The sequence below is a fragment of the Brachyistius frenatus genome, unplaced genomic scaffold (genome assembly GCF_029030835.1).
Source record: "Brachyistius frenatus isolate BFR_SWC_R1_liver_20210118 unplaced genomic scaffold, ASM2903083v1 Contig_57, whole genome shotgun sequence".
NCBI classification, from domain to species: Eukaryota; Metazoa; Chordata; class Actinopteri; family Embiotocidae; genus Brachyistius; species Brachyistius frenatus.
Window position 1 is genome coordinate 1,833,129 of NW_027210656.1, and position 139,372 is coordinate 1,972,500.

Consider the following 139,372-nt stretch of genomic DNA (forward strand, 5'->3'; position numbering starts at 1 on the left):
CAAAGTTCGCAGGGTCGAACAGTACGTTTTCAATCTGCTTGTGTAGCTATTGACCGTGAATACTGTGAATGGATTGATAATTCTCAGTGTGAGTGATTATCCAGGGCAACTGCTCTGAAGGCTGAGACACATTCCCTGGACTTGCTGTGTTATCTCTCAGAATATAGTGCGCACGCTATATTATCATTAGTTCTCTACATGTGACAACATTGACGAAAGCCAGTGTCGAGCTAAAGCGAGCTGTAAACCAAAACAAACCTGAGCTCGGTAACATTCAACATGCCTGCCAGGACCTTGGAAATGAAGGTCAAGTGTCAAATGTGTTTTTGTGTTCCTCATCCCCACACAGTGCTGGGAACTTCCAGACTATCCTCAGCTGCTGGGGACGACACGGAATGCAAAAAATAAAAACAAAAGCCCGATGGAAGAAGCGCAGCAAAACCCTTCAACGTACGGCTTGATCCTGCGCCGCGATAGTCTGTCTTGGTTAGTGTTGATAACTTTTGCCCAGACTCTGCAGGGGACCTCCCATGCTTTTGAGTCAAAGGCTTGTCAGCACACAGAGTTTTGGCACATCGTGTTTGGCTTGAAGATGGTGAATACAAGGCAGACGGTCGCAGTCAATTTCAGCATCCAAATTCGTCCTCTTTCCCGTCTGAGGCACAAATATGCAACTTTTTTTTTTTTCAATTTTCAGTTCTTGCCTTTTCTTTCTTTTCTTTTCTTTTTTTTTTTTTCTTTCTCACCCACTCAAGCAGGCAGACTACACTGATATGGCGTCACAATATCCTACAACATTCTGCCGGCTGATATGGAATTTCTCCATGCAACAGATCCAGACAGCTAAAACACCAACCATTTCCATTTCTCTCCTCTGTCTCCTCTCCTCTCCACCTGCTCCGCCTCCATTGACATTCAGCGGAGGTAAATATTTAACAGCATGCTATTGAGTGCCGTGTGCAGTGTGGCACAGGCCGGGCTGCGGTAGAGATATGTATATAGACAAGACTGTTTTATTAAGAGTCGCTGCAGACATATTAAGGTAAAGTATGCCTGACACCTGGGGAGGAAATTGCCAGTATATGACACTATTCCTCAATACTCTGGCAGCTCGCCTCAGTGCAATTTTGCACAAGGCGAGTGACAGAGAATGACATGCAGAGAGGGAGGGAGAGGGGAAAATGAAGTAGTGAGAAAGTGGTTCGAAAACTGAGGGGTGTGTCTCCAGGTGTGTGCACAGATGTGTGTAAGTGTGTTTAACGCGGGTGGCATGGTGTGGTGACATGCAGAGTTTGTAATTGCCTTACCCCATGTGAGGGATTGGCCTAGAGATAGTGCTGTTTACCTGTGGTCTGCGATGTTTGCTGTTTGTGGGTGTGATGGAGGGAGAGGTGCTGCATGGAATGATTAAGCTGGCGGCATCGGTTTGTAAGTTGTAGGCAAACACACACGGGTATACAGACGGACAAAGGTGGAGGATAATGTCCACACGTGCACAGATGAAATACTTGTGTGGACCTCAAGTGGACGGCAATAATTACTATTAATTCCCGATCTTTTTTTCTTCTTTTTTTTATCACATGCCAAAGATCAGGGCGGGGTGCAGCGGACAGGCTGCACTGCAACACGTTTGTGCTTCAGAAAAAGGAAAAACATCAGAAAAAAAAAATCTGTTACCTAACATCATAAGTATGTCCAAGAATAAACGCATTGAAAATTCTTCTATGAGAGTTTACTTTAATTTATGACTCACTGAGGAATCATTAAAGTGGACTATTTTTCATAAAAAAGGATATCTTTTTTCCATGTAGGCCTATAACACACACACACACACACACACACACACACACACACACACACACACACACACACACACACACACACACACACACACACACACACACACACACACACACACACACACACACACACAGCGACACATAAACACTGACACAAACCATTTGACAAACACTGAGAAGGCCATTTTCAGCACAATAATGTGCTTCTATTTCCAACATCCAGAGGGCACTGTTGCCTACCGTCTCAGCTGCACTCAAAGTCTGAACCGCCTGTTCTGTCTGATGGACCCTGAAAAGACAGCAATTCACACAATTACATTCTAATTAAAAAGAACAACCTAATTAACCTAGGGAATGTATTCCATAATTCGGTAATATTAACATGATCATCCTCGTGCTTGTAAATGATTGGTGATAAAAGCAAAAGCAGAAATTAATGCCACTTACTAATTAAAATGGGGAGATAAACATGGGCTTATGAAAACGGGGGAGTTGGGAGAGACTTTATAGTTTTAAGTAGTTTTATTATTACCGTGTCAAATATGAATTTGAGTCATCATATTTTCTTTGAAGACTCAAAGCTGTGATTGGGATGAGCGGCGCATCACACAGCATGCTTTGCTCTCTGCCAACTCCCCAAAGAGACAGATATTCAAGTGCTGCACTATATCTTAAACATGCAGAACAAGAGCCTCGCTGAAAGTGATACACCAGATCAAATTGCTATCATAAATTCTTCATAATTCAATAAAAAAAAAAAAACATTAAAAAAAAAAACACAGCACAGACTGTGTGTTACTAATACATTTCCACTGTCTTCTTTTAGAACTCAGAGACGTGTCGTTGTGCGCCGGAATGGCAGCACTTGACTGCTCCTCCTGACTTGTGACTCGAAAATTGAACCAAAGGACAAAGAGGTGAGGCGACAATGAAGTGGAGACACAAGGAGAGAATGAAAGCGCAGAACACTTCTGTGGCTCATCATCACTACCTATTCCCGCTTGGCAATATATCTGTCAAAGGCCTCATCACCATCAGAAGGTAGAGTCTTCCACTGATAATGACCCATTTAAAGTAAATAGCTCTGATCATCAGCATAGTAACCATTATCATAGATATATGGCCGAGCATGTGACTACTGAGGTGTCACCAGAAAGCTGAATGTTTGTAATTTGTATATACGTGCATGCGTGCGTGTGTGTGTGTGTGTGTGTGTGTGTGTGTGTGTGTGTGTGTGTGTGTGTGTGTGTGTGCGTGAACTTCTAAACATCCAGCTAAGCAGCATTAACATACAGCTATAGCTTTTGACTGTGAACTGATACTCCACCTTTCCTGTGGTAATATCTTTGCTATTCAAAATCGATCAGTTTAAAAGAGTGATTCAAATACGCGGAAATAACTATTTAGATTACCATGGCGTTCATTGACTGATTCCATCACGACATGCTAGAAACAGCATTCGAAATATTTGAATCGCACAGAAATATTCAAAGTCTCTGCAGTTTGATTTCAGGTTGAAGTTCCAATATAGAGTATGAGCAGATAAATACACAAAGGGTATGTTTTTACATAGCTGCACAATGATTATGCCTCTTTCCTAAAACACTCAACTCGTGTGAGCATTTCAGCAAATTTGGAATGATGAAGTTCTATTGTGTGTGTGCTACTTTTTTTTTACTAGTCTTTCATTTTAATATGCTTTTAGTCCTGCCAATGAAGTATAATCAGGAAAAAGCTGGTGAGGTTTTTATTTTAATTTTATTTTTTTTATATATATCTCTATATTTTCAATGGTTCAATGTCAGTCCACACTTAGAAGATTTAAGTGATAAAATTTACACATATATATATATATATCCATCTGTAGATACATACATGAATGCAAGTGTTTTGCATTAGCATAATTTCATGCATATTGCATGCCTAAGTATTGCATCTTTTAGTGCTGGTCACAATCAATTGAGGGACAGCATAAAATGGAGCACTTGTTTTGATAAATTATTCTGTTGCAAAACCACCACCAGAGAGCTGTTTCAAATGTGTATTAGCCACATGTAATGTCCAGGAATTAGCTGGAACATGATGTGGGGAGTGTGCATATTTTCCCATCCTTCACTTGAAATGTAATAAATTATGCCAATGTAGCATTTCCGTGATTATTATTTAATAAAGCAGCATAATTAAAATTCAAGCTTTAAAGATATGTTTTGTACTGATAGTATGTGTATATGGTGCACGGCTGCAGAATCAGACGCAAAATCCTTGCACACACTCACGGAGGCAGTGTGTGGGACAGCCCGAGGCTATCTGTCTGCCGTAGTGACTCCTGACGCCCTCCGACTTCCGTCAGACCGTCAGTCAGAGTAAAACAGGTTTTTTTTTTTAAATATGTCTCGGGACAAAAAAATGTCACACTCAATTCATGTGGATCCCCAAAAGAGAAGACTTCTAGTTTGTTTTAATGACCCTCGTCCAAAGGCGAGAATAGATGTCCTCTTTCTCCTCACGGCCAAAAAAACCTGGTCTATAACACGCAAACTGTATGAAAACAGTGCTTTTAGAAATATCTGCAATCAGAGGCAACGGCAGAACTGTCAGAGTTGCAGTTTTGATTGCATGCAGCATATACTTATATACTTGCTAATATGCAGTAAATAATGAATGAATGTTTATGTTTGATTCGATCCAAGACTCATGTACAACAGGACCCTGCAGTGTTTTCAAGCCAGATTACCAATGTTCATCTGTTTTTAATTACAGTTACTGTATGCGAAATTGCAAATACTGCACGAGGGGCTGCAGGCAGTTGGAAAGGGTTCTCTTTCACTTATACCAGCGTATGTAGGCCTACATGATTCATTCACCAATACAGTTTGGGTGTTAACCTATCTGTATACTTCTAATGCTGCCTTTGGTCGAATATGTCCAACAGGACCAAGTTTCTTACAAAGCTCACATAATTTTCTAAGACACAAGTCCCAGGTAGCTTTATTATTAATTCACAAAATTACCAGACTATAACTTTGCATTGCTGTGCATATTCTCTTCATTACGCCTGCTCCTTCAACCATTCAGTCCGTGCAGTCTGAGGTTTGGATAATGAAGATTTACGGTATATTATGCAGATAGGACCCACTTTCCTTTTAAAACAGCCAATATAAACTTACCCCAACTCATTCTGTTACAGGGTACGTTCAGAAAATTAATGCAATAAAAACACACATATGTCCTTATAAAAGTTAATGAATATAAATATAAACAGTGGGACATCGGCATAATTTCACGTACATTGTGAGCCGGGGTTCAGGTAGTTTGTCTGGCCTGTGCTGGCAGCAGCGAGTGCTACAGAGGAGGTAGTTAGGGCCTGGTGCTCTGCCAAGCCAAACTCCTGAAGCATGCAGAAGGCTAATGCTCTGCCTCTGATGTGTGGCACTGAGAAACCACAGGACCACTCACGGGGTCCACTAAAACTCCATCACTCACTCGCACCCTGGCAGAGACGGAGAGATGGAGCGAGGCGTGCCGAGGGAGAACGTGGGGGGAACGAGAGGGATCGAGGCGGAGAGAGAGAAAGTGGAAAGAGAGAGGACGGGGGTACAGTCACAGCGCTGCAACCGCATGATTGAGGAATGGCTGCATATGAGGAGAAAAAAAGGGGGAAAGCAAGGCGGAAAAATAGAGTGACTGTATAGTCAAGGTGTCTTAATGCATATTCCATTCATCTTTTCTCCTCTAAAAGTTCTCATTCCTCAGTGGAGTGGGTAAATCAGATAGCCTGTATCAGATGGAAACCAGTGGGAGATTCTGGAGTAGATCAAAGGTGTGTCTGTGGTTTAGATAAGTCTACCCTCCATCCAGACGCAGTTCATCTGTCTTAAATGGCTGCTCATTTCTCTTGTCAGATAGAGGAAAGGCTATATATATATATATATCTGTGATTAAGATGTCTGGAGCAACTCTCTTAGTCTTTAGTCAGCAGGAGATTTCCTAGGCCTCTGCTGGCAAAGTAACTCGGCCTATTAAGGGTATTTGTTGTAAATTAGCTGTTGTTTCAGGGCTCTATACTTTCTGACACCGTGATATCGCCATGGTATAACACTTTCATTATGTGGCAAACATCAACTTAGTTGATCTCATAAAAGTAACATATTGTTCTTGCTGAAGGTAGTCAATGATTTCATTGTTTGCTTTTGAACCAAAATGTAGCCAAGAAAAATAAAACTTCAGACACTCTATGCTCTATTTTTAACAATCGAAGGTCTAAAGCGCATGGTGCAAGTGCATTCTGGGTGTGTCCTATTACCCTTGGCTGGTTTAATGGTGGATAACCTGTGCACAAAGGGGTGGTAGTGAATGCCCTTATTAATAATTTGGTGTAATGTGAAATAAACCAATCAAAGTGTCATCTCCTACCCAGGTGCAGTTGTGCCTTGGCGGATTTTAACAAGTGTTGTGCACCCAGCTATGTCTGTGCATAATACTCTATCAATCCGTGCTTAAAATAAAACAACAGTAAAATACTGCGTCGCTGACTGAAGGCCAGGTTTTCGTTGATCAATTACACAATTTCTTTTTGCTGTCTCAAGATAACGATGCACCTGACCACACCTACATTTAAAGCCATTACGCTCATGAGCATTAAGATGGGCTCAAATACATTTGCTAGTTCAACATGGTGGACTCTGGACGGGTAAACGACAACTGTGTTTTTATGGATTGTGATACTTCATCTCTTTGTTTTTAATATAGTGCAGTATGTGGAAAACCAACCATCGCAATATCAGACAGCTTCCAATAGATGCTTTTCTTTTCATCAGCTGGTCTCTTTAGTGGCCTTCTGGATTAGGGGGCACCAAAGGAAACCCTTGCTTTCTCCTGTTGGCTCTCAGTTTGTGAAGCCCACAGCGTGCTCTTACAATCTCCAGGGCCCCCTTCACCAGTAGGGCACAAACAGGACTCACACTCACACGTGCACACTTTAGGCATGCGGTCTCTTGCTACTGCTGCATGATGTCACTGGCAAACACTCAATGTGGGGAACACACGGCCAAACAGCGAAACAATTTGTTTAATCATAAAGTGCATTTACATAAGGCAACGGCTGCATAAATGAATGCATAATTGAACAGGTTAATGCATAATGTAGTGCTCCCCAGGGACAATAAATAAAGTGCCTTTTGAAAACGTGAGACAGACAAAGATAGAGAGTGAGTGTGTGTGAGAGAGAGACAACGCTACCCGCCAAGCGCCAACAAAACATGAAACACGTTCAACGAGACAATGCCAAGGCCACCGAGGTAGAGCGAGAAAGAGAGGAAGAAAGAAAGGAATATGGCAGGAAATAAATAAATAAAAAGGTGAAGCCTTGCTAAGAGGATTTCAGGACATGCTTCGTTTCTTTCCATAATCTGTCTATTAGCACCAAAGTATTTTCAGCTCTCATAACCATGGCAGGGACACTATTAGTGACAAGCTCACACACCAATACAACTTAACACAGTCTCTCGGGAATTTATCCTTCACTCTCTGTTTGTCCTCTCTATTTTTTCCCCCCTTCTCGTTTTCTATTTCTCTCTCTCTTTCCATGGCTACCACTCTTTGTCACTATCTTTTTTTTTTTTAAGCAGTGTCTCTTCACTCTCTTCTTCTCCCAACTCGTTGTTCACTAACACTCTCCCTGTCATTAGTCCAAAGTGATATATTTTGTTGAGACACAGTTGGCTTGTCAAGCAAGAGCAGATATTAATAAGTGTAGAATTTCTAATCAAGATCAGAGTGGGAGGCCATCAACTGATCAACACACACCCATGATTTTAGTTCTGCTCTACTGTCACGGTACACTGCAGTTTCTCCCATGGTGAGAAAGAGGGAAAAAAAACATGACAGGACTTTTAGATGAAAATCACGGGTCTGTGAGGGTCAGATGGTAAATTTAGCTCTTTCTCTACTTACATTAATGTTTTGATGGCTTTACTCAGTTAAAAAGTAAAGTATGCATAGATAGCCTGATACAGTCAAACTGAAGATGTGTCAGCCGTGTTGTATTCTGCCTAAAATCAAAGCGTTGTTTCACCACGGCGGCATGTGCTACAGATGCTTGCTAATTACAGATGCAACCAATGTAAAGCATCCATTTTCACATCGTTACTGCATTGTTATTACAAAAATCTTGCAGCAGTGACATGACATGATTAAACAACGTGAAGATCTCCAAAACTAATCCCTTTTCAAAAACTAATACTGAAAGTGATACCATTTAAAAAACAAAAACAACAAAAACAACAACTTAAGACAAAGTAATGGCAGGCCCCAGATCAGTATGTTTAGCATACCAACCACTATGTTGTTGCAAGAAATCATTCTATAAAGTTTTCTATTCATAGAATCAAGTGATTTTGTATGTCTTAAATGACAGTAGTATTGTTTTTATCATCATGTTGCATTTATTATGTTTAGACTACGTGCAAAACGTCAATTGTTTTTGATAATCCAAAGTTTAAAGCGAAGCTGCAGTATGTAACTTTTGAACGTCTTCTTTCCCTTCCAACTTTAAATTCATAGGCAATAAATCAAACCCTTTCTCAGTCTGCTTCACAGGGTTTTGCTGCTGCAGCCTGACTTGATTTGATATGACGAGTAGGTTATGGTGGCTAAAATTAGTTAAGATTTGCAAAGGGACTCGTCTCTTCTTTGCTACTGTCACACTATTTTAGCCTCTAGTACATTTATCCTATAATTGCCACATGTAGCTGCAGTGATTTATTTAGTATTTCATAAGCTAAACATAGTCTTCTGCAACATTTATTACAATTTAACCTCTACAAGAATACATACTTCAGGTAAGTTATAGATTTAGTAAACATTCAGTACTATACTGTATGTAACTAACTCCTTTTACTTAAAGCAAATGTTACTGTGTAGCTGTGAGTTTGTTCTGGATCATACGGGACAGTAGCACAGATTTGTAGATATTTAAAGGAAGACAGAAAAACAGACAAAAGAAGTCCTGACGATACAAATCTCTCCGTGGATGATGTTACATTAAACCGATTAAAGACTGTCAGTCGACTGAACTGATTATCAGTAATAACTGAAGATGGGAATTTTTTTTTATTATTATTCTGACAGGCTAAAAAGGAATCACAGTCCATTTCCCTGTGCACAGCACCCATATCTACATCCTTTAAAATCTTGATAAATCCAAGAACTAGAAGAAGCCGAAACAAAACAAACCGGCTGTATTCATTAAAGCGGCTGTTATGTGCGTTTCAGAATATACTCAGATACCTGTCAATGTCTGTTTGCGTCCTGGAGGCCCACGACGCAAACATCGCACGTGTGTACGTGGCTGTCAGGTGAGATTGCGGCGTTTACACTGTGATGTGTCACACCTGATTATGGATACACGGTTCCTTCTTTCTCTCCCGTGCGGCGCAAATATGTGTGATGCATGCATGACTGTGTGACAGGCAGACATCAGCGGAGGTTTGGCGCTTGATGACAGCGCCGCGACCTCTGATGACGCCCTCCATTTTGTCACCGGTGACTCATGCAGATTACCCCCAGTGCCATCTTCTTACTCTGTATGCTAATGAAACAGAGAGAGGGAGTAATGAGAAAAGAGTGACAGATACAAAAAAAAAAAGAGGGAGTGAAGAGAAATACAAGAAAAAAAAAAAAAAGGCACAGGAAACAGTGTATGAAAGAGTAGAAGACATGAACCAAAGTGTTTGAATGTGTAAGAGTGGGGACAAGAAAAGAAAAAAAAAAACAAAGAAGGGGGGGGGGCATTACTGTAATACACTGTAAGAGAGATGACAAACGCATATAGGATGTAGAAGAGAAAGAAAGGGCGACTAATGAAGGTCATCGGCAGCCATATTGGGGCTCCCTTGGATAGAAAATTTAGGGAGCGGTAGGGGAGGCTCTGGTGAGTGTGATGAATATGATTATAGGTGTGTGAGTGTGTGTGACAGTAATGAATTCAGGGTGTGGGATAGAAAAGGGATATAGGTCTCTGGGAGTGTTGAATTTCAAACAGGGACACTGACTGGTTGCCGCTGTGGCACTGATCGTTCTGAGTGTGTGTGTGTGTGTGTGTGTGTGTGTGTGTGTGTGTGTGTGTGGCTTTGTGCCGAGGTAGTGGGTGAGAGACACAGTCCGGCCTGCTGTAATTTATGTGAAAACAGAGCTGTCGTGAGATGTCATTAGCTAAAAGGCAAATTTCATTATTTCGCTAATATGGAGCATGATGACTCCGTTTGATGTCTCCCTCCCCTTTTCTTCTTCCTACCTGCTCCCTCTCTTTTCCACCATATCCACACCTCCCGCCGCCTTTTGTCTATTTACCCCTCCTTCCTCTCCCCCCCTCCTCCTCCTCCTCCTCCGTTTCCCCCATTCAGAGGATCTCCTTATTCAGAGCAGCTTTCCCTTTCAAGGTTGAAGAAAATGGCCATGTGTCTGTGTACGTGTGGAAAGTGAGAGTGATTTTCATTCACGGTCCTGCTGAAGAAGGTTGATGGTGACTCACCTTCAGCCCACAACCACCCACACATACACACCTTGCCGCTCCTTCCTCCCAGCCTTTGATGTGTGTTTGAGTCCATGGCTAATCAGGTAGCATCAGGCCTAGTCCTCATTTCCCCTTCACACCGGCCCCATTAGGGAGCAGGCTTTCTGGAGCAGGCCGATAAGGACAATATGCTCTTCTTTGGCGCTCTCTCTTCCATATATACCCTAAATCTCACACCGCCCTCTCATTCTTTCTTTTCTCTCATTCCGCTCTTTTCCCATCTTTCCTCACGCTAAATCTCCAGCGTCTCCTCATTCCTCCATCTCTCATTCTCCCCGTCATCAGCTTCTCTCACCTTTTACTTTTTTTTCCCGTCTCACCAACTCTCCCTAAATGTCCCATTACTCCTCCTCCTCCTCCTCTTCTTTTCTCTCCTCTTTTCCCATCTTAACCTCTCTACTCTCTAAATAACACACTATACCTCCTTCCCTTCGCTCCATCGTCTGTCTCCCTCTGCATCCATCTCTCACTCTGCTTCCCCCTTCGAAATTTACTCCCCAAATCCCCAACAACATTCTTTCAGGCTCTTCCCTCATGCATCCCTCTTTCACTACTTCCTTTCGTCTTTCCCTGAAGTCCTCAACTCTTCCTCTCCCTCAAATTGCCTCGTAATCTCTTCCTCCCTCTAGGTTCCCCACTGTCTTAAACTGTACCATTTTCCTCCATTTCCTCTAACCGCTTCCTTTACTTCTGGGGGAAACTTTTTTTGAGAAATTGGCCACACGGTCAACTTACCTATTAAGAAATGGGAACACAGAGAAGAAAAAAAAATCTCTTATATGTCCTCTGTGTGCTACATTAAAATCTACCGTTAATAATGGATGAGAGTGCCTTTGACATTAACTATAAAAAAGTTGGTGTATATCCTTAAATAAAAATGTTGCATTTATGGCTTATTTTAATGGCATAGCTTCCTGACCATTAGAGCATCCAAATATATTGCGATCAAAATATTGCTGATCATCTTTATCAGTCACTTATGTGCTTTGTAAACGGACCTTTTCACTCTTTGCTTTCACTTTGATTGCATGGCAACACATTCATGATTCTGTCCATTTATGAGCTAAATGAATGATTTTAAGACCCATTTCTCCAGGCAAGTGGGCGAACAGACAGAAAATCCCCCCACAAATGTTCCATTTCCACTTACAGAGGACAGGGACAGAAAGAGTCATTTCATTTTTAAGGGATATATATATATTTTTTTATCTTTCTTTAAAAGGTTTCCTCTTCTATTTATGAATCAACATGAATTGTAATGACATTATGGTCAATACGCTGGACAGTTTAAAAAAAATAATTTAAAACACATTTAGGGAAGTCATTTCTGGTAGTTGAATATGTTTGTATCTTGTTTTTCTTCTTTTTAAATGGCTCCCTGTTTAGTGTAGATTTGGTGCTGCTAGTTCTAATTTGTGATGTTATGTTGCCCAGTAACACAAATGTAAAAGGGACACACTGATGTGACTGATTCAACTTTTACAGTGCTTTACAAATGCATCTGTATAACACATTCATCTGTAAACAAACTTAATATGTAAAGTTTTTACTGCATTGTCTTAACAAGTTTAATGACCAACTGGCAAATAATCTGCAAACCTTTGCATTGTTTATGTCAGCTGGAGTTTCAGAGTTTATTCCCCATATTAACAAAAGTGAAACACTCCCGTGTTCCTGAGTGCTTTTCAGCCTGCCCTACACAGTCTAACCTCCCTGCATAGCATCACACACTGCAGCTTCCAACAAGCTTATCTCACACTAACACTGATCATCACTCCGAGTTTGCTGTCCATCTCTCTCCTTCCATTATTTCCCCTCCTGTCATCTCCCATCTCCACTCAGCTCAACGGTTTTTACAAACTTTTCCATTATTTGCATTTCAACGTTTAATTTCATGTATTTGATCTACAGAGCTCCCTAAACAAAACCACAGAAAAAAAAAAGGAGGAAGAAAATGCACTTTATCTGCACTGTTGGTTGCAAAATCCAGCGCTGAACATTACAACGACATAACAAGTTACTAAATCGGAAATAACATTCAAAGAAAATCATCATCGCACCAAAGAAGAAGATGGATACAATCGGTCACTCAGTTGAAAAGTCAAACTGCCAAAACGACGAGGCACTGTTATCATTTTGCAGGAGTTTGGTCCTCCAGTATGTGGTGTACTCCCATCCCCCCCCCGACAACTGCTCCACAGTATCTCTCAAAACGGACTCATGCCTGCTCAAAAGAGTTCTGCCAGTGAGAAAATCTGCACAGGAATGAGCATAAGCATTAAACGGGTAGTATTGGTCATGGCGGCTCCAACTCGTCCTCTGGGACATTTGAGTTAACGGCCGGTTGTAGAGTTTGTGTTTGTGGTCCTGTGTTGTTTCATAGAAAAGCAGGATTGTGGCAATGCAAAGAGTTTGATTCCCAACAGTGCCACATCTGATGCAAAAGAAATGCTAACAACTGAGGTTGGTTTATCAGTCAGTAAAGGTGAGGGCAAAATGTTATTCCTATACTTTTGGTCAAGCGAGAGTTTATCTAGAAAAGTATTAAATTAAACACAGAATTGTATTTATTGTCGACTGCAGATACATAGTTTACAGATGAAAATGTTGGTGCTGAGTCACTTTAATGTTTGACAAATTGCATACAAAATGTCAATAATTGGTATGTGTGTGTGTGTGGGGGGGGGACTGAGGGCTTCTGCTGGCACAATATCAGCATTTTGCTGGCTGTATACTTTCTAAAAATAAACGACTGCCTCATTTCTTTATTTCCTTTTCTTGTTTTTTGAGCAACTTAACTTTTGGAGGAGACATGTGCCACCTCTCCTGTCAGTTTTATTTCTTTATCACTCCCTCTTGCTGTTGTGTCATTTTGTATTTGTGGTGTGACAGAACCACCTCTCCAACTAAAAGTAATTTTAACGGTGGCACAATAAAGGTCTGTTTCATAAGTCTAAAGAGTTGTTCCAGGAGTTTGATATATAGGTTGCTGATTTAAATTAACATTTCTGTAATCAAATTCTTCAAAGAAAATCTTCGGTGTTCGGTCCTTTCTTTCCCAGGCATCATTCTGAGCTGCAGAGGAACTAACACACGTTATGTTCACACGATACAACATTCATCAATATAGATTAGTAATTAGTCATTATTTGAACATGAAAGTCAACGACCTTCAATTGTTTTGAGAAAGTGATTATTAATTATCACAATTTTGGGATTGCCATATGCAACAATAACAACAATTTGGGGGATTTTATTTCAGTAAAACAATATCAGGTGAAGAATGAAATATACTTACCTCATTTTAACAGTTAAGAGTTTAGAGTTCCCTGAAGAGTCTCACAGCTTGTAATAAGGGAAGCAAATTCTAGAGAATTTTTAGTAAATAAGTAGTAAATAACTTTTTGTTTATTATCATTGCATAGAATATATGTGAAATGCTCTGATGTGCTCAATCTCCACCCATTTGGTGCTCACAGTTGGTTAAAACAAAGACTTTTTGTGCAAATGCTATTTGTTCCAGAGCTGCTTCCAACTTGAGCTGTGAACACAATCGTTGTGTATGATTATTAGCACGGGCAACCACACAGAGACCTCCAGGGAAACCCAGACTGCAGCTGATAGGACACACACAAACACATCATGGGCACAAGCACCCCAATCATTTGTATGTTGAAATGGGGATCAAATAATGCCTCGTAAACACTGTAATTAGAGCTGTGAGGATCAACAACTTCTCTGTCTCTCGTTCTGCGTCTCTCTCGTGGTTGAGGGCCCACACTGTTCACAAACAGCCCGGCGTTAATTTGGGATAAAAAGAAAATACTGACTTGCAATATTTTGCTGGTTTACCACAGATTTCCAAAGGACCACACATCGAGCAGCAAAGTACCACACATGCTCATTTGATGAAATTAGGTTAGGAAGGAGCCTGTTCTGTGCTTTCCGTCTTTGTGAGAGAAGAGCTCATGGTGTGGAAATTAAGAGCCTGCGTGTGCTTGTGTGTGTGAATGTGTGCATTCGTGTTTGTGTGTGTGAGAGGCTGACTAATCCCTCCACAGAGCTGAAACGAGTTAAAAACACATCAAAGGGAAGCTTAACCTCTGTGAAACCTCACCGGGTTTTCAAGAACAACAAATGATCATTCTCCTCATTGTTTCCAGGGGGACTCTTTTCACCGCTGCGCCGCTGACTTTTCCCTCAGTCCTGGGAGTTTTCAACAAAAAAAAGAGCCTGTGGTTTCATTTTTAATGACTGTGCCATTTGGGTAAGTGTGTGTGTGTGTGTGTGTGTGTGTGCGTGCGTGCGTGCGTGCGTGCGTGCGAATATACGTGAGTGCACGCATGTGTGTTTGCACATAAAAAGGGGTATTTTTGAGTGTGACACGGCAAATGAGGAAAACCAAGCTAACAAGGGCATGCAGCTTTGCTCGAAATCATTAAAATGTACGACATCCTGACCAGCTATACAACAGCTATGTATATGCAGACACAATGAAGGATAATAATAAAAAAAAAAAAAGGTGGGTTTGCAAGATAGGTCCGGGGACACGGTGACAGTGAATGGCAAGATGAAGAAGCCAATTGTGGTCTGAGACCTGCTCTCCCCAGAATTTCTCATTATCACAGTGTAATAGTACTCTTTCTGTATACATTTAAATATCTGCATGCTTCCTCACCTTGTCTTTGCATGTGTGAATGAGCGCTGCTCTTGTTCAAATATTCTGAACATAAAAAGAGGCACGAGTCACCTGTAGATGTGCATGGAAAGATTTGGTGTGAGCGTCGTCCCGGCTTCTAAACCACATTTTAGATCATCTAATGTAATGATTTTGCTGCCGAGCAATGTAGTTACTCATGTCAACTTCCTTGTCTGACTCAGACGTCGTACAACATTTTAAGAATGACTAATTATGCAATACTACGGGTAGCATTGTGAGCCATTGTTACAGTACAAGCATCCCACTGGCAGAAATAAGATATTTTTGGCATATTGACATTTCAAAAGAAAATGGGGAGTTGTATAAAGCCGCACACAAATCTATCTGTTTTTATTTTTCTGTCACCACAACACGGGGGCTCAAACACAGTGACTGAGAGAAATCAATAAATATTTTTGAAAGTATAAAACAAAATATGCAACAACATCTACAATATTAAACAACTAATATACTCAATCACACGAGCGCACGCTCACCCACAGGCACTTAGAGAGAGAGAGACAGAAGCACGCAGACACATTATGTACTCACACACAAAGACACACTCCACGTTCACCGCAGTAGACGCGGGACACATGGCGCACAGCTGCAGCGTAATCAGAGCCTGTGTTACAGCCATTTACATCAACATGTGAGCCGTGTCTGTGGAAACCGATGATGTGCCGTCCTTCATTTATCTAAAGCAAGACTCATCTCCAGTGTGAGGCACATCTGCATTCACTGCTTTGTTCTGTTTAGTTCATTTATCCTATTTAAGTTTAATTAAACCAATTATTGTTCATCACAACTATTGGGAATTTTCTAAATAACTGCAGAAACAAAAAAATATTTGAGTGCTTAGTGCTACGGAACCGTTATGTAAAATTGCTAATGGCATAGGCTTGCGTTTGTTTCGAGTGCCGGAACATTTTAAAGACACAACCTATTGTCCGATTTTAAAGCTATCATTTCTATATGTGAACATTTTCTTGAAATAGATCTATTCATGGAATAATGGTAGCTATATAAGTACAGCTAAGGAAATTCCATCATTTGCTGCTTCTGGAGCCCCCCTCAGGCAAACAGAACCCAGGGACTTGACTTTGACCTGCAGGACATTAACCTCATACTGAGCATGCTCCCTGGTGAGGAGCCGAGGGTCAAACAGTCATGGCAGGTCAAAGTCTTCAGGGGGCTTCATTTGGCCAGATGCCAGCTTGTCCTCCCAGACCAAGCATCTTCCAGAGAGGCGGAGACAGCGCACTCTGCTGCCGGCCTAATCCCGAACGCTTCACCGAAGCCTGCGACTCACCTGGTCCCTCTACCCAACCTCCACTCAGCTCGGTTTGGGTTAGAATCCCATCGGTGTCCCTCATCACTGGGTCCAGAGGATGAGGGAGGCAGAGGGATGAGGGGAAGGAGGCTGAGAGAGGAGGAGGAGGAGGAGGAGGAGGGGGTGGGAACTAAGGGAGAGGGGGATGGAGGAGCAGCGCTGGGAGGTGGGAGGAGGCGGGAGCAGTCGCTCCACTTGTCTACGCTTGGACCTTTCCTCCTCCAGCTGCCTACGCAACTGCTTATTCTCCCCGCTGAGGATGTTTAACTACAGAGAGAGAAAGGGAAGGAAATGAGAGAGACGTATGCACAGAGGAAGACATCTACAGACAAAGAGATTAACAATATTCATATGCGGCTGTGAAACAGGTGGAGGGAATCGGGGTGATTTTGGGGGAAGTTTTTACAAACCTTAAATGTCACACTCTTTTAGTTAAATCAATCAAATTACAAAACTTCATTCAAAGTTACCAATAAATATCAACCATCAAAAGCGAACAGCTATCATGTTCATCAAGTAGCCGACATTCCATTATGGGCTTAATTCATCTTTCACAGTTGCTTTCATGCCTGTTGAAACAGAAATGCAAATGAGAAAATTGCGAGGAGGATTTTCAGGAGTGTATTGTGTTCACAGTTTGAAATGGTTGCAAGTGGGAGTCCTGCGACGGTGTAAATTTCTACATGAAAACAACCAATTTGAGCGATCATTAGAGGTCGATTTGACACAAAATCATCCGTGACACAAAACAAATCGCACATCATCAGAACATGATTGGGCTCCCTGAAACACAAATTACAGAATAGCTAAATTGAGGGTGTTTTATTTTTTGACAAGGACATTTGGGTAAAGGCGGGGAGGAGTGTGAGTTAAAAAGTATCTTTAAATGCAAAAAAAAAAAGAGAAAGCATTTGTATTTGTTGTAAAGCATGGTAATTATATGCAAAATGTGCCAGTCTAAAAATTGGAATAAGGCAGATAAAAGAGAGTAAAAGATTTGAAATAATGTATTTTTAGCTATGAGGTGGAGTAAAATAAGAAATTAAAGGACGCCCAGACAAAGAGACACATCGGGTAATGACAGTTGCACTCATCCACATCTGTTTTTTTAGTGTGTGTGTGTGTGTGTGTGTGTGTGTGTGTGTGTGTGTGTGTGTGTGTGTGTGTGTGTGTGTGTGTGTGTGTGTGTGTGTGTGTGTGTGTGTGTGTGTGTGTATGAATGCTGCGGTTAAAGAATGATGTCACATTGACATGTCTGGCCATGTGTGTGCATACAGCTGTGTGTGCCTGTGTGTGTGTGTGTGTGTGTGTGTGTGTGTGTGTGTGTGTGTGTGTGTGTGTGTGTGTGTGTGTGTGTGTGTGTGTGTGTGTGTGTGTGTGTGTGTGTGTGTGTGAAGGAGAGAGAAACAAAAACGGAGATGAGACAGACACATTTCCGGACGGTTCCGCTAACATTACCCGTCCAGACAGCACACACACACACACACACACACACACACACACACACACACACACACACACACACACACACACACACACACACACACACACACACACACACACACACACACACACACACACACACACACACACACACATGCTCAATAAATCTGAGCAAATGTAATACATCTGAGGGGTCTTAGGCTTAACCCTCGACGAGCTCAAGACATGTCGATGTGTCAAAACTATCATAAGACGCTTAAAGAGTATTTACCATTTTTCAACAGCCAAACATCCCACAATGTGTTCATTTTCTGTTATACCAAAAGCAATAGAATTTCCAGATGAAAAACACTGAGGTTGACATTTATAATTAACTTTATATTCAAGGGGACCTGTTTAATTTTCATCGTCTTTGGTAGCTCTGGATGCTTTTCTAATTGCAAGGGAGGGGGGTGAAATTAAAAATCACAGCTTGTCTCCTCAACCTTCACATACTGCGGGTGAATTGGTGTGCATATGTTTGGATGAAAGGGATGTGCGGATGTGTATGAGTAGGTGGGGTGGGGGGGAGAAAAGGGACAGACAGAAAGACACAGAGGGGGGTTGTTCTAATGCTGCTGCATGAGTGTGTTTCCACATTTTCATTTGTATAGCTCAGTTTCCATTCAAGTGTTTTAATGCAAATTACGAAAATTACTGAGCTAGAAAAGCGAAATAAAGACAGCAAACTTTGAGCGAATGTAAATTTGGTTCTTTTTGAATGGAGTTCTGGCTCATTTTGAGTGAGATAATCTGCCAACTCAAATCAAAAGTAAAAGTTTTGAGAATTGGAAATATTGCACAACACCTTCCCACCCTCTAGCGGAGGGTGTGCTAGAATATGGCCTCATGCATGTGTTTTTCATCTTCGTATGTAAGCATGAAACAACCTTGACATTAGCTGGAGAACAAAAGCCTCATGCTAATCACGTCTTGAAAGAATCTCATTTTTTTCCCCCCCTTTGTTGTTCATCTTCATCCCAGTTAATTTCGTGTGACATTTCAAAAGTTTGCATGAAATTAGCTTGACAGCTGGATTGAAATCATGCATATGCGCTCTGCAAAGCGCCTGTGGGTGAGCGAAAAAGCAGTTTGTGACCAGGAGTAAATAAGACTGATCCAAAGAGACACAGACATCATTTATAACCTAACGCCTTCCATGTACATCATTTCATTCAACTTGGTTACTGATATCTGTATGCTTGTGTGTGTGTGCGTGCGTGCAGATGTGCGTGTCCAGTGGAGAGTGAAGTGTTTGTAGCCTGTCCTTTCCTGACTGCTTGTACGTTAGTGTGTGTGTGTGTGTGTGTGTGTGTGTGTGTGTGTGTGTGTGTGTGTGTGTGTGTGTGTGTGTGTGTGTGCGCGCGCGTGCGTGTGTGTGTGTAGATTGTCCATGTTGGATCGATGTGTGTAATGATTCACACTAGAGACTAAGAGGTGCTATTACACACCTGACCTGTTAAACAACACCTTTCTCTTCTCTCTCTCTCTCTGTCTCTGCCTCGGCTCAACGTTCCTCCGTCTCAAACCCGCAGCTAATGTCATTTGCTTTTCACTGAGACGACACTACATTAAAACTTCAACAAGTACCAGCTTTTGTCACACCCCGTCAATCAGCGGGCCACTCCACAAACTAACAAAAGTCGGGTGAGCCGTTCCCTAAGCCCCGGAGTTTTGGAGAACTGAGGGGGCTGAAGACTACTTTTGATTTGTCTCTCCTTTGGTGATTTGTTGACTCTTGTGAAGTTCAACACAGTAAAAAATGTCAGCTTTTCCCAAGAATATTCCTCTGTGTTTTTTCCCCCACATTGTTTTATCACAGCGGGCCATTTCCCTATGCTGTCATGGAGAGATCAGCACGGCTGTATTGATATACATCTCTCTCTCAGTTCCATGAAAGGGAAATCATTTACCAGTGGAAAGAAACGTCACTGCTTTTCCCCGATACGATTTGTCCCCCCCCCTCCCCTCCCTTCCCCACACCACACACACACCCCCACCCCGCTGCCGACTTTTCACTTTTATCGTAGGAAGAGGAAATGGATGTCTGTGTGTGCCTCTGTGTAAGTGCGGGGTGTGTGTTTGAAGTTGGACGCATGAAAGCTTCCTCTTCTGTGTGAGCTCAACAGCAGGTGGGCCGGTGTGTTGGGTGTGTGTTTGTATCTGTCGGGTAAAAGGACTGTCAGGACCTGGTGTGTGTGTGTGTGTGTGTGTGTGTGTGTGTGTGTGTGTGTGTGTGTGTGTGTGTGTGTGTGTGTGTGTGTGTGTGTGTGTGTGTGTGTGTGTGTGTGTGTGTGTGTGTGTGTGTGTGTGTGTGTACGTGCTCTTACTTGTTGATTTAGCATTCCGATGGCCTCCAGGTTGCTTTGCAGTCTGGTCTGCATGTCTTCGATTTTGCTGAGGTTTTGAACAACACAACCCTTCTTCTCCATGCTGCAACACAAGTGTATGCACACACAAACAAAGGTACATGAGAAATTACTTTAAAGTAGTATTAGTAGTTTAAGAAAACAGAAAGAGTAAAACTTTGTTTTCCAGCTTTTGCTTGAAGCTGGCTAATGCGTAGTTTACCCTAAAAAGCATATTAAGTATTGTATTTTTGTACAATGATATATGTTTGCCTGACAAAACAGTTTCAATCAAATGTACTCGAAAATCTGGAGCATAAAGAAGTTGCCGTACATCGTCTTCGTTATAACCATCTTCATTAGAACTTATTACTAAACTCAAAGATGGGTGAACAAATGGGTTCCAGAAATCATTAAATTATATAAGAAAGTGCATATAAAACAGAGAAAAAACACAAAAAACTAAAACAAAACGAACGCAAGCGCAGCCAGGGAACATTAAGAGTACAAGAAGCCATTTAAGATTTTAACTGTTTATTAAAACCGTTTTGGGAAATGACAAACAAATGCTAGGGTCTCCTATCTTCAGACCCAGGGCTGACTAAGGAATGTCTATTAAATTAACGACGGTGGATAATGGTGCTCTGTACGGGCTGAAGAGCTTGCTGCCCCCGCTTTACGCTCTTTCTTTCATGCCCCAGTGAACCTGTCCAGTTAGCATTCGCAAAAAACCTTCTAAATACTTTATTGGAGACTTCTTAGCCCATTAAAGTACCACTGTACCTCGCCAATGTTAATTTTCTTGTAAAAGAGCAAGCTGGGATTTTCTATCAGAGCAGCGGATGGGAAGACAGTCCCGTTTTGCTTCAGTTGAGAAGATGCATGCACTCATCAAAACACTTATAAATGGCATCATTGTTCCTGTAGATGTGTGTGTGTGTGTGTGTGTGTGTGTGTGTGTGTGTGTGTGTGTGTGTGTGTGTGTGTGTGTGTGTGTGTGTGTGTGTGTGTGTGTGTGTGTGTGTGTGTGTGTGGGGGGGGGGGGGCAGACAAACTTTGTCTTTTGCCCTTATTAGTCACAACTTAAAACATTTAAGATCACAGATGTCACTTGAGGGAGACGTTACTATATTAAGTGACATTTTTGTCCATTAGTAAAGAGACTCAGCACGTATTAGTAACCATCTATGGTAAACCTCAACCAAACACAATAACAAAATAAATGTGACGAGCTGCAGAAAAATATTATCAAGTGTACCCCGACAATTCTTTGATTGAAAAAGAAGAATAAAAACATACCCAGTAGTGAAGTGCGGAGGTGGTATAGTTGCTCATGTGCAGTGCTATAAGGACTTTAAAGACGGGAAACGATCCAGTGATTGAATGGACCAATCAAATCACTGTTTCAGTCATACGTTAAATATAAATATAAATATATTTAGATCACATGCATATTTGTGATTAGTTTGACCAAGTATTTAAAACAGAATGAAAACATATCCATACATACAGCAGCTGACAGAAGATATTCTGAATCCCTGCCCATTAGCCAATTTCCATTTTTTGGGGAAGAAACCTCATTTCCTGACATTTATAAACTGAGCATAATTGCAACTGACCCTTGCAGATCTTTTAATTTCACACCATAATGATGATACAAAGAACATTAATAAGAAAAATGCTGCAATTTCCTTTGATCTTTGAAATTGCAAATGCCATTTAGAAGATGAGTTCCATGAGTTTCTGTCGCTACACTGAGAAAAACAAGAGGAATAAACTTTAAACACAAGCCAACTCCATAAAAAGCCAAAGCGCCACATCTACACAGATTCTTCAAATGATTTAAACTCTGTCCTCGATGGTAATGTGGTCTTCAGCACATCATGAATCATCACTGCTGCAGAGACAACAGTGTGAGATTTATGCACTCGACGTGAGAAGGCAGCGATGTGCTGAGCGCTTGGCATGACGCCCGTGTAAACATGTGTTCCTGTGTTTACACGCAAACACGGATGTGTGTAATTAGCGGCCTAACCCAATCAGTGTGTGTATAATTACAGTCATTAGTGTCAAAGCCAAGCGCCTGTGCTCTCTAAACCAGGCAATAAACTACACGGTTCCTCTCTTGCTCCAATCGCACTCATCTTTCTTATTTACTGCTCTCATTTAGCTGTAAATTTTATGCAAGACTTGACTCTCTTCTTACACGGCCTCCTTCTTATCGCCTCGTTCTGTTTCTCTGTCACTTTAGTTCTCCGTGTTTGTACAAATCCTCTGCTGTGATCACTGGCTGCTCTTAATTGGAAGCACATCGTTAGTGGTGCAACTGATGAAGCCTGATGCTTTATGAGCGCGTTCCCCACACGGCTCGTGTCAGACAGCCACTGAGGCAGCGCTGCCAGAAGCAAACAGCATCAATCTCTTCTTCCGCCACTCGCTGCATTTCAATGTGAACTGGCATTTTCACATATACTTTGATACACCAGAGGTGAAACGTGAACTATCTTTATTAGTCATTGAATTAACTGGATACCGGAGTGTAATTGCTGCTATGAAACAAACTAAGATTTTTGAATTTTTGTCTGTTTTGCACGGCATTTGGATTTGACAGCAATCTATTGTACATATTGCTTTACAGCATAAGCACTGCTCCATTGCACACACAGGAACCATTTTTGCATTGGCGGCATTTGTCCCCTTTTATTAAACATTACTGGAGGAAAGCGATGGCGGGAGCAGCATCCAGACACACTATGCTACATATAGCACCTTGGAGAGAGGTGCTAGACGCATTGGACATGAACCATGTTCTGTGAGGTTTTAATGGGGCTGTTAATTGACACCAAGACAGTCAAGATCGTGTTTTTACTGTGCAAAAGGAATTACAACATATTTAAGCGATGAAGGCTAGAAATTCTTTCATTTTCCCTCTTTTATATTATGAATGCAATCATTTACATAAGAACTGCCATCTTTGCTTTGGAGCTTGAACCACCAATATGACTAAAAGGACCTTGAGGCAAATGGACTGCATTTATATAGTGCTTTTTTTTTTTACCTTAATGAACAAAGGGCTTTACAATTGGCCCTCTCATTCACCCATTAACGTTCTCACACTGATGGCTGTGGAGATGCCATGCAAGGCGTTGGCCTAAACACCAGAAGCAACCTGGTGGTTCAGTGCCAAAGGACACTTGAAATATGGACAGGAGGAGCCAGTGATCAAACCAACAACTCAGTGGTTAGTGGACAATCTGCTCTACCTCCTCAGCAACATCACCACTATGAGATTCTCTTCTTATTATTGTTTCCGAGGTACAACAATTCACTTTTTACTCCAGATTTTAAGCCAACATGGACAAGAAGTATTTAAAGTGCTAGGAAGGGAAATGTATATTTGAACATCTACAACTCCATGACATCTGGACGACTCCAACTGCTGAGGAGGATTACGGGAACAGCTACTGAAAGGATTGGGAAAGATGTGATCTAGAACGCAGTTATAGTCTTTTTTTTTTTTTTTTTTTTTTTTTTACTGTAATGGAGATGTGCTTCCTGTCGAAACATCGGGTGCTGCCCTTTATTAAAAAGCTCCTCTTATATCTACAGTACGTGCTCCAGATCTGATCCAGCCTCAGCTGCTCCGTCTGTTAAGGCACGGATTTTAGCTGCAAGGTGGCAGACGTTTGGAGATTCCCTCATCCTTAAGCTACTAGATGGATCATGTAGTGACATCTTTTTTTTTCGAAAGTATTAAAAAGATGCTCTAAACTGCAGTAACATTGTTATACAAGTTCTTACACCTGTCAGAGGAAGAGAAGGGTTGCAAACAAATGTCAACAAAGTATAAATAATCAATAAAAACTAGTTCTTACATAGTTTTATGTGGCATTTCTTTAAAATTTAGTTCTAGGCACTTGTTACTTTACTATACCAACTTTTATAATTTAAACATTCCAGCGGCTTGGAGAGGATTTTACCAATCTGTCTAATCTATCTAATATCATTTCTATCCTCTCCATTCTTCTTCTCCTCACCATTCAGCGTGCTTTTATTTGCACAAAATAGCATTTCCAATGGGAAGCCTTCATGCTCAAGCTGCTTTAGAGGAGGAGGCCAGGTAATCATGGTAAATTTCTTTAATAAAGGCATATCTAATGATAAAACCTTCATACCGCGTTGATTGCTGTCATTGATAGTGACAGTGGAGAGACACTTTTAAGATATCCCCTTTGCCACCAGTAATGAAATTTATACACTGAATGTATATAGCTGCCATGGAAATATCATGACATATCTGTTGCCTTATATAATTTTCATACATATGGCATTTTGGGTAGTTGAGTGTGTGTGTGTGGGGGGGGGGGGAATAATGAAATGAAATAAATTAAGAATCCTCCTAATAAAGAAAAAGGGGGGAGATGAAAAAAAAAAAAGGAAGAACAGAGAATGGATGGGGAGACACTATGGAAGAGGCTTTCATTCACTGTTTTTATCTCGTTCCGTGTTATTATAGTCGCTCAATCAAAACCTCTCTTATGCATACATCTATATGAACTGCCTCTCTTGCTCTGTCCCTCTCTCTTGCTCATTCGCAATTATGAGGGAAAGACAAAGAAAAGCGATTCATCTTTCTGTCGTGGCCCCTTAATGATATCATTAAAATGACTGACAGCTTTGAATAGCATTGGAAAACCTACCCCAGTCAAAACAAATCTGATCCGTTTTGGAAACAGCGGCTGGTGGTTCGTTAGGGGAGGGGTGCAACATGAGTGTGTGAAATGGGGTGAGGTTGGGAAGGGAGGTGCAAGGGGGGCTGTTAATGAGGGAGACCTTAGGGGGTCACGCTGGGGATATGGGGAGTACTGCTGCAGGCAGGTGCCCCTACAAACACCCGCTCCTAAACGCACACACCCTCCTTTCTCACTTCCATCCTACACCCAATCCCATCTGTGCCACATTCATTTTCATTGCCTTAATGAACATAATAAATATGTCTCCTCTCTATTGATGAATGCTATTTGACAGCCATGGGGGTGGCATCAGGAGAGGATGGGCACTTGATTGGAGTGTAATCATTGTTAAAGGCCCAGCATGAATAACACACTCAGATTAAAGAAGAGACATAACACACACGCGCATACACACACATACAAGTACGCACAGGTGGCCAGGCCCACGGGGTGTTTCATTCACAACTTGGCACTCCTGCTGCTATTATCATCATCAGCTTTGTTCCGGGCGGGATTGCATGTGAAAGAGGGAAACACGGTGGGCAAGGTTTTTGTTGGACGCGAATGCTAAACTTTGATCTGTTGGTGAATGCATACGAAATGTATTCGCTTAAATGCATGGACACACACACACACACACACACACACACACACACACACACACACACACACACACACACACACACACACACACACACACACACACACACACACACACACACACACACACACACACACACACACACACACACACACACGAAGATGACTCACGTTTTCCCGTCTTGTTGGTTTCCCCAGTCTCGGACCCGGGACTGCAATCAATTACAACATGAGAAAACAAACCTGTTTATGATCAACTCGCTTTTTTCTCTTCCTATTTGTAGTTCCACGCTTTTCCACTCTGCACTTGTTCACCTTGAAGCGCTCCATGTCTCTCTCATTCTCATCCACGGCATCTTTCAGTCTCTTTACCTCCGCCTTCAATGTGTCATTAGCCTCCTGGAGGTGCCTGACAAAGGGACGGAAATGCGGAGAAATATACATAGAGAGGAAGACACAGAGAACAACACACAACTATTATCATCAAGGGACTTTTGTTAACATGGCAGCGAAAAATATTCTGGCACACAACAGCAGCAGTGCCAGCATTTCTCTCTTTCCAGAGCAGCCTTTAACCAGCTGTTCAGACATTATCTCTGGCACACAAACACACACGTATCATCATCCGTTATAATGAAATGCTTTTCCCACAGCCATTTATCACTTGTGGCTATTTATTTCAGTATTTTGTTATGTCACAAATTCTCCTGAACTATTAAAAGAAATCTGAAATTATTCTATTATGGGAGAGGAAGTGGATTTTCCCCATTTATGGATTATCGAGGAAGGGTGATGAGTATGAAGAGGAATCCTACAATGAGATATTATCTCTCCTTGCCAGTGTGTTCAGGGTGTATGAAGTCCTGCTACATGTTACCATAACAAAAACATTAAAACATAACACGCACGCCAGACGCACACCCACACCCACACACACACACACACACACACACACAGTGTAAATTGAGATAGATGAAGAAGCAAACACAGATGCTGCTGGGTTGTGGGATGTATGGCACTGTAGGGGGGGCATCACAGAAGATGGCTAGACATCTTTGATATCTGGTAAGAGGAATATGTCACGCCTCTCTGTGTGTGTGTGTGTGTGTGTGTGTGTGTGTGTGTGTGTGTGTGTGTGTGTGTGTGTGTGTGTGTGTGCGTGCGTGCGTGCGTGCGTGCGTGCGTGCGTGCGTGTGAGTGAAAGAGCCATGATGATGCACACATGCAGAAGGAGGAAGGTGTGAGTATGTCAGAAGTCCACGTGAATGACTCCACACACACTCCGTACACACACGACATGCATCGAAACACAATGAGAAACTGTCTCTCCCCCAACCAGCTTTAGTCGTCTTTCCTAAACAAACAGTGTGCAGGGTTGAGACACATAACCCAAAGAAATTCTGTTACTAATACATCACTTCCGGATATACTTACTCTTTCTCTTCGGTGACAATGAGCAGCACCTTGTTTTGGGCCTTCATCTGGGCAGAGAAGCTCTCATTGGAAGACCTGAAAGACAAATTTATGATATCAAACACTTATGAATCAAAAGTCTTTGGCTATCCTCTGCAGTGTTGCTCAAGAAAAACAAGACATTTAAAGAGAAAGAAAGACATTCAAAGAAAAGTTTAAAAAAAATTACATTCAAAAGCACTACAATATTCAGCTGTTTATATTGATGTATTTATATTTAATATTTTGTAAATTATGTGTTGTTTCTTAGACTAATTTCTGTCTGTTGATCCAACAGACAAATACATACACTACACACGACACGACACGACACGACACGACACGACACGACACGACACTAGGAAGTTGCAAGTTTTCATTATGAAGGAAAGGCTGAGAACTTGCTTACCTTATTACTTAATTTCAGAGCTCTTTATATGAATTTGTAAATATTAAAACAAAACATCATGTTGGGAAGGTGTTCATACTTTTGATCAGTGACCCAGAGGTTGACATTACTCATGACCAGCTGGCTCTCACGACGAAGGTTTGCATTGTCAGACCGCATCCCCTCCACCTCTGACCGGAGTGTGTTCACCTGCAACACATAGTCAAGTATTATCCATCACAGAGTTAACTGTTGTATTACAAATGGCAAACATACAAAATATTGTGTTGATTTTTCAGGTTTTCCCGCTAATTAAACATTTCCACACTGTAAATATAATACCCTTTTCTCTATTTTCTGACTGGATCACTGGAGAAGAACAACTGACCCCAAAAAGACCAGCGTTAATTACATGCATATTTTCCAAATGGTTTGAGGCTTAAAAATAGTATAATATAATAGAAAATATTAACGTCATACACTGGTTTTACACATTTATATGGCCTTTAAGTCTCTCCCTCACTTACACTAACTCACACCGGCACACTCACACACACAAATACATACATCATATTCATTATTAATGTGGGGTAGAGGCGGCCAAAAGGTGTGATTAAAGAAAGGTGAAAAGGGAATAAGTGAGGCTCTAGTAAAAGGCAAGGCAAAGCAAGGGTGAAAATAAATGTCAAAAATAGAGCATAATAGCAACACAAGAGAAAAATTTGGTAAATGGAGAATAATTGGGGATGAAAGAGATGGCATTTGCAGACACAGGTATTAATAGCAAGGTGAGATATTAGGCAATGGAAGAGGAGAGATGGAGGATGGGGGAGAGCAGAGGCAGACTGGAGACAAGATTGGAGGAAGGAGAAGATGGGTGTGGGGTGAAAACAGGGACTGCATGGCACTGGCCAAACTGCTGACTTTTCCATTCGGCTTATCAGTCAGGACCTTTCCAGGCCTAAACTCTGGGGACCCTGACATATTACCCTTATCGCCATAGAAACACCTTGATATACCATACCATCTTTCCACAAAGATTTGGGCAAACATTAAAAAAAGTTTCCAATATGTGGACCATGATTTAAGTGTGTAAAAATGTCAAATGATTAACCCAAAATGTCAAAATATCAACTGCTGGTGGGAGATGAATCATGTACGATGTGCATGTGTGTGTGTGTGTGTGTGTGTGTGTGTGTGTGTGTGTGTGTGTGTGTGTGTGTGTGTGTGTGTGTGTGTGTGTGTGTGTGTGTGTGTGTGTGTTTGTTTGTGTATTTTGAATATCATACGTATACCAAAATATTTTCCTGTTGATGTGTATCTGGAAAACACCACAGAAGTAAATGTAGAATAAATATATTAGGACAGGTGATTCTGTTAATGCACAGTTGAATACAAATATAGCTGTTTTTATTCCCAAAAAAATTAATGACAGCAAAAAGTGGGAAAATTATGAAAACTTCAAAATAAAACATGGATGAATTGTCTATAGTGTTCATAACTGCTGTGTCTGCTTGCCGATGTTGGTGACTTTACAGTGTTAGTATATTTTTCAAACACCTTTGGCCTACAGTCAAATGGGTTCCAGGACTTGTGCATCCCCTCACTTTTGAACTGCAAACAACATGCTTTTAGCTGCCTCGGGTCAAAAGTTTGTAATTTATTTATGAATGTATCTAACAGAAGTCCGTCTTTAATGTCTGAACCACATCAGCCCTGGGCTACAGAGGGGCCAGCCAGTTCAAAAGTTTACGAGTTCAAAAGCTGATGAATTTTTCCTGCACGCACCATGAAAAGAATAGATACAACAACAAAGACAACACAGCGGTTTTTTCTTGGGTTCTTTTGCAACGAAATGTAAAATTGAATGTTAAAACTTGCCACAACAAACTAATGTCACAGTGTATCAGCTATCTAAAGCTGATGCGAATAAATAGACATACTCAAGACTTGACTGCCAGACATGTGACTTGTGCATCCTCAGAAATCTCAATAATGTCAAACAATGTTGTTGCAAATGAACAGGCCTCCTTAAGGGTAAAAAAAAAAAAAAAAAAGGTTGTGAGGATGATAGTGACGCAATCAATCATTCAAATGTTATAACATGATTAAGGATGGGTAGCATTTCCACAGCAAGGAGGGAAAAAAAAACCTATGAGGACAATGAAATTACACCAAGCCAATCATTACATGTTGAAGAATAAACTGAGTCATGGTATGAATTTATCAGCAGTGGAATACATCTTGTGAATCCCATTGTTTATGATTTCATTTCTGTTCATGTCTCGTGCATTGACCCAGTTTCATGTGAAGGAAGTTCTGTTGAACTTAATGCCCGTATTAACACACCATCATTAATTATATACACAAAAAAATATCAAACCATCCTATTCAAAAGCTACGAAAAAAAAAGAAAGAACCAGCACTCACGACGAGTCCGCACACACCTACACAAGCACGAGCGTACACACACATGCACAGACTGGCAGAATGTGTGGCATGCTGTAATGACAGTAATTACCTGTGGTCTCACATTAACATCTCCCTCCTGACTGTCTGACTGGCTCGGCTGGTGGAGGGATGTAAATCGCAGCACAAGTCTGATGTTGTGATTAGGACTAAATTACACATCATCACTCTGTTTCCACCAGTGTCAAGGGAGCCAGAGAAAGGGTGTGTGAGGAAGAGGGGGAGAGTGTGCCAGAGAGAGAGGGAGAGAGAGAGAGAGAGAGAGAGAGAGAGAGAGAGAGAGAGAAGGACTTTTAGAGAAAAAGGGAAAGGGACAAGGAGGTGCGATTGCAAGACGGGGGAGGAGTAAAGTAGCACACCTGCTTAACATTTAGATTGGTTTTGTTGCACAAATATTTTAGTAGATGATGGGGGCTAAAAGGGGCAACAAAATGCATTTATAACCAAGTTTGGTGATACCACTTGTCCTCTCAGGTGCATGCTACAGAATTTGAGTTGACGACTGCGGCGCTGCTGAAGGATTTGGAATCTTTACAGCTGCTGCACCAGTATTTATCATTTTGATTTATTCGATCAAAATAAGGCCGACTTGTCCAGTCCACGGCCCACACTCTTCATTGCCAATAGCTACAAGATGGACTTTCAGGACTCACACTATTTAATTTTTTTTTTTTTTTTATCTGAACTTATACATCTGAATGAACTTGTAAACTATAAAGCATACCTGCAGAGAGAAAAAAAGAAAATGATTGTGGGGACTTTAGCAGTTAATGGATTTTCCATCTTTTCTATTCTCCATGGAGCTGTGGACTCGTATCACATTGCACATTAGCTGTACAGGACAAAAGTGCATTTACCAAAATGTCAAAGGTCGTGGGATAAACATGATTCAAAGACGACTTTTCAGGGTAAAGAGGGGAACATGAAAATGAGTATAAAATCAGAAACAGATAGCCTAGTTGTTGCTTCTACCGCCATCAAACCGCCAGAGCCAAATATGAGCCATTACTCGGTTCCACTCAGCTCATCAGAGCACATCCTCTCATCAAATTAATGAACACATTTATTGTTAAACACGTTTTTATAAAACATTCATTCATTCTGTCTAATTAAAAGACCCAACAGGCCTGACATCACTTAAATATGCATACTTATCACTCACATGGTCTGAATTAAAGATCTACAAGCGTGTGTGTGTGTGTGTGTGTGTGTGTGTGTGTGTGTGTGTGTGTGTGTGTGTGTGTGTGTGTGTGTGTGTGTGTGTGTGTGTGTGTGTGTGTGTGTGTGTGTGTGTGTGTGTGTGTGTACTGTATGGGTGCACGTATGATAGCAAAAGAGAAAGAGGCTGCCCAAAGCAGGTCTTCTCACTCTAGGCTTAATGGTGGTAATCATGGCGTGACCCAACATTAAGACTGTGTGTGCATGTGTTTGTGTGTGTCCCACTCTCCCTAATGGTGACGATGATGACATGTTCTCCATTAGACTAGTCAGTGGGCCACAGCAGATCTAGCATATTAATGATGCTGATGATGGCTTCTTTAATTACCTTCGTCTGCTGCTGCATGGCCTGACTCCTTTTCCCCGATTCCTTTCATCACACACTCTCCTACACATGCTGCTGGGTTGTTTATCAGTGGCTGCTGCCATTACTGAAATCCCCTATCTTGCATCTAGCCTGCATGAGCACAGCTACATCCCCAGCTTTAGTAGAAGTTTCTTAACTTCTCAGCTTATGGCACACAAAGAATGGATTGGACCAAATTCAGTTGATAGGTCTGCGTTTGTATAATATCAAATACCTCAAAATACATATTACTCCACAGATCTGGCACATGGTAGGATGAGCTAGTTCTTGTGGCTGAAGTAGCGTAGCAGGACTACTGAAGAAAAGATGTGAATAGTGTTGTGGAGCTTCTAAGAGAGTGATATCTCAATCAATAGAAAGCTACAAAATGTGTTCTGGATTTGAAGGATTCCCATTTGGCACACTGGCTGACGTTTTGTTGTCTAGGTGACCAGCCTGCAAAAATGCTTAGCTGACAGCAGCAATTTAAAAAGAACCATTTTAAGTTTGAATGGTGGCTTTATTGTTTAGCGATGAGCTGATGCAGCACGAGTTTGGAAAAACACTATACCCTGATTTGAATAACTGTAACCTACATTATGTACATAGCTTTTTCCTTCAGTGTTTACAGAACCTTTGTCATGTCAGAAAATAAATGAATATGTAGTGGTACAAGGAATCTATAAATATTTAATTATTTTGTCCAATGTGATTGATTTGTAGGAAACACACAAAATAAATAAATAAAAATGTGCCAAGGACCATCTCCTTTTAGAGGCTCTCGTTTCAGTAGGGCAGATGAACACTCAGTAATGAAAGGTTATCACTGAGCATCATGGTGTAACCTTCCATGTTCAATAAGACAGAAGCATTTATGTAAGATGTGATAGATGAAAAAAAAAAAAAAAAAAAAAAAAAAAACTAACATGATGGGGAAAGACAAATGTATGGCCTTGTGGACAAATGCTGAAAAGAAAAATACATGTTTTCATCGTTTCTTTTTAATGTTATTACTCATCAGTTTAAAATGATGGGATTTATTCTTTGGTTCTGAGATTGAGAAGGACTTTGAATATACGAGTTATTTGACATAACTCTTGGAATCTGTGTGGAGGAATTTGGTAGAATAAAACGTGCAGCTGAGCTGAGATAATTAGACGTTAACCTTGAATGATTACATTGCTGGCATTCTTGCCTACCTTTCTAAAGTAGCCACGCTTAAATAGATGACATGCTGTGACGTGCATTAGCTCATTTCCACTCTTTCTTTAACTGTTGTAAACCTTGATCGTGGTCACAAAAACACTTATGTATCAAAATTCAAAAGTCTGACATTGACTGATATGAATTAGCCACTAATTTGATAAATACTGAGCACTTGAAGGACAAATCCAACACTTGACCCATAAAACAAAAATAAATGTGACAGAGAGAGAAGCAACTTTTCAGTAGGCTCATTTCTCACGTCCTTTCCTTCTTTTAAAATTAAATACATCTTTGCATTCAGGTGCTGTTCATGCTTTGTTCCTGCTTCAGTGCACAGAAACACAGACATACAGCCTTCATTGATGAAGAAAGATAGTGTGAGACAGCTGAGAAGGATACAGAAAGTTATGGAATCAACATGGTTAGTTTGTCTGCTTGACTGTCCGTTCCATCTCTCAAATGAATTACAGCACTGTAGCTTAATGAGCTGTGTGGGATGGTGATGGGACACATGCACACACACACACACACACACACACACACACTGAACAAATACAAAGTCCATTCCATGGTTTAACAGTTAGACAATTGGACCACCTCTCTTTATTCATCAACTAAACAAATGAGCTTCATTTGTCTGTCCTCATTTCACCATCATCAAACGTGTGTGTGTGTGTGTGTGTGTGTGTGTGTGTGTGTGTGTGTGTGTGTGTGTGTGTGTGTGTGTGTGTGTGTGTGTGTGTGTGTGTGTGTGTGTGTGTGTGTGTGTGTGTGTTGTGTGTGTGTGTCTGTCTGTAGGTGTGTAAAAATGGTGATCCAGTGCAGGTCATTCTAAGCTAATTAGGCCGGGCTTGAATCTTCTATCAGGTATAATGAGTGAGATCAGCGAGCAGCTAAGACCATCCTAGAGTCTAACTCTGTCTCCAAAATAAAAAGAAATACTACACACTCATGTTGCAAGTGCACCCGTACAGCCACATTAAAAATATAAACGAAGACAGTTAAGTACCCTTCATACTGTGCTGTCTGAGACTGAAGTTGCCATTCGTGAAAGAAATGTGTCACTTGAAACGGTGGTACTGAACTGCATTGTGAGACATGTCCGCTGCTATGGACCAAGAAATGTAAGACCAAGTGCTCACAGTGTGACTGGTGCTACGAGCAACGTCCAAAAAACAACCAATCAGAGCATAACAGTAAATCTTGCAGAGTAAACTGGCCCACGCAACATCTCATACCATTCTGTGAATAAAAACACACAAACCAAAATGATGGAGGTGAAAAGAAAAAAATGTGTGACTCTCTCTGACTCTCAAAGAAGAAAAACGTGCAGAGCTGCATCTTCAAAACGCAAAATTATTGTAGATGAACGGTGCACGAAGATGATGTGCCTCTGCTATCATATCCTTTTTTCTATTTTACATTGTAACCCTATGATTCATCACCCATTCATTACATAACCTGGCATGTCTAAAATTTATATTGTACAGTCTGACAAAGACCGAGACATCGACCCATCTCGCACAGAGTGACAAGGAATAAACTTGCAATTGTTGTTGTTGGCCAGTCTAAAGTCGTCTTTAAAGGTGAAGATCTACTTTTGCAGCCCTGTTCCGCCAAAGTACTTCACAGATGTCCCTGGTTTCTGGTTGGCCTAGCTGCTGTGGTAGCAGTGGAGGGTGGCGGGCATTTATTGGGCTAAAAACTACATTTTCATGTAATTTTGGACCATTATCATGACAATATTTATTTAAAAAATGGCATTCAAATAATAATCACCAACCATTGGTAAAACCAGCTTACAAGGGTGGATCAATAAGTTCAGAGACTGCGCACAAGGCAGGAGGAAAATACTGTATAACCCTGATAAGGGAGTGGTACACATTTTGTCGCTTGATCAAAATCAGTCTCTGAACCTATTGATCCACCGTCATAGAGTGAAGCTATAGTGGCTTAGGTGCTGTGAAAAAAACGCTTGGGTGCTGCACCTAAGTGTTATAATGGTAGGGAAAACAAAACCCCTGCTATTGTTTGCAGCTTCAGTTTTCTTTGCTCCACAGCCAAACTAAAGGGCGGACCAATCAACGACCAGATGGGGTGGAGTTTAGGAGCACATCATGGTTAATCATTGATTAACGCAAAAGCACAGTGCAACATATTTAAAATTGTAAGGATATCATATTGTGATTTATAAGTAGCATGATAATATGTCGAGGGGCCTCTGGTGATTCTCACCCCTACATAATGTCTGGAAGTTAAATCCTCGCCCATCACTCTTTGAGTGCTGAAGAAAATGATGAACGCCGGAGCGATTGACATTTTGCTTTGACCACCGCCAAGTCCAACTACTATGAAGAATAACACAGTGTCTGGGAGCTTTTTGTGATTCTGTGTCTTTCTCAAGCATATTAACCAGGGGCCAGCACGGTCTCTCTAATCACTAGGCAGGCACCCCACTGACGCCAAGTGATTAAAATCCACTGTCTAATTGTATTTCTGTAGGATGACATCAATGGTGAAAAGATTTTTGGGCAACTAAAAAGAGTTTATGGGCATGAAAAAACGGCTCATAAACTTTTGCTATCTGAAAACTTCTCTGCAAATTCTCATTAAAACTGTTTAAAATATTTTGCTCCATGTGAAAAAAAAAAAAAGTTGAGGTAAACACACTAATGACTGTGATTGTGTGTGTTGCAGTGAGAGTGAGAGAGAGGGAAAAGGATTATCTGATCAATCACAAAAACATGCCTCATGTTTACTAAGACTTGTATTTGAACTGGACTCATGCAGAGGGACGGGAGTGAAGTGTGTGTGTGTGTGTGTGTGTGTGTGTGTGTGTGTGTGTGTGTGTGTGTGTGTGTGTGTGTGTGTGTGTGTGTGTGTGTGTGTGTGTGTGTGTGTGTGTGTGTGTGCATGTGCGTGTGCGCTGAGTGGCATACACGCAAGCACAAAAATGGCCGTCAGATAATGTGCAACTCCTTTTCCTCATACCAGAAAGGAACCACGAAACAAACCCAGGAAACATAAACAAGAGTGTATGAAACACACACCCACACACACATGTGCATAGTCCACACTGCATACAAAGACATACACACAGAAAAAGACAGAGCTATCTGAGGTTCAGCTTCTGTGCACCAAAGCAATTTGTAATATAGATTTCCTCTATAGGCCACTGTAGTGTACCATTTACCATTTCAAACCCTTTGATTTTTTTCACCAGTGGATAATTCATCTTCGGCTGGTCAATAACAGAGATTGGGACCTAATGAAGGAGTCATAGTCACAACGGCCATCACACTGGTGTTTAAGCACTGTTTGGAGACAAATTCATTGAAAAGCTCATCTGTTGTTGAAATGATGGAGGACAGCAGGAATGCAACGGGGAAATGTAAGGGATTGTGTACGAGTGTAGGGCCGAGTCTGTGAATAACACACAAAGACGTACAGATGACCGCACACACTCACTCCTACACAGTCCTAAGAGAAAAGTATAAGGTTGATTGATTGAATCATTTAAAAACAGTATGGTGAAGATATTAAAAGCTTCAGATCAAATGACCATTGTTGTACCTTAAACACTACGTTCTCACTGCAAAGGCTACGGAGTCTTCAGGACTTAAAAATAAAGTCAAACTTTATAGTAATCAGCCAAACAAAATCCAAAGAGGAAGTCCATTTCTGACATTGTCAAGTTTCTGAATTGATCTAATTTGTCAATCCATAACTGACCTGATGGGAGGTTGGACTGACTGCTCCACTATCACAGCAATTAGATGCACTCGGCTTTGTGATATCAATGCCTTGAAGAAAGACTTTGACATTTTGGGAAATACACTGACACATTCACCTTCTTGGTGACAGCTAAATGAGAAGATAGATACTTTCATATTTATATGTCATATTTATTAGGTCTATAGCCAGCAGGCTGTTAACACAGCTTCGGTTAAAGTATGGAAACCGAAAATGGCGCTGTCCAAAGCTAACGGGACTATTTCTTTTAAATAACCACCACAACTTGGCTTTTTCAAATTTCGGTTTTTGTTTGGACGAAACCAACAAGATAAAATGTCTTAATCTGAGAGCTTTAGATGTGCTGCTATAAGTGTATTTTGCTGTTTTCTGGTTAGTCATTTTTAAGTATTTATTTACGAATGAGAAAAGTTGTGGCGAAAATGGTACAGAACGGTAAGAATACGAACCGGTTTATAAATTCAAGTGTAAGGCGGAGCCAAGTGAAAATAAAGTAAGTCAAATTTTGCATACTTTTGTGAAATGTGTCAATCAGAAAACAACTATGCAAATTACTATTTTGAGAGTAATTTCAACCATATCAACAATTCAAGAACAGATCTTACCCACTTTTTTGAATATAAAAGAAACAGACCTTTACTTTGTTCTTGATCATGTATAAAGACTTGGCTATTGCCATGTCTACCCCATGCAATACTGTGACTTGACAGACCCCTGCCAAATTCTAACATGTCATGCAACATGTTTGATCACAGACAACAGAGAAATAAGGGTCAGTCTCACAGCAAAGGCGGAGATGAAAGGATTTTCAACAGTCGTGAAATAGATGAAGAACTGTTGGTGGCCTTTGGCTTGGCTTCCGACTGACCAATCGACTGGCCTTAGTTTGTGTCTTACTGGCCTAGGGCAATCACAATTGCCGAACCCTGGTACGCTAAACAGAAAAAAGGAGAGCCACACTGTCTGAGATACATTCTTCTCAAGAGCAGAGTAGAAAAAGGTGAGGTGAAAGAAAGTGTGTGAAAGAGAAAGAAATGAGAAGAGAAGAAACACGAGTGAGTAAGAAGAGGACAGAAAAAAAAAGAGAGAGAGTGGGGAAATAGAGAAAGAGAGAGAGAAAGAAAAGGAGAAACTTTAAGAAGAAATTGAACAAAATGCAAAATCAAGATCTGAGAGAGCACCACTGTGCAAGGAAGCTTACGACTGAATTTAAAGTTTGTCAAATCTAAATGAACATCACCTCCCCATTCTGGCTTTACCCTTAATTATCCATTCTGCCTTCGTACAGCGGCAGCTCAGCCTTGACAACCGCTCTCCCTTGAGATCCCCCCCCGCTCCCAGACAGAACATTAGGGAATATCAGGGAATATTACACCCAGGAATTAACGCTCCAAATCACCTTGCTAGGTTTAGGTCCCGCATACACCCCTCCCTCTCTTGGACAAGATAATCCGGGCTCTAGCACCGGATATATGCCACTAATCATCAGAAAGGTAATGGAGGAGGGTGCAGGGGGAGGGAGGAAAGGTAAGGAAGACCTTGTGGAGTGGAGTGGAGTTGAGAGGAGAGGAGAGGAGAGGAGAGGAGAGGAGAGGAGAGGAGAGGAGAGGAGAGGAGAGGAGAGGAGAGGAGAGGAGAGGAGAGGAGAGGAGAGGAGAGGAGAGGAGAGGAGATGAGAGGAGAGGAGATATTTGACTCAAATGGTTAGGATCAGCTACAAAAATCAGTTCACGGGCTACTGGCAGAAGAATTAAATAATTAAATTGAACTAATACGAAGTTGTAAAATATTGCTTTCTGTAAGTACAGACATACAGTCTATACTCAATGAAACATCTCACCTGCATTGCGTCCCGAGCCGTTTTAAACAAACACTTCAAATGATTTGCCGAGGCGAAGTCACTCAGGTCTGGTGTGTATTTATTCACCTGATCCTGTGCATCCTGTTTCTCTCTCTCTGCCTTGAGTTTGTGATCGACAGCCTGTTGAAGGTTCTTCCTGAGCTCCGTCACCTCCTTCTCCAGCCTCACAGCCATCGACCTGCACAAACAAACACCGCAACTCAATTCACCATTGAAAAATAAGTCTAATCAATAAAAAAATGATCACTGTATTTTTAGTTCAGTATGTAAGATTTATTCTTTAAGATCATTTCAGTGGTGCTGCCGGGTTCTCTGGGCCCCATGGATCTTTTGCACTGTGGAGCCATATTTGCACGACGTTGTCTGTTTTTTTTTTTTTTTTTGGGGGGGGGGGGGGGGGGGGGGGGGGGGGGGGGGGTTTGTGTCTTTTCTTGTTTTGTCTTTTTGGATGCACACAATGGGACAGCGGGAAACGTTTATTCGATCCATCTGTATGTATGTGTGTCATATGGTGGATTGACATTAAAGAAGTTGAAGTTTAGTCTTAACAAGTATTTTACATGAATTATTTCATTTAATGTTCCTGAAAACAAACACAAACACAAGTGTGGAACTCAACTATTAAGTTCTTTGAAAATTCCAATCTATGTTAGTTTTAATATAGGCCGGTGTGTGTGTGTGTGTGTGTGTGTGTGTGTGTGTGTGTGTGTGTGTGTGTGTGTGTGTGTGTGTGTGTGTGTGTGTGTGTGCGCGTGTGTGTGGCAGCCGAGCTAAGGGAATGTGAAGAGGATCAATATACAGGGGTCTATTCCTGCCACGCAACTGTGCGTCTGTGTGTATGTGAGTCAGTTAGTGTCTGCGAGTGTGTGCGCACGTGTGCGAGTGAGTTTGTGTGTGTCGGCTGCCCTGGCTATGGCGGAATCAATACGACAAATGATTACCATTTCCACAAACCTCCCTCCACAGCCTCGCTTCGGCCGCTCTTGGGCTTCAACACCCCCACCAACCCTCTACACACACTTATACACACATAGACACACATACCAAAACAAACCACCCCCCACCCATATATCTAACAGCCTATATAGAAATGAGAAATTAAAAATGTATGTGTAGAAAAATTATTTGAGCCTTTACAGACAAAAGTTTTGGGACGGTGATCTGAAGTAAACATATTATGGATTTTACAATTAGAAAAAACAACGACTATGTAGGGAAGGACCACAAAGTCAGCATCTGTCTATTAAATTTTATTGGCATTTGTGTTACAATGACTCATCCAAAAAAAAAAATTGTAAAACAGAGTCCAATATTTACCCATTTAAATACATAAAACATTTGCTATAGATGAGTTTTATAGTGCATATTTCAGTTAATCAATCAGTGTATTACAGGTAAAAAAAAAACAACAACTGAGAAACTCTCTCAAATGACTATATTATCCTTTTGTCTTTGTTATTTAGGACCTTCAAATAATTATTTTCATGATTAATTAATCCATCCATCCATCCATTATCGAACAGGGTCACAGGGGGGCTGGAGCCTATCCCAGCTCACTTTGGGCGGAGGCATTGTACATCCTGGACAGATTGCCAGTCGCCATTAATTAATCAGCCAAATATTTTTTCTGAATATTTTTGGGAGAAAACTTCCATTAGAACTTCCCAGAACTCAAAGTGATTTCTTCAGATTACATGTTTTGTCCTCCCGACAACCCCAGATCCAAAGATTTAATTTAATTTACTATTAAAGAAGAAAGCAGACAAAAAAAAAAAAAAAACATTTTCACATTTCCGAAGGTGGGGCAAGATTTTTTTTTTTTTTTTCTTACACAGATGTTTAGACTTCTTGTCTAACTTTGATTTGTATGAGATAGTGGTCATCAGAGTTGACAGAAATGAGAAAGCAAGAGATGGCCGATGCCTCAATGTCACCAAGAATCCCCTTAAATCATACATTTTTTTACTTTTAATAAAACATTTAGAACGTGTTTGTTGTTAAGAAGGCATAACCAGCTAGATTTTGTGCGATTTTAATGTATTTTCCTCTCGAATGCTTAGGAGCATGGAAAACGTAATACATAAATCCCAAAATACATAATCAATATAAATTATAGCCGACTACCTTCAGATTCATTGACTCAATGTTTCAGCGGCAACTTTAAAACTACTAATAGAGTGACTCAGTGGGAGCAAAAGCTGAAGAAGAAGCCGGACAGGCAAAACAAAAAGGAAAGAAAACGGCTGATAGATTGGTCCATGGAGAGAACATATGATAGGATGAACAGAGTGGGAGAGAGAAAGGCAAGAAAGAGCGAGGAGGCATCCTGTGGAGAAAGGAGGGGATTTCCCACAGCACAGATGGAAGCCATTAGTATGGTGTTGTTGCTTAAAAACCTTTCATGTCTTTGCAGTTATTAGATAATACTGGGTTAACAGTAAACAGCATGATTCTGCAAATGGATGTAATATGCAGACACAGCGATTGTTTTACCATCCAGTGCCTAAAATTGGCTTTAATGTAATAAAATGTAATAATTCAGAATGTAACCTATAAAGTCTCCATACTGAGTTTTAAATTGTCGGTTGACGATGAAAATGTTCCATGGCTCAACTTAACCGAGAAACTCCCCGAGACGGAGACCGTTGCAGTGAGGTCATGTCGAAGCCAAAGCCACAACCACAACTATGTGTGCACAAACAGTCAGACACACACAGACACACACAGACAGACGGACACACACACACACACACACACACACACGCACGCACGCACGCACGCACACACATTCGCTCTCTCTACTGGGTGATACATGCTTGCTGATGTCATCACCGCAGCTCTGGGTGACACACAGGGGTCAACCAGGGGTCTCACCTCTGAACTCTGAACTCCGTGACCCAACATCTGCTTTCTCACCGTGTCCCATCGATAAACTGTATATTCTAATATTTCTGTCCGATTAATTCAGGGACAGATACAAACAAATCATTTTCAGTTGGCGTGTTCAGAAATAATAATAAAAATGTATGATAGACCAAAAAAAAAAAAAAAAAAAAATTAATTTCCCTTTGTAGACTCTCTTAAACAATGTACGCATTTAGAGCTTTGGGCTGTTCTGCTCAACACATGTTCAGTTAAAAAGCCTACTGTATGCCGCACGTAAAAAAAAAAAAAAAAAAACCTCTAAATGTTTTTGATTACTGAGCTTACACAGGGGATGATGGGAAATGGGATAAGAGAGGAAGCTTCTTTCCCTCTCTTCTTACCTTATTTTCTCCTCTGCTAGCTTCCCTTCATTCAGGCGCCCCTCCATCCGCCTCGCCTCCTCTGCGCGAGCTGCCAACTCCTCCACTGAGCAGAAGACAGAGAGAGAGAGAGAGAGAGAGAGAGAGGAAGAAAAGTGTGAGATAAAGAGCAACAGTTCACTTCAGACACTCTTGGTTAAGATTAATTAAGAGTCCTAATTTAAATGGCCTTATGGCAGAAAAAAGACTTTACTTCAATGTGATATTAATAAAATTGTCATAGCTGGCTCTGCAGATGGGTTGATTTTGTTTTAAATGTACTTAAACACACAAAAATGCAACATGACTACAGATTACACTATATTTCGCATCTTCCGGCAGACCAGGGTTAACTGAGAGATTTACAAAACATGCACAGACGTAGGTGAATATTGATTCTCGTCAAGTTCATCATGAGTAGGTTCACATGAACTGTGAGTCACCTTCAAAGCAAACGAGGAACTCTGCCACAGAAGAGGTGCCGAATGCCTTTCAGAGGCGGAGAAGGAGGGAACGGACACATTGCACAGCTTACACTCGGACGGGGAAGCGGCCCTTTTGTTGAGAGACAAAAGAAGTGCTCCCTGATTTTGTCAATAGATGGCACTCTTTACCTTGAGCAGGCTACTTGAGCTTCTACCCCTGACTGCAGCCCTTCAATCACATTCCCTTTTCAGCCGTCTCCTCCGACTACATGTAATAAAACCCCATTGTCCTACACTTAGTAGTTTAGCACATTGAGCGGGTGCATAATAAACCACCAGCCAGGTTTTTTGGTTAGGTTTGCTTTGCAGGCCCTTTTTAGTCTGAATTTAAAATTTAGGATTTGCTTCTTTTGCCCCCTCCCCCTTTTTTTTTGTCCAGTACGCTGTTTTGTGAGTCAATGTTTCTTCATAGCTCTTAAAACCTTTTCACTAAATTCAGTATTCATTGAATATAACATAAACTGTCAGCCATCGGTGGCCAAGGCTAGTGAATATTGAGAAGGTGTGTGCACTGAATATGAAGAGGTGTGTGTGCTCCTGAGTATGTGCGTGTGTGTGTGTGTGTGTGTGTGTGTGTGTGTGTGTGTGTGTGTGTGTGTGTGTGTGTGTGTGTGTGTGTGTGTGTGTGTGTGTGTGTGTGTTGAATATTTACATGATGGACCTTGACTTTGTGTGTGTGCATGTATATTTGAGTATGTGAAATAAAAATAGAGAAATGTTTGGTGGTTTTCTGTAATGCATTTAAGGCCACACATTTTGCTGTGATTACAGTGGTGGGAAAGATTGAAAAGAACCAATACTATAAAGGAAACAATAGAGAGAATAAAAAAAAACTACATTTAATAAAACTATAATTAATTTATGTTTCTATCGCATCAAAACTGTTTAAACTGAAGCCCGAGGAAAATTGAGGCTGCAACTGGAATTGCTAAATATTTAACTATGCACAAACACTTTTGTTTGTGTGTCTATGTGCATGTGTGTGTGCCCCACTTTGGCTATTTTACTGAACCTCAAGGTGAAAGTTTGCTATGAATCTCAATAATCAATAAAGCAGAGATGTAGAAGCTTGAGGTAGAGATCAAATTCATATTCAAGACATAAGTTCTGAGGTGACCTCAGTGACACCTCCCGTCAGGGGGAGGCCACAGAGAGAGCAATTAGCTGCATGGACTGACCGTTTACACAAACTCTCCTATTTGCACCCAAACATGCATAAACAAAAGTACACACATAGCTGAAACACACACACACACACACACACACACACACACACACACACACACACACACACACACACACACACACACACACACACACACACACACACACACACACACACAATATATTAGATGAAAAACACACAGCTTGCTCTATTACTTAAACTCCAGAAATATAAAAACCGATGGAAGTAAAGAAAACTGCAACACAAACCGAGTGCTTACTTTAGGCAAATAGATAAGATTTGGGGTATATTTAGCTTAGTAGGGATTGATTACCAAATACAGACATTTTCCACATAAAACAAGGATCTGGAGAGGACTGTGGCTGTCTCTACACTTTAGTATCTAAGAGAGGAACAGCGGAACATATTCTGAGGTCTCTTTCAGTCTGTTTTGAGTGGCTTCATGAGTTAAATTGTGACAGTAGTCCACAATCTAAGATCTTGTGTCCCGCATGCTCTCACTTTCTTGACCCTTTTACTCTGGCTTCACACAACTTATGGTATGACATTAGTCCATAATCTAACTCTGTCTCGATCTCTCCCTTTCAACGCCTTTCGTAGGAGCTTCAAAGCCCATCATACAGCATCAGTCTATAATCACAGATCTGTGGTCAGATTACCCTGCTCTCCCAGCTAACCTTTAACATGAGAAGGATGAAAACCTTGCTAACCCTGAATCAGTGGTTGGGGCTAGGCTGGGCCCTGCCTGGCCCTCATAAAAGCTTCATAAGGCTTCATGGGAGCTTCCTTTGGCTTTGTTGGGGGATTCGAAGCTGGCTAAGGTACTCCCGAGAGATGTCCCAAAGCCTCCCAAGACTCTTTCTCTCTCTTTCTGAAGTTTCATGGGCTTGCAACACTGCTTTTGGGTATAAGCCAAAAGGTGCAGGCACACAGCCGCACACCGTCATGCACACAAATACACTCCAAGAAAAAAAATATATATATATATGCACACAACAGTGAACGCTCACAAAGACAAAGACTAACACACACACACACTCATACACTCTAAAACTCACATACACCCCAACACACTCCCCTCTTGCTCTCTCCTCTCCGCTTTATTTACAATCCTCTGGCAGCGGTACAAGGGCCCGGGGCTATAACACACGGCACCTAATGCTCAAACTGCCAGGTAATCTCATGTCTGACATCCCCCTTTGATAGAAACTGATCAATAGACTCTTGTAAAGGAGTCATTTTCTCTGATGTTTCTACCAACCACTTCTCTCTATCTCTAACCCCCCCCCCCTCTCTTTTATTAGCCATACATTTATAATTCATATTTCAGCAGGGCTGAGTTTGCTCCGAGACAAAAGGGGTGGCGGTGTGGTGGGGGGTGAAGTGGGGGTGGGTAGCGGGGGCTTCTTTGTGTAATAAAGAACAATAGTGGTGAAATGATGGGGAGAAATGCCAGTGTTTGCTTCTGGTTCCGGTGAACAACAGTTTTGGGGATCGATAGAGTGTGAAATGGGATTATAGCTAGTAATAGAGGTGAATTGGAGGAGAGAGGCCTGTGCACGTGTGTGTCCAGGGATCCAGATTGGAAAGCAGCACACACACAAAACACAAGCATATGCGCGTACACACACACACACACACACACACACACACACACACACACACACACACACACACACACACACACACACACACACACACACACACACACACACACACACACACGTGCGCACAATAATGATTTCATCATCTTTAGGCAGATGCGCATCAGTAGCACAGAGGGGTGGTAATATCACATTTCTGTTTCTGTGGAAGTGTGGAAATACGGATTTCGTTTTTTTTTGTTTTGTTTATGCTGTTATTTAATTTGTTGTCGCGCAGCATCACATTTATTTTGCATTTTAGCCAACTTTACAACACATCTTATTCAAGCTGTAAGAAGACACTATCAGTCATATTTGAATATTTTAAAGATCCATCTCTGCTTGAATTTCACAGGTATAGAAACAGCCATTTAAATTACACCACATGTGCTCTTCTACAAAACAGATTATGAACACAATTTTACTTATCTACACCTTGTATTCTCTGCATTCACCATATATACTGTACATTCCTACATATTGCACAGTATGTTGCATGCACTGCACAGACTCTAGCACACTCCAAGAGCCATATATGACAGAGTGACAGCAAATTTGACACATGCAGTCATGTGCCAAGTTTGAGGACTTTTTTTTCTATCCTTTTTAATCACTCCCTTCTTTCCAGTCTCATCATCCTATCCTGACACAGTCTGATTGAATCCAGCTGCCTTCAGACACTTCAATCTCATCCATGTGACACTTCCCTGGTTCCCAACTCATCCTCCTCCCCTCTGTTTCTTCCTTTCTATCCGGCCAGAGACCTTTCAGAATAATATCCATCACATCCCAGCTCCATTTATGTATACGCTCTGCAAACTGGAGAACTCGCATCACAAGTAAAAAATTACTCTGACAGAAACCACAAAAATGCCAATTCATATCTGCAATTGTCCCAAAATCAGCAGCAAGTAATTTATAGTGGTACTATTATATATTTTTAAAGCTGTTATCGGTTGTTACGGTGTTGATATTTCACAGCATTTTTATTTACCAGATAAATAATTTGGAATTTTTTTAAAATGGCATACATTTAACTGTATATTTCCTATATACAAATTTGTATAATGTACGTAAAGTAACATCTTAATTAAATAGGTATTTATGATAAACATTTTCAGGTGGTGGGTTTCCTCTAACATGTTTTATTTTTTCCATTTCTAACCATCTGCATTGGAACCTATTCATTTTCGCAGTCCACTCCATAGCAGACCGGATCTACGCAACAAACAGAATCAGTGCCACTCAATGCGATGTTGTCATAATACAGAAAGAACCTCGACAAGGGCTTCATGCTAATAAAAAGGCCCTTTGTTCATGACAGTAATTTCTCAAGCTGACTCCTCACCCAGTTTATTCAGACCACTGCTATATGCAGGTAAACAATGTTCCCTTTGTTATAATAATGCATCTTTATTCTTCTTAAATCATTACAATAGGCTCTACATTGCTGGATTGTATTTGCTGAAGGTAAAAGCTGAATAATATGTGGTTTTGTGTGGAGAGTAGAGTTGAGAGAATGTGTTTTGATCACAGACAAAGGCCAAGCTATACAGCGTTGTCCTTCTGTCTCTATCTTGTTAATGAGCAGTGTTCACCGAGCAAGCCAGCCACTGTCTGCCACAGAGAGAGACCTCAGATTCATCTCTCTGCGGACAATAGGTGATTGTGTGTGTGTGTGTGTGTGTGTGTGTGTGTGTGTGTGTGTGTGTGTGTGTGTGTGTGTGTGTGTGTGTGTGTGTGTGTGTGTGTGTGTACCTTGGAGAGCCAGTGCGTATGTGCTAATTAAAGCAGTGGGAGTTGGGAGAAATGGCTGTGAGTGTATGTATGTGAGGTGTTTGCCTGGCGTGACCATAGATGTGTACGTTAATTCTTAATGAGACATTTCTGTGCCCAGAGAGACCGAGCCATCACCATTCCTGCACTGACACGCTACTACAAAGGCCACCGGCGTGCACTCGCACACATGTGCGCACACACACACACACACACACACACACACACACACACACACACACACACACACACACACACACACACACACACACACACACACACACACACACACATAAACCAGATCATTACCATATAGCTAAAGCAGTGCACCATTAAATTAAACCTCTATCTGCACTGTGTGTGTGTGTGTGTGTGTGTGTGTGTGTGTGTGTGTGTGTGTGTGTGTGTGTGTGTGTGTGTGTGTGTGTGTGTGTGTGTGTGTGTGTGTGTGTGTGTGTGTGTGTGTGTGTGTGTCTGAGTTAACATTGCGTGCAGACAACTAGCAACTGAATCGTCACATTGCTGGCTAATTTGAGCTAACTGATTGAGCTAACAGCAGTGTGGCTGGTTCTGCAACAAAAGCCAGGGCACGTTGCAGACTGGAGCTCCTCGAGCATGCGATGGGCTTCTGATGGGCACCGCTGCCTAAAAGTTCAGGAACAAGCTAATTCTCACAGAGAGCTGGCGAGAAAAGTAGGGTGATGAGTGGGTGAAACAAGAGATCAAATTTTAATTCTTTCCATAAAAATGGTCATGTTCTCCTACTTGTGAACTCCCTCTAAACTGAACGTAGCATCTGTAAAATCAATGTTAATTTATATTCTATATATTTTATGTGTGTGTTAATATGAAAATGTGGTTGACTGTAAAGTTATTTGTTGGTAGCTAAATGGACAGACGGATGAGTAACGCGACTAAGTTGATTGACTGATTGCTACCGGTCACTTGGTGCTCGCTGCGCTGCTCCTCCATCTCTTTCCTCAGCTGACTCATATCAGTGCTGCGGCTCTGCTTCTCTCTGATGGCGCTCCTCGTCTTTTCCCCCTCCTTCTGCAACTCCTGCTGAAGTCTCTGGATCTCTCCTCTCTGCACATCCACCTCTCTGCTCCTTCCCGCGGCCTCCCGTCTGGCCACCTTCAGTTCCTCCTCCGACTGCCGCAGGAGTGTCACCTGTACCTGCAGCATGAGTAAAGGCCGAGAGGAAGAGACGTATACGTGACGCGTGTCGTGTTCGTGGTTCTGTTCAGATCAAGTATCTTGCAAGACCGTGCTTAGAGTGCACTTCACACTTGACATCACAAAGGACTCTAAAATATACAGTATCTTGAGTGATAATTTATTATTGGCTTTTATCCACAAGAAACCCTGAATGAATCATATTTGACTTGGACTCATAGGAAGAAAAAAGCGAAGGACAAAAAGGACATGAAGGGGAACATTTACCTCTCCTCAGATGCAAATTTCAAAAGCAAGTGTTGGCCATGGGTACAGTATATCACTTGTGTCAGGTGGTTTGAAAGGCATATTGAAGGGAAGTCTGCATATTTACACTCAGACTTCACATACTGGACAATATTTATATGGCTACACAATAAGTATATAGTTAAATTAATGCTATTTTCCTCAAACTGTCTTTCAGTTTTCTTCAACAATCTTTCATTGTCAACAACTCCTGGACTCAGCCTCTCAAGAGTGTGTATGACTAAGCATCCATGTAATGCAGTAAAGTCTTGTCTAATTATGTAAATATGCATAATGATACTGATTAATAATGTGTATATGCATAATGCATGCGATGAATGTAGATGCAGTCTTCAATATATGTGTCACTACATGACACGCTCATTATGTGGTATTCCACAGGGAAGATGTCTGGATGAATGGATAAGACCAGACAGCAAGAGAATATACTACATTTGCCTTCATATGTGTGTGTATGAGTGCGCATGCATGTGATCTTAGTAAGCATAACATGTGTTTCACTTGTGTGTGCTGGCGGATGCACAAATTAATGTGCAAAATCAAATGTTACCACTTTCACCTACGCATACAAGCCTACGCACACACACACACACACACACACACACACACACACACACACACACACACACACACACACACACACACACACACACACACACGCACACGCACACGCACATGCACACACAATGGATGTGTCCAACACTGCCACTGAATGTTGGCACTCTGCCAGGCTGCAGTCACCACTTTGAGTAATTTGAATATTTAGTGTCCCATTGAGCTCTTAATTGGAGTCAATTCCACCAGCCTTGGCACCATTTGGTGCTTTAATTAATGGTGAGGCAATTTGTTTCTGCCAGGCAATCACAGGACAATCACATGAGTGGTGGGTGTGTGGTGCCCATGGAGTTGCTTGGAGTGTTGCTCTTTGGGAACTTGAGCTAAATCTCGAGTTAACATCGTTAGCGTGAGATGCATGTATAGGCAACATTTAAGAACGATCAAAGAATCAAAGAGGCTGCTGAATTAAAAAGCAGAGGGAATAAAGGGCAAAATAATATGTCGCTCTCTAAATTCACGTACAAGTTAGCAGATATGCATTACTTTAATACCTTTTGGGTGCCCGCCAGCTCAAGTTCTAGGGACGTTACTTCCTTTTTCAGACGTGCCACTTCCTGCTCGAGTTGGATGCGATTGCTCAGGTGCGTGTGGTGGGACGCGGCAAGGCTTTGTTTCAGACCCACCTTTTCCTGAGTCCTATGGGGAGGAGAGCAAAGAGTGACTGCCTGTCCAAACTGCTGTGTAAGAAATGCACAGTGTAAACATAATTAAACCAGAAAACATATTAGATAGGTTAAAAGAAACTATTTGAATCCGCTATGTGAAATTTCCAATGTAACATATTACTTCCTACTGTGTGCCATTTGCTAAGTAGACAGTTATGAGAATGGGAGAGAGTTGGAGGGGTGGAGGCAGACGTGAAGGGCATGAGAGAAGAGACAAGGACAGAAACCAGGATCAGCAGAGGAGAATGAGTTTTATAGACTCCGTTATTACTGTCTCTGCAGCTCTGACTTCATCTGAAGAATAGCCTTTTCACACTCCGCAAGGCGTTCAACCTGCTCAGCACAACGCTGAAACACACACGCATGCAGATACACATAAAACATTGTGAGGGCAGGAATGCAAACATTTTTCATCAATGTAAATCTAAAACTAAATCTGAATGTAACTCTATATTATCTGTATCTGGGTTATTTTTTAATACAACTAGAATGTAGATGTCAATATTTTACTGAATAAAACTGTAAATTCTGTAGCTGTAATAAATATATTTGAATGTTTTATTGTGATGATAATATGCAGAATATGTGTTATCCGGGACCTTACCTTCTGCAGCTGTTGTCTGAGTCTTAGCTGGCTGAAATACTCCTCGTCAGAGTGAGAATGGCTCTGCTGATAGAGCCGCAGGTCGCACTCCACCATCAGCTTCTGTGTAGGGAGAAAGCAAGTGAAATATGTAAAGCGAAAGAAGAATGTTTAATATTTCAGAGAACTGATATGTTTAAATGTTGCTTGTTTTAGTCAGGTTTTAATCGATGATCACTGGTAATGTAACCAACAAAATGCAAACAACAACCGATCTAAACAACAAGCAAAGTCACAAAAGGGCACATTTGAATTGATTGCATTTCAACATATATGTGTTTTGGTTCACTAAAAAAAGACAGTGACATTGATGTACCATTCAGGAAACACGTTATTATGTGTGACACTCATTTGTGTATTGATTTTCACAAAGACACATGTTCTTGATGTTCCAGGCACAGTTGACAAACCTCAACACAACAAGCTCAACATTATGCAAGATGATGAATCTACGTTCGGCCACCTGCAATACGTAATTACAAATAAGGTTCTTGGTATTGTTCTTATAATTACAAAGGGACATCTCCTTGCCCCCAAAAAAAGGAAAATGTTCCTCATTGTCAACCACTGAGAACATTGCCTATGTTCATGTTCATTGTGCAAAAAAAATTGCTTATTGTATCACGACTCACAATCTGAGTCTATTAGCTGCTGTCCTTTATATAGGCAAATTACGTAACTAATTCAAAAGTAGACATCTTTGTAGAAAAGGAGAGAAGTTGTACTTGTCTTCTAGTGTTCATCTTTATGTTATAGTAAAATATTCCCAAGTCAGAATACAAATGGACCAGAATAAAGATAGAATTAAGATACCATACTTAAGTTACTGTTTTTTTCCATTTACCCTCAAACAGGAAATTCTATAATTTGTACATTTATAGTCATGTTAGAAAATCTGAAAACTATTTTCACATTTTACTTTCTGTAAACAGGGAGTGACAGTAATAGTGATTTTAGGGTTAGCTGAACTCAACAGTGGCATGAGGTAGCGAATTAGCAGGACGTGAAGTTCCATAAGAACTCCTAACCTCTTGATAGGCGCCTCACAATCAAAGCCATTAGCCAGTGTAATAAAGGGCCTGAGATACAGCCATTCTTCAACAGCCTAACTCTTTTATAACCAACAGATTAAAGTTGATTGGATTAAAATGACATTCTGCCCGTCTGACCTTGGCGGCAGCAGTTAAGTTCATCCAAATTAAATTTCTCCGTAATAAAGATGATTCATTTGTTGCCTGACGTAGTAAATATAAAACAGAGAGAAATAGGAGAAAAGATTAAGTGACACACGCCAGTGCACACGTGCACAAATGCACACGTGTACACACACATCCAATCACACGCACAGACTTAGAGGAATATAACCATGCAAGCACTCGTACATTATTATTGGAGTTGGCAAACACCTGGGTGCACACACAAGAAACACAGAAACCGACCTCAGTAAACCTAAAAAACTGATACATAACATCCAAATCTTTGTGTTGATAAAAAATACATAGCATGACAAGATTGTTGCAACAATACTGGTTTCTTATTTAGAAATGAAAGACCACCCTAAGGGCTACTGAACTGGGAATGTCACCTGCCTTTCCGAGCTTGTTACATGGAAATAGTACAAGGAATCAACACAATGGAACATACTGGTATCTGGTGTTTTAACTGATGCATGTGTATGCGTGTCTGTGTATGGATTTATGCCTCTGTCATTGCTGCGTCTACATCTGGGAATATAATGTGTCCATGTGTGTCCTGACCTGCTGTTTGAGTATGTCCATCTGCTCCTGCAGGGATCCCATCAGGCTTTTCAAATGGTCCACTTTTTGCTGACTCTCCCTCAGGAGGTTCTGATTGGCCTGGAGCTCATCCGTCAACTGGTCAAGAGCCTCCTGTGAGCTCTCCCATTGGTCGACCTTTTCCTGGTACAGCCGCTCCAGTTCAGCTAACTCTTCCTTCGCAGAATGAGTTGCTGATTGCGACTCTCTTAGCTACGAATTAATCATTGCGAATAAGGCATAGGCGGAATTTTAGATTGTAGTATGATTCATGACGAACGACACGTCACACAAAACTTGTAGAAAAAGTCTCGATCTAATCGAAACGAGGCAATAAGCAGGAAAGAATATCATTTTCTGTAAACTATGCGATACAGGTATTGACATCCACCTGTTGTTGTGAATACTGTAGCTCCTCTTCCAGAAGTTCCACCTGCCCTTGCACTCTGTGTACTTTCTCTATTGCAGCAGTGTATTTTTGTTGAAAAATTGCTGCTGTTTCTTTCTTCTCCTGGGTTTGCAAGCTGGCCTCTTTCAACTCGTCTTTGGCTCCTTTCAGCTGCTGATAAAGAAGTTCGAGCTTAGCTTCCTGCTTCTTCAGCTTGTCTTCAAATTGCTCAACCTGAAAGAAAATGAAGACAAATGCAAACACACATCTTGCCAATATTAGACTGCAGCTCTTCATTTAAGTGGAAAGGCGGTAACCTCAAAGTTTGGTAGAGAAACCAAAACACTGTAATGATGAAAAGTCAAGTGTAAAAATGTGTCTTTGTTGCAAATAACTAATGAGCTGTAGGAAGCCATACTGCGTGCATGAATCTCTCAAAACGTACATGTTGAAATGTTTAAACTATCACAGCAACAACCATCATCATCATCATCATCATCATCATCATCATCATGCTAAACAAATCATTCAGTGAAAAAGAAGACATTACCTGATGCTTTGTGACTAAATGTGCCAGAAAAAGCACAAAAACAGAAATATGCTAGTTTGCCTAACACGGTGTAATGTGCTGCGTTGCTTCACAGTAACCTCTGTCATAATGAAAGGGAAACCCAGGAAGTGAAACCAGGCTTAATCCTGGCGTTACGCTAAGAATCCTACCATAGCTCACCTTTCAAGGGGAGAGGTTGAGAAAGTTAAACCCGCTCTAGCACTCATCTTGAGTTCATCCACGTTAATCCCGCTGTAATCTGGTTCAGAACATGAGGGTTTACAACTAATGACAGCCAACTAGTTAGATTTCAGTGGTTCACCGCAGCTTGGTTTAACCAGGGATTAACTGGGCCCATCTAGGACTAACACTGGATAGAAGGTAGCATGAGACTGAGTCAGGAACTTGCTCATGCAAAAGGGAGAAAGAGACACAAACCAGAGGAGAGGAGAGGAGTCATCAACTGTGATTCTCTATTTTAGAGTGAAAAACTGAACAACCTGCGTAGGTGTATGACAGTGTGTGTGGACTGTTTAAAACCATTGACTCAGCCAATGCACACTTGATATTTTCTGAGTGTGATGGTGGTGAATGGTGAATGTTTGGCCCAAGGTCAGCCAAGGTAACAGTTTTATAGTCGCACTATGAAACACACACAATATAAAGTAAGGTCTCATATGACAACGTCACCTACTATAGCTATATATAATATTTATTCTATCTGCGTCACAGCGTTTTTTTCTCCTTTAATGAATCCACCATCCTGCCGTCCAAGCGCTAATGGTTGACTTTCTCTCTATTCCTGGATGAAAGGCCTCATAATTGGGCTTAATGGGGACACTATGGCTTTCTTGTGACCATAATCAGGAGCTTGTGCTTTGAGGAAACAAACAACCCCAATTAAACATGATGGAAAAACACATTTCACCCTCATGACGTGACGAACCTAATTTGGCCTGTCGCTTGAGTATTCGTGGCTGTCACATGACTACCCAAGTTGACCCTCAGTTGATAGTAACTTTATTCTTCTCTTCTTTTTTGGAATCTCTTGGTCCTTATTTCCCTATCTGTATTCGTGTTTGGGCCCAATTAGATGTGAGAGTTTGACAAACAGAGGGGTCATCCTGTCTTGTTAAGTAATTCAGATGATGTGCATTTGGATATATGCAAGTTGACTGCAAAATAAAGCTTGTCTGCTGTAAGCGGGTCAGTTTGTTGTTCCTGGCAGAAAACCCTGACTACTTGATTGTCTACTGTGATTTACATCACTCGCATTCAGATGCATAAGTGCATCAGATTTGGGGTTTTTTCAAGTTGTTCACTGCATTAACACAGTAGATGGTTTTGCTTGAGGATCGTGGCTCAGCTGATTGACACCCAAACGCGCAAAAGACCTGTCTTGTCTGTGTGCTTCTGATTTAAACTGTCCTTGAGCTTTGTGACCTCTGACTCTCAGTCCTTTAGCCTGATGTGTATTTGGCTGATCTCAGAGTTGTTCTGCTTCAATCGGCTGTGAAGCAGCGTGCTGGTCCCCCTCCAGCGCTCCACTTCAATCTTGGGAGCCTGTTTCGCAGCTTCCAGGTCAGAGTTCAGCTGATCTATAGATTTCACTAGAGATTTCACCTGTGTGGAGGTAAGACGAGCAAAGGTAATGAGGAGAAGAAAGAGTTCTTCCTCACCTGTTGCTGGCTAATATGGAGCTGATCATGTCGCTGCTGTTGTTCTTTTTCCTTCTCGTGGCTGAGATCTCTGACCTTTCCGCTTAACTGACATGCCTCTTCCTGGTGTGCTTTGACCTCCTGCTTCAAGTGCGTTACCTCTTCTTCCAGTGCTGTCACCTGAGCAATAAGAGAGCATAAACGATAAAAACTATAAAAGGATGGAAATGCAAAAACAAAAACTTTAGGTCAGCACAAGATGCACACATAGACAGGCAGAAAAGACAGTGAGGGGGTGGCAGTAGCCAAAAAGTGAGGGAGTGAGGCTTGAGTCAGAAAGTTTCCCAGTTTAGTCTCAGGACCAGCTGGGAAAATGTAGGCACAGCAAACATGAATGAGTAACGATTCCCTTTTCCTTAGCTCCAACTTTCGAGGAGCCTTTGAGCAAGGTGCTACGCCTCCCACTGCTCTAATGGTGCTGCTCAGTAGCCAACAGTAAAAGTGTTGCTGGTTTGGGCACTTCCCTAGAGTGGATGTGTGCAACTCTGTGGGTGTAAAGCAGGGCATTGTTGGAAAAAAAAAAACAACACAGGGGTGCTCACTCAACCTAGCCTCAGCATATGAAAGGGAAAATATAGTAAGACAGGTTTAAGACCCTCATAGTACCACCTAGAGTTGAATTTAAGCCCTAAGACAAATTTAAAGCCCAAAAAAGAGATACGAATGTGAAAAAGAAACCTGTTTTTCATGGAACACAGCTGGAAAATGTTAAATTACCTGTTTTAATAGGAACACGTTTGATCTTTTATAAACTGTATTGTTCAGTAAAATCTTTTGAAATTGCACTCACCTGCAAAATGCAACCAAATAGAAATCAACACAAACTAGCCACCACACCTGTTTCTGTGTTCTTTGTTGCTTTTGTTCAGCTGTCTTCATTTCAGCTCTCAGATGCAAGATTAACTGATCTCTGCTTCGGACCTAAATCCACAGAAAAGACAATCAATTTCATACATTGGTATTTCAACCTTTTATGTTCCTTTAGTTAAATATTATGTTAACAACGATCTGACCATTGCATGCTCTCTCACACACACACACACACACACACACACACACACACACACACACACACACACACACACACACACACACACACACACACACACACACACACACACACACACACACACACACACACACACAAAGGCATGACCACGTGCACATGGAGACAGTGAGAGAGATGGACCTCCAGGTGTGAAGTGTGGAGCTTCTCGTGGCTCAGAGCCAAGTCAGCCTCCAGTCTTTCTTTGGTCTGGTTGAGGTGGATACACTCTCGGCCCCGGTCCTCCATCTCGGCCTTCAGCTTGTCCCTCTCCTCACGCAGTTTTTCCAAAGCCTTCTCTCGTCGAAGCAACTGCAAAATATGCACAAAAATTAAGTCACTCAGTCAGTGCTGCAATGTCACGGTATTTTAGCTCTCACATTAAGATAATTTAAATACCCTAAAAAGAAAATCATCTTAATTCCAGCATTATAAAACTCATTTATCATTATCTAACATTCAATCCACAAAAAAAGATAATAAACTCAGGCTGATTCCATAATCAAATTAATCCTCTAGTGACTACATTTATTTAATAATGGCATCAAATTATTGTTTTGATTTAATTAACATAAGCACGATTTATGAACACGTAAAAAACAAAATTGTAATTGTGGTGGATGGTAAAGCCAATGTTTTTACCTCTTTCTGACAGTCAGAGTGCTGCTTCTTACTGTCCGTGAGCTCCTTCACCAGCGCGCACATTTTAGTCTCCCTCTTCTGTATCTGTGAGAAGAAAACATTTTCCTCCCAGTTGGACGATGCTTTTTTTAATTGCAAAACATGGGTGCACTTTTTCCTCAATATTCTGACACTGAAACATGGTGTTAGGGATGATATCTCCTTGATTCTTTGGCAACACAAACTGTATCTGAGGAGCCGGGTGAACTTAGCCCACTGTTTACAGAAGTTGAGATAAAATATTCCAGTCTTGTTTTCATATTTGTGTTTAAAGTTAATAGTGGTGGTGGGCTGATGACGCTACGTGCACAGAAGCAGATTGTTGATACTTCTCTTGGGTATACAGTATGTCTTACAATCACTTATGTTTGTCTGTTTCCTTGGTGACCTTCCCTAATTACCCACTCCATCTCTGTCCCGCCAAATGAGCGTGTGTGCCAGTGTGTGCATGTCTGGACGTGCTTTTATGTGGGTGTGATTCCTTACGAGTTTGCCTGGGGAAATGCTTTGGACTTTTCATCTCTTGTGTCTGTGTTCACTACGCCTGCATTTTGTCAGGTTTTTTTTTTTTTTTTTCCTCTGTTTGAAATCAGTAAAAATGGCCAGGTATGGGTTTTGAACCAAACAGATTTGTAATATATTTTGAGATATTTTTCGTCGGGGCTTAGGCCTGACTAATATTATACAGAGGCTTTCCTTTAACCTTTCAGTGGTTAAAAAGATTAATCAGATTATCTCCAAAAAAGAGAACTGGGAGTCTGGGAGTTGGAGGTTAACCAAGAGCACTAGGCTGTTATTATACAGTATATGGGTTTTACTCCACAACACAGACAAATAATAATGAAGAAATTGTACTTTTTCAATTAATTTGAATATCTTATTTATTACTGTTGTACATATTTAATGGAGACGAGTTTTCACTTTAGACTTACAACAGTCCTTCAAGCCGAATTGAATCAAATGCTCCCTCTCTTTCTCCATCCCGCCCCACCTCCTGTCCGTCCTGCATGATCCACAGATTGTTTTGACCAGAGTTGAGGGCTCGTTTGTAACTGTCCGGGGGGATTGATGGAGTTAACTTGGCTCTTTGACCTCTCACCTCTGGCTGTCGGTGGACAGGCTCACTAAACACACTAAACCTGAGCTACGGCAAGAGGAGAAAAAAAAAACACTGAACACACACTGCCATGCACGGAGCAGCTAAATCACACAAGAGCGTTCACGTAAACACTTTGACCCATACAAATAGGTAGTACCCAGGACAGAAATAATGCGGGGTGTGTTTTGCATTCCGCAGACTTCAGATAAAATCGTACCAACATGCACACACACACACACACACACACACACACACACACACACACACACACACACACACACAGAAAAAAAAAAAAAAAAAAACTGACCGAAGCTTTTATCAATGTTACAAATGCAAGTCATTCCACGTACCCGTAGCAAATGCAGCACCAATTTTTTAATCTTTTTAAATCATGATTCATCTTTTAGTGTGTGTGTGTGTGTGTGTGTGTGTGTGTGTGTGTGTGTGTGTGTGTGTGTGTGTGTGTGTGTGTGTGTGTGTGTGTGTGTGTGTGTGTGTGTGTGTGTGTGTGTGTGTGTGTGTGTGTGAATTCCCAACGTGAGCGTGTGATAGGCAGAATGGATGTTGATAAACACCGGAGGATGTCGTGTCAAAACAGACAACTTGTCAAAACGACACGCTAACTAGGTCAATCACAAAGTTTAAGGAGAAACTTTGGAGTGGAGCTTTGGTTTATGCATATCTCTACGTGGATGTCTATGTGTGTGTGTGATAAGCTCCTGAACGAATCTGCAGGAGGGGACCTCCAATATCGAAGGTATTTTTAAATCAATGAGCTCTTAAGTGTATCTCAGTCTCAATGTGTTCACACATAACGCACGCACACAACACTCAGCGCAGATAGAATCCCTACTGACAGGCAATGACAAGATAAAGAGAGGGAGGAAGAGAAAAAAAAGGTGGGGGTGGGGGGGCAGGAGGGGGAGAAATAATATTTGAACAGTTGGGGGGGTGTGTGTGTGTGTGTGTGTGTGTGTGTGTGTGTGTGTGTGTGTGAGAGGGGGCAGGGGGAGGAGGGGTTGGTGGAGGAGGTGGGGGAGGAGGGATGAAAGAGAGAAGTGGCAAGGTAAGAAAAGAAAAGAAATGAGCAATAAGCGAGATCAAGAGGGAAAGCAAGGCGACAGAAAAATCAGTAAGCTTTTCTGACGGTTGTAAAGCATTGTGAACAGGACCGACGTCTGTCCACGTCCAACCTTGAAGGCTTAAACAACCTTACTCATGACTGCTTACCTGCCACTGTACCACTCTTCTTCACTGCTTTTATTCTCGTTCTGCTTTCTCACTCCACTCAACCTCCTCGTTCATTTGAAATTAAAAGCAATTTGAGGTCTTTTTTTTTTACATAGAAGAACAATATCTCAGTTTTTACTGCCAGTACCGGCTCTACTCTACTCGGCTCGCTTTTGGTACCAGGTCCTTTTCGGGATTTCGTTTTCCAGTGCAGAAAGTACCCCCTCAATGCGGTGCCGTTAGACTACCGTGATGTCGTTTTCAACGCGACACACACTCTCTGGATCCTTTCATCAGCAACCAAACAAAGGAACGTCTGCCCCTCCTCAACCACCAGTGTGGCTTCGGGGGTTGCCATTAAGTGAATAGTCCAGTTAAAAATAAATGGTGTATGTTAAACTGCCTTGCCTAGTTAACAACGTCGGGTTTGTGCAGGATGTCCTGCAGTGATTATGGTGATTCTCTCAGATCAATCAGTGCTCTGCAGTGATATCACGTCACCTTTCAGTACCGCCTAAGCTCACTTGAAACCTAGACTGAGGTGAAACCAAAATGAGCTGCAGGTAAAAAACTAAAAAAGGCTAGTAGAGTAGAGCGTAGTCCCAGTGGAGAAGCCGGAGACACACAACGCTGGAGTGTTACCAAAAAAATATAAATATGAGACAAACATTAGACTACCATTCACAGATATTTGTTTTCATAAAGGGAACAATTTAATTCAGTTTTAAGAGTCTACTTGCAGGTTAGAGTCAGTGATCAGCTCCCATAAGTGTGCTGAGAAACAACCATTTTAAAATGAATGGGTCAGACAGACCAATCAGATACAAAAGGTCTTAACCTTCACACAGAAATACCATTGAGAACAAAAGGAAGACGTTGTGTCCAAATTTGATTGCATTCACTGTCCACAGCCCAAGCTGTTGCAAACTGAACCCCCGCCCTCTGTCACACTCATCCCGCTGATCTGCTTCCTGTGTACATTTATGACCTGAACATAAAAAAAAAAAAAAAATCTGTCTCTAGAGAGCTGTGTGGGTGACTGTTGGTCCTGGGAAGATGAAGCAGATCATCTCTGAGACAAAGCCCCTTGTGAATGTTAATTATGTTGCTACTTTTAAGTTTCTCAATGGGGGATTTTGGAACAGTGAAACACTTCAACCTCAATTATTATTAAAAATTACAGCAACATGTGGTTATTCACATGAGGTAGCGAGACGGAGGGAAGCACGAATAGAAATGGAGGACAAATAAAAAGGAAAACAAAAATAATTAAAGGACTTAGGGAGGACTTTGTCCTTAAAATATAACGTTTACGTAATAAAGAGTAAACATCTGTTCATATTTAACAAATATCCTCTGTCATTTTCTGTTTTGTTGTTCAGTTATTTTCTGTTTTGTTATTCAGTTATACAGGCCGTAACTGGACTGCAGATGATGTGAATATTGAAATCCTCATTTGTCAAATATTACTTCAACTTTCCTTTCAAGAAAACCATGAAGTGAAGACAGAAATCCTTCTCTACAGAACAGGCTAAGCTTTCCAATTCTTCTGAAGTCTAAATGAGAGGGAGTGAGAGTACAAGGGAGAGTGAATCAGCGGAGTAGGTTGAAGATGAAGGACAGCGTGTTGACAGTGTTTGTTCAGCTGTGCTAATGTTAGGACATTTAGCGCTGCAGAAGAAAATGCTTAACACAAAGTTCTCCGTATCATTTATATTCGAGTGGGAGCAGGCACACTCACTCTCCTTTACACACACCTACTTCTACCACTGTCCATATAATCGCGGAATGAAGTGCGCAGGAGTGAATGCAAAGCTGTGAGTGTGTGTCCGTGTGGGCGCGTGTGAGAGAGAGAGAGAGCTTGTAATAGATCAGAGAAAAGAACAGTTTTGGTGCATAAAGCAAGGCCAGATGTGGAGCAGAAACCAGATCCCTGGACGAAGCGTAATGGTCCATCCGTTGACTAAACCAATCCAAACATGAAAGACACAACCTCACACACACACACACACACACATGCGCGCACACCCACAGCATAGGTAAGTACGTATAATGTACGCGTGTGACGAAACGCACATTTGACTGATTTGACACGGTTCTCCATTTTACGATTATGAATTATCACACAAGAGTTGTATTTAAAAGAGTGAAATTTCGATGTAACTATTTGCTTCCATCCTGAAGGATAACAAATAATTTATGCTCACTCCCCCAGAGTGGATTTTAATTAGGGCCCGAGCACTGAATGGTGCGAAAGCCCGATTGTTATTCAAGGCGTTATTATTCTTCTTATAAAGTAATCGCCTTTTTGGTGGCTTTAACATATTCAAAAACTCGTGAAAGTTGGTACACGCGTCGGTCCTGGCGAAAAAATTGCATATTTTAGTGATTTCGTAAGTGGGCGTGGCCAGATGGCTCGCTAGCCCCCCCCCCCTCGATCTTAACACCTTTGGAAGAAGAATTTGTTTTCCTCAAACGGTGGGCCCGTGGCGTGGTGGCCATTTTGAGTGTCTCGCCATGAAACTGCAAGTTGATGTAATTTTGTTCTACATTGTCCAATCTTCCTCAAACTTTACATGTTTGTTAAAAGTCCCACCTTGAAGACATCTGCATGGTCATATTCAGTCATAGCGCCCCCTGCTGGCAAGAGAAAATTAAATTTGTCATACTATCACATACTCTGTCAAGCACAGTTGATCACATTTTGAATTTGGTCACTATTTTTGACAATCCGCACATGTCGTACTTTAACGAACTCCTACAGATTTTGTCTTAAAGACTTCAAATTTTGTCTGTGTAATCTTAAAACTTTTGGGATTAAAAGTTGAATTTGTTTTCGTCAAACCAGAAGCCCGTGCTTTTTTGTGAAAGGGCGTCGCCAGGGCGATGCAACAAAGTTTGATGTTTTGCCATGACAAAGGAAGTTGATACTTAAGGTCAAGGGGTGCTTGAAACCTCAAGAAACTTTGCACAGGCATCAGGCGTGGTAAATTCCACGGCTGCCTACACCCCCGACCCGCTGGCTCCCCAACGTGCAACATGCGAGGGCCCGTATATCAGCTTGCAGTTTTAATTAAAATGTTATTTTTACCAGAGCTCATTTAGTGTGATATTCCATTAACTACAGAGCAAGCAAGTATTTTTAAATGTGTACTCTATAAACGAGGTGACTGCTGTGACAATAGCCTTAGTGATAGCAAACTAAAACCTGACCTTAACCCTCACCCTTAAAATATGGTGAAAAAGAGTATTGTCAATGAAGAGGTAAATGAAAATGAAAAGGACTGAACCTCATGTGCTGCTTCCCTTTTTTATAAATCCAGGTCCTTGAAATCCACCGATTGCGTTGGGAAGAGTATCTTTCCAGCCTGGTTAATTGAAGGTTAAATACAAACCACTAAGCACTAACATATGCTTTTGCTGTATCACAAAAAGGGCAGAGCATGAAAAGGTCAAAAAAGTAATGTAGCATATGACCATCTGATTTTTTAGTTTTCTTTTAGTCCAAACTGCTAAAATCCCATTTTAGAAGAGTAATCCCATTTTTGGGGGGCATTCATCAAAAGTGTATGTTTTTAATAAGGCTCTAAATATCAGAACATCCCATTAACCATTATCTGAAACCTTATTATCAGCACCATTGTAGAAATAGACAATGCCTGTCACAGTGAATATTACATTTGAAAATTTCATATTCAAATGAATCCCTCACCTGTGTGAACCCTCTTATCAGTTCCATTGTGGGAAAAGACAATGCATTATATTAAAGTGAATATTATATTTAATCTCCAATCCTGTATGAATTGGGTATCTTTAGATTAACCTTTTTTTTTTTTTTTACCTTGGCACTGTCCATTTTGAATAGAAAATGTTTCTTGACCTGTTGAGCAAGCCAATTCTCCTTCAGTATATCGATGTCAACAATTTATGGCCAACACCGGAAAGTCAAATGCGCATCTCACTTTAATTGTTATGCTAAAATTACTAAAACAGACAATCGGGGTTTTATAAGTATCCATAATTCAATATTTAAACGAAGACTTTAACGGAGAAAACAATTACCTTCTTTTCAGAGTTGTGGCGCACATGAGTTAGTTCCAGCTGCAGATGCTCCACATCTTTACTGGCATTGTGCAACTGGTCCTGGATCTTCTGTCTCTGCTCTCTGTCTGCATTTAGACGGATTCTGGTCTGATCCAGAGTCTCACTGACATCCTTCAATGTGAATTCACATGTTTGTAACTGAGGGGTGAGCAGAGACACGGGGAAGGTCAGAGAGATGAAGAATATCTACAGTATGTCCAGTCTTCTATGGCTTGATCCTGCTCTGAAATGCTGTGAGAGGGACAAGCAGAAAGACAGCTGTAAAGAAAGCTGTGGAGGAGAAGCACGCACGTAGATACAAGCAAGCAAAGGAGGGGATGAAAGTATCATTTAGGGACGTTTGTCTCCACTTTGTCTCTACGGCAGTGAAAGGGAACATCATAAAGGCTTTGTACCAGGCCAGGAAACCCTACAGCTACTGCTTGGACCAATACAACTGATTGAATACCCATCATAAAGTTGTAGGACACGAACTTTAGAGCAGTGCTTCTTAAACCTGGAGGCAGAGCTCTCGCAGAGTTGTGGTCCCATTTTCTATGTGCTCCCCATCTGACAAGAGAAACAATACGCTTTTATGAACTTGGAAAGCATCATATGATGTTCAGCTGCAGCAGTGCACCTTTCTAATGTGTGAGATTATGCTCATGTACACACATAATCCTGAAACAGACAGAAAGCAATTTATTTTAAAATATTTACTAAAACCTGTGACACCGGAAGCTTTCAAAGTGAAACCCAGAACATCAGTAACAGGAGGAAATGCAAATACAGTGCTAAAATGATCACATTTAAACTGCTGCCGCCTCCTAAATACACCAGTGATGTCGAAAAGGTAACAGGGAAATTCAGTTTCTGTTAGAAAAGTGAGGGCATAAAGTCGGCATCTGAGACTGTGTTGCTTTTATGTTGAATGCATTTCATTTAGTTGGCTGACAGGCACCCACACAGCTAAAACACTAGCAGCAGACAAATGACTTGGTTTGGTCAAGGACACAGTAAATGGGTTAATTTAAGACTAAAACACATCACTGCCATGCGCCACTCTGATATACCTAGAGGGGCAAGACGAGGAGGAAAAAGAAGGAGACGGGAAGAAATACAGAGGGAGGGAGACAGAGAGAGGGAAGAATAATACGACAGAGAGAAAAAGGACAGTGAGAGAAACCTAAAGGCCATTCCATTCATCATGCGTACGACTCTTTAATGTTCACATTCATTACCACTGGTTCTCATTGGGGCGAGAGCGAGGCTGGACAAGGGACATGAGAGAGAAAAAAAGACAAGAAAGCAAGCAAAAAATAAAAGAATGATCAGAAGAAAAATAATGAATGGAAAAAGAAGAAAATCAAAACAATATTTAACCCCCTCCTCAAGTCTTGTTCCCTCTAATGTTTAAGTGATATTCATACAAACACGCTTCTTTATTGTACAATGAGCCAAACCTCTGTGGAGCTAAGATGGTGGCGATGAGTTATTAAATATGGAGAGAGGGCAAAGAGAGGGAGGGCGGAGGAGGAGGGGAAGAAGGACAGATGATTAACTGTGAAGGAAGTAAAAAATGAGGAGAATTCCCCAATGTACCTGACTGGATTTGATTTAGAGAACGTTGCCCAATTCTGTTCCTTATTTAAGAAGAGCTCCCCTCCTCTGTGTGTGCGTGTGTGTGTGTGTGTGTGTGTGTGTGTGTGTGTGTGTGTGTGTGTGTGTGTGTGTGTGTGTGTGTGTGTGTGTGTGTGTGTGTGTGTGTGTGTGTGTGTGTGTGTGTGTGTGTGTGTGTGTGTGTGTGTGTGTTACCTACTTTGCTCTGCAGTGTGGCCAGGCTCTCTTTCAGCTGCGTGTTGGATTGGACCAGCTGTTCTGTGTGTTTCTCCTTCATGGCCAACGTTCTCTTTAGTGAGTCCTGTGTGGCTTGGAAACCGACCACATCCTGGTCCAGGTGCCTCATATGATCCTCTGTGTCTTTCATCTAATGTGCGCACGCACGCACGCACGCACGCACGCACGCACGCACGCACGCACACACACACACACACACACACACACAGCAGAGCAGACTCTTCTGTATGTATACTTACAGTACATGCACAAACCAACATACACCACAGACATTTTATATTTTACTGCTTGTGGATTTGATCTACTTTGTCTTTGCACAAACAACACAGGAAACAACAAATTAAAGTATGCTCAAAGGCACTCGTGGACCTACATATTGATTGTCGGTTTCTGTGCACTGAGAAGAGCTGATACGAGGGGCAATTTGACATGTTTCAAACAGAGTCCAGGACAGTAGTGCCCCTGGAGCAGAGGGACGCCATAACTTTCAAAAGTAGGGAGTCCAAGTTACGTCACTTCATCAACATCAGTACCTGAGTAACACACATTTTTGTAGCCACTGGTATGTGCGCGTTTGTGATTTTAGCATAGACGTTGAAAACGCACGGTATGTCAGTCACAACAACACAATCATCACCCCCACTCCCCCTGCTGACCACATCTGGCTCCCTCCCTGCCCACTTTTTCTCTCTTCGCCAAAACAAAGTTCAAGCTAAGGGGTCACTGTTTTGGTGCTGTGGAGGAGATCCGGCGTGAATCGCAAATGGAGTTTGACAGAGCAGGACTTCCAGGGAGCGTTGTAATCATGGCAGGGGCATCAGGAGCGGTGTATCACTGCACAAAGTGGTAAAGGGAACCTCTTTGAAAGGGGATATATATATATATATATATATATTTAAATCATGTATGTTTTTTGGTTATTACAGGCGCAGTCTCTGAACATTGTGATCGCACTTCATACTACTTTCAAATCAAGCTATGCCAGTTGAAAAAGATAAATTAATGTCAAATGATAAATAATTATAAATTTGTTCTTTTGTACATTTCACATTACAATGTCATGACTGCAATAAAATAAGGCAAATTCTTATCACTTCTCAGTTGATCATAGCTTACACTTTTCTATTTATCATGGTTGCCTCATACAGAGGCCCTCAAATCATCCTTCTTTTTTTTATGTACGCATCAGAAACCACCGGAATAAATCTAGTGCCGAAGATCTGTGTGCACCAGATATCGCTCCAGTCAGATATTGGCAGATGTAGTAAAACAACCTTACTATGTGTATAGGTCCATTATTCTCTGGCCTTTTGTTTGGAAAAAAACAAAAAACTTCATGTAGTCTAAACTTCATGATGTCTGTTTAAAACTGAAACATCTATATTCTTATCATCAAAATGGAAAATCCAAACTGAATTTATGTACACGACTACTGCGTGTTACTGGACATAGTTGGTGTACATGAACATACTGTGCATGAACTAATGCGGTAGTAATTATAGGGGGGGTGTGGGTGGGGGGGGTGCATTTCAGAGGAAGCAGGCAGTGGCTGAACTCCTCACCCCATGTATGAACGTTAGTGTGCGTGGGACTGTAGTTCAGAACCCCAAACCAAATCAAAGCCCCAATTCATTATCCCAGTGTTAAATGAGCCCTGTGTTAGATTAGTAAGGAGACTCCACAGACAGTCAACACACATACAGACACATTTATATACACTGTGCACACAAACCTTTTCATACATATACAAGTATAGACCCTTTCATATGTTTTATCAGGCTGGAAGATTTATGTGGTACAGATGTAACCACATAGAATAAAGACTTGGAGATACAGTCACAGCTGGTATGTGAAGTGCAGCATCCTTCTTAACTTCTGATCTCTCCTAAGCTCCCTCGTCACCTCCTTTAACAGTGGACTGTGGTTCGTGACTGGTGTCTTGGCACTGACATCACCCACCTCTGCCTGCGCTTTAGAGCTCTCCACACACACTTCCTCGCCTATATGTCATCCAGCGCAGTGTAACAGTGAGTTAAAAGTGGTCTTTCACGCAGTTAAAATCATCTACAGCATTGCTAATGGATGATAACAATTATAAAGCAATGGGCCAGTTAAGGATTGCAAGGCTGAATTAAAATTGCTCTTTTCTCTGGATATTTCACCACTTTTTTGTGTGACTATTGGGAAATAAAATAAGTTTTACAAAACTAAGACAATAATGTGTGAATTTCAGTGCTTCACCCAAGTTCAGCATATTACAAGAGTGGGCAAAAGTTCATCTTCTTTGTGTTAATTCATCTACAGTACAAGAGGGATTCCAGATGAGGAATGAATATGAAGTAAAAGAGCACTTTTTCCACACGTTTTAAATATTATTACTATCAATGTAAAACCAGGATGAAGCAACAAGATCGCCTAAAATTCAGCTGCAACAGTTTTACTGGCTTACAGTATGACTATAATTCATGCTATTTGACAAATGCTGTATATCTTACGCAATATAAATTGTATACACCATTCTTTCTATAAGTTCAATAAAAACTAATCAAATCCCTTAAAGAAAACACAGTCTTGCACAACAGCAAGTTTTAGCCAAAACATGCTAAAGAAAGATAATAATTTAATGGCTAATGGAGTAATGTCTGTCAGCTAGCGATATATAATATGCAGCTGTTTGTTTTGGTGCACATGTAAAGCTCTTGAGTATTATTAAAAGTGAATTTAGGTATCAAAATGTTTTGATTGCTCTGATCTTGTGAGAAACAGTGACTACATATAAACTGTAACATATGTATTTAAGCACATCTAGAACATGCTAAAAAAAAAAAGTCATATAAACCATAAACATTTGTGTTACTCACTGGTCTACAAACATGACATCTCAAACAGTGATTATATATTCTTGTTTATATTGTTGTTTCTAAAAAAATTTATGAGTCTAGAACTCTGAAATAATGTGTTAAACACTATGTTGATATGTTTTATAATCCAATCTGACCTGCAGTAGGTCAGACCTATCTATCAAGCAAAAGATCAGCAAGTCTGTGAGAATCCCTGCTATAGCTCAAGGTCTTTACGGCACCCACTTTCAGAACTCCATAATATTGTTACATAATTAATACATTATGGTGATTTTTCTCATCTCCAAACCTGCCAACATCAGAGATGATTAAAAGTTCCCATGTGGTCTGTGTGAAGTCTTAATTCTCCAGTGGGGGAGTATAGGACCTTGGCTGGAAGTCCGGAAGAAAGAATATCAGATTTGTGATTTTATTTCAAATGAGTACTTAAGCCTCGGACTTTCATATTAGTAGAGCTCCTATTGAGAGAGAAACCTCAATCTGATCAAGTCTCATTACTTTAGCAATCAAAGTTTCGCCCCTGGGATCCTCCCTTCAACTCCTGCCTCCCGCCTCCTTTTTTTTTTTTTTTTCTCTCTCTCTCTCTCTCTCTCTCCTTCTAGCCATGATATGTTTTTGCCACCAAGGCAGAGAAGAGGAAAAAGGGAGAGTGGCTTGCGCAAATCCTTGATTGGCCAAAGTCTATCCTCCATCTAGGATTACGAATAGAAATGGAACATTTGAGGACAAAGGAAGGAGGGGGGAGATGGGAAGAGACAGAGAGAGAGAGAGAGAGAGAGAGAGAGAGAGAGAGAGAGAGAGAGAGAGAGAGAGAGAGAGAGTAGAGAGAGATGTGAGATTGCAGGGTTATGGGCACACAGAGAGAGAGAGAGAGAGAGAGAGAGAGAGAGAGAGAGAGAGAGAGAGAGAGAGAGGTTGGCTAATATAATTGAATTAAAAAGATGGAGCTGGGCCATTTCTAAGCAGGTGGGAGTGTGGAGTGAGAAAGAGCAGGCGAGATATTAACTTCTAATAAAAGAGAGATTAGAAAGTGGCTAGGAGGACTGCTCTGTCTTTACCTGTGGGAGTGACGGCCCCCACATAACCTTTCACTGCAATATGCACACTGTTATTGGCCGCCATATTCTCGGCATACCACACCAAGACACACAAATACGCACAGACAAGCATTTGTGCACACGCAGCATCTCTGCACGTTTACACCGAAAAGAGCCACACGTGCAGTAAATAGATACACAAAACACAGGAAAATATCACGCACAAGCACGCACGCACGCACACACACACAAGCACGCAACGCGTTATCAGCTCTCGTTCGACGATCCAACAGGCGGCAGCCATCAGATAATGAAGACACAGCTCTTTGGGAAGCGACTGCCATACAGACAATTAATTAACTAATTTGTCTAATGAGCTTGTTAATGCCATGCTTTTTTGGCAGCCAGTGTGAATACATTAACGAGGCTAATTCAATTAAACAGGTGCAGATTTCACAGCTGTCTCTCTCATGAGCGCGCAGACACACACACACACACGCGCGCGCACACACACACACACACACACACACACACAAATCCTACAGGTGTTGTGTACATGTTCGCTCCATTTGACTCTGATGTCTTTGTCAGTGAAACCTTGGCATTCGATCAAAAGCATAATGATATGCAGATCAAGTGGTGTGTACTAGTGCATTTGTGTGTGCATGTCTAGTCAGTGCGTGTGCCTCAATGGGCCGGTGTGCCTTTGAATCAAAAGTACAGCTCAATAAACTCTCCCAGCAACGGTAATCTGTATAATTGAAAGTGTATAAAATAAGTGGGTGGCAAACTGATTGAAGCGCTATGATAGCACAGTTAAATCAGCTAAAAGAATCCCAGGGGTCAACCAATAAGTGTTAGCCAAGGCTTCACAGTGCAATACAATTAATTTGCTCAAAAGCTTTCCACTATTACACATTCATGTGTGTATTTCTGTGTTTCCCAAAAACAGCTACGAACTATGTGTGAAAAGTATGGAGTTTGTCCTGTCTTAGCCACTCAGCCCACGTTCACAAACATTATTCTCAGGTACACAACAACAACAACACAATTTCTCCCCTAAAGGTCACATTCGTTTATGAATTTATACTTGCCTTTCGTGTCACTTCATTCAGCTCCTTGGTTAGTTGGTTAATCCGCACCTCTTTCTCCTTCATCCTTTTCTCAAAAAAGGTGCTGAGTTCATCCTTCAAACGCAGCATTTTGGCCTCGGACTGGAAAAGAGAAAGTGGTACCTTTTCATTCATTGTCATAAACTGTAGCAAAAGCTGCGGCATTTTCAGTCCATCTGTGTCGAAGTTTGCTTGTGTATTGCCGTCACCCAAAATCTTCCGTTGTGAGAATTGTTAAAGGATTAGTTATGAGCGATATTGGGTGGAATTAGAAAAATGTAATCTCGATAAAGTGGCTGATTAAAAAAAAAAAAAAAAAAATCACATTGAGATTCTTAAACCTTGATTTTTAACGTTCTCTATCTGCACACACACAACATATGTTCATATACTTTGATCAGAGCTGCCAAATTTGGGGCCTACACGGGCCAGGTTTGGCCCACACCTTCTTTGTTTAACAAGCTGGTGCTTATTCTCCTCATTCTTACGGGCAGTAAAATTCTAACCGTAATGACTGTGAACAGTAAATTTTGTGCAGCTAAAAAGTACGTATTATTTTTAGTTTTACGGCATTGTGCGGCATGGTGCCGTTAAGCTTCCCTATTAAATTACATTGGCCTAGGTCTTATCTATGAAGAATCATGGTATTCTCTCCCCTCCTGCTGATGCCAATGTGCTGTTGGTGTGTCCTACATCACTGAGTTTGTGCTGTCAGTCACGATGAGAGATCGAGGCAGAGACACACTGACAAGAGGAAATTAAGAAGCAAATTAGCAAGACGACTGTTTGTGAAAATAATTTCTGCAAAATAATAAAACTGCTGTTACACGGATAAAAGAGTAGTGTTTTAATTATTCTTACATTTGATTTTAGAATTAGAATGTTAATTTTCTGTAAAACATATTCCATTTGTATGAAATGTAATTGTACATATTGCATACGTGTATTTTTGGCCTGCGCCTCTTCATCCAGATTCATTTTTGGATAGATACATTTTTCCACAGGAAAAAATGTGGGCACCTTTGACTTTGATCTACTGTACATTTCAGCATAAATTATGCATGTTGAGCACGATCATACACGCATACAAACAAGTGTAGCCGAGTTGGACTTCTGGTGACACGGGGTTTGTCTGAAGGTGCTGTGCTCACAAGGTCAACGAGTGAGTGTGTGCTTCTTTGTGTGGAAGCACACAGTATATGCATTGTGATTTGATGGGTTTGGCTTGTTATGGCAGGAGCAACAGCAGAAGCTCCCTCACGTGACTAAAGAACTTGAGGTTGGTGGTTAGCTAAACTCCCCTGGAGATGATGCCACTGATTAATTTTCTCCGTCTTCATCTCCTCAATCCCCTTCCCCCCATCCATAGGTCTACTTTCTCTCCCTTCCCCCAGCCCCTTCAGCCACTGCTGAATATTAAATCAATCCCCCCACCCTTTTTTTTTAATTTCCAGATAACCACCGTTCATTTTTCTCCTATTGTCATATAGCCATGACATGGTGTAGCAGCCTATATATTAGAGATGGCTGATGTGAGTTGTTGTTATTGTTATCTTTTTTTCCATTTACTGCTTGTGTGTCCTACTGTACACTACGCATGGCTAAATCATTACCTGTGCATGTGGTACAAATACCGAGTGTAATTTGAAGTGAAATTTCCCATCTTGACAGTTAGACATGCTCGTGTTGCTGCGTTTCAAAACCAAACCGCACCAAAAGTCTTCCTCTCTCTGTAGCATAAATATTGCCACTGGTGTTTGGTGTTGCGTTTGTTTCCTGCTAGCTAATAAGGAAGTTTGTGTTTGAGTGTATGTTTGTGTGTACATGTTAGCTATAGGGAAAAGGGGAGGAGAGGAGCACGTATACTGCTGCGGTGAGTTTCCCAGTCATTTTGATTTTTTTTTTTTGCTATTGCTCAGAGACCGATATTAAAGAGGCAACTAACACAAAGAAGAAACACACAAGCAACCCAGAACCTGCACAACACCTGTACAACACATGTACACTACCTACTATATATATTATTGTGCCTGAGTTCTACGTGCAGGTACACATTCAGCCATTAATGTGCGCACACATGTGAACACAGACAGACACACACCATGGATGTCATCACTCAATGTCTCAGCTGCAAATGAAATCTCATTCTCTCTAACAATCTCTGTGGCCCACTCTAAAATATCTCCCTCCGTCCCACCTCTCCACCCCCCCGCCCCCACCTCTTATTCTGGGTCTTCACTAAATCACACCCTATTTTTTTTTTTTTTTTTCCCTTCACCAATCTGCACACCTGTTAAATACATTTATCAAAAACACATGCTGAGCAGAAACCATCACATGTACAGCCCGTGCGCACTCGTTCATGTGTTTGTCAGCGAGATTAAATATTCATGTGTGCTTGCATTTTCACCCAAGTTAACACTTTGCCTGCCCTATCACGAGGCTCTGTCCTGTATTCAGACATGTAACAACACTGGCTGCTCTCAGGTTTTAGCTTTCCCTCCGTTGCGTTGTTGTGCCTCGCTATCATCATATTACTTCCCGTCACCTGCTTGCATAGCCTGGAACCTCGCCCTGGAAGCTGGGGAAGTGGGAAGTGATTTGGAAAAATGAGGGCAATAAAAAAAATAAAAAAATAAAAAATAAAAAAAAACACAGGGATGAATGGAGAGATGTGATATAAGGTAATATGCTAACCCAATCAGCAGGCTGCCGCTTGCCGACAGTATAATCAACATATCGGCCTAATGTCATTACAGCTATATGAGAAATAATATTGCGTGAAATGATATTGCGCGGCGCGTGCGTGCCGGCATGGTGCACGCATGAACGAGCTCACACGTCCAGATGTATGTATTCCCTTCCACTTCCCTGGTGCAGACAGACCTGCAAACACACAAACAGACACAAACCCCTGAAAATATTTACGCTACTTATTCCTGTATAAAGACTGATTTCCAGTATTATTTTTCTTATAATGTAAAAAAAAAAAAAAAAAAAGTTCAGGATGATTAATTGATTGATTTCTTGATCACTAGTATTGATTAGAAAACAAATATCTATATTGTTTAATCCTACTGACAGTCTGTTTTAATGTAGGATTTTAAGAAGCAAAACCAGATTTACTTGTAGAAATGGATCAGTTAGAATTGATATTTTTTACTTTATGTGCACACACATATACTGTTCTGTATATCTGTATATTCACACAATCAGACTGCAACTGGCTCTGACACAAGAGGATATTAGTTAGTGTGTGTCTTCCATATCCTGAATGTATGAGGCCGCTGATGGCCTCTATTGATGGACACTGGCGTGAAGCCATCACTCAAGTTATGGAGCTTTAATTGGAGACAGCATAAAACGATAAACCAAGAAACATGCATGGCTGAACAGCCCAATGTAAACCATTAATCATAGCATAGGCAAAGACAAGTGGCCGCCACATACGCACGCAGAAATGTCTCCGGGTGTGCGCACACACTGCTGCAGAAGCACACACATTCTGCTCCAGCACCACACACCTTGCATAAGCGCGCTTGGCACGAGCAAGCGCGCGCGCGCGCGCACACACACACACACACACACACACACACACACACACACACACACACACACACACACACACACACACACACACACACACACACACAGAGCATGGCGGAGACAAGAGTCCCAGTCACATATTCTCATGATAGATGACCCATTTAATTTTGATTTCTGAGAGAAATGAGCTTGCCAGCGATACAGGGTTACCACACAGGCACACGCGCACACAAGCACGCACGCACGCACGCACGCACATACCCACTCACTCATTCATAGTATACATAGATACTATACACGGGTTACATATATGAACTCACAATGTGCATTTAGTTTTTATGTAAATAACGGTTTTATTTCGCAGACATGTATTCGAGCCCCTTCTCTCGCACGCACGCACGCACGCACACACACGCATACACACACACACGCACGCACACACACACACACACACACACACACACACACACACACACACACACACACACACACACACACACTGCCACTTATTTGCATGAGAGGGCTTATAATATGGGAATGATTTGTGATGTAAGCAATCACAAGTGAAGTAATACATCAGTTGCTGTGTCTAACACACATCTCGATTGGTAATAAATGCAGATCCACACACACACACACACACACACACACACACACACACACACACACACACACCTGTTTGTAAAATCTGCACCATCCAACAGAGTAGAGTATAAATCAGAAGCAAAAAAAAAGGTTGGCATGACGGAACGCACACAAATGTGCTCTGACACACATCACATAATTTATAAACACTTTCGGAAAAAACACCTGGAAGACATACGATATATTTTCAAAAACTTGGATTTTATGTAGCCCTCTTCACAGCTGTAAAGCCTGGGAAATAAGTCACCAGTCTTGTCAATGTGAGTTTGTCTTAAATATGTTGTTAAGCATAGAGCTACATATGTACCAATGTCAACTTAGTATTTTTTTTACTGTGTGTCTCAAATCTCTTTAAGTCTGTCTTGATTTGACTTTGTTTCCTTGCTGGTCGAGTATAATTTTCAAATATGCATCTCTTCAGTTCCATCTGATGTAGCACTAAAGTAAGGCTGGAAAGAAAGATTCAATATTTTACATCCCATGTGACCTGGAAATGATTAAGAGACAAGACCAAATTACTTGTACATTCTGTCTGTGATGACATGTAAGTAAAAGCCATTGAAATGTTAAATAAAATGAGGGAAATCCTTAGAAAGTAACAGAATGTGAAGACAGAGACTGTTTATTAGATAACAATACTAGTACATAGAAATGTGTTTCATTTTGAGAGGAAAAAGATGCTGTGAGGAACTGCTGAGAAAAAGATGAATTCTCAAATTAAAAGGGAAGAGGGGAAGTGAGTGCTGCTCTGACTGGAGTGAGAAGGTCATTGTTCCATTGGGAAGAGAACAGAAGAACAGAGAAACTCAAGGTCTCATTGTCAGTGGGATGATCAACTCTGTAGGCCGACGTGAAACCAGAGCAAGAAAGAAATTACAAACATTTCTGGGTTTTTTTCTTCTGTCTGCACCACTTCCTAATATTTTTGTACACAAATGCGCCTGCTGCCAAATACTCCAGCCTTTCTGTTTCAGCTTTAGTCCCATGAGCAATTAATTTTTGCAAAGTTATAATGTTGTAATCTAGACCTTTTCTTATTTGGTCCTTGATTGCAAATGTTAACGCCCGACAACCAACCATACCCCAGCACAGCCACTGTCCAGTGACATATGAGACAGTGTTGATATTTAGACAGATGGATGGTCCATTAGAAGGATAAAAACCTTCCAAATGCACACAAACTCACAACACAACGCGCGCACACACACGTTCCATACAGCGGTTGCAGCCCCTCAGCGCTCCTCTGTCCTCACATGCTTGGTTTCCCCATCTAATTGCTGCCATTCGTCAGTGTGTGTGTGTGTGTGTGTGTGTGTGTGTGTGTGTGTGTGTGTGTGTGTGTGTGTGTGTGTGTGTGTGTGTGTGTGTGTGTGTGTGTGTGTGTGTGTGTGTGTGCCTGTATCGGGTGTGCTCCTGTACTTTGTGCTTCTTTCGTGATTCTGTCACTGTGCATTTACAAACAACTGTGGTGAAAAGAGAGAAAGTAACAAATAATCAGACAGACGGGGAAGAATGGGAGGAGAGAGACAGACAGAAAAATGCAGGGAGACAGACAGATAGACACACGCACGCGCACGCGCACACACACACACACACACACACACACACACACACACACACACACACACACACACACACACAGCTGTCACAGTGCCATAGGGCATACAAAACCTGTCAGCATTTAAACCTGCTGGTTTGTACTGCGGCTTGCCAAGTGGAATTAGTCTCACATAATATGCCAGCCTCTTTATCGAAAACAACAAACACCTATTGCATTCATGCTATATGTAATATTTTAAAAACAATCAGTCACGTCACTGGGTACAATAAAAGTCAGTATATTTGTTGTTTTTGTCCAAGGCATTTAAGCCAATACTCGCAAAGTAAATGCAGGCATTACAATTGCAATCATGCATATGAAAAGGAAGTGAGTTAAAAAAAAAAAAAAAAAAAGAGAGAAAAAAGGAAACAAAAAAATCGTAAAGAAAAAAACAAAATATCGAAAAATAGTGGAAAAGCTTCCAAATAATTCTACAGAGTGGAGCAAATAAAAAATGTGACAGTATAAAACAAGTTAATTGCAACTTAACATGTCTCATGATATTGACAAGTTCACATAAACAAATGAGACTGATTGCACTCTTTTGAGTAATCATGAAAATACCACTGCGCTGATGAGTAAAGCTGTTTATGTTCTGTATAGCCAGTTTGTTAAATCTATGTCAGTGTCTCTAATAAGAAGGTCCACATTACCACATCTTTTTTTTTTCTTCACATGTGCTTGCGTGTGCGTGCGTGCGCGTGTGCATGTATTCAACATGATAATTTGTCAGTTTATGTTGTGAGGAGGTAAACAGATAAGCAATCCACAGCACAATCCTTCATCCTGCTCTGATTATAAATCAGCTGGAGCTCTCAGAAGCAATCAGCAAGAGCAATCTGCAGCCGGCACAGACACCTTATCAATCAGAGGGGACCATCACACTGTCACACACACACGCGCGCGCACACACACACACACACACACACACACACACACACGCACATAAACTGAAGAAATACACACTCATATATTTGCACAGTGCTGCTCCCACAGCCACGTACGCACACTCTTAGACACAGAGGCAGGTATATGCCGCACTCGTGATTCGACATCCACACCCAGCAGTATCTTTCCTCCTTTTAAAACTTCCTTGTCTTTTCTTTTTTTTTTTTTTTTTTTTTTGTCTTGTGAAACAGGATCACAACAAGTGAGTCGCAACAAGAGTTTCATCCAGCTCGCTGCCTGGCGGCCACGGAACGGCGCGGAGCGAGACACATCACTCCTAATTACAGTCTGATATTAATAACAGAGAAAAATATTAATCTTGGAGGTAAACACTAAGCCGCTTAAAGGAAAATTGCAAATAAATCAGATTATCTTATAGGAATATCCTCCAAATAGGCCAGGGGGGTAATGAGAAACCTGGGCCCAACCTCTCTCTCCATCCTTCTCTCTCCCTCTCTCTCCCTGTCATTTCCCTCCCCCCGTTCTCCTGCAGGATTGAAAAAGGTGTGACTGTGTGTACATGTCTGGTGGTGTGTGTTTGTGAGTATGTCTACGTATTTATAAAACTGCAGTGCCCCCCCCCCCTTCCTCTCTCTCTCCCTCTCTCTCTCTCTCTCTCTCTCTCTCTCTCTCTCTCTCGCTCTCTCTCTGTTGCTGTATTCATTTTTCACCTCCAATTTTATTTTTTCATCAGTCGGGGGGGCGCCGCCGAGCAGATTCAATTAGGTTCTGTGATTGGGCCGCTGGCATTCAGCGGGGTCATGGAAAGGTTAAAGAATTCAGTGGCACAAACATGATTATGGCTCTGTAGCATTTGATCAGAAGTAAGGTTTGTCACGGCAAAGTGGAGCTCCTCTGTTTCTTGGACTGGGACCACCAGTTTGGCCTGAATGTGGTGTGGGAGTTGTTCCAAGTGTTGCTTTAGTTGATTCTTCCAATGAATGATAATCACATGCTGAGGAGGCTGAATATACAGCAGGCTTTAAGACACACAGAGATTTGCATTGGCAAGAAAAAGGAAGTGAATCCGTTGGAATGATCTGAATTTATAAACAAATTTGTCTTAAAATAAGGTCAAAGTTATGAATATATATATATTTTTTTAAATAGGTCTCAGAGGTTTTACAATCAAGAATTGTTGATTGCATGAAGCTTGGAAAGTAATCTTAAAGAGTTTTTGTTTTTTTTATCATTGTTGTGACACGGCATGATATCGGATGCTAATTGTTACGCAAGCTGAAGATGAATCTCTACTTTTGTGCAACAAAAGAGGACACTTTTTATTTAGTTGGATATTCATCAGTCAATTCTTTTGTTCTTTTATTTAGTACTGAGGCTACTCTCCCTGCGAGTGAGTGACAATAGATGACTGCATAGGTAGAAAGCATAAACACATCCCAGAGTAGGAGCTTGTAAGGCTTAAATGAATCACTTAAAATGATCCACAGTTGGTTAACATCACTGTTCATAAGACGACCACATGCAAATCATGGTGTACGTTGCATGGAGAATGGCAGCCACTGCTCTCTAAAAAAAAAATACTGAGCACCTGAAGTTTGCAATAGAGCACTTTGAGAATCCAAAATGGTACAGGTAGATTGTTTTGTGAGCTCATAAAAATATCATCCCAAAGATGAAGAACAGGGGAGGGAGCATCACGATTTGGGGCTGTTTTGCTGTCGGGAAAAGGAATGAATTTCCACATTTCTTGCAGCATAATGGTGTCTAGTCAGCATAAATTGAGTGAGGCACCAGGACAATAACCTAAACAATGAAGTAAATATTCTACAGATTGACTTCAAACAAAGAAAATGCAGCTTTTGAAGTGGTCCCGTCAGAGCCTGGACTTTGAACCAGAAGGGATTATGTAAGATGACTTCAACAAAGCCATTCACACTACAGCAGTCCTATGATAGACTGGTATTACCAGACCCAAAGTCACTGTGTGAATAAATACTGTAGGTCTGACCCTGGTCCATTGGGAATTGTTTCCAGTCGTTGTATCCCCATTGGCGTAGACCTCGGGTTCACTTTGAAACTATTGTAGAAGGCTCTAACCAATCGGCATTGACCACCACATGACGCATGTTGTGCATCAAAACTCATCGAGCGATAAACAACAGAGACCGTCCCCAACTCCCCCAACGCCATGTCGTTCAATAACCACTTTTCTATTTTTTTATTTTTGTATCCTTACCCTTACTTTACTTACAATATTTGCTAACTCAACCACACAACTATTCATATCGCTTCTTTTAGCTCTTCCACTGCTGCTTTTGTTGGAGCTACATTTCAAAACAAAAGCTTGTCGTCATCATCAACATCACCTCACTGCGCCACCCCCACTGGTCGCTGATTGATGCGCCTTTCACAGTGGCTGAACAAACCTTAAGGCGAACAGGGTTTCCAGACATCGCAGCAAAAAATGAAGATGTAAGCAATAATTGGGCCGAGCCAGGCTAGTACTTTAAAAGAAGAATGGTCTAAAACTCCTCCTGAAAGTTGTGAAAGCCCAAAAAACCTTGTTTGGGGTTATTGCCGACAAATGAAGTTTGACCAGTTATTAAATCCAAGGATCCACTTAGTTTTACCACCAGCATGTTTAATGGATCTGTTCAATTAAGACACAAAAGATGAAAACTGCACTAGCTTGAGCACATTGTGTTTGTGTCCTTGTGACTTAGATGAGGTTCAGGTTCCACTTTATGACCAATTACTGCAGAAAACAAGGTCATTCCAAAGGGTTCATACACTGTTTGTTGCCATTGTACACAAGTGCATGTGTGTGCACAGGTGTGGCATGCTGCTACACTAACAAGCCTGAAAACATATGCAGATATATATATATATATATATATGCACAGAATGCACAGAATTCTCTCTTTCTCCCTCTCCCTCTCCCTCACACACACACACACACACACAGACAGACACACACACACTTGGAGAGTAATAAAGCCCACCCTTGCAGTGAAATTAAAGCTAGTCAATGACACTGCGTGCTGAGTATACACTAAATCATTTTTATACCCAGATGAAACAGCCAACATAATACCAGCTCGGCACATGTATCCAATATCACCTGGAGACTATGAAAACAAACAAACAAACAAACACCAAAAAAAACAGCTAATCAAATATCATATTGGATGTGTCAGACTCATGTCAGTACGAGAGATTAATACTAAATATAGGAAATATGGTACAATAAGAGTATGAGATCTTTTTATATTCAAAATGACCAGGCAGGGAGCACATTATGAGATATTGGATTGATAAACAGGCTGTGATTCTGTTGTTCAGTGAGTATAATAGAACAATGGTGCTGCTCCTGGGTTAGCAAAGATTGCAATATGATTTCAATGTGTTTTATAGACATACGCCCTTCACTGAGAGGAAATTATGTCAATAAATAAACAGCCCCATATTTTAAAACAAAGGGAATCCTAGTCAATGAAAAAAATGTGCACATATACAATTGTGTTTGGTTACTATCCAATACCTTACACAACACTGCACACACACGCGGGCACACACACACACACGCGCACACACACACACACACACACACACACACACACACACACACACACACACACACACACACACACACACACACACACACACACACACACACACACACACACACACACACCATAGTAGATTGTTGGATCAGAATCCAAAAAGGTTCTTTCGGACTTCTTGTTTACATAAAACTGATTCATGGACATATTTATATTTTAAATATTAACAATGCTATGTTTGTTTTTTCATAGGTTAAATATGAAAACATATTATAAAACAATTGCACACACGTTTGAATTGTATAAGACTTTGGGCAGCTGATATGTTAAATCTGTGATGGTAAATATCTCAGAGCTACACTACACCTAAGTTACAATAGTTACCTTTACCTCTATATATATCTGGACATACACATTTCTTTCCGCTCACACCTGAGTTTGCCCAGGAGTAGATTCATTTTGATGGTGTGTGTCAGTCCTGTCATTTTGGGAGTGCCTGTCAATCATTCTTTCCCTGAAATCCGGAGAAGCCACAGCCATCAGGGAGCATTTGCATCTGCTAATATCTGCCAGCTCAGGTGTGGAACACCAGCCAGATGCAACCAGTCAATAGAGCTGTTCGGCATTCCAGTCCCTTGCTGCGGCCTAATTGCCAGTGCAACCCTCAAATATGTCCTCCACTTCTCAATTCTGGTGAACCCCAAAGCCCCACAAAGCAATCCCCATTCCATACTCAAGATGGGTATTTACATGCCCCACACCGTGGAGAGCAAACAAGCTCATTTAAAAGTTCACATGCTAATGTGTGACATTTAATCCAAACTTTACACGGGGAAAAGGACACGCTACAATAGATTTTGATTCCTTTCTTGTCCGTGAATCTCATCATCTTTAGCCTTCCATATTTATGAGTTGAAAAGGCGGGACACCTTAGAGGAGAGTGATGGGAAGGGACAGGGAGTTTACTGTTTGAAAACTGCATTGTTTAGTGACAGGCGCCCCGAAGGCTCTTCTTTGTATATTGTTGATATGCACACTTTATTGATTCTACTTGAAGCAACTTTGCAGAAAACCACTAAATATCTTTTAAGTAGCCTGCGTCATGTGTATGTGGTATTTAATAACTACAAAATTATTCATTTAATATCAACTTTGAATGGCTGCAGGCTTCTAATTTGTAGCTGGCAACGTCTCGGTTTCACTCGCTGAAATGACAACTGACTGCAATATCAGCTAAAGCTAATTAATGTAGTTCATTTCAGTGAGTTCAGTGAGTTGTGGCCAAACCACAAAGTGAAACTCTTAGCAGTTGTCTGGTGAATGTAGTCTGAAAGGCCGGGTCTGCACACTCGGCCAAAGACAATTTTTGAAAGATATACCACTCTGTGTCGTTTTGATATTTGAAAAGAGTGGAAAGAATGGAAAGTGGAAAAACCAAGAAGTCAGCCAGAGGGGCTGCGGCTGGGAGGGAGGTGGTTCTGTGTGAGTATGTGGGCTAAATTTTTGGTTTCACCGGCTGACTGGCTGACACACAGCCCCGAGCACTACATATCAATAATTCCCATGTATATTTGTGTCTAATCTCAATTTTATTTGTAGATGCTAAGTGTAATTCTTTTTATTAATCTTAAATCGTGGGTTACTTCCTATGTGTGTGTGTGTGTGTGTGTGCGCGCGCTTGTGTGTGTGTGTGTGTGTGTGTGTGTGTGTGTGTGTGTGTGTGTGTGTGTGTGTGTGTGTGTGTGTGTGTGTGTGTGTGTGTGTGTGTGTGTGTGTGTGTGTGTGCGTGTGCGTGCGTAAAGGGGATAAACAGAATAATGAGAGTAAGGAAAAGACAGAAACAAATGAATTTTGTGGAACATTTCTTTGTACCTCAAACAGAAGTGTCTCCTCCTTCTGTTGAAAATCTGATAACTTCCTGCTCTGTTGTTCCACCTGCTTCCTGCTGACCTCCAACTGCAGAGAGACAAAGAGCGTGTGAAGAGAAAATAATAAAAAAAAAAATAAATAACTTCACACTGGTTACATTTCCAAACTGTTCACCGGTATGGAATTTGGTATACTGAATGATCTTGTGACATTTTAGGCTCCTGACTCTCGTTAAGAATCTGATCTGTAGCACAATGTGGAACGAGAACAAATAGAAGCTCATGAAACAGCGATGGGTCAAATAAAGAGAACGACATAAAGACACGAATGGAGCTAAAGTATGAATTCTCATGAGTGCCGACGAAAAAGGTTTGTGATGTTCGAACAGTCAAGTTCTTTCTGTCCCCCCCCCCTCTCCCTCTCTCACACATACACTCTCTCACACACACACATACATACACACACAGACAGACACACACGCTCAGATCGACCAGGACAGGCCAGGGATGAGCACACCCCATCTGATCTGTGGCCCGTTCATTCATTAGACCCATGCTCTCCCCTATTGATTTCAGCTTAAGTAATGAGAAAGCTTATCCAAAAATCTTTAGCATTTGGGCTCCAACTTAAGGGAATCAATGGGGCCATTTCCCATTTTGAACAGCACATACGCAGGGGTTTTATGTATGGTGAACGGGACAAATCCCGATGCTGATAAATCAATAGGCTTTTTTGTCGATGGACAGGCACGCTTGCACACACACACATACATGCATACATGGACACACTTGGCTGATAAATGGTATTTTTGAGGCAATTAAAGTGAGCTGTAAACATATGAAGGCCAATCAATTGGTCAGTGAGGTCTATTATCAAGGCTTTAACACTGATTTAGAAGGGGCTTTAAGTGTGGCACAGTCACTTATGCAGATCAGCAGCAGCTAGAGACCTGCACAGTTAAGTGCCACACAGGGCTAAGCTGCTCACACATCGAGATAGTCTACATGCCCCCAGTAAAGACTCCAAAAACTGCTGTAGTACGGAGGAAGGGAGTAGACTTGTGTCCTCGGCACTGCTGAGTGTCGGGCAAATGAAATTATTTTATCTCAGTGACCTGAAAGGCTTATTTCTACTAAAAAAAAAAATAAAGATTTTTTTTTTTTTTTTTTTTTTGCTGCTTATCAAATCTTTGAAAAGAAAACAACACTGTCAAGCATAGCGCTAATATTAACTCTCACTTAGTGACAGGCACCGCTGAACATTTCATTCTTTAAAAAATTGCACCTTGGTGAAATAAGTTGAGTGGAGGGGGGAGCTGTGGGCTGGACAATTCTATTTTAGTGGAGGTAGGGAAGCTTGTTAGGAGGAAAACGAATACATCAGCGCTGTCCACCCTCATCACCCCCCACCACTGCTTCCTTTTTGCTAAAGGTGAGACACATGCGTTAGCGAAGCTAACACACAGACAACATTTCCCCAAGGTAATTGGTTCCCCATTAATATTCATTTGACTCCACATTCAGTGACTATATGTCTACTCTCTCTGCTTTGATGCACTGTGCCTTGTCCACTACACGACGTTAACCCTGCAACTACGTCTTTTAGGTGAACATATCTGAACATTTAAAACTCTTTTTCAGCCTCTCAGTGTGTTACTTCTGTCCCTGCTTTCTTACATTTTCAGGAGTGTAACTTGTCCTGTTCTTTCATCCATCTTTCAGTCTGGTTCAGCTGGTGCATGTGCATGCGTTTTGCTGAGGCATGATATTTCAATTGTGCATCCAATCACATTGGCAGAGCGGCAGTAAGGAAGGTTGGGGCGTGATGAGGGGTGCGGGGGTGTACTGAGGGTCGCACACCGACCGTTACCATGGTGAATCATTTCTGTCAAAACCACCAAGGTCACAACTGCTGACCTGCAGCGTTGTGGGACTTGTGAATAGCAGACTGTATATGGACATGAGGATTTCTCTTTTTTCTTTCTTTGTTCTTTTACCTTTTTTTCATTCCTGATTTCTTACTTTCTTTCAGTTTCTTTCCCTTAGTATCAATTTTCCTTTCCTCTTTCTTTCTCTCATCTTTGTTTATCTTTCTCTTTTTGTTGTCGTTCCCCTCTTCGTATAAGAACATACCCTTCATTTAGTCTTTCTCTCCTCCTTTCATATTTAAGATTGACTAATTGTGCCATTATGAGACCTGTGGTGTTTCTGAATCCATTATGTATGGCCTGAGCTGCCAGTGAGTCTGAACACACGCCTGCTTTGAGTCATTATAATTCAGTTTGCTAACACACAACCATTGTGCTAGTGTGGGGTTAGGGGAGATGGTATGATAAAATATTGAGGGCGAGCAAGGCAGCTGCAGATGCTAGCTGTCATGTGTGAGCGAATGAATGTTATGACAAGCATGTTTAAACATTCATGCGGGGAGGATAGTTTAGGAAGGCTTTTCATTAACACCAATATGTCTTCGTCTCCCTGGTGCAGACGCTGCTGGTGGAAGCATGACAACAACAGGGAGGAGAGGAATTAACATCTCGAGAGGAAACTGTCACACACACACACACACACACACAGATGGAGGTAGTAACACCGAGTCCTGAGCAAGAGCACACACAAGGTTACATTTTACATTGGCTGACTAAGTCCAACAGACAACAACTTCCTCTTACTTTCAAGCAGAGCTTTGTGAAATTGTAACATCATGTTCTGAGCTGATAAAACAGCTCGCAGCAGAAGTGAGCAACCCAATCAAATAAGAAAAAAACAGGAGTGCGATGGGCTCTCACATAAACCACAACAATCATATAATAGAAAATTACTTTTCAAAGGAAGAATAAGGATATGGTAGATTTCCTTGCCAAATGCACGCCATCCTCCTTGCTGTTATGTTGTCGGGAGATTTGACCCGGTAGCAACAGTGCAATTTCTTGACAGTTTCTAGGGACTAAAGAGAAGAAAAGCTATTTGTGGCATTTCTTGGGAGCAAAGCAATCTCTAATCTGTTTACGTAACTTGACAAAGCTCGATGAAGGGACACTTACAGGTAATGAGAAGGGGTTGAAAATAATGGTGCTGTGGTAAATGGGTCAACAGCCTGTCCATGTAAAAAAAAAAATATTTTTTTCAGCCTTCTCCTATCAACATACTGTATGTTTGCGCCTGTGATGAAAAGAACCTTGCGATTAAAATGACAATGGTGTAGTAAAACAGCTCCACATTATTCTTTTGTTACTGTGGCATAGTATTATGAAAGAGGTACACGTATTGTAGCTCACTAAAACGCCATCTAATGGAGTGCAAAATCAATACCTATGCTGATGATCTCATGAAGTCAAATCAAGGCGAAGGAGAAAAAAGGAGCATCACGTATTCTCAACGTAAGTGGCTTTGACTTGCAAAATGTGTTTGCATAACATGAGCTTAAGTTAATGTCATAAATGGCTCTAAATGCTGCAAGGTGCATTAAAAAATATGCCCAGTCATCTGTTTTACCCACACCTTGATGCAAACATTTTGAATTAATCTAGTTTTCACTGGTCAAGCAATTCCATTTTGATATTCAAATTTGGTGTGTATGTGCACGTTCGTGCAAGACTGATCTAATCAGTCTTAAATCAGTTAATAAGCCAAGGACACAGAGGAGATGACTCAGCTGATGTGAGCATGAGCTAATATTAGCATCTCACCCCCATTTGAGACCCGTGCAGCGCAGCATCTAGTGTTTGGTCTTCCTATTACAAAAGTGCAGGCTTTAGACATTAAGCCCCGCAGTTAAGCTCACCACAATGAATCCCATTAGCACATTAGCAAAGGTGCCATGACCTGAAGCAAAGGTGGGATGCAGCATTTAATACTTAACTTGTTGGTTTTTTTAAACACCTGAGGTCAGTTTTGAGGGGAGCTCTGAAACTGTTCTAAAACAAAAATGAAGCCAAAGCCAATCAGAGCAACTGAAAAACAAAAGAAAGGTGTGCGGACAGAAAGACACACAGACACACAGCGTGTGGCTGACAGGTGGTCGTGGGCCTTAAGATGACAAATCATCTCAGTTGCCATTCTTTAAGGACTCCTATCTGAAGCCTTAACACACAATGTAACTCTACTCCTTGTATATTTATTCTAATGCTGTAGTTGGAATTAAAGATCCCCCACTGTCAGACCGAAGCAGAGAGGCTGATCAGCATTTCTCTGTCAAAACCAATTTTAATCTACAAACCACATGATCAACTGCATGCCTAAATGGAACAAACGCATGCACATGCCACAGAGGCAAACAGATGCACATGCATGGATACTCAACACATGCAAAGACAGACTGAAGTGCACATGCAGAGGCTTAAACAGTCTATTAATTAAAAGCCAGAGCATGGAGTTGACTCGGGGTAGGCGGTTTGCGACACCACAAATCTGGGAGACTTCCTGTAAGACATAAATCTGTCGTGTTCTCACTGTCTCTGTCTCCGTCTCCCTGTGTGTGTGTGTCTCTCTCTCTCTCTCTCTCTCTCTCTCTCTCTGGCAGAGGCACAACAAAGACAGTCTTGTCTGGGTGTCTCCCGCCCTTCTTTCTCCTTACCATTCATTAGGAGCGAAAGCAGCTGTGGTCAGGTTAAAAGACGATCTACATTCTCTCTCTTTCAGTCACTCATTAATTCCCTTTGTCTTTTTCTATCTGGTCTGCACTCATTTTTAGTAATATTCTGCCTTTCTCTCTCCCTCATGCGCTCTCTTTCTCTCTGTCGCTCTCCAAGTCTCTCTCTCTCTTTTTCTCTCTCTCTCTCTCCTCTCTAAACACTGTCTCCTCCACATGGCCCGGATAATGAGTGGTGGAGCTAAACGAGAGGAAACACGACTCACTATTAGGAGGGGAACGCTGACTGAAGGTTTTAAATAAACGGAGAGAACTTGAGGCCAAATTGTATTTCCAAGGACATAAACTAATGGAACAGGCAGACATTCTCTGAACAAATACACACTCTGTTTAAACTACCATAATAGTTGTAAAAATATACATGTCCATGTGGATCTAACTGAGAGACGGACTGGCGGAGGGCCGGCAGAAAATACGCGTGAACGCAGATATCCTCACATATGCAAGTGCAAAAACATCGACGCTCTTTATACCTCTCATTTCCTTTTGGTGTGGAACGCCTATTACCTCACATTCAAAAACAGAACAATAAGGACATGAAAAAACATAAGTGCTTGTCTATGTCTTTGAAAACTAATTAGCCAAATGTGTTTTCTTAAGTGTCTTTGATATGCTCTCAGGCGTAGAAATCCACACCCACATATAAACACACAGAGACCTCCCCGCCTCACTCTATGGGGTTAATTGGGTTATCTAGGCTGATTAGCATAACTAATTAGGATTCTTGTTAACGGATAAGTATTATTTATTCAATTAGCGCTCTCTCTGGATGTATGATGCTGTGCATGTGTATAGATCCCCTTCATCACTGGCACAAGTTCAAATGAAAATGAAGCAAAGCTAAGTAGGCATGAAGTGAGACCTGTGGGTGTCTCTGTGTGGGTGTGTGTTCAATTCATCGTTTATCTATTCTACACACACAAGATGCTCACAATCAGGTGCCAGATACCCCCACTGCTACCAACACACACACACACACACACACACACACACACACACACACACAGAGACCGGCTTTGCCATGCTGTAGCTCTTAAATCCCTCATCATCATCATCATTAGTCGTCTGATTAGCATAATTAGCATTGTTAACCAGATGAGCTGAGTGGAGCCAGGCTGTGGCAGTCAGTGCAGCAGACAAATGTCAAGCTCCCAGCACCTTTCCAGGCTGTAGAGGAGGCTACTTGTTCCCATCAGGTGGGTTTATGGCACATTTGCATGTTCACACTGATTGCTGACTGATAATGTAGCAGCTGATGTTTGCAGTGCATAATGATGCAATGCGTGCAAAAATGTCCAAAGGGATGATTCCTTTGGCGAGGACAAACAGCTTGTAAAGTGACACAGCTCTTGAAGTTATATCAACTAATAGAACAATACTGAGCTCATTCCACCAATTTATTCATTCATGTTTGCAAATGCATATGCCGCCTTTTGTTTGTGATGCTTTAACGTGCACTTAAAGCCGACAGTAAACACGAAAAACCAAATCAACAACAGCCCTCTCTTCTTCAGCTCACGAGTGAAAACTCACAAACGCACTCCAACACTCACAAATAACCAGAGAGGGGAAATGAAAGAGAGAGAAAGAGAGAAGGAGCGCTACATTTACTGAAATTAAACATTTTCTCATCAGCCTGAGGGTGCAGCAGACCCACTAATGTATTATTCATCCCCACTTCACAAAGGAACATTAATCAATTATGAAGATATGAGGATCTTAAAGTATAGAGGAGAGACGAAGAGCGGCTCGTTCGTATTAATATGCGGCCGCAATCGTGCGCCCCCCCCACCCCTTTGGTCCTCAAATCAATATTTTGCAGATTAATTTGGAGCGGTTGTGGCGAGATGGCAGGATGGAAGGGGAAGGGGGGGGGGAGAGACAGAGGGTCTGAGGTCTGAATTAAGGTGAAGTGTTTTGTTTTTTTAAGACTGTGTAAGTGTGTGTACGTGCATGCATGTCAATATGTTGTCCTCTGTACTGTTGTAGGAAAACATACTGCTCAATCAAGGAATATTTATCTTTAAAAACATATATATGACTGAAAGCTGACACGGAGGTAGGATCTTAATATAAAAATGTAAAACCATAAATATTGAAAGTTCACAAAAGTAACAATATTATATATGTATTATTATTATATTTATATGTTATTATTTATTTTTATATATAATATTGCAAATTGAATGAGTCTGGTCATCTTTTAATTGAGGATGAAGACGTCTTACTGCGTGTGATACTTTGACTTGTGTTCATGATGAGTATCGTTAGTTATCCTTAATTTGAAGGTGCAACCGTACTTTTTTCAAAAACATGAATCCCAAAGTGAACCTAAAAAATGTTTTTTTCTCATTTGCAATCTATTCAACACAGTTGCAACAACTGATGAGTATGTTGGTAAGAAAACACATCAGTTACTATGTACATGAATATACTCACTTCAGAATTCAAAATAGTTGCTTTCTCAGCCCACTTTTTAACAGCTTGAGTACAGGCCTTTCTATCCTCCTCAATCTCCTTCTTCCACTCTTCGTCCCTCCTCTTCTCCTCTTCCATCCTCTTCAACCACTCTTCTTTCTTCTGTTGCTCTTGCCTTTTCCTCACCTCTGCTTTTCTCTGCTCCGTTTCTTCCCTCATTTTCTGCTCTTCCTCGCTTTGCCTCCGTTCCTCCTCTTTTCTCTTCAACTCCTCCTGCAGCTCTTTTGTTCTTACATTCAGCTTGGAGAGCTGAAGTCAGACAGAAAAAATAGGAGACATGTGCAGGCGGTTATATCCTGGCAATCTATGGAACAAAACGAGGTACCAATCATGTAATCTCAAAGACATGAAGAGGCCCTTTGCCAGACAACATGCTGTAAGGAGTAAGGCGCTTAAGGCAAAGATGGTTGAAGTGGCCGCAGAGAAAGTGAGTGAATTTAATGTTTGCATTGAGAGCGACTTGCATGTATGATATCTACAGCACATGTGGGAAGTACATGTGTGCAATTAGCAATCTTATTTCATGCACGTGTAAGTCTTTGCACACCTGAGCGTGTGTGTCAGCCCCTTCTTGTTGCAGGAGCTGAATGTTAGCTGTCAGTTCGGTGATGCAGATGTCTTTCTCGTCGATCTCCTTCATGCTGTCCTCGTGGATCCGGTTCAGACAGGACAGCTCACTCTTCAGGTGCACCAGCCTCTCACCACTTTCCAACACCTGTGTCGCAGTCTGGACCACGAGATAGTTCAAATGTTAAAAAGGGAAAGATTTTTTCAAACGATGGAAAGTTACATTTTCACTGATGATTATTAATTGACAAATACAATGTTTCAGTTGCTTTGGATTGCGTCTTTATTAATGTCTTGCAGTAATCTTGAATGAACTGAAATGAAAATAATTTCCTATGTAAACTGTATCTTATTTTGAAGTAGAACTCTGTAATTATGGCAGATAAACATCTACTAGTATCATTCATTAAATTAATGTTCATATCAGACCGCACAAAGGAGACAGACAGTCAAACGAATCAATCCAAAGCACAAACACCTGTAACGGACTCTGTAATAATGGTCTCGGTTATGTAAAAGAAGTCCATCTTTAGCAATTCACATGTCATTAAAGGTAAAAATGTTCTACATTGACCTAGTTAAATGTATGTATTGTTTTCATTGTTGTATGGATATACCTTCTTTTAATTTGGCCTCAGATGTGTCACATTATAGAAATGTATTCAGGTCATACAGATACTGTCTTAATGCCAACAATTAAAATGGTTTACAGATGATATTCTGTGGCTGTCACCTGTAACAATACTCTGTGTGAGAATGTGAGACTGTGTGCGTGGATCTAGCCCTCGTTAAACGAAAACACAAGCAGAATGAAAAAGAAATGTATCAACATTTGTTGAAAGTATGATTAACGGAACAATCTCCAGTTCGTCTACTTGTTTCTGTAAGGCTCTATAATCACACAAACCACTAATTAGCTGCAGTGCAAATGAGTCAACTCACAAGCAGCATAAACAAGCAGTAACCAGCCAACACACACATAAACAACCAACAAGCCTGGGTTTACCACAAGCACAAATGTGTGTGTGTGTGTGTGTGTGTGTGTGTGTGTGTGTGTGTGTGTGTGTGTGTGTGTGTGTGTGTGTGTGTGTGTGTGTGTGTGTGTGTGTGTGTGTGTGTGTGTGTGTGTGCGCGTGCATTTCTGCAAGTCTGTGTGTGTTTACGTGTGTGTTAACCATAAGCCACAGAAGACAGTAAAACAGCAGTGGGTATAATTTAGTGACACCCTGTAAGGAGGTGTGGGAAGGCCGTAAAAAACTCTCCCTTTTAATCCAGGCCGGCGATGCCATGTTTGTTACCCAGGGCTCTGAGATATGCTGGTAATTCATCACACACGCCATGGCTTCCTGTTAAACCTGGCTGCACATGGAGTGCTTGTAGCACAGCTGCCAAACCAATATTGTAAAAAAAAAAAAAAAAAAAGAGACTTCTCCACCTCTCAAGAAGGCTTCTTAACAATAACAAGTATGTTGCAAAAAAAAAATCTCCTAAACACATCATTTAATCGTGAAGTCAGTTTTGGAACTGCAGTGAAAAAATGCTGCTAAATGATGAAACTCTGTACAGACGGTCGAGGCAGATGGCCGCCCACCCCTGAGCCTGGTTCTGTCGGAGGTTTCTTCCCGTTAAGAGGGAGTTTTTTTTCCTTCCCTCCGCTGGAGGTTTTTCTCCCTTAAAAGAGGAGTTTTTTTCCCTCCTAGCTTATGTGGGAATTGTTGAATTGTTGGGTTTCTCTGTATAATATTGTAAAGTCTTGCTGTAAGGACTTTAATGTGTTAAGTGCCATGAAATAACCTGTGTTGTGATTTGGCGCTATATAAATAAAATCGAATTGAATTGAATTTACATTACATTACATTATATTACATTATTTGGGGGAAAGTGTTTTAGACCTTTGACAACACCTTAAAATAAGTCAGGACAAATATACAGTATGTAGATGTATTCAATATAATGCATTCAATTAAATTTGAAGAAAAAAAAAGTGAAAGATTTACACAAAATAAATGATCTTACCCAACAGGCAGATGTGTTCAGAAAAGGTTTTAAGGCTGGACAGACTGTCCTGATGACATTTTTGTGTTGTGGTCATTTCTCGTTTGTGCTCAAATCAGGACAAGTTGAGTCAATTACCTTTTGCTTTTGCTCTAAATTCTCTGCGAGCTCCCTCTTCAGATCAGAGATGACCACGTCCTTGGTCTGCAGCTGGATTTTAAGGTGTTCTGACTCGGATGAAAACTGGGCCAAGGAACCAGTACTATAGCAGAGAGACATCAAGAAGAGGAGAGGGGATCATCAATGGCCGAGAATTACAGAAAAAAACTAGAAAGACAGATGAAAGTAAAACACAGAAATTGTTACATGACTGAATACCACTAAATACCAGGGCCTGCCAAGGCCCAGCTAACAGGGGCTTCATCGGGTTGGCCTGCACTGGCTACAGGGGTCTGGTTAGCTACTGCAGCTAATGGATTCCAGTTCAATAAGCCTTACCTTTGATACTGTGAAAAGACTACATTCATTACACACGCCATTATTACTAAAGGAGGCAGAGGAAAAACTAAATGGCTGACACACTAATCAGGAGAGAGACGGAGAGGAAGAGAGAGATAAAAGTAACCGTGAAGCTATAGCAAACCGGAAATAACACGTTATGTATACATTTAGCAAGAAACACACATGCTTGAGTAGAGCGAGCATTACGTTACAATCTGAAATTATTCTGAGTTAATGAGCTGAGATACATGAGCTAAGATGAATCCATGATCAACAGAACCGTTAGAAATAGCAGGTGACACAATACGTTTAAAACAATAACGGATGTGACTCAGAGAATCCAGAATTTGTATTTAAATCGAGTAGGGTTGGCACTAGATTGGATCAGCCAGAGGGACAGACGCTATAAATTCTACTGTTGTGATTAGTTGTTTCACTGTCATACAACTGGTCCATAACCTGATCCTTAACCTAACCCTAACCCTTCCTACTGATCAAATCTATCAACAGACATTTAGTAGGCCAATTGCCCTATCTGGCAATGCGAATAAAAGTGAAAAATAATTTGTGGATCTGCCTGTGTTTTGGATCCACTCCAAGATTTACTGGGTTCTTAAGACCAAAAACCAAACAAAGAAACAAAAGCACAAGGTAATAACATAAATTTAAAGCATATGGTAGTCTGTATGATTTTATTCATAGCCAAACTTTACACTAGTTACTGTATTTAAAATAATGGCAATGTTATACAAGACAAGCCCTGAATTAACCCTGATGGTTGATTAAAATGGGAAGTGATTCAAAAAATAAGCAAAATGTGAACAGCCTGGAGTGTGTGTATAAAGTGTAGAATGTGATTTAAAAAATATCTAATTCAAAAGCAGCGAGGAGATGCTGAGCCTGTTGAAATTTGTGCTAGGTGACAGCAACTAGAGCTGATATGTGTCTATCTGAGCGTGTGCGCGAGTCTGTGTGTTTCCCAGCGGTGAAAATACGTTAACTCTGCCCAGACACCTTTCTGAGTCACCAGTGACAGCTGTCACACACCCAAGATGGAAAGGGAAAGAGAGAGAAAGAAAAAAAAGTAGATCATACGGTACTGTGTGGTACTGCTCACAAACACACAGGCATGTACAACACACACACACACACACACACACACACACACACACACACACACACACACACACACACACACACACACACACACACACACACACACACACACACACACACACACACACACACACACACACACAATTTCATATTTACCAGCCTCATGAGATGAGCTATTCTGATGAAACTTTGCACAGATTAAAAATGTTAAACTCACATTTGATCAAGCGTGTCTACACTTTCGCACCAAGCAGAGAAGGAAAGGCAAGATTTGACAAAAGTGACATGTGAGTGGAGAGAGCGCTGAGAGTTAAATCTTTCACTTCAGGAAAAAAAACAACTTTTCAGTCAAATGGAGTAAAAGCCACAGAGGAGAGTGTGAAAAACTGACTTAAGATTACAGTCTGTTTCTGTCTCTATAAGAGAATGGGGAAGTGGGTGCGCTGCGGTGTCATTAATTCACTTGATGGTTTTTTATTCCATTCTAACTGCAGTGTTCCTCTGTTGTGAATTATCACTGTGCTGAGCACAAATGTACAAAAACAGCATGCACAGAGGTCTGGGTATATTCGTAAATGTATAGACAAAGGAAGTCTCTTCCCCAAAAATAGGATAGAATATTTACAAATTTTACTTTTCTACAGATTTTTAAACTTTAACAAAAGGACAAAGTCTTGGAGCTACATTATTATTTTAGCACCGATTAGATGGAGGGTAAGAGCTTGGTCTGAATATTAGAAATTTCAACTTATTTTTCTGTCAGTTCGTTGGAAAAATAAATAACCTCAAATTTAGGAGAGATACTCGGAGACAAATGGTCTGAAAAGGGAAATAGTTGAAAATCGAAAGAGGGTTTTGAATGAAAAGTAACTGCAGCCAATTTCATCCCTATTTTCACCTGCACAGTTGGGCAGTGGGCTTCAAGTGCTCTCTTTGTGTGTGTGTGTGTGTGTGTGTGTGTGTGTGTGTGTGTGTGTGTGTGTGTGTGTGTGTGTGTGTGTGTGTGTGTGTGTGTGTGTGTGTGCGTGCGTGTGTGCGTGCGTGCGTGCGTGCGTGCGTGCGTGCGTGTACTACAGAAAACACTTACTGGCTGAGATAACAGGAACACAGTTTTGTTTTGGCCAGGGATTATTTTTAAAACATGCACACCAAACTAATATGTAGTCAACAAAGATAAAAAAAAAATTAAAAAATGCATAATTTGTATCACTTAATGGTACATAAGTTTCTATTTTCTGCACCAATAATGGATGAAACTGAATTAATTAGCAACAGGAAGATGCTGTATTTCAAACATTTTTGCTTCTTTTGGGAAAAAAAAATGAAAAGATGCAGCAAAGTCTGATCTGCAACAAGTCAAAATGCAAATTTATTCATGCCACTCGTGCAGTGTGTGTGTGTGTGTGTGTGTGTGTGTGTGTGTGTGTGTGTGTGTGTGTGTGTGTGTGTGTGTGTGTGTGTGTGTGTGTGTGTGTGTGTGTGTGTGTGTGTGTGTGTGTGTGTGTGTGTGTGTGTGTGTGCATGTGTGGGTGTATGTGCATATTATTATAGGTAATGATTATGCATGTAACAAATGAGGCTCTATAACTCACTATATCGTTGTATACAATAAGGAGTTGTGCTAAACAAATGATACAATGTCAAACCAGCAGATGAACAGGGAATTCCTATTTAAAGCCGTAAGTGTTGTTATGATTACTGTGTGGACAGAGAGAGTGGGGTGAGCGAATGTGACTGAGGAGTGTGTGTGTGTGTGTGTGTGTGTGTGTGTGTGTGTGTGTGTGTGTGTGTGTGTGTGTGTGTGTGTGTGTGTGTGTGTGTGTGTGTGTGTGTGTGTGTGTGTGTGTGTGTGTGTGTGTGTGTGTGTGTGTGTGTATCTATCACTGGGAGTGTGTGTGATATTAAAGCAAGCTCTCGATTTCTCAAGCTGTCACTCAGGCCTATTAAGCAAGGCTAACAAAATTAGTCATGAATATGCAGTAATAACATGCAAATTGCCACCACCACCCTCCCCACCCCCCTGTGCACATGTGGGTGTGTATGAGCGTGTATGTGTGTTTGCCCTCAGGGCTATAGACATTGGCTCTGTAAACCCAATTCTTTCTACATCATTACAGCAACAAGGCATAATTCATAAGACTAATATAAACATGCATGTTGCCTTGCATGCATGCACAAGCACACACACACACACACACACACGTCGGACACAGGTCCCCCTGTGTTGCCCTATTCATATCATATGACAGGGTTCTTACACAGCAAGTTGCCGTTGATCATTCTAACGTTGAAAAGGAGTTTAAAGGTTTCCGGTGCCACGTTTTACACTTAAAATCACAAATACACACGTGTTGGTGTGTGCGCACACACAAAAACATGTAGATAGTCTGTTGCCGCCATGTCCCCAGGGTGATGTTTGACACAGCCTGGGTGCTGCCACAGCAATTAACCTCCCTGTTAATGAGAAGAGCTCTGTCAAGCAGCCAGATGGCACCGGCTGGCACGCTGCCACGCACAGACACATATGCTCATATGCCCACACCAGTGCATCCACAGATGCGCACTCTCACACATCGACATGCACATTTATGAACACACACACGCAATCAAGTCCCCACCCTCCAACACCCACCCCGCGGTACATCTAACTGTTGCTGGTTGTCAGCGTCCCTCACCCCCTTCCTGAGCGCCCCCCTCCCCCTCTCTCCCCCCCCACACTCCTCCTCCCCCTCCCTAGCTCCATCTCTGGCAGCTGCTTATCCATGTCGCAGCACTGCAGATGTCACAACTCACCAGCTGGGAGAACAGCAGGGGAGAAGAGAGAAGATTTGAAAAGAGAAGAGTTTTGTTTTGTTTTTTTGCATCTCCTTATTTGACAGGGAAGCAATCAATTGGATACATGACTGAATAATGATTTACTCTTCAGAGTCTTTTTTTAAGATTTGCAACTTTTTTGTAAAAATTGTAGGGTTGATTAAACTTTGTTTCTACAGTCAGTTTTATCGTAGGAGTTTGGTACAGGCATAAAAAAAAAACCATTTACATTCATTACTGCGTTTGAATGGATAGAGATGTGCATTATACATGTTCTACTTTGTGCGTGTGTGTGCGTGTGTGTGTGTGTGTGTGTGTGTGTGTGTGTGTGTGTGTGTGTGTGTGTGTGTGTGTGTGTGTGTGTGTGTGTGTGTGTGTGTGTGTGTGTGTGTGTGTGTGTGTGTGTGTTTATTAATGAGTGTGGCACTTGGCCGGGGCACAGCCCGCTGTGTGTGCCTGCCTGCATGTCCATACAGCAGCCCACCAGGCCCGCGTATTGATCAGTTAGCTTGGCCTAATAGGAGAAGAGGAGCCTGACCTGGGAAAGTCAATACGGAGAAAAAGAGACATATCCTGCTCCCCGTCCTGAGAGAGAAGTGGGTGAGAGAGGCAGAGAGAGTAAGAAACAAGAGGGCAGAAATAGAGACACAGACAGAGAAATAATGTACACCTACAGTACTACTGTCATTGTAACGAATAAAACGGGAAGGGGAGAGCCAGGAGGCCGTCGGCTAAACAGCTGGACAATAGAAAAACAAGCAAAGAAGGTTCAGGAAAATAATAATGTAACAATGATGAACCTCCAGTGTCTTAAAACCTAAATATCTTATAACTTCTGTGAACAGAGAAAAGTTTGGAGTTTTGAATTAGAACAGTTACACTGAGGGACACTGCCTGAGTGTGAAATAAGTTAAGTTTCTACCTTTCCCAAATGAGAATCCGGATATTGTCAAAGCTTTTTTTTTTTTTTTTTCAACCTAACTAACTTTCAGCATTTGACTGCTTTTGGCAAAGGAAAACAGCACTCAAGTTAACTCGAGTGTAAAAAAAAAAAAAAAAACTCCAGGAGATTATACTAAGGGAAATAATTAAAAAAATTGGGGGAGATGGAAAATAAAAAAAACTGACACCCACTCACACATCAATACATCGATAGATCAATGTGTGTGTGTGAGAGAGAGTCTATGTGTGTGTTTTGTACACCATTTCAGCAGAAATATATAAATAAATTTGTAGATAAACAAAAAAAAAAACAGAGGAAACGGAAAAGTAGATAAAAGACTTAGGTTTCACCACACACACACACACACACACACACACACACACACGCACGCACGCACACACACACACACACACACACACACACTAAGACACGCACACACACCTGGCTGAGTGATGCTACCCTGGAGGGTGGCTTCAATCTGATGTGTTTAATGTTGACGCTGGTGGCAAGAAACACACACACACTCACCCGCTGTTTCAACCTGCCTGTCATTTCATTTCATGAGACCTGATTTACTCATTTCATTTATTTCATTTTTTCTATTATTATATGTGCAGCCATTTAAAACGCTCAAGGTGTGATGCAAATCCCCACATCTCTGACAGCAAGTACGATGACAGAGGATCCATCACGCCCTTCAGTGCCTACTACAGGGATGGCAAAGAAATCCTGTGCAGCCAAACTCAACTGTGCCACATTGTGCCAGACCATTCAAACTACTGACTGTTTACTTCTGACCATATTTGGGTGTGTTTTTAGTTTGCATACGATAGCTCAAAAAACAAAACAAATGTTGGCCGCAGTAATATCCCAATGTTTGGATATTAATTGATTTATGTCATCATGGTAGATATTAAGTCTCAACTTCGAGGCTGAGGTATTTTGTCAGTAATTTATTACCCGTCAATATAAAGCTGATGTGATGAAGGAGTACTAATGTGCGCAGTAGTTACACGGGGTCAGTGGATTTCAATGCTTAATTTGCAGAATAGCTTTCACTGCTTGCCAGTGATGTAAAAATCTGGAATAGCTACATGTGTATGAGCATCAAGACTTAGATTCAGAAAACACTACTTTCATTAGTTTTGTCAAAATGTGCGAAACGTAAAATAAAAATCCGTCTTTACAGCAAAGGTCTAAAGAAGGAACAGAACAAGTCTTTAGGGGCCTTGGAGCGCTGCAATGTTGGAAATATCATATAAGGATTTGCATATTGCCATGGGGACAGTGGTGTTGCAGCAACTCCCTGAGGAGCTCAACCTCCCTAAGGACAGAGAGAGTCCCTGAGGCCAACTCTGTTACCTTCTCTCTACAGTGGGGTAGCGAGGTGTGTGTCTGTGAGTGGGTGAGGTTGAATCATGAAGTTATTAGGTATTTCAGTCAAGAGTGAACTTTTTCCGAGAAAAAATTACGTTGTTGATGAGCAGGGAAGACAAGTAGCTAATAATCATTAGAAATCAGCCGTACAGATGTTCTGGCTATTCATACCTGTGTGGGTTGTCAACCACAGGACCAATAAATGTATCCAGTAACAAAGTCCCCGGATCAACCTCAGACACCTAGGAGAGAGACAAAAATAACATCCAGATTATTTAGTCACATGGGCAGCAATGATTATCAATTTGTTATGGGCATAAATAACTTTTAATTCAGTTCAAATTTCATAATAGAAATACCGAGTACGCTGATGTACATTACATGACATGGCCTTTAGAGAGATGCTTTTCTGCACTAACCCTGACATATCCAAATACAGTTCAATTTTCCTTCCAGTAAAACCTTGACTTCTATTTATTAATTAAGGCCCTGCTCAATAAAGGAAAACAGTTTTGCAGAAATTGATTTTCTCAGGTGCTGTAAGCTGTGATGAAGTTTGACAGCTCCCAGGAGTAAAGGTGTGAAGTGTGTCACCCCTGACTAATTGCTACAAAATTTGCATCTTGTTGACCACAGCAACATGATGATATCATCATGGGGGAAAAAAAAAAAAAAGGGTGAAGACATTAATATACAAAGTGTTACTGTGAAAATAAACTATTGGATGAAAAAGAAAAAAAAGAAAATAATCACCGCTGTCCGCATTGTCCATCTTCAAAACAAGGCCAGTTGCTCACAAATCGAATTAGAGATATGATTACTTTAATGACATAATAATTTGTCTTTCCTCTTTTAAAAAGAATATATCTGATGCACAGTGTAGCACTAAAAGGGGAACACTGAGAAAGAGAGGCAAAGAATATGCAGATAAAAGCATATTAAGGCATATGCAGACACACAAACACACACACAATCTTCAGCTCAATCTCTGATGCAACACAATTCCATGGACTCAAAAAACCTCAGGCTCCACCTTGTCTGCCTGTCTCTCTTTTTTCTAACTGAACATTTGTGAGGCGGAGTGAGAAATATACATCAGCACAGTTACCGTGCGGTCAATTCAAACTGTGCAAAAAGAGAGCAACATGATGAAAAAATACAAATGAACTGAGCTCAAAAGCAAATAAAATATTTACGTCTAGACGGGAATATTTAAACAGAGAAACGAAACAGAGGACAAGAGGGAGAGACGAGAGCTGAGCAGAGAAAGAGGACGATAAAGAAAAAGACTCACAGAAGGAGAGAAAGACAGGAGGCCAGACGGAAAGAGAGGCACCCAGCAGTCCTGGTGAAATATCGGCCACTCTATCGCCGTGGTGACAGGGGTCACTCTGGGAAAAGGAAATCAATGCCGACAGCAATGACTCACAGGTCAACACAACCCTGTGTGTGAGTATATGTGAGTCTGCTTGTGTGTGCGGTTCAATTATGCATATGTTAAGTGTGTGCATGTGTGTGAGTTTGTGTGTATTGCAGGATATAGTAGTGACATAGTAACCCAAATATACTGTACATGCAAACAAGTATCCAAAAAGAGGAGCTGGTGGGCATGAAAGGACGACATTCAGTCCATTAAAAGTGATTTGATGCATAATTCTGGCAGAAGTTGCTTTTTGGGAAACCGGTTAATAAAGAACAAACAATAGACGCACAATTCCTCTTCATCATGCTTGACTCCACGGTACAATGAACTTGATGAAAACTGATTTAAGCACCTTTAACCTTGAATAATGATGACAGAGAGGTATCTAATAGTATATTATTATGTTAAGTTCATTATTGAGATCCTCCTTAAATGATGTTTTATATTGTATATTATATTGGATAGTAACAGTGGCTCATTAGTCTTTGTGTAAATAATTTAAAAAGCCAAAATAAGAAGAGCCATAGGCTAGTTCAACATGGTCACCAAACCACACACATGAAGACACACAACATGATCTCCCGCCATCATAAAACATTCATCTTCCAATGCAGCTGCAATGTGACAATGAGAGGACCTGGCAAAGGTAGAGGTCAGTGGCTAATATAGGTAGGCTGTGTGTGTGTGTGTGTGTGTGTGTGTGTGTGTGTGTGTGTGTGTGTGTGTGTGTGTGTGTGTGTGTGTGTGTGTGTGTGTGTGTGTGTGTGTGTGTGTGTGTGTGTGTGTGTGTGTGTGTGTGTATGCACGCCTTATATACCCTTGGGTTAGCTGGAGTTACGACCCGCTTACATTATTAAGGTGAGTAGTAGGCTGTGTTATGTATGCCTAAACAGCCAGTCAATTCATTACAGATGCAATCCCCTAAGTACATGAATAAGCACACGGCTTGCTCTCTTTCTCTGCCTCTGAACTGTAAAGGAGACAAAATATTGGTGTGATGCAAAAAGCTTTAGATAAATCAGAAACAGGGACAAATTAATAATAAGGAATAAAACAACATTAGCTGATTAAGTATGTATGGTGGAGTGGCGGCTGTAATTTACAGGCAGCTAGGTTCGGTGTCCGGAATAAGGTCTCATTACAGATCACAGTGTGTGTGTGTGTGTGTGTGTGTGTGTGTGTGTGTGTGTGTGTGTGTGTGTGTGTGTGTGTGTGTGTGTGTGTGTGTGTGTGTGTGTGTGTGTGTGTGTGTGTGTGTGTGTGTGTGTGTGTGTGTGTGTGTGTGTGTGTGTGTGTGTGTGTGTGTCCATTCCGTTAGTAATCCGTCACCAGTGGTCTCAGCTTTATGAAAAGGCCTGCAATCTATGATAATGAGCCTTGTGAAGGTTATGACCACGGTAAACTCATTTGTTAGAGGGAGGGCCTTATGTGTGTGTGTGTGTGTGTGTGTGTGTGTGTGTGTGTGTGTGTGTGTGTGTGTGTGTGTGTGTGTGTGTGTGTGTGTGTGTGTGTGTGTGTGTGTGTGTGTGTGTGTGTGTGTGTGTGTGTGTGTGTGTGTGTGTGTGTGTGTGTGTGTGTGTGTGTGTGTGTGTGTGTTTCACATCCCGTATAACTATATCATTAAAGAGTGGTGAGAAAATATTCTAATAGAGTGATGGTCAAAATCCGCAGAGAACGATGTGAGGGAAAAAGAAGCGAGAGAAACAGTGAACGCATTACATGGTTGTTGCATCACATCAGTTCGTTTTCTCACTCCGTTTTAAAACAAACAGAACAGGCAAATGCGATCCATTCTTACAGGAGATGTGCTGTCTATAACAAGCAATGCTGATATTTCCAAAGACGCATGACAATCTCCGATAGAGGAGGCAAAGATGTAGAAAATAGTCTAACAAATCCTGTCACAGCAGATCTGTTCACTGCTAGACACTGGAGTCGAGTAGTATCAGAGATACTGTAGTAATAACTGTGACATGTAGTCACAGTAGGACTGGTAATATTAAAAGTAGAAATAGCAGCAGTACTTCTACTGTAGGAAAGAAACAAAGAAGGCGTGCAACGGCAACAGTCGTCCCTTTCCGTCTTCCACCGAGTCCCTCTTTCTCCTCCCTTCTCCCTCATTTCTTCTTCTTCTTTGTTTCCAGCTTTCAACCTTGTCACATTCTCTTGTCTCCTCCTGTCTCAATCATTTCCCCCTCACCCTCATCTTCCAACCCCCCCCCCACACACACACACACACACACACACACACACACACACACTCCCTTTCTCTTTTCATCTTTTCTATCTGAAAATAGTCGTCCTTTTACGCAGTCATTCCATTTTTCCATTCTCTGGAGCAAGGTCAACTGAAAGCAACAGGGGTGAAAACTCAAAAGCAGGAGCGTGTGTGCGTGAGTCACCAGATCACAACAGAAAGCGAAGGATGGGGCGGAAAAAAAACTAGGATAATGCAACTCGAGATGATGGTGACTGGAAGGAGCACGGCAGCGTCCTGTTCTACTCTGTCAAGGCCCGCGTGTGTAGTGGAAGTGTGTAATAATAAATGTGGACTTTAATTTTTGTCCAGAGTGAGCCTGATTTCAGTGTAAAGTGATGCAACTATGATGATAGCCTGCAGGAAAAAAAACACATCTGCTGCCTCGCTGCTGCAAATCCGCTATTCAATAGATAAAGATATGGCATCACGTGTACTGGGTGAACCTATACACTGAATAAATATATAGTATATTCTCACACAAACGTTAATCATTTAGTTTATACTGTGAAATGTCAAGAAAAATGCAAAAAGTACGCATCAAAGTTTCACAGGGCCATCTTCAAATTGTTTTAGTTGATCAATAGGCCTTAATACATTATAATTGAACAAACCAGCACTTAAATTTTTTTTTTTTTAAAGTTACTTAAACAATTATTATGCTTGATAAAATTGTAGTTAATTATGTTATTTCAGTTAACCCCTTCACCATCTAAATGTTTTTTAACACTACACTGGCAAATCACATTCATAACAAACAGTTCATTTCTTTGCTGTCCAACTATTAAAGTTGCGTCCACTAAACTTGGGTAAGGCTTGTTCTTCAAATAAACCTGAAATAAAGCCACAATCCTTCCGGTGAATCAGATGGACTGGTTACAGTTCCATCCTGTGGCTGATATATTAACAAAGGTTTACAAGGGCAGAGCACTACACATGTAAGTTTGGCCTCATGGCTGACCTTACAATGCACTTAGTATCCTGTACAGGGAGTAATGCTGCAGCCACTCCTACAAGCCATTTATTCCAGCTAACGACCGTCAAGCACTCATAAATCAGCATTAGGAACCTCTTTCGCCCTCTCTCTCTCGTTTAGTTTCCCCTCTCTTTGCCCCCCTTTCATTCCTCTGATATTTTCTGTCTCTTTCTCTCACGCTTTCTTGTCCTCACCCTTGTCTACTCATTTTTACATTTAACGTCTAACATTTATAACCTTTTAAAACTTGCAACTTCTCTCTCGTGTTTTCTTTTCACCTTACCGTTTCCTCTTCTCTCCTTCTCCTTCTACTTCTTCCCTTTATGTCACGTCAATCCCCATTTTGCTTCCCCCAGCTCCTCATCTCTTCCCGCCCTTCCTGTTGTTTACGTATCGCTCCTCTAACCCCCTGCCATCCATCCTATTTCACCCTCTTTCTGAAAATTCCTTTTCCTGCAGATAGAGATGGCGTCCCTGAGATGTCTAACCCGGTATTGGCACCTCTATTGATTTTAATTAAGCTAATTAGTTCATTATTCCAAGGATCAAACGGGGGCATCCATTACTGCACAGTGAGAGAGAGACGTGGGGCTGGGAGGGTGGTGGTGGTGGTGGTGGTGGTGGTGGTGGGGCTGTGGAGTTAATATGGTAATGAAGACGATCAATTATCACTCACAGCAAAGTCATTAACAACAACATTAGCATAGTCAACCGTCGCAACCCCTTGACCTCCCCTGCTCTCCCTTTCTCACTCTCACTCCCTCTTCTCCCTCACAGCAGCTGCTACACAAGCAAATGCTTAAGGGTGTGCGAGAGAGGGGGAAGGAGACGAGATGAAGAGAGAGAATGATAAAGGTCACACAGTTCAGAGACTGTTTTTAATGCGGACCTGAATTGAGTTTCCACATTCTCTCATTGACTTGAACAGAGCAGTCACTACTACGCATGCAGGGTCAGCCAGGTTCACGGCAAATGCTTCTTTGCACTATGTCCAAATCAGGAATACTACACAAGCTAGCCAGACTAATTCTGCTCTTAATCAGTTATAGCAAATAAATGATATGAATGCTATTAGAACTAATCTCACTAAACTGCTGGGATAATGGCTGTACATATATTTGTGCTGCTTCCGTCACGTGGAAACAGATCAAATCTGACCTTCGTGCATCTCTGTGTCGTTGTGAAGATCACCGGCTGCCTGAATTCAAAAAGTTGTGGTCATTCTGAAAGTGGGGATATTTTATTAATTCCAGTAAAGAGACCAAAAGGCTTTCACTCAACAGCTGTGTTGCAACTTACAGACTTCTTAGTTAATGTTCTGCTTTCTTGAACTGCAGCCCGGGAAGCAAAATGAGTCGTAAGAACGCTACTACGAAGGGTGCTCTACATGACAGGAAAAATGATGTTCTCATTAGCATGGATTAAGTCATGAGACCAATTTTCTCATTTGGTTCCCGGGCCTTGAGATTTTAATAGCCCCTGTTCTGTGGTTTATGGGAATGTCATAAATAGTCACTTTGTGAATCACGCAAAAAAATGAAAGACTCTCATCACAGCTGGAAACATTCCTGGCACTCAGTTAGCAAATTTGTTGTCAACACTTATTCTCTTACTATTTGTTCTCTCCTCAGACACAAATAAGACCAAGGAAATTAGGTCTTCTTTATTAACCCTCTTTTTATAACCAAGAAATGTTCACAAGCGTAGCAAATAGAATACTTTGAATTGAAGCCACAGCACAACAGAATACTATACATTTCCAAAGGGTGTTTTCCTATCATGTGGGTGTTTTGACTGTGACTGGTACGGTAATAATTTGAGAGGTGTGTGGGAGTAGTGCGATGACAGGATGAGTGGATCAAAGAGAATGCCATTGATCCTAAGTGATCCTAAATGATCCCTACTGATCTGTTCTGATCTATCCTGATCCCATTCCCTCTTCTCCAACCAGCCCAGAGTCCCCCATAGTGCCTCACAGGCCCAGGGCTAAACTCTGGGAATTAAAGCATGTACCGAAAAGACACACCAACAAACACACAGATTCACACACACACACACACACACACACACACACACACACACACACACACACACACACACACACACACACACACACACACACACACACACACACACACACACACACAAACAAACAAACAAAATATGCCAAATGGTTCATTAAAGACATATCAATTAATGGATGCAAAAAGCAGTCTTGTGATATGGACTTTTTAATGAAATTTGGAGCAGTGATCTATTGATCTGCGAGAAAAAGACGTGACGTGACGACATGAACTGGCACATCATTTGAAGTATGTGCCTGGTTATTTACATTTTCTTAAACGTATTGCTAAAATCAACAACAAGTGATTCATCCTCAAACTGTCGTTGAAAAGCCAAAGTTGGCACCCATCCAGCCGACAAGAATGTCTTTGAACAAGATACTGAATCGCTCCCACTTCCACAAGTTGTTCTATAGCTGCTTCTGTGCCTTTGACGTGCGTGGAATAAATCCAGAGGGAAAAACATTTCTACAGGGATCAATAAGTGGCAGTTCTATCACATTATAACATTAATAATCCCTAAAATGTCCACGTGGCTACCAGAGTATAACCCAGACAGAATAACTAGAAAGAATAAGTTTTCCAAGAAGTCTCTGTCGCTCAGAATAATGCTTTTTATTGTAACTGAATGACACAAAAACAGTTCAGCCTTTATTTCACTTGCTGGAAAGCGATCTAACCCCTGAATCTGACAGTGACGAGAGCACCACAAGAACTGGAAGTCTACATCATAACACAAATACAGATTCTCTTTCTGAAACAATGCTGTTTCAAAGTCCAGCTGCCCAGAGGCCAACCAAATAACTGTCTACATATTTCAAAATCCATAATAACCTATGTCAGGGAATGCTTCACTACTTCAGAGAATGATATCTTTTACTGTTAGTTTGTTGCTCTGGTTTGCTGGAAGCTCAATATAAAGTCTGGTCTTTTTTTATACAGAGTTGCAAGTTTTACCTGGATGCAGAGGTTTTCCAAGTAAAGTTTACAAGTCAAGATGACAGTGTTACAGGGAATATTCATATTAGAGAAAAAAAAATGTCTTCCCATAATTCCACATATAGGACGTATTGTCCTGTAGAGCACCTAATGGGTAGTCTGGAGCTGCCCACCTATTGCTCGCAGCTTCGGTTTTCACCGAGATACATTTATTCTGAAAACCCTGTTCACATTAAGGTTTGCTCAGCCACTGTGAAGGGCAGACCAATCAACAACTGCAAACAATCTCCATTGGAGTAAGGCCAGACTCTATCTATGGTGAATTCTGGTCTGTTAATACCAGGCTATACGCAAGTTCAAATAGCAAGTTCAAATAAGTGTTTAGTGTTATTCACAAAGTTCTGTCAATTCAAGTTGGTACACTGAATATGGTGACGCATTATCGGTCTGCCTGTAGACGACAAATAGGCCACAGGCTAATTGCAACAATCTAAAATACAAGCCTTGAATTTCATGATATTATGACCACAAAACAAACTCCGTTTACTGTCCATTACAGTTCAGCCCTATTGTGCATCAACAAGTACCATACACTACGATTCAATCAGACGTAAGCCAAGCTCCTATTACAGAGCTCATTGCATCGTTTACATGGTGGAACGGTCCATAAGTAGCTCTAAATGCTCTTCATTTGATTGGATTTCACATTATGGACTTCAGAGCAGAAAGACACTGTTGTCCCCTGACTATCCTAATAGACTGTTGAGTGAGGCAGTCCATTTGTTTGTATTTGTTTACCAATCTAGACCCTGAAAACATACAAAGTAGCATAAATAGACATTGAGAGCATCATTTAAGATGGGTTAAAATGGAGATTCAAAAGCTCAGAAGATGGGTCGATAGCAGCAAAAAACTATTATGTGCCTCACACTGTGTCTCTTTGGCTGCCAAACAAAGCTGTTGCTGTCACCAACAATAGTAAAACTGTGCAACTGGACAAAGAGAATGTTACTTTAATGAGTTTTACAAATTGGTCCTCACCTGTCATCCCCTTCAGCAGGAGAGCAAGAGAGAGACAAATACTGTAAGTAAAGTGCCTAAAATTCCATTACTGATAATGAAAATTACTAAATGTATTGGCTGTTCTCGCTATTCCATAGGCATGTATCGTGCTGTAGTTGGCCAGAAACATATACAGAGTGCAGTGTACTCAATAAAGGTGTCTAAGAAAGCAATATGGAGGAGAAGACTTCGGTATTTGTGTTGCTAAAGCAATGTCATTGAAGGAAATTAGGTTTTAAACTGATGACAGTTCAAAGTGGACACTTTGAGTGCTGAGAAATACAAAGCATTACAGCAGAAGTGTTGAGAGCACACAGAGCTAGCCCTCTGACCTTCTCAATAATAGCAGGGAAGTACTTTGATGTATAATAGGCCATAATTATGTTTCTGGTGCAAAATCTACTCAGAAGAGCAAATATTAATAGACAGCTGGCCATAATGGAGGTGGAACAATAACTTAAGGTCACAACATCAGGTGGTGATGATGTTTTGTCTTGTCTTTGCGTCATTACTGTAACTTTGGCTTTCAACCAGTCCCCGAAGAATGAATGGTAATGTGTAGTTTCCTCCAGAAAATGGTTGAGGCCACAACCTTAAGGGGTAATTATCGTGCACCTTCTCTGCTTGACTCCTCTTTCAGTTTACATTTAAGAGTTCACTGTGTCTTTAACAAAGAATTCTTGCTATTACGCATAAAAACAGAAACAGCTTGCACGGCTCCATGAGCTTCCTAATGGCTTTTCTATATTGCCATTATTGTACATGGTGATATTATTCTGTCTAAACAATGAAGGATTTTCACAGACTTATCTGCTCACCACATTCAGTGTGATCTCCACTGATTGGATTCTGTAGAGTGGGAGATGCTTTGGCCTCCATTAGTGTACACAAACAAAAGATCCCGGGGACAATGGTAATGCAGAATAAAAAAAAAAGAAGTGTCCTTCTCACTCATTCTCATTTTCTCACTTTCAAATAAAATCTCCTCACTGTCGTATTCCTGCACACTTGATACCGTTTACAAATAGACTTTTCATTCTATTGGCATATTCTGCCCCACTTACTGCATAATACTACATAAAAGTCACTGTTTAAAAAGGAAAGCAGTGGTAGTATGAAAGCACTACATTTATTTATTTGACTATATAAAGAGGACATAAATTGAGCTCATGGCCGAAATGCATGTTGCAAATCTTTGCAGGGTATCATCTAAACAGCTGAGCCGGATTATTCTTTTACTTACAAGTAATTCATGCTCTTGTTTCATACGCGTGTGGGCACACATAAGGGAAGTTACCGGAATCTGCATGTGCTCCAAAATAAACTTTACATAGTACAATCCAAATCTAGACGGACAGAGGTTGTACTTTGTATAAAGATGGGCTTCCTGAATCCACAAATGATTGCTGTGGAAATAAATGCTGTGAAGATCACTTTAATCACACGTGTGTCATTTGTTTAAAATACAGAAATATGAAAGAAGAGACAATGACACATCAGTGCCAAGCTTAAAACATTCATAAAAATCTTTCGTCCAAAACACAATCAGAGGTGTGTACCTTCATTTCCACGTCGGTAACTGTGTGTCCGGCTTCCCTTTGCAAAACCTCAATGGTCTGAACGAGCACCTGGTTCTGGTCTGTGAGGTCACCGACGTAGGATCGCAGGACGTCCGCTCTCTTCTGCAAGAAATAACAACGCAGCAGGATCAGACGGTGGATTGTTTGTGGTGATTTGACAAACAGACCTGTTTTTTTTCTATAATTCATGTTTAATTTTACAGTCAGTCCAATCAATCACATATAGGATCATTTAAAACAACATAGCAGTACACACAACATTTGTGCTTCATAAATTATGTGCAGTTTTTGATTAGTTTGATCTGCTTTGGAGGAAACACGATTACATTTTATCAACATTTCACAAATATATCAACAAGAAACATATTTGTAAAATGTTTACTGAAGTTTTTCCATGTTTCCTCTAATAATGGCACCTAAATCCCGACATACAAAATAAATGGTTATTTTTAGGCAACCAAAATACACGACTGTGGTTAATGTAAAATTATTATCAAACAAATAGAAATAAATTGAAAGGTTTTTTTTTAAAAAGTCAGTGACGAATTACAGCATGGAAAAGGACACAAACCCTCCCAGTCTACATTGAAGTGAAGCAACATTTACCCCATCGATCCTCCCCAACTTCCTCCTCGCAACTTTTAATAAAATGCCTCTGCTTCCTGTATTGAGACCAAAATATGGTTGTGAACATCAGCTGGTATTACAAATTAGATCCAATATGAACATAGTTCATCAGAGACCACGGCGCAAACACACTTCCTCATCCTCATCCTCATCCTCTCTGACCTACAAACCATTCACCTCTTGGCAAGTCAGCGCTTGTCGGGTGTCACTTTGACGGGTGACTGAATGACGAGGAGCACAACACCTAAATGAAGACCTCACAAGGGAGCCAGCAAAACAGGATAACAGAATGTGAAAACGTATGTTTTATTTACTTGTATTTCCCCCTTGTGTCTTTAGGGTGGTTCCATTAAGATGGGAGAATTTGATTTAACGCTGAAACACATTGGGTTGGGAGTCAACAGGGGTTGCCGGGAGGTTGTGATTCTTTTACTTTGTAATAAAGGAGAACAACACGCATCTAAAGACAACACGAGGAAATTGTGCTGTTGGTGAAACCTACAACTGAGGGCCACAGGCTCTCGTTCCACCTCAACAAGCGGCCCGTGCATGTTTCACACTTAGAGCAGGATAAACAAAACAGGAGCTTGGAAGGGAGGCTGAGAAATGGGATAACATAACATCCTCAAAAGCTAACGTTGACGACTGTCTATCGTGTTAAGTTATCGCTTTCTCGACATACGTGAAGTTAAATAAAACATCCCTGATGACCACAAGATTGTTAGCAGTTGGCAGTGAAGAAAGGCACCGTTTAAATTTCTTGTCCGAATCATGCTTCCCGTGTTGAAGTCATACTTTAGGCATCACCTTCGTGAGGGTACTGAATTAGTTTTGACATTTAAAACACTGTTTTACTTTCTATGTAAAACTGAACCTGCCAGACAAGGAGGTCAGAGACTGTTGGCTTCCCACATAGGATTCACAATAGATGACCTCTTCACTGTATTATTAGAGAGGAATTACTTCAAGACTGGGTAGTCAGACATGGGGGGGTTAGGAAAGGCTCAGGAAGATTTGATTCAGTCGTAGCTGCTTTGTGGCTGCAAGAATGTATTACAAATTAAAAATTTTACTGTTGACAGAAAATAGGTCACCTGAACGTGCTCCTCAACTGACATAATATAATAAATCCTCACAGTTCTTCAGAACTCTCTTTCAGGTCAGTTAAATAAAAACCTGTTTGTGCACTTTTTCCTTGAAGGGATTAGCCAGAATGCCGACACCTACAGTGATTGCAGCTCGGATAAAAGGGAGTGCCAAAACATTTTTAGAATTAAATTGCCCTAAAGGAGCACCTGTACATGTGTGTTCCAAAACATCTGTCCCCTACAGCCAAAGAAGTCAATGAACAGTTTATAATGTCCCCTGATGCATAACATAACACTGATGTATAGCTTCAGGGAAAGTAACTTTACAAAGATGGCAAATGTGACAGTATCTAAGGTAACATTTTGGGGTTGATATTGTGTGTTTTGCTTACTATTTTTCAGCTTTGGAAGAGCTATTTGTTATAAGTGCCCTTAAGCGTCAGAAAAAAAAAAAAAAAAAAAAATACTTCATATGAATTTTTTAATTGGCAGGTTTGCTCAAGTGTTTTAACATTTTAGGAAACATCATGAACCTACAATGGCTTCATGGAAGAATGGGCGTTGTTTTTTTTTTCCAATGGACAAGCTTTATGATTATGACGAACTGTCCACATCAACCTTTAGGACTTTGGAGCTCCTGGGTTCTAAACACATAACCTTGTTAAGTAGGCCCTCGACTGGGGCCGTCTGACCGAAACCCATCTCTGAAACCTTGTTACTCTTGCTTTGATGCACAGTGCAGCTCGCACAGGCTACATTCTGGAGCTAAATGATGTCGCATGACAATCCTGATGATTAGAAACCTCTCTTTTTTTAAATATGAGTGTGGATCTGTGTTCCTGATCTCTGCCGCTCAGATGGAAACATAATGCAATTTGCCACCTGTTACAAGTGCTGCGGCTTTATGAAAGCACCGCCGCGCTTCCTCCTGTCATTTGTCTGACAGGACAGAGGTCATCTTCTGATGCTCGAGTCAAGGCGGACAGGATGCTCTTTGACTTGTAGTGGATGGATGATAACCTAATGACAACAGATATCAGCCAAAAAATTATACATCCTGCAGAGACTTTGGGTCTAAATGGTGTCCTCTGAAAGGCTTTTTTTGGAATACATTGTTCATGCTATTGACTAAACCCATGAATACAATCCAGGGTCCAGGATGCTGGAGGGTTGCCAGGAGCCTGTCCCCAGTAAAACGAGACACGGTTTGATTCCAGTGATGTTCACGGCCAAGCAGGGTCTGAGCTGGCTTTGCTTCCGGAGGAGACTCAGTTCCATCCATGTCTGTGGCAAAATGCTTCTAATGTATTATCAGTCTGCTGTTGCGAGTGCCATCTTCTTCGCTGTGGTGTGCTCGGGTGTAAGCACACCGGAGCAAAGCAAAGGACACCAACAGGCCGAACAAACTCACAAGAAGGCGACGTCTGCTGTCGATTCTGGGTTTGTCGCACTGGAGGAGGTGGTTGAGGACAGACTGGACGCAAAACTGCTCACGATCTTGGAGAATACCTCACAAGGCGTAAGGAGCACCTTCAGCAACAGATCTATTCCACGTCGCTGTTTAAAAGAATGTCATTCGCTATCTATCTATCTATCTATCTATCTATCTATCTATCTATCTATCTATCTATCTATCTATCTATCTATCTATCTATCTATCTATCTATCTATCTATCTATCTATCTATCTATCTATCTATCTATCTATCTATCATCCTTTCATCTATCCATCCATCAGGGGGTCAATATAATATTCTAATGTCTAGTCAAACTGTTTTTTGATACTGGTTTCTGAATGACTTTTTAAATATCTATTTGTCTTATGTGACGACTTGGCCATCTAACTTGGTGTGGACAGAGGACTGAAAGCATTCCTGTACAGCGAAAAAGATCCACAGAAACAGAACGAATATATTATTCTACATATTAGCTTTTTTTCTGTGTAATCACCAACATTTTGAGTAGTAACTGTAATTGAATTACATATTTGCACTCAGCAAATATAACCGATTACAAGTATAGTTGCTTTGTAATTCAATTTGTAATTTCATTTAATGTCACTAATTACTTCCCAACACTAGTTCAAACTTTGCTGTTAACAGAAAGAGCTAATTTGACTCAGGGAAACTTACACCGTATTAAAGAGTACCATAATGTGAATATAACTCAGGTTATTGTAGATACTTCAACTCTCAAAATACAACCTGTTAAACCACTCTAAAGGTGACACCTGAACTAACGATGGGCATAATAATGGCAGCGGTGGGATTTGAACCCACGCCTCCAGAGAGACTGGAGCCTAAATCCAGCGCCTTAGACCACTCGGCCACGCTACCGACAGGTGCTTACGTCATGAAATATCTGGATAACGTACTACTCACCTGCAGCAGCTCTTCCGTTGACATGTCGGACATGTTCAGGTCCAGGCATCTCAACCTTTGCTCGTAAAGCCCTTTGAACTCGTTCAGTAGCTGTTTCATGTTGTTTACCTCCATCTCAGGGCCTTGGAGGACTACTGTCAGCTCTGTTCCTCCCGAGGGACAGGGCGGGCTCGTGATACCACCTTCCAGTACCGACATCTTCGACATGTCCCCCGACTCTGGGGCGCCACTTGTTAACATTGCTCCAAAATAAAGTACCTGCGCTGTTTTAAAACGAACTACATGTCGGCCTAAAAAAAAAAAAAAAGAAAGAAAAGCCAACAACCTAATACTCAAACTCGTGAATTGTCACTAAAGCTTTGAAAGCTCATAGTTTACAACACCGGACAACTTCAGAGAAACCTGGAAGAAGTCAACTGCCTGGAACTTGGACCGCATGTTGTCTTTGTTACTTTATGTGAATAACCGTCAGCTTCACCGACAGTTTGGTCGCTATGAGCCGGTTTCTACAACTCCAGGTTGTGACTCCATGACGCCAGACACAGACCCAACGCTTCCCCCCCCCTTGCAGTTTGGCGGGTCTTTGTAGCTGCGTTACGTGATTGGCTAATTTTGATCACGGGTCCCTGCGTCGTGACGTCCCCGCGCACCATTGGTGGGGTTTTCTCTGAGAGGCGGGCTCCGGTCGTACTACCCGGAAATCGACATTGTTTTCGTCGTGTCAGGGAGGACTGGGTTGCACTGAGTTCGCCTTTCACCCCCCGAAAAGAAATGGGTAAATAGGCATTCATTACATTATTTAGACATTTAGGTCTGCATGATAGATTCTTCCCACAGGAAGCTGAAAAGCAGCTCGTCTGCTTCGTTTAAAACGCTCACCACCTGACGTTATTACCCTCCGCCTTCCCGTCTCGTTTCAGTGCATTGCCTCCATATGGCTTGTTTGTGTGTGTGTGTGTGTGTGTGTGTTTCTTTGCATATTCCTTTTTTTTTATTTTTTATTTTTTTGCTGCATGTTTCATTAAAATCCCACGGACCGATGATGTCTATGCATGTGCACATCGCACGCTGCATGCGACTATTGCGAATTAGTATTCATTTCGAGTTTTGCACACCAGCTGAAACTTTGGATGGTGTAACCTTGTGACTGTGCTCCTTCAAAAGTATGTTCTGCAGCTCCTGCACATAATTCCATTATTCCCTTAAATAATCAGTGCCAGAGATCAAAACCTTCCACATTGAGATTCAAGGCAAAGTTGATCTTATTGATTTTTCAGGAGACTACTCACTTCATTTCTCTCATCCCAATCATCGCTCCTCTCTACTCTTATCTGTCTCTTGGTTATATCTCCCTCTTCCAGTGGCTTTGACTGTACTGCTCTCACACACACTCTTGCCAAAAACCTAATCCCCGCTGTGATTATCACATAATGCTCTTGCCTTATTATCAAAATGGAGCAGATTCGGGTTTTGTTGTTGTTAAAGACTGATGGGCACGAGCTAAAAAAAAAAAAAAATTAAGTAGACAATGCCATTATGAGGAGAATGTGGAGCGGCTTATTGCATGAGGTCCCAGTGTGGGTGCGTGCCTCTGGAGCTTAACACTTAGTTTGATGAGTGTGTTTTTAAGGGAGTCACAGAAGTTAGATCGGGCTGTGATCTCACCCCGGGGTCAGTGGGGTTTTCTGTGCACACATTTAGAAAGAAATCCAAGATTTTTTATTTTTTTTTATTATTTTTAAATCGTTTCTATTTCAACATCCCTGTTTTACTGTATAAACGACTAACATTTCATGAATTAATCCTTTTAATTAGTACATCTAATATGTCATTTCATTACTACAATCTACTGTGTATTTGACAGGTGCTATTATATATTTGAAAGGTTTACATAGACAAAGAGGAACTAGCCAATATACAGTCAAATTAGCAGTTATTTTAATGCAGGATATTTTCCAAACAACCAGTGCCGTAAATTTATTTTGATCATGTTTATAAATTATATCGAGTTGTCTCTTAAGTATCCACTGTTTTTTAATGCTTGCAGAGATGTGCAGGAAGGCACATTATTCCCTTGTTTTTGAAAGAGATCGAAGCATTAACCTTCCAATCTGAAATTAGGACTTTTTTTTTACTCCTGTACACATTTTAGTTGCTGCAGATAAAAAAACAGAAACAAAAAAAAAAAAAAACTTCTCTTTTATTTTCCCTGTTTTTCCTGCATAAAGAGAGGTTGAGAAATGCGCTGATCAAATATTCCTCAGGATAACCCATTTTATTTGCATGAGTTGCTCTCTCATTGACTCCAAAGAAAGACACAACTTCGGTTCTCTCATTTATTAGCTACTCTGCTTTTTCTTCCACACTCATTGTGCCTCTCTGCCCTCTAAATGTTTCATGACTTTTTAAGTTGTTTTCTGCAAACCCTTTTACTTATTACTCATACGGCCTTAGCATACGCAACCTTCATACTCGTGAAATCAATTAATTCTTTTAAATAATTCACCTTCTGAGCAAACCAGATTAAGCAGAGCACATTTTTGTGTGTCAGATGTGCTGTTCTAACTGATGGGTATTTTTTTTTTTTTTTTCTTTTGCCTGTTCAGGCATTAACTTGGCTCTCACCCCATGGCTCGAAGGAGTCTTGGGTGATTAGAGAAAGAGGAGAGCCTTGATAAAGCATTAGTGTGTGATGCACACGCAGCCCGAAGACCCCTCAGTGCATCCGCACACATTCATTTTTTATGAAACAGACTCATAACAATTAGTCTGGTTACCGCCTGGGTAATCTTAGTGTCCCCGTAATGCCTGTGGTCTGCTGTATGACATCATTCTCTTAAAAGTTCTAAATCTGACATTCTCATCCGTTTTCATAGTGAGGACATTAGCAAGCCCGGGCTAATAGGTCCGCGCTCGTTCCTGGCGAAAGAAGGGCAATAAAGTGAGGGAGCGGGGGAAGAGGGGGGGGGGGTGCTCAGAGAAATAGGTTATATTCACCAGAGCTTTCACACAAATTAATTAACATGAGTGAGAAAAGGAAATGTAAAGTTGTAATCCAGCATGCTTTGTCGGTGCGTAGCCTATTTCTCGCTACAAGCGTCATAGAAAGCCAAGTAAACCTTTATGCATTATTTCGGCACATACATTATGCTAACAACCAAAGATAAGCGCTCAGGAATTTGAGCGCAACAACGCACGGGGAGCTAAATCGAGACTTTTTCGGAACGATAGCCGTGTGAGTGAATTCATGGCACTTCTGCTGCAGGGAAAAAGCAAAATGCAATCCCTAAGAGATACCATGTCCTCCCAGCATCCCCCAGTCTTCAGTCCCCTGCCCTGAACACCCTCAGTCCCTCCCTAGACACCAAAGCCAAGGTCAAGAAGAAAGTGCAGCCCTTCCTCTGTCTATCGGTTGTTCCCTGGACGCCCGTACCTCTGTGTGGCTGAGCCGTGCACGCTTCAGGAATGGTCCCTCCTCTTTTATTGTGACCGTCAGTCTCAAGGTCAGCTGGTAGGGAGAGGTTTGAGCTTATCTGTGTCCCCCCTCCCCTCCCTCCATCATTTTTTTTTTTCTCCTTCGCTGTCTTTCCCAGTTTTTTTTGTTTTTTTTCTCCTGTACCGCATCAGTAGATGGTAGCTCAGAGCTCCCAGCTGGCAGTTTCATGACGTGTTGCCTGACGTGTCTTGTCTTCTTTGTCTGTCTCTTTGTCTGTCCGTCTTTCTGTTGGGTAGCTGTCGGTGCATCCCGTCGTCTGTTTTGCCGAGGACCCGGTGCAGCTGCGAGGCTTCAGACTGAGGCTCTGTGTGCTTTTGTTGCCTCATCTCTGCTTCCTCACACTGGTCATGGCCCCTTTTGCCTTGAAGCGATGTTACAGTGTGTTCCCTGTTAGATTGAATATTGCTGTTGTTGTTGTTGTTGTTGTCTGTAAGCTATGGCAGTCAGCCTTGAGTCAGTGCGCTATCTTTGTCTGAACAAGATGCGCAGGCTGAGGGAACAAGTGGAGGGGAAGGGGGGTGCGGGACTCTTATCTGACCTGAATCAAAATAGCCTTTAACATTTCAAGGCATATGTTTTTAAAGTGTTTATACAGCTCTGATAGAAAAGCAAGACCTCCGAATTTCCAGGTGATTTTCTGTTGATTTTCAGTGAACTCCTCTGACCTGCCTTCTGACTCTGCTGGTTGTCAGTCACCAGCTCTCCAAAAGAGGGCATTTTTGTCTGTTGGCTGGTCGACCCACTGGAGAATTATCAAGTCAATATAGCACATCAGCTGGGCCTATGTGTGTGAGCACTTCAGAGAAAGAGTCGCTCGGCTTGCATCTTTCCACGCTTATTGTGTGCAAATGCTGGACTGTCTGTCCTCCAACACACACCGTGTCATTACTCTGTAAACACTGGCATTGACTGTGACTTTTGACTATTACATAAGGAACATGGATTTCCAGCTGTCCACGGTAAAAGCCCTGTAAATTCAAATGCTTAATTTTTATAGGCAGCCTGGCATTGACTGAAGTGTCTGCTTGTTATATATTTGGCAAGTGCTGCAAGTCTGAAGGGAAGCTGTCAATAGCAATCCCAGCTATTGATATGGCAGTGGGCAGGAGATGTTACTTGGCCCCCGACTCCAGCATCCCTCTGATCCCTCTACATCATAATTACATTAATATTGACAGACCCTTGACAATAGTCACATTACTATTGATAGGTGGCTGTCAATACCGTGTTTCCCCAAATAAAACATATTCATTCATAACTTGTAAACTGCTCGATAAAAAGCTTTGAAAAGACTATTGGACCCGGCCGGGTTTACTCTCCCGAGAGGGCTGCTGCTGTGACGGGGATTTCCACCACCTGGCGGTTTGTGTGTGTGTGTGTGTGTGTGTGTGTGTGTGTGTGTGTGTGTGTGTGTGTGTGTGTGTGTGTGTGTGTGTGTGTGTGTGTGTGTGTGTGTGTGTGTGTGTGTGTGTGTGTGTGTGTGTGTGTAACTTTGGAGTGATAGATTAACTTTGCGCTGCATTAGAGCTCTGCATAGATCATGACTATCCTTGACATACATACATAGTCACACACAGGCACACACACACACACACAGGCACATAATCTGCACATTTTCTCCCATCAAGGAAAAAACTTTCAGATTAAGCTAAACAAATAGAGCCTGTTTATTGGTTAGCATACACTTTCAGACTACTTCTCTTTTTTTTTTTTTCTAATCCAAACTCTACTCCCGTCGCAGGCGAGGTTCTAGTCACTAAACATGGCAGCATTTCAAATGCAGCTCAATGAATTTGTCATACCTGCTTACTTCAGCGTGAATTCACTCTTTTTTCATTCATTTGCTAATTCTAACTAAGTTGGACGGTGTATCCTGGCTCTATTGAAACATCCTGAATACACAGATGGTCCCGTGCACCACAATAAACCCAAGCGTTGCCACCGCATGTTAGAATGGGGTTGGTGTTTTTTTTTTTGCCTCCTCGAGAAGCGTCTAAAGTGACCATCATCTCTCTCTCTTTCTGTCAAAACTGCCATATTTACCCGGCTGAAATCTCTTTTAAAGCCTCGTGACAAATCCTGTTCAGCGTGACACAAAAGCCACTGTCAAAAAAAGGCCTCTCTGTCTCTCTCTCTCACTCGGTCTCGGTGGCCTTCTTGCTCTGTCTCTCTCTGCATTAGTTAGTCTTCCACTTTCTTAAGCATTTCATTTGAGGAGAGGGGCAGATAAAACTGGAGAACTGGGAGCAGTTTGGAAACGTATGCGGCACAAAATAGCCCAGACGTCACAATGGTGAGATCCCGTATGGAGTCGAATCTTGGGGGAGGAAAATTGTTCCACATTTGGCAGATGTTTACGGTGTACCAGAGACTGTGCCGTTAGCCTAATCCCTAGTGATGTGATTTGTACACACACCCCTATCTCCAGAGGGAGCAGGCACCAAGAGCCCCTGGGCTTCGCCTCTTGTGTGTGTGTGTGTGTGTGTGTGTGTGTGTGTGTGTGTGTGTGTGTGTGTGTGTGTGTGTGTGTGTGTGTGTGTGTGTGTGTGTGTGTGTGTGTGTGTGTGTGTGTGTGTGTGTGTGTGTGTGTGTGTGTGTGTGTGTGTGTGTGTGTGTGTGTGTGTGTGTGTTTATATACACTGGAGAAAGCCGTCTAAGACCCCCTGCTCCTCTGCATGGCGCAGCTCAAAGGTTGCATTAAGAACGGGTTTTACATGTGAAAAGTGATTTCAGTTCCTATTTATAAAGAAAAAAATAACCTTCCTAACAGGATGGGCTTCACCTCCGGGGCCTCATTCGTCCCAACGAACGAGTTGTCCTTTTAATAGTTATGCCTCTGTATACATTTTGTTCATGACTTGAATAGATCAAATATGGCGTTGCGTGTATTTTAGTAAGCACCTATTTAATAACGTAAAGTCATGATTCATTTGCGTGTGTAATTATTGGCAGTTTTGGGGGATTTGTTTTTACAACCTGGGTCTTGTTTTTGTGGTTTTGGCCTTCGTTCGGGGTTGTTTTTACTCTCCCGCTTTTGTCATTTAAAACTTGTTTAATCATTTGTGCGGTTGTCCTTGTACACTTCAGCTAAATGTCTTTTTTTTTTTTTCACAAAGTTTGCTTTGTCAACAATAAATGTGGTGAACAGTATCATAATGTTCAGGAATGATTGCCCAAACTAAACAAAGCTGTATGAACTGCAAAACTGTCTGCTAATGAAAATCCTGAAAAGAACATGATTAATGTGTCTATTGAATCTTGTTGTTTCTATTTCTCCAGCGGGTTTGGAAAGTGAGAACAACCAAAAGCGGTCAGCTGGAAGTTATGGTCCAGGGCCCGATGCCGGCCCACGGATGACCCCGGTATTGCGCATCAGCCAGCTGGATGCCCTCGAGCTAGACTCAGCCCTTGAGCAGCTCGTATGGAACCAGTTCTCCCAGTGCTTCCAGAACTGCCGCCCGGGCCTACTCACCCCTCTGGAACCTGAACTGAGGGCTGTGCTTCATCTGCTCCTCTGGAGGTTCACGCTGTATTCAAGCAGCGCCACTGTGGGCCAGTCTTTACTGAGCCTGCGATATCATAGCACAGGTTCCTCATCTCCCGGATACAAGCCTCTGTCCCCAGGGCAGAAGTTAGGTCTTGCCATGCTAACTGTAGGCCCCCGCTGGCTCCAGGAGCGTTCCCACGGCCTGCTGTCGCGCTTGGGTTTGACTCCGCTCGGACTCGGGTCAGAAAGAGATGGTGGCGTGCTCCAACAGGGTCTCCGCAATGCCCTGACCGTTGTTTCTAGTGTCGGCAAGTTTGCAAGTCTCATCAACTTTCTTGTGTTCCTGAGGAATGGCCGCCATCCCGTCCTCGCTGAGAGGATCGTAGGAGCTCAGGCGGTTTTCAGTAAACCCAACGTGGTGAGGGATGTGACCGACCAGTACATGAACCGGGAACTGCTCTGGCATGGCTTCGCTGAGTTCCTCATCTTCCTGTTACCGCTGATCAATACAAGGAAACTGAAGGCAACACTGTCCTCAGTAGTGTTTGGGGGAGAAAGTGTTGATGGGGAGGGAGCAAAGAAAGGGCAAGACTTGTTGAAGGAGTGTGGACTATGCGGAGAATGGCCAACCATGCCTCATACGGTGGGCTGCCGACATGTTTTCTGCTACTACTGCATCGAAAGCCACAGCATCGCAGGCGCATTCCGCACTTGTCCCAAATGTGGCGCAGAAGCTGGGCACCTTGAACCGCTCAAGATGGAAGTGGAGATGATTGACAGGCCATGAACATATCCTACTGTGTAGGAACTATCATGAATGTACTTAAAACGTCCAGGGAATTACAGAGCAGTGAATAGACACATGAAGAAATGCCTGTTATTATTTAATTATGTAAAAGTATGTTGACGTTTTCAGTGTTTTGATAAAAGCCAGAGATTATATTAAAGGCCCCAAATTGGATGAATTAAGAATTCCATTTAAGTTCAGTTCTGAAGCATTTAAATACTATCCAAACTCTCAGTCCACAGAGAAATACACACAGCTCATATTGGGCAATTGAGCCGTTTGGACCTCGCTCAGCTTGTGATTTCACAAACTCATGCTCATACCACACGTCCCCCGTCCCCCCCGTGGAACAATGCAACAAGTGGTAAATACACTGCAGAGCTATCAAACTACAAGACAAGGAAAAGCTGGGGTGGACCCAGGTGTGCGTAACTTAGAAAAGAGTTAGCCAATCAGAAGAGAGGATCATTGACATCAATGCGCTTTAAAGAAACGGACACAAAACAACCTGTTCTGGATAAAGTTTCAGAGAGAAGCTTAAGAAAGGAGATGTAAAACTATATTGAAGGGATTTTTGATACTTCAAACCACAAAATATATTTGTATTTGAAGACTGCAAACATTTTGGGAAAAGTGTAAAATACGGGACCTTTAAAACATGACGAAAAGACAGTATTCTTTGAGAAGATTTAGTCACGCATGAGTTTATGACTAGACTTATCTTTATGATGTCTTTGTCTTTTCTGAACACACAGTGGCCTGCTGTGTTTAATGTATGTGTGCATATATTGACAGTCTTCTGCCCCCTGTTTTTCTGGCTGGACTTTAGATATAACTATTTGTCTTTGGTGCACTGGACAGACTACAGAGAACCACACAGAGCATATATTTGATGAGTGAACATGTTGATTTATGCTCCAAATTGGCTCTGTGTGTGTGTGTGTGTGTGTGTGTGTGTGTGTGTGTGCGTGTGTGTGTGTGTGTGTGTGTGTGTGTGTGTGTGTGTGTGTGTGTGTGTGTGTGTGTGTGTGTGTGTGTGTGTGTGTGTGTGTGTGTGTGTGTGTGTGTGTGTGTTTGTTGAAATGGGAATATTTGTTCTGATGAAAAATGCAGAAAGTCAGCTGAATAAATAATGGGAGGAATTTCTGATGCCTCTCATCATGGCCAAATTAGCATTTGTTGTGTATTTTGTGCCTAAATTGTATTTCAACATCATTAAAATTGATAGAGTGCTACCTCTTGGGTGTTTATTTAGTTAAGTGGAGGAGAGAGAGATGAGGGGAAAGTTATAACAATCAGCACACTTCTCTCTAGACAGGCCCGGTCGTTCTAACTCCCATTATCCGTTTTCACAGCACCCCAACATGCTCAAGATCAAGGGGGCAGCCGGGGGCTTGGATTGACTCACACACACACTGGCACACACACACACACACACACACACACACATGACAGCCAGCCTCTCTTTTCCCTTGGCCTTCCTCTCTTTTGCTGCCTTTCCATCTCTCTCCCTCTGTAATCTCCAGGGCCCTCGCCCCTATAAGACTGTAGTAAACTGTACCAAAACCCTGGCAGTCGTCTCCTTCCTCGCAGGCGAATTACTCTCTAATCCCTGTAATGAGTCCAAAGATGCTTATTTATGCTGGAGTTAACCTCCACCAGTGAGCCCAGCCCCGGGCCAAACTCACCCCAGCTGAGTGAAGCCTTTCCTGGACTGACAAGAGAAGAGGTGGGTGGGGGGGAGGCTACACACCCCCCCCCCCTCTCCTCCTCCCTCCCCTTCTCCCCTTCTCCTCTTCTCCCCTTCTCCCGCTCTGATCACTACTACTTAATTGCTGATTGCCAAGACGATCAATCGGAACTGCAGGCGTGATAGAAAGCCTATTGCGGAGGAGCTGGTCTCTGATCTATCAGTTCAGGAAAGAGGCACACATTTGCACTCAGAAGAGGTTAATGTTTCTGCTGGGCAGAGTGGATAAAGCATGAAATATTTGTCCTCCTGAGGTACAAGAATGCCCTGAAGAATACAGGGTGGGTGCACTTGAAGAGCTGATCTTAAATTATTTATGTCACTGACCAATGTGATTATTATTTCTCCTAGAACTTCTGCAGGTCTATAGAGTATACGTCCTTGGTGGTAAAGCAAGGCCAGAATTAATGAATTGTGCGGTTTAAAGCACTTGTTGAAGTATTGCAGTAGCCCACACTGGATTAAAAGAAAATGCACACCTTGAGACGGGGGCTACAATTTTTGGATGATGATTGGTTGGACATTATGTAAAAAACATCACGTGGATACTTGGAAGTCCTCTTTTACATCAAGGACATCTTGACTAATGAATACCACACTAATGCATATAAAGGCCGAGTCAGGAAAGACTGGTTGTCAATATTTTATGCACTACATTACATTAATGTGAAGCAAGTCCCAGAAAGTGAGATTAAGGAGATGTTTGAGATTAAGGATGCATATACGATCAACCTTAATGCCACTGGGACATGTCATTGTCTTAACGTTCAGACAGACTTACAATCCAAACCTTTTTGCTGATATTACTCTGCAACTCTAATTGAAGTCCCCAATCCCCAGGAAAGAGAAAAGATAAAGAAGAAACGTTGCATTAAAGTCTATTAATTGAGTTAGGCCATGGATTGAATTAGTTGGAAGTTGAAACAGGGCTCTGGACTCAAGGAAGGTAGCTGGGGCTCAGTTAAGCCTATCTGTCTTTGGATCTTTTCTAATTCACAGGCTCCGTGTAGTGAAGAAAAAGAGGAAGAAGCCCAGATTCCCAGCGGCTATGCAAAGCAATCTGCACATTCACACGCAGCCATTTAGGGAGCAAATTGGCCCTGTGCCCCCTCTGACGATGGTTTTAAGAGAAAGGGAATTAGGGCGTTGAATCCCTAACTAGATCTCCTTCTTTGATGAGCCTCTTTATCCGCCTGTCCCTCATCTCCATTTCTTTGATGTGAGGCGTTGATTTTCCTGATTAAATAGTTTTTAAAGTAAAAAGCTCTTCTCTGGGCTCTGTAATACTGGGTACTTTACTGTACCTATTGTAGGTTCGTTTGTGTGCATGCTTGTTGAATAGTCCATCTGTGGTATTCTTTAATTGGAACAGAGCCCTTGGCTTGCAGATGATAATAAGGATAGTACATGCATATTTTTCTGTAAGAAAGAATGTTATCATTTAAGCTTATGCCCGGCTCTTACCTCTTCATTTGAAATAGCTAGAAGGACTCTGAGAGCCCCTCTGAATCACTGATGAAATTAAAGAGTAAAAACACCTGTGCTTTTTCACTTCAACAAAATTCCATCTCTGATCCTTCTGCTGATGGTTTAAAGCTTTTACCTACTTTTCAACAGGTAAGGGAATTACATCGCTCTTCTATTGGGGAGATATTTCCAACAACTGACATCCCTTTCAAAGAGTGAATGACATTATTTTCATGCCAAGAAAAGATAAAACAAACAAAATGCACCATTTATTTGTTGACACCTCGGAGGATTTTTGACACCTGTACATTTTTTTTTCTTCTTGTGGCATGTCCAATACGTCAATAGAAGTTACAAGTATCTCATATTTCATCTATTCAATAAAAGACATGCCAAACATAAAACACCAACATTCCTCCAAGGTAGTGAAATCCTAGGTGTGCTGAAGTTCAGGGCTGCAGCCGCTGCAGGTACCTGTAATATGAGAGTTCTTTCAACACCTGCCGGGCTTTGGATACCACCGGGCCCAATTATCTTAGTCTGCCTCTTCTTCTTAACCACCTCTTCAGTCTAACAGGTCAGGGGGACAATCAATCACACCTAAAATAAGGAAGTAATTTCCTGAGCTTTTATCGTGGTGTTGAGGTTTTGTCTGGTTGCATTTCACACCGAGAGAAAAGACGGAGCAGCACTGGCTTGGGAATATACAGAATTTGGCCTTTTCTTTTTTGTTCTTAAGACCCAGGATAATTTGGGATTTATATATGATCTATATGTTCACCCCAATAGGCGCAGCCTGCAAGAGCAAAGACAAAGATCAAGGAAAATACGAAAAAAAAAGTGTTGCATCTTATGATACATGTCGATAAAGGTTGTGCTCCTCTATAACTTTAAAAAGCTGTATCCTCCTCCACCGCATCAAAAACAAACATATCTCTGACAGCGTGCATACAGTCAGAGCTGTGGTGGGTGGATTCTTATAAACTCAATAATATACACTTAGATATACTGAATATCTATTTATTTATGTTTATCCACTGTTATAAACAAATGTTTTAATTTGTTGGATAGGTATGATGATTGACTGGTGATCCTAATGTTGTTACTTCTTTTTTTATTTATTTTTTAAAATCTTCTCCAAACCTATTGTTTCATTACATACATTATAAATCTGTGTGATCCATTACATTCTGTCTCTGAAGCACACCGGAGCACAGTTTTCTGGCTGAACATTGAGACTCAAATAAAAACACCACGCAGTGTGATTTAACAACACAATTCACATCCTCTTACTCTAACACAGGGCTAAAGAGATGGAAGCAAACTTTACCTGACCTGTCCTCTGATTGGACGAGCTACAGGACAGGAGTAGCGAGAGGATAGGACAAACGACCAGAGGGCATCATGGTGGATTATACTCAGGTGTGTTGTGTGTGCCTGCGGTAACATCTGCCAAAGCCAAGCCTGTGTGTGTGTGTGTGTGTGTGTGTGTGTGTGTGTGTGTGTGTGTGTGTGTGTGTGTGTGTGTGTGTGTGTGTGTGTGTGTGTGTGTGTGTGTGTGTGTGTGTGTGTGTGTGTGTGTGTGTGTGTGTATATTCCCAGTCTGTGCGTGTGTTTAGCCATCTCAGTCCTCTTCCTACTGATGTCTAGAACAGACTAAATGAGCAATAATATGCACACATCCCTCCAGATGTCCCAGTGAATTTCCTGTGGCTTAAGGCACCAGCTGAGCTCTTTGAAAGTTTTGATAACTTCTGTAAATGTGATTGAACCTCTGCTTGTTCAGGAATGTGGTGCAGGACACAATGTGCTTATTCCTGTTTCCCCCCAAAGAGATGAAAAAGGAGGCATGCGCTTGGCTCCCGTACGAGTGCACCTATGGGTACAATGCAGCACTATTTAAAAGGACTGTTACGGAAAGATGTTTAATGTGCAGTGTGGTGGTGAAGTTGCAATATTTTATAGTTTGTTCACTGTGATATTCCACATTAATATAAAATTAATAAAAAGGAATATCATAATGTTAATATTTGGTTTATTTTGATGAGATTTAAAGTCCGTCTGTTTTTTTCAGCTCTTTCTGTACCAACAATATATTGTATGAGTGATTAGTTTCATATTGTTGGAACTAGGCTCATTTCCATAAATATGTATTGTTATAGAGTAAAAAAAAAAAAAAGCTTCAGATCATTGTCCAATCAACCATAAGTTGTCAGCAACAACAGAGGAAGATAGCGCAAAAGAACAGTGCTTCATTCCCCATCATCTGTCAATCAATGCTACTACAAGGCCCTCAATGCACACAAGCAGCAAAGACCAACAGAAACACATGTAAAGAGTCGTTAATATTTGATAATGTCCTGCCAATCTCACTATCATTTCCTCAACTCCAATATTTCAAATCTCTGAAACACACTGAGAAAGAAAACATGTAGAAATACACTAATGGCCATGAGTGGAAGGAATTTCAGGAAAGATGCTGCATGTGGGGAAAGAGAGTTAGTATGTAAAGATGGAGTTTCTGTCTGAGAAAGGTAACAAGAAGAATTTTTAAATTACATGCGTAGGCAACACTGAACAATGAGAACAGCAGGCAGAAAAAGCCTAACCCTGTTAAGTAGGAGGCAGCCAGGTAATGACAATGTATTTGTGCATTTCAGCATCTTGGAATCTCCGGCTTGCCGGGGAAGGAAGAAACATAATTTTTGTGGTTGCCATGGATACCTGCGTGTGAAGGTTTTTGCTGCGAGTCTCGACTCCTCTTGGAGATCAGTGAACCGCATGTGTCAACCGGCATTAACCTGCTCGGTCCAACAGATGCACAGAGACACACATGCACAAGAAAGAATGATAAACACACACAAACATGCGCATTACCGCTCTCATCTCAGCATAAAGTAACCGCGCAAACTCAACAGCACCTTCCAAACGCACAAGCACACAGTTGTTGGGAGCAGAGCTGCGCATTGTCAGAGCTGATAGACTCTTGAGTGAACACGGAGCAGTAACCTGAACAAAAAACAAAAAAAACTCCAATGTTGTTCTGTCGTACTACATGTGGTGTACACGCCAGTGTGCAGTTTGTGTGGTGTGGTGCTGTGTTGTTTGTTTGTTTGTTTTTCCACTAGTGTGGTGTTTGTAATAATTGTCTGTTACGTCTTAAAATGATAGAATTCCTTAATTTTCTGCTCAGGTTCAGTGACAATTTCTCTCTGACTCTTAAACAATCCATGCGTGTTGCTTCATCTCAACGTGAGCAATAAGCCTGGGTAAGAGGACTTTTCCAACGGGGACCGTGTCAACTAAATTATGCATTTACATTCTTGTGGCACCCACTGAATTCATATATATGCATGGTATTAGTGACCCTGTTAGAGCAGTGTCAAGTATAGTGTGGCATAACGTACAAAATACAAGCTGAGGCTGCTGCCATGTGATTGCTGTAATTATATAGTCTTTTTTTTTCCTTTGCATAATTTCAACTAAATCCAGGAAATAAAATGAATTTTTGTAAAAAAATAAAAAAAAAAAAAAGTTTTTTCCAACTGTAAGACTTTTGTGGTTTGGCTAAGGAGTCATATCTTTCTCTGGGAAGTTGTTTAATAACTAAGCAAATTAATGGGGGGAGGAAAAAAATGGCATATATTGAAACCCCAGATTTTCTAAATTTCCAACTAAGAATCTGCTCTCTGGCATTCCCACACTCTCTGTTTTCATCCTCTTCACAAACACGCCAGACTTTTCTCTGCAGGGCCCCGAACTGACACTCTGGGCTCGTTGTCAAGTATTATGTTCTCGAGTGTTTGTGCTTGTCTTCTGCGCCAAGCTGCTGGAGCCCTCTCTGCCCCATCCACAAAGGCCTATACAACAGTCAGCAGTTATATCTCTCCTTGTCTATCTCTGAGCCCGACGTGTTTTCCCTCAAAGTCAAATTAAAAAGGTATGCCAGAAGAGAGAGCGTATCTGCAATTCAGAACACATTTTTCTATCAGACAGGAGATATATTGCCGACTAAGTATTGTCAGATGTTGGCAAATTCCACATATTTTTCATATCCGGCCCCCTGAAACTTGGGGCCGCTTCAAGACTCAAGGCACATCATCGACGAAGACTCTGTTTGACCTTAGGAGCACAGGCAGAAATGAACCAAATATTCATTCTGTTTTCTACAAAAAAAATATTTTCTCTGATCTAAATGCAATATCACCGGCCATAAATCATTTAGGAATTCATTTGGAAATCATTTGGAAAACACATTTATTTGGGGGGGAGGGGGGGCGTTCATCAATAAACGTGGCTCCCGTGGAAAGTTTTATTTATATATTCATGCATTCAGTAGATTCAGTTATTCATGTATTCACTCATTCACAAGGCCCAGTCAGTGGCTATGCGTCTGGCCCCGTGTGTGTGTGTGTGTGTGAGTGCGTGCGTGCGTGCGTGCGTGTGTGTGTGTGTGTGTGTGTGTGTGTGTGTGTGTGTGACCTGCGGCGTAGCCCTGCTATGCTGCGGGCTAGTGCTGTTCCCCAGGGGGCTCTCATCTTTTACTGAGCCCTGACAGAAGATGGAGGCTGGGAGAGGGGTCCGCTGCATTAAAAAGCCTTTACCTAGCTCTGATTTATCACCCGTGCCTCTCTCTCCCTCTCTCCCTGTCTCTCTGTCTCTCTCTCTCTCGCTCTCTCTCTCTCTCACACACACACACACACACACACACGCACGCACGCGAACCCACTCGCCAACCCCACGCCATCTCCACCATTCGTCGCCGCAGCTCAACTCCACACTCTATCAAACACAGACGTATAGGTGCATGCGCGCGTGCAATCACACGCGCGGAGTCAAACGGACACACATTCACACACCATCAAACACATACTCATTCCATCATAAGATGGCTGCCTTGGAGGAAAGAAAAAAAAGAAAAAAGTGAGGGTACAAGCAAGGCGCCGCACTGCACCGCAGCGGTGATTTTGCATTTTAATAGTGCACACACACACACACACACACACACACACACACACACCCGGGTTGGTGATTCTGGCAAGTCGCAGGCTGGAAGGCGGGCGAGCCACCAGCTACCTCACCACAGGAAGACAGAGTGACACAATTACGGGACAGCGTTTCCTGAGCGCGTCACCTGCAAACGGCCGCATTTGAATGTGACTGCCGCTGAGGAGACGGGGGTGGGGTGGGGGGGCACGGAGAGATGGGTATTTCTGGGAGGAAGTGTAGATTGTCATTACGACACACACAAAAAAAAAGTAGCCTAACATTGATTCTTATAGAGGGCAGCCTTACGCACGCACACACACACACACACACACACACACACACACACACACACACACACACACACACACACACACACACACACACACACACACACACACACACACACACACAAATGAACCTCTAACTGCGTAAAAAATAAAAAATACCTGCACAAATGTTTTTTCAAAGATTTTTCTCCGAAGCCAGATCTATACAGCCACAACTAGGTGAACAAAAGGTGAACACTGGTTTTCAGATGCAGCAAAGATACACACATAAGGCAGTTAACAGCGCACGTGGAAGGAACGCAACACTTTGTCCTTGAGAGGGTCCAAGACTTGGTAATCATATTCATTCATTCATTCATACATATGGGTGGAAAACATTTGCTCCATCTCTCCGCTCGAGTTATTGCATGAGTGCTGATAAAAACTCGGGACAAGAAAAATAAAAAAAGAATAACAATAAGAAGAGAGACACAGGGAACGAATTTAATCTCTGAATAAAACCCTTTTCTCCAACACCTTAATATGAGTTGACTGCACAAGAAGTTGCATGTTTTATGTTTTTTTGTTTGTTTTATTCAACCAGTCATGATGAATAATTAAGGATCTCTTTTGTGATTCCTGCACAGGACAGTAGTGGCCCATTTGGTCATGAACACAATGCAAAAAAATAATTTTGGATCCCGCAAATCTCCGAACATGTCAGCAGAGAGGGCTGGTAAAAGTGAAGTCTCAAAATCTTGCAAATGCTTGTAAATTAGCCTCGTGTTGTGGATTAACATAGTTGATCATAGTGGGAAGAATTGACCAGCACAGAGGCAGTGAGTTTAAAAAAACGAAATAAATAAAATGTATATCTCCCACAGAAAACCTGTATGGGCAGAAAACAAGTGTGCAAACATTTCAACAATGTGCACCTTCCTCTCTGCATATACATCAACATAGAGGTATGCTCCATGACATCTCAGTAAAGTCGTAAGGCTTTTGTACATGTGTATGACCCCAGAAAACAAGCAAGTGATACCCCTCGGTGTGAAATGTGAACCTTTTGTGAACGATTCTACATCAGATTGTAGAATAAACACACAAGCAAGCCTCTCCTCCATCATTCACAGAGTGTGTGTGTACAGTGCTGCATGCGTTTGTGGAGGAAGAAGAAGAGGAGGAGGAGGAGGAAGGCTCGTAATGGAATAATTTCTCATTTCTTGTGAGAGAGGTTGTTGGTATTAAAGAAATGATGATAATAACACTGTTCGGGCTGAAAACGGGGATAAATCCTTTGTTTGACTTTCAGAATAAGGTCAACACAACCACATTTACAGCACTGGGAAACTGAAATTGTATCACTTTTTTTTTTTTTGCTGTTTTGTTTTTAGTCCTGTGTTTTGTACACGTTGTTTCAGAAATATTCACAACTACAGATCAGCTGCATGTCACCACCATTCCCTAGTTTATAGTTTATAGTCACATGTTCACAATCTGTATGTGTGTTTGCACGAATGTGCCTGATTTACTGAGCATATGAAGCCATTTGATTTTAAAAGCAGTAACATTTTGCGACTAATCTGTGTGTTTAAGTATGTTTCCGTGTGTGTGTGTGTGTGTGTGTGTGTGTGTGTGTGTGTGTGTGTGTGTGTGTGTGTGTGTGTGTGTGTGTGTGTGTGTGTGTGTGTGTGTGTGTGTGTGTGTGTGTGTGTGTGTGCGCGCTTAGGAAATGGAGGGTGAGAGGAAGGCTGCTGCAGCTGTTACCTCCAAAACCATAATTCATTGTTGGTCGTGCTACAATCTAGATTGCATCTCTTGCAGCTTAAAAGTGTATTTCTCCTTAAACAGCAATCCACTGCTCATAAAAATTCATTCTGCTTCAGCATAAACAATCCCCTTGTCCTCTCACCCCTTGCATATGTGTATGTATACATGTATACGTCCGCGTTGGCATAAGCAATCCCCGACATTCCCATCAGGAAACACGGAGTGATCCATCAGTTTCTCCACAGAAAACCAATTTCACTGGAGATGTTCAGTTTTTCTCAGACACATAACACCTATCGTTGCAGAGAGAGAGAAAAGAGGGGAAAGAGGGAAGGACACACATGCACAGAAGAGTAGGAGATAAAGAAAGAGGAAAAAGAAAGGCGAGGAAATGGAACAGAGAAGGGAAGAGATGTAGACACGAGGCTGAATTGAAAGGAAAGGAATGGGGGAGTAAGACAAAATAAGAAAGACGGTGCTGTGTTTAATAGGACGCACTGTTATTTGCCGTCTCATCAGTTCAATATAGTACGTAAAAAGCGTTCATCTGTTGCCCTACACTCATATGCACTGGGAGTTGACACATAGTGCCTGTCAAATAGGCTTTACATGACTGCTCCAAAAAAAAAAGGACACAGTCTCGGTCTCTAAACAGTGGTGTTATAATAAATGTGAGGGGGGAAAAAAAAAATGAATTTCTCGCTTTTGACCATTAAAGCTTGAAGTGTGGAATTATGAGCGAGGAGCAAGTCATGCTGTGGCGGCCCAGTTTTGCCGCGTTGAAGCGGGCAGATGACAACATAATTACAGAGAGTCATCTCATAACACGTGATTAAACAAACAATGCATGTCGTCTCCTCCTAAGCTCCCTGTCTCTCACGTCTTTTGTTTTCATGCATGCGTTCGCTGAATGGCGGCGTTGCATGTGTTCGCGCCCACAGGAAAGGAGAAAGGAGGTGAATCCATGCAACATACAAGAACATATGTGGGCACACGCAGACATACTCAGACAGAAGTATTGTATGTAGGCAAACAAGAAATGGACAACAGGCTAATGCATCTTTGTAGTAATGGGCCTAAGTTAAAACAAGATCAGAAAGGCCTTCATTTTAGAGGAGCTGCATTGCCACTAATGACTAGAGGGCCTCCAACTGCCATCTCAGCTCAGCCTATTATAACTTGGAGATGGCTCGTCTGTGTTTTTAAAGATGAATGCAAATTAAAAAACATTAGGCTACATTCATTTGCGGTCTTCGGCATATAGGCCACTTTTGGTCCGAGGGCCACTTAAGGCTGCTTTATTTCTTCAAATGACCTTGAAATCAAAGAAAGAGCGAGTTTTAATGATTTAGAGGGCTCTTAAAGACTCGAAAGGGAAAAGCAACACAGGGTCTCATTAAAATTTTCATTTAAACATTAAAAAAGCTTTTTGTTACAAATGTTCCTGCCAGGATGCCGAGTTGTTATACAAAGAGGGCCTAATAATGCCCAGCATCTGAGCCGATTTGATGTCAACGCGTCTCCTCGTATGTTCATTGGTGATCCTATAAATAACAAGGCATGTTTATTTGGCTGTCTTATAATTTTCTTTGTGAGACTCGGGCTTGTGTGTGTGTGTGTGTGATGAACAACGAGCTGTGGAGCATTGTGATTTGGAGCGGGGCCTGTGAATGACCTGGGGAATGCATGGTGTCACTTTATATTTAGCTTCTATTTCCTCACCGCCTGCTCTTCCACTGCACATGGTATGATTTCAACTTGTGAGCGTATATATATATGTGTGTGTGTGTGTGTGTGTGTGTGTGTGTGTGTGTGTGTGTGTGTGTGTGTGTGTGTGTGTGTGTGTGTGTGTGTGTGTGTGTGTGTGTGTGTGTGTGTGTGTGTGTGTGTGTGTGTGTGTGTGTATGGGAACAAAAAGTGAGACATATCCCATCACCCCCTAAAATTCCTTCATTCCCTCCTCCATTGCTCCCTTATTTCCCCAACGACTCAGCGTGCCTTGTAAAAACCTTAGCCTGGCAGCTCCGCGCCCTTTAAAATGTAAAGTAATATTACCAAGTCTGACACGATGATCTCTGTTACTGTGGTATTGTTTCAGGGGTCCAGTGAATCTAAAGAAAGCTGCGGCTGTCAAAGAGTTAAGTGGGTGTTCGCATTAAGAGTTGTTTTCACTCTGAAGGAAAATATGAACTGTTGCGAGGACTGTAATACTATTTGTTTGTTACAGGTGTTAAAGCATCATGAATGCCAAAAAAAGAAAATGTGTCACATATTTTTCAGCATGTAGATCCAGCCCCTCCATAACTTCACCTCTCATGTGTTTAGTTATTTACAGCCCTGACAACAAAAAGCCTTGAACTGTTCTGCAAACTACACAGCACCCTTTGTGTCACAGGCAAAACAGGAAATCAGGCTTTTGTCCGCTCGAGATGGCATCAAAAAACACCTTGTTTCATCTGTCTTAAGCAATCCCATCTTGACGCCTTCACACGTCCCCATGCGGGGCTGTGCCGCTCCTCAGAACAGATTGGGAAACAGCACAATCTGCCGGGGAAGTCCCAGCGGGCTGCCATAACATGCTCGTTTGCCGACGTACCTCAGTTGCACTGAGCCCATGTTTGATTTCTCTCAGGTCGCCCCTCCTTTTCTTTCTCTCTTGCTCTCACTCTCACTTTACTTCTATCACTTGCTCATTTCACTGTCTATATCACCGACTTTCTCTCTCTCTTCTTCCGTGTCCCTGACACTCAGTCTCTGTCAACCTGTTGGCCTGTCTGTCTGCGTCTCTTTTTTTCCTTTTTCCTCCTGGGCCTCCCTCCCTTCTTCTCTCACACCTCCCCCTCCTTCTCTTTCACTGTAAAATATGTGTTAGTTGGCTGTGTGTCTTGTAGAAATGCCAGCAGTGATTGTATCCTTCATCCACAATGCAATAATAAGGCAGGTGTACTCCTGCCCCCTCCATTTTCCTCACCTTCTTTCTTTCCTTTTGTACCTCAGAAATGAGCTATTGCAGCAGTAAACACTAAAGGCAGGAAGGCCAAAAAGAGAGACATACAGAAAAAGGTTGGATTGCCTTTTTTCATATGTTAGTTTGTGCGTTTTGTTGACACCTGGCGACATCCGGAGAAAATGCTGTTAATATTTATTTTCTACGTTAAAGAATGCATCACTACAAGAATTGGGCCTTTTGTTGCCTATTTCTGTGTCCTCTTCCCCACTGATGCAGTGCTGCCGACTAAACAAACAATATTCATATCCTCATTTACCCAAAAAAAAAAAAAAAAAAATCACACTGAATTCCCTCCTGTGGGTAAAAACATAGCCAAGTTTTGCAAAATCAGTTGCTGGATTAGTTTAAAAGCTGCATTACACCTGTCAGCAGAAAAACAACAGGTTCTGTTTTGGTGCATACGCCCTGAAATACAGCAAGCAATAAATAATACGATTTCATGTTGAGTATTTGTGCACCGGGGACAATTGTTTCCTGATTTCTCAGGTGTAATGCTTTGGTGGATGAATCGCAGGTGTAGAAGATACTGTGTGGTGGATGGAGCCCAGGTGCCCGAGTTATTTCCAGTCTGTGCCGTTAATCACCAACCTGACGCTGAAATATGGCTTGCATTTTAGCGGTTTTAAAATAGAGTTCCCTTGACTGCACATACTTAGGTAGGGAAATAATAATAATAAGGGCAAGATAAAGTCAAGAGACTGTGAGGCTGTTTCATATGAGTGTGAGCTGCAAAATGTGTTTCATTTTATCAGCAAATCAGAGCTCAAAGTCTGCAACACAATAGGAACTAAAAAGGATCTAATGCTGTCTGCCTGATCATAATTTGACAATTTTGGTTCCTATGCAGCAATCAGGGCTTTGATGTGAGGAGCTGACTAGTAACTAATTTCCCAAATTCCTGTTAAAGCAATGTATGTGCAAACAGAAAACAAATGAGTGACAACAAGCAGAACGATTTTTTTTTTTTGCGTGGCTAAACACAACATGAAAGATGTGTGTATTTACACATGACCTATTGACTTCAACAGATGATGCGTGGGCATATTAAATAATAGATAAACAGAAACATGAGAATATGGGTGGGGTTATTCTCAAACATGCTTTGTCTTCCTTCATTTTTTTTTTCTGATACGATCTCTTTAAGAGTCAGAGTATCAGAGAGGTTTACATCAGAAACAGACTGTCTAAATATCTGATTATAAGCTGTTTATCCTCATTAAATGATGACAACATAGTAACGCCAATACGCAAGTGGCCTCAGATGTGAGGTTGGTCAATATCTATTGACAGACAAATCATTGTTGTTGTTCTTTCGTTTCGTCATTGTCCAGGCCCAATGCATGAGGGGCTAAACTGGGAGTGAATGTGATTGGATTTTCAGTCTCCATCATTAAATTCCCATGCGGGGAATACTAATTCCAGTATTTAGTGCGGTGATGCTAGGGCTTGCTTTCATCTTAAACTGATTCCAGTCTAATTAGATTGGGCATGTGGGGGGTGGTGGATGTATCCGTCTGGACTAATCCCTGCCTCTCTGTCCCAAACATTGTATTATCCAGAGAAAATCCATTGGCTGCAGGCTATTCAAAGCCAGATCTGCCTCCACTGCAGCCTCTGTACTGTATCATCTGGAAAGCTGTGGCTAGAAGGGTGCACTGTGCAGTGAGGGTGGAACCTAATGGTCATGAGTGATGTATGGGTTGCAGAAAACGCCATTTAGAATTTACAGTAAACCTTTTATCGTGTATTCAGGGCAAGACCGCTCACTGCTGTGGCCTCTTTAGCAAAGCTGCGTCTAAACTACTAGGAACTACTCTTCTATTCAGTGGCCCTTTTTATTCTAGGATAGTGCAGTTAGGTAGCCACATTGGGTGGCCCCCCAAATACTGTCCCATCCGAAGTCTGTTTTAAGGTTCTATATATTTGTTTGGCCTTTAAACAATTACATGCTTGACTAACACAAACACACGCATGCACATTAATGCGCACACGTCACCCTGTCGTACTGCTTGTGAATTACAAACCAGAGTGAACGCACGGTGAAAAGAGGTCCTTCTTGTAGGCGCTGAGAAGGCCAGAAAAATGAAAGGCCTTCAGCCATTGTTCTCCGCAAAGGTCAAACACAATTCAATCCCATAATACAGAAGGACGGGGTGGGCTAACTCGGCAACTGCCCGTGCTTTAAGGGTGAGCAACAGGAAAGGGCCATTCAGCAGAACGGTTGCACTCTGTGAGCCGAGCACATTCGTCAAGGGCGAGGGGTGAAGTCAGAAGAGGGGAGAAAAATGCTGTTTTTGAGGCTTTTACATGTCGCGGCTGTTTCACTGCACACTGAAGTGGGTGGAGCGAAACAATAAAGGCCACAACTGATTCTGAGTGAACAGATCCTCATCTTCCCCTTCATTTTTTGCTGCCCTTGTGAAATTTCATTAGGTGGATTTTAACAACTTGTGAATGTCAGCTTTCTCCGTGACCCTGACACTGGTAGCAGACACGCCTCACTGGCAGGGTGTGATATATTGTGTTGGAGGTGTTTCTAGAGAGAGAGAGAGAGAGAGAGAGAGAGAGAGAGAGAGAGAGAGAGAGAGAGAGAGAGAGAGAGAGAGAGAGAGAGAGAGAGAGAGAGAGAGAGAGAGAGAGAGAGAGAGAGAGAGAGAGAGAGAGAGAGAGAGAGAGAGAGAGAGAGAGAGAGAGAGAGAGAGAGAGAGAGAGAGAGAGAGAGAGAGAGAGAGAGAGAGAGAGAGAGAGAGAGAGAGAGAGAGAGAGAGAGAGAGAGAGAGAGAGAGAGAGAGAGAGAGAGAGAGAGAGAGAGAGAGAGAGAGAGAGAGAGAGAGAGAGAGAGAGAGAGAGAGAGAGAGAGAGAGAGAGAGAGAGAGAGAGAGAGAGAGAGAGAGAGAGAGAGAGAGAGAGAGAGAGAGAGAGAGAGAGAGAGAGAGAGAGAGAGAGAGAGAGAGAGAGAGCTGGAATTTTTTATTGTGACAGCATCTGTTGACCTCAGATTTAAAACGTCCCCGTCTCGTCTGACACGAGCATCCATTTTGCTTCTTAATAGAATTTTAAAAGGAGTGTATAGTTGGCGGCAAAGAACACGTTTTCTAATCCGTCCGTCCGTCCGTCTGTTTAACAAATGTTCTTTGCTTCCTGTTGCAGCTGGATATCTGTTAATCTCCGTTTGTCATTTATTCATGTAGACTCTTCCTTTACAATGTCGGGGTTCTGGAGCAGCACCTGATCAGATGCAGATTAGCAGACACGTCCAAACATAATCCTTTGCATCTGTTTAGCGTCAGATTACCACATGTCGAATAATGACGGGAAATACCCATTATATGATTTGGAATTTTTGGTCTGTCAATGACTGGAATGACAATTACCGGTGGGATGTTGACAAACACATATTTTGTTAATAGTTTGACAAAGACATTAGCCGAAAGTTTTGGGAAAAGATGCATCTGAATTGAAATTGTAATATTAAAAACCTAGTGGAAAAAGTGTAGTAAATTAACAGTTAAAGTCTAAAATGCTGCAGTGACATTACTACTTCTGTCATTTACAGTCTACTGGTTAAAACACCTTACAAACAGCATGACTCTCCCATATCTTAGAACAACCGCTAATCAAACCACACTATAACTTTGTCGTCTACCACGGCAATATAAACAATATATGCGTCACATTATAATATAATGAGACACAAAGAACATTTATGGACATGAAGACGTAAGTGTAAGCACTGCATTAAAAGTGCTGAATTAAATCCAAAAAGCTATCAAACAGACGTGTGAAAAGCGATCTAATGAAACTTAAGAAAAGATATTAAGATAATGAAAACATTAAAGTGTTGTGAGAAAAAAATGCAATAAACAATATTTGGTGAGACCAAACTGGTTTGCAGATACAGTTTTTAATGTATCACAACAATGAGCAACAAACATACTTGATGAACTATTTCCAGAAGTTGTTCAAATACCATCTACAATAAACGTCATTTCAACTATGACAACAGGTCTGTGACAAAATAAAAAAAAGGTTTCAAAACCATGTTATTACCGTGATACGGTACAGTTGAGACCTCAAACAGTACAGTAACAAAAACTAATGCGACTACTCTCTATATATAAAACATCAATAACATTTTTGGTTTAGTTTATTTAAAGTTTTAGCCATAGGGGCTTCTTCTTATTAAAACCTCAGGGTGCATTTCCTATGTAACCCAGATGTTGAAGAGTACATATTGTGTAGGATATGATTGCGCCATGAAAATCCCTTTGACATCCAGAAGAACAATTCCAATTTCAACCTTTTGAAGGCTGTCCCCATAAACATGACACAATCCATCCATTTTTTTTTTTTTTTTTTTTAAAAAGTTCTTTTTTTTTCTTTTTGGCTGCTGTGCAGTTGCAATATCTATGTACAGTTATATTGTTGGACCATCCTTTTTGTTGGTTTGTTAGCTTTTACCAGTCCTTGGTGTGGAAAGCGTCCTGTCTGATGCTAACATCTTAGCACATGATGCTAGCTGACAGTTCAGTCTTATAATGCTGAGCCACAGAGTGGGGAAAGGCAAAAAGCCAGAGTTGTGAAAGCCTTTGGAATCAGGACAGTCGCTCATGTTTGTACAATGGCAGAATTGCACCTTGGGAGGCCAGGATGTCTCTTATGAAACACAATCGAAAAGTGTCTTCAGGAATAAAGTAAATGTAAAATACTAAAAATCCAAATAATGACATTTAAAAAGCTCACACAGAAAATTAAAAACTGACATTTTGCTTTAAAACTTTGAAAAAAAAACCCACCTTTACAATAATAAAACATAAGAGGAAATGTTACTTGATTTCATTGTTTGAAACAATAACTAAGCATGATTTGATTTAACCTGTCAAACAGTTGCATTACATGCTACTTGCTCATCTCAGAATAGGAAATACCAAAAGCAATACATTTTTGCATTTCTTCATATTAATAAATTTGTACCATGCACAGCCAACTACGAATATGTACAACAGCTTAGCTTTCTTTGTTCACAAGCCTTTTTCTTTCATACAAATAGCCTTCTGTTACTTTGGAATGAATCACACTGGTTACCAAACTAGAAAGTGATTCGTAAAAAATTGAACACCCTTTGACAGCTTTCACATTCTTAGTTCCACAGCAAAATAACAAAACAAAACAAAAAAGCAAAAAAACAAACAAAGCAAAGCAAAGCAAGTAATGGATCAGTATTTTGTCTGGTAGAAAGTTGAGAGAATTTATGGCAAGCAAATTAACATTACACAGTAGCAGCAAAATGTTGTAAGGTAATACTTTGCAATGTTGAAATCACTAAATGTGGAAAAATTCAAATGTTGACTTGAACTGTAGATCATCAGAAGTGCCCAGAGAATTGATGGGAGGATGTTAACCTGTGCACTAAATGGCTGCGTATAGGTGTAACACTGTTTTAAAGTCCTACGAGATTTGAAAATGTTTTAATATACAACACAAATGCTGTTGTCCCCCTTTTAAAGCAGCTTATTTGCAAACGTATAGCAAATGATCATACCTTTTTTTTTTTTTTTTTTTTTTTTTTTAACATTGTGACCAACTTGTACCTTAACAGTTTCAAGTATACAGTACTGCTTTCATGGATGCACCAATTGTTAAATAGGTCTCTAGATTGTTAGGCATCAATCCTGTAACAGATATGGACCAATATGCTGCTGCAATAGACACAAATAATAATTAAAACACATACATACATACAAACAGAAAAATTCTATTAAATTAACAAATGGCCTACTCAAATAATAAAAAGACAAATTAAAAACAAAATAAGTGCACTATAGTCCAGACACAAGCAGGTACCGTAACAGTACAGCAATTCACAAATGAAAAATGTTATATTCACATAATCCGAGAGAGTCTA

At 41.4% G+C, this 139,372-nt stretch overlaps 4 protein-coding genes and 1 non-coding gene across 5 annotated transcripts in view; 1 reads left to right on the top strand and 4 right to left on the bottom strand.

Moving 5' to 3' along the window:
* Nucleotides 1-15,126: 15,126 nt before the first annotated feature.
* LOC138624954 (golgin subfamily A member 6-like protein 25) lies at nt 15,127-64,589 on the bottom strand. Its single transcript, XM_069705552.1, has 20 exons — nt 64,430-64,589; nt 62,590-62,769; nt 56,160-56,243; nt 55,662-55,829; nt 55,310-55,393; nt 54,434-54,592; nt 52,208-52,438; nt 51,799-52,029; nt 50,003-50,104; nt 49,670-49,746; nt 49,225-49,369; nt 47,572-47,809; nt 41,526-41,610; nt 38,326-38,437; nt 27,507-27,616; nt 27,001-27,075; nt 25,882-25,975; nt 25,738-25,778; nt 20,216-20,318; nt 15,127-16,670 (listed from the first exon to the last, which is right to left on the bottom strand). Exons 1-20 carry the CDS (start codon nt 64,574-64,576, stop codon nt 16,446-16,448), a joined length of 2,691 nt encoding a protein of 896 aa, XP_069561653.1. The 5' UTR covers nt 64,577-64,589; the 3' UTR covers nt 15,127-16,445.
* Nucleotides 64,590-68,362: 3,773 nt separating this feature from the next.
* On the bottom strand, nt 68,363-112,749 carry LOC138624973 (putative autophagy-related protein 11). Its single transcript, XM_069705580.1, has 9 exons — nt 112,446-112,749; nt 108,330-108,452; nt 98,222-98,292; nt 91,438-91,561; nt 89,285-89,464; nt 88,699-88,986; nt 81,613-81,696; nt 69,460-69,579; nt 68,363-68,386 (listed from the first exon to the last, which is right to left on the bottom strand). Exons 1-9 carry the CDS (start codon nt 112,683-112,685, stop codon nt 68,363-68,365), a joined length of 1,254 nt encoding a protein of 417 aa, XP_069561681.1. The 5' UTR covers nt 112,686-112,749.
* On the bottom strand, nt 112,319-112,400 carry trnal-uag (transfer RNA leucine (anticodon UAG)). Its single transcript has one exon. It is a non-coding gene; the product is annotated as a tRNA-Leu (tRNA).
* A 397-nt stretch (nt 112,750-113,146) lies between the features above and the next one.
* On the top strand, nt 113,147-121,450 carry pex2 (peroxisomal biogenesis factor 2). The gene is made up of 2 exons (XM_069705563.1): nt 113,147-113,220; nt 119,221-121,450. Exons 1-2 carry the CDS (start codon nt 113,217-113,219, stop codon nt 120,213-120,215), a joined length of 999 nt encoding a protein of 332 aa, XP_069561664.1. The 5' UTR covers nt 113,147-113,216; the 3' UTR covers nt 120,216-121,450.
* Nucleotides 121,451-137,352: 15,902 nt separating this feature from the next.
* zfhx4 (zinc finger homeobox 4) overlaps nt 137,353-139,372 on the bottom strand; it is an 85,662-nt gene continuing 83,642 nt past the window's right edge. The window contains 1 exon segment of the mRNA XM_069705532.1: nt 137,353-139,372. This exon segment is cut by the window's right edge and continues 2,444 nt beyond it. The gene's annotated coding sequence lies outside the window, so the exon portion shown is untranslated.

Coding starts and splice junctions, on each gene's coding strand:
- LOC138624973 (XM_069705580.1), bottom strand. CDS start 112,685: ATGTTAACAAGTGGCGCCCCAGAGTCGGGGGACATGTCGAAGATGTCG. Junction 88,987..89,284: donor GGGCTGACACACACGCTCAG/GTGTGCAAAGAC, acceptor GTCTGACTTCAG/CTCTCCAAGCTGAATGTAAG. Junction 68,387..69,459: donor TGAATGAAGTGACACGAAAG/GCAAGTATAAAT, acceptor TCACTCCCACAG/GTAAAGACAGAGCAGTCCTC.
- LOC138624954 (XM_069705552.1), bottom strand. CDS start 64,576: ATGAGGCACCTGGACCAGGATGTGGTCGGTTTCCAAGCCACACAGGAC. Junction 62,770..64,429: donor TGGCCACACTGCAGAGCAAA/GTAGGTAACACA, acceptor CTCACCCCTCAG/TTACAAACATGTGAATTCAC. Junction 49,747..50,002: donor TCAGACAACAGCTGCAGAAG/GTAAGGTCCCGG, acceptor TGTGTGTTTCAG/CGTTGTGCTGAGCAGGTTGA.